The sequence below is a fragment of the Erythrolamprus reginae genome, chromosome 7 (genome assembly GCF_031021105.1).
Source record: "Erythrolamprus reginae isolate rEryReg1 chromosome 7, rEryReg1.hap1, whole genome shotgun sequence".
NCBI lineage: Eukaryota > Metazoa > Chordata > Lepidosauria > Squamata > Dipsadidae > Erythrolamprus > Erythrolamprus reginae.
In genome coordinates, this window is record NC_091956.1 from 65,248,777 (window position 1) to 65,392,955 (window position 144,179).

Here is a 144,179-nt window from a genome sequence, read left to right on the forward strand (position 1 = left end):
CAGGGAAGATCAGAAGATCGCCAAGGGAAGATTGGAAGATCGCAGCGCCAGACGGCCAGGGAAGCCAAGGCGGCCAGGGAAGCCAAGTGGGGAGCAGCGGCAATGCTGCTCCGGTTGCCTGGTCCTCTCCTGCCTCCCACGCTGTTGTTCCCCGCTGCGTCAGGCGCCGCAAGCCCCGAGTCAGACGCACCCTTGCTGCCACGCCCAGCCGCTGCCCACCCCGTCCTAGCCAGAGCCTGAGCTGGCCCGCTCGGTCGCGCCTCCTCGCCCGCGGCCCGCCCACCCGCCCAGGATGCAGACCTGCTGCCTCTCCCGTGCCCGCCGGCCTGATCCTGCGCCTCCTGCTTTCCCCCCCAGCCAAAAATACAAAGGCGGTCTGCCGCTGCCCGCGGAGCAATGGGAAACTGAAGCTGCTGGCGGTTTCAGACTCCCTTTGCTCCACGCTGCTCCGCCCTGCCTGTCATGCGATGGCAGACCGTCTTTGTGTTTTTTGCTGAGGGGGGGAGCAGGAGGACCTTCCTGACTCCCTCCCCCAGCGTCGGACCTCCTGCCCTCCCTCCCAGCCAAAAACCCAAAGCGGCCTCCTGAACGTTTTCCATCTTACATACCTGCCGCTGCCGCCGAGAAGCCCCGCAGCCCGGCTGTCACATTTTAAAACAGCCGGGTGGCTTCCCAGCAGCCTCTCCAAGCCGAACGCCAAACCCGAACTTCCGGGTTTGGCTCCGGGAGGCAACTGGGAAGCCCCCTGGCTGTTTTAAAAGGTGACAGCCGGGCTGCGGGGCTTCCCAGCAGCCTCCGGAATGCCAAACCCGGAAGTTCGGGTTTGCCGTTCGTAACACGAAAAAAGTTCGTAAGAAGAGGCAAAATTTTTCTGAACCTCGGGTTCGTATCTCGGGTTGTTCGTAAGACGAGGGGTTCGTATCTTGAGGTACCACTGTATTATATTGTTAAATTTTAGTCTCTTTTTGCTGTAATAGGATGCTATAAAATTATGTAAGTCTTTGTTGTCTAATAATTTCTGTTTGTCCTTTGGACACTGCAGTATGTAACATAATTCACTTCTGACATTTTCTGAATTTTGAAATTCTATTTGATCTTTCTCTTATTGAACTGAAAAAAAAATAGATTTTAGATTGTATTTAAGATTGTATTTTAATCTAGATTTCTAACATGTTTTTGCATTAATTTTTGCTGTAAGCTGCCCTGATCAGGAGAAGGGCAGCATATAAATAGATAGATAGATAGATAGATAGATAGATAGATAGATAGATAGATAGATAGATAGGTAGGTAGGTAGGTAGGTAGGTAGGTAGGTAGGTAGGTAAGTAAGTAAATAAACAAATAAGCAAACAAACAAACAATTTTAAAATATAAAATATGATATGCATTTCTTTAATTAAATTGAATAAAGGGCTAAATTGCACCAGATCACAAGCTGTTATTTATCTGATTGCTTTATATATCAGCCTCAAATATATTTTTTGCTAATTTTACCATATATTGCTACCGATGAATGCTTCATTACTCTGTAAACAACAAGCTGCAAATATTATTTAATAAATAATATTGATTGACTATTAATCGTAGTTTTATTTTGGAACTTTTGGAATGCATAAACCTCTCTATAAATTGTTAAAATCTTTCTACACCAAACAGATTCACTATTGTGAAAATGGGTGGCTATATAAACACTATTGTTATGATTGCAATAGGCAAATTGTAATTTGGGAACATCCTCATAATATCAAATATTTTCCTTATATTTAGACAGAAACTAGACCATGAGTCAAGTCTGACTTGGGGCAATAGATGGAAACTAATCAAGGAGCAAACAAATCTATAAATAAGGAGAAATTTCCTGACTGTTTCCAGAACAATTAATCATTGGAATAGCTTGACTTCAGAAGTTGTGGATACTCTATGATTGGAGGTTTTAAAGAAGAAACTAGACAGCCATTTTTTTTTAAAAAAAGTATAGGATTTCCCGCTTTTAAAGTGCCTCAGGCGGTATTTATAGATGGGAGAGGGTTTATCAGACTTAATATTATGGTCCTGCTAAACTTGTTTCCTGATGAGGAGCAAGATGAAGAAGTAGAAGCAGTTGATTACAGAAATTTTGAAGCCAATAACTTCACTGTGACTAATACAGATCTAGTAAGTTCCCAGGATTTCTTGCCTGCTCCCACTGACAGCCTTTCAGACTAGCCAAGAAGCAGGCCTGCAAAAGAATAGACTCCAATGAGTAATGTACCTCAGTTATGCATCTGAGTAGTGGCAGAGCATAGGTTATTTATTGGCCTTACTTTCTGAGAGAAAATGCTGAGAACAACTTTTTAAGTGTTAAGCTCTGACATGTTTATCTTGTCATACCCTGTTTTGAACTTGTTTCCCCTTCACTATGTCTTCTTAGGTTTGTCATTTGTTTATTGGATTCCTGATCTTAATCATGCCAAATCCTTACTACTTTGCTTCGTTGCCACCTCAAACATCTGCAAAATGGATTCTTTGCTTCTAAAAGTTCCACATGAGTTTGCATATAGAATAGAATATAATAGAATATAATTTTTATTGGCCAAGTGTGATTGGACACACAAGGAATTTGTCTTGGTGCATATGCTCTCAGCGTACATAAAATAAAATATACACTTAATGATTGTCATAGGGGTCAAATAAGCAATGAAGAAGCAATATTAATAAAAATCTTAGGATATAAGCAACAAGTTACAGTCATACAGTCAACATGTGATGAAGTGGGTGAAAGGAATGATGAGAAAAACTAGTAGAATAGAAGTGCAGATTTAGTAGAAAGTCTGACAGTGTTGAGGGAATTATTTGTTTAGTAGAGTGATGGCGTTCGGAAAAAAACTGTTCTTGTGTCTAGTTGTCTTGGTGTGCAGTGCTCTGTAGCGACGTTTTGAGGGTAGGAGTTGAAACAATTTGTGTCCAGGATGTGAGGGGTCAGTAAATATTTTCCCTGCCCTCTTTTTGATTCGTGCAGTATACAGATCCTCAATGGAAGGCAGGTTGGCAGCAATTGCTTTTTCTGCAGTTCTGATTATCCTTTGAAGTCTGTGTCGGTCCTGTTGGGTTGCAGCACCAAACCAGACAGTTATAGAGGTGCTCTTTGCTTCTAAAAGTTCCACGTGAGTTTGCATATCTCTGGACTATGACAGGTTTCCAGCTTTCTATCAAGTAGCCAGTAGCCAGCAATACCAGGACAGAAAACTTAAGATGCCATTAATTTCCTTATAAAATCTGTTTTAATTTCTAAAAGTTGGAGTAAACATTCATTAATGTTTAGATAAATATCAAGTTACATCCAATGCTCAGCTCACAGAAATATCTCTTATTCAGTAAAAAGCTACAAAAATGAAAGGGGGAGCAAATATATATATATATTTAGATATTTGCTCTTCTTATAGTGCTCTGTATTACACAATATACATCTGTAGTATAGATCATATTTACTTGGAAAGAAGGAATGGAAAGAACAGAAAATCAATTTCTCAATTCTACACAGAACTCAAAGACGATTATCTGTCCATTGATTAAAATTGAGATTATTTATCTAATGTAGTTATTTTGGTAAGTTCTCATTTAAGTATTTGAATAAGACTACTACTGGCTTTCTTTTTTACATGGAACAATTTTTAATTAAAATTCAATGGAGGCTGAATCTTAAATATGATTATTTTCATTGTTGCAATTTCATGTCATTTTTATTGCAATGTTTAATAAGGTACAGTATATAAGAGTATAGTATGACAAGTGCAAAGTATCCTAAAATATATATATTTTATTAGGCTGAACTGGATTGTTTCACAAGCTGTTCCTCTCTACTTGATGATTCGGATACCTGTGGTGATAAATGAGAAAAGATAAGAAAAGGATTGAGCAAGTAATGACCTAGTTTTAAATGCATTCACAGAAGAAACCTTTTATTTTTCCAACTGCTAAATGCAGACCAAGAATTTATCTGAAATATCAGTAAGTCAAACAATTCAATGGTTTGTTCAGCTTTCAAGACAAAGAACTATCCAACAGTATGACATAAGTTTACAATCTTTTGTTTAAATTTATCTACTATTTTTCCCCTTAGAGAGGAATCTATGGGTAGTTTTTTTCTTTCAAATCAAAGAAAACCAAGTAAAAGACAGGTTATTTTCACAAGGATGTTATACTAGTAGCATGTATGATTCTACTTGATTCAAATCATTGCCATAATGATTTGCAAAGTAATTTGCGACTATTATTTAATGTATCAAATGTTGATCAGCTATTACCCATAATTCTATATGCCCTTCACCACAAACAAACAAACAAACAAACAAACAAACAATAAAACAACTTTAAAAAATAATTGAAGACAGATTGAGATAAACATACTGTGGGAATAACTAAAGACTTGGCAGCTAGTGCTTGGCAAATAAATAAAGAAAATTAAGAAAATGTCATGGCAAATAGCATATGCGGCTCAGGATGCCAGCAATGCTTATGATATGGCTACAAGCTATACTTTAGAGATAGGTAAGTTTTCTAATATATTTCTGGTGTAAAGATTGAGCTGGCAGATTTACAGTATCGTAGCAGTAGAAATAATGATCAAAGGACTGTCATAGCAAACTGGAACAACAACTTGACAATAAAACTAATAAGCTGGGTTTTGGTTTTGATGTAATGGATAAAGATGTTGTACATGCTCCTTGGGTTTACTCTTCTGAGAATACAAAGAAAATAGAGAAATTTGGAGAAGATTTGTAAATTCAAATATAAAAGGTAAAATTATAACATTCATGAACTGGAAGAGATATGGTAAAATACATATCAGCATAGCTACACAACAGCAAAGAAAGGAATTCAAATCAGTGACTGAAAATCTTTTCCATTCATGCTATCATCCTGCTAAGCACATAATTCTCAAAGAACTGTCTTATGCCTAGGGCTATCTAATCATGTAGTAAGGCTGAGTTACTGTTATCTTTCTCACTTTTCCTATAGGAAAGTAAGAGTATTACCTACTCCTATTGATATTCCATGACTACCGGTATCACTTGTTGTTTATTATTCCATTCCATTTCATTTTGTTCCATTCCATTCCATTCCATTCTGATTATAAAATGTACAGTACCACTCCACTCCACTCCACTCCATTCCATTCCATTCTGATTATAAAATGTACAGTACCACTCCACTCCACTCCACTTCATTCCATTCCATTCCATTCCATTCCATTCTGATTATAAAATGTACAGTAACCTGTAGGTGATAACCAACACTTTGAATTAGGACCGGAAACTGATCAGTAACCAATACAGACTGCAGAGTGTTGGTGTAACATGGGCACATTTGGGAAAACCCATGATTGCTCTCGCAGCTGCATTCTGCACGATCTGAAGTTTCTGAACACTTTTCAAAGGTAGCCCCATGTAGAGAACATTACAGTAGTCGAGCCTCAAGGTGATGAGGGCATGAGTGACTGTGGGCAGGGACTCCCGGTCGAAATAGGGTCGCAACTGGTGCACCAGATGAACCTGGGTGAACGCCCCCCTCGCCACAGCTGAAAGGTGTTTCTCTAATGTGAGCTGTGGATCGAGGAGGATGCCCAAGTTGCAAACCCTCTCTGAGGGGGTCAATGATTCTCCCCCCAAGGTTAATGGAGAGACAGATGGAATTGTCCTTGGGAGGCAAGACCCACAGCCACTCCGTCTTGTCTGGGTTGAGTTTGAGTTTGTTGACACCCATCCAGGCCCCAACAGCCTCCAGGCACCAGCACATCACTTCCACTGCTTCATTGACTGGACATGGGGTGGAGATGTATAACTGGGTATCATCGGCATATTGCAGTACATCTCTTCTTATTTTCCATATTTTCTCTCTTTTTTGTTTTTTGTTTCTCTATATGTATCTTTCCTTTAGGCTAATGTAATTACCTGATTGGATGAGATGATGGTTCTATATGTCTTCTGGAAAGCAGGAAGCCTGTATTTAAAACCAAAAACTCACTGCATGATGGAGTGAGTTCCCATTACCTGCCCCAGCTCTTTACAATTTTCATTTCAGTGCTGAGTTTTAACAATTTAGCATGATGTACTTCTATGTAGACATTTTGCTATAGGCAAATATTGATGTGTTAATTGGTGGCAAAATGAAAGGGAGGAAATAGCTAAAATATTATATATATATATATATATATATATATATATATATATATATATATATATATATATATATGTGTGTGTGTGTGTGTGTGTGTGTGTGTGTGTGTGTGTGTGTGTGTGTGTGTGTGTTTTATGTCGGATCACCCTGGTATATTTTAAGGAACATCACAGCTCCTTTTTTGCCTCTAGGCCCAACCCAGGACCACTACAAGGCAGTTAATATATTTTACAGCCGACAACTATATTCTGTATGTGTTAAATGTTTTTAGCTGGAATTTTAAAATTAAGGGAGACTAGGATGGTCCCATTTCGGCCTTGTTTAAAATTCCAGCTAAAAACATTTAACACACACACACACACACACACACACACACATATATATATATATAGCTGATGAGGCCAAAATAAGGCCGAAATAGATCTATCCTAGTCTCCCTTAATTTTCAAATTCAGCTTAAACATGTGACACATACAGATAGAATTGTCGGCTATCCATAAAATTAACTGCCTTGGAAATGGCCCTGGGTTGGGCCGAGAGGCAAAAAAGGAGCTGTGATGTTCCTTCAATATACCAGGGTGATTCGACACAAAATGTAACCCTTCCCTGGTACAGAGCTGAAGGGATTGGATACTGTAGCCTAGAGGATAATTCTCTGCCTTACAAGGCAAAGGTTGCAGGTTCAAGTCCCAGTGGGTATGGCTAGCTGATGAGGCCAAAATAAGGCCGAAATAGATCTATCCTAGTCTCCCTTAATTTTCAAATTCAGCTTAAACATGTGACATATATATATATATATATATCACATGTTTTTTTGCTGAATTTGAAAATTAAGGGAGACTAGGATAGATCTATTTCGGCCTTATTTTGGCCTCATCAGCTAGCCATACCCACTGGGACTTGAACCTGCATATATAACCTGGTAGTTATTTCATAGTGAAACTAACAGTATCATGAATCCATTGGAGAGAAAAAATATATAATGCAAAATCACATAAAATATTTTTTCCTAATTAATTTTTAAATCTCACTTCAAGGCTATTAAATGCTTATGGCTGCAAATCTTGTCATTGAACACAACTTATTTTGCACAAACATACCCTTTCATTCTCACTAGATTTCCATATAAATACAGAAAATCTATACTGCCAAGATAAAGCCATGCATTATGCTTCTTAGTTAAAGCCTTTATACAATTCTGGATATTGATATTATACCTGGGAACCATAAAATTGCAATAACTCAACTTGCATATCATATAGAAGATGAAACTATGTTGCTTCAATAGAAAATGGGATACAAAAATAAAACTATATTTACTGAAGTATTCAGTAATTTGTAATCATTAATCGAGATATTGATAAGAATTACTAATATCATACAGGTACAAATGTCATAAAATTAACCTTACATTAAACTGGAAAATCCATGTTTATCATAGGCAAAAATCAGCAGATTGAACTTGGACCATTCATTTTCCCTCTTTGAGAGAGAAAATTTGAAGCCATTCCTTAATAATTTGCCAAGAAAACTTCCAGGGACTTTTTCTGGAAGTCTTTCCACCGTCAACTCTGACTCAGAGGTATACCATAGATATCGGTCTTTATGGGAAACATACTCTTCACTTCATATTAAAAAAAAACAACCCTATTTCAGGCTAGTAGTAGTCTTTTCCACTCAAAAAACGCAGGTCTATTAATTGCTAATGATATTTAAGTTGGTGGAAATTGCTCCATTTGTTCTGAAGTCCATAATAATTTAGCATGATGATGTGTCAAGTTTCACACTGAATTGTATTTCAAAGTCTGTTTCCCTCTTGTCATTTTATACATTGTCTCTGTCAAAAAATAATAATAATGATGATGATCAAGTAATGACAGTGGCATCTCAACCAGTAGCTGTGAAATAATGCCATGCAAAATCACATGCCAGGATCAATTAAAAGTGGGGGAGGACTAAAGCACCATAAACATTACAATGCCTCATTAATAACAAAGGAGAAACAAAATAAACCTAAAAAATAAAAGGAAATTGGTTAAACAGAAAGGTGCTAATTGAAGAAGCTCTGAAATGTTTACTCTGTGTTAACATGATGAATTAAGGAGTCAGTGAGTTCTTGAAAGTTATACCAACTGAGAGACAAAAAAGTGTTGTGTTTTTTTGTCTTTGTTCATGTATACAACAATATACACAGAATAGGAGGAAAGTGCTTTCAACAGGATTTAAAGGCCACCAGTAAGACAATAATTGCTGTTTTCTTACTAATTATTTAATTTGTTAAAGGTGTAGTCTGACTTGCTGCCTAGGATTCAAGGCTGCCAATATAGGACACTTCTTTTCCAATGTTATACATTTAGAATGCTTGTTTCCACCAAGAAATGAGTGCACATGAAAACAGTCGACAGTGTGAAGACTTTGACAGTAAAAGTGATTGGATTGGGAATAAATTTATATGATCAAAATTTGAATGAATAATAAATAAATCATTGCATACAATAATTAATAATAAAATATAAATTATACTTCAATAATCTTCAGTATTCCTAATTTGTACAAATTATATTTTTCAATTTGATTCCTCTAAGAATATCAACGTTCTAATAATATTTAAATTATACCATTATTCTCATGATATTAGCAATTGCACAACAAATTCTTTTTATTACTTTTATCTTTGTTACCCATAATATATATAGCAAATGAGAGCAAGATGTAGCTATATGATAGTCTATCAGAAGCTGTGAATTAGCTAAACCATTCAATAATTTGAAAATTTAAGTATCAATATAGGAGCTTCCCTACAGTGTGTGTTTTTTCATCTTAGTTAATTAACTTTTTTTTACATCTGTCTTATAATAAATAATTGAAGCTATCATGTGATTTAAAGATTCAAAAGAAATAGAAGGCACTTCATAAACTTGTCTTTCTTCAAAGATATGCTTTATCTGCTTTGCATTTTAGTCAGTCTGAATAATGAGAAGAGGCACTACTTTCTAACGTCAAAATCTTCAAAATTCTGTTATCCACCAAACAACACTCTGAGATAGATAGATAGATAGAGATAGATAGATAGATAGATAGATAGATAGATAGATAGATGGAGAGAGAGAGAGAGAAATACAAGTGAAAATGAATAGGGTGAGAGATTCTATAGTAATTTTGGCAAGATCAGGGGTGTTAAACTCAAGTCATCATGGTAGCATGACATGGTATATCACAACTTTTTTCCTCTTTGCCAAAATGGCTGTGGCTATGGCCAGCATGTTATATATTTGGCCAGGCAAGGGTTCCCCATCACCAGCACTCCCAGTGTGTTCCCAGTGACCGGTGTGGGTGTGTGCATGTAGAGCGGGCAGGCGCACACATGTCGGCATGAGGTTTGGCTTCTGCACATGCACAGGAAGTCAAATCTCATGTGATGATGCTCGTGCATGTGAGATTTTGCTGATTTTCAGCTATTTTTTTTGCTTCTGCGCATGTGCAAAAGCAAAAAAAAAAAAAAACCCTCTGAAAATTGGTGAAATCTTGCATCAGTGAGCATTCTCACAAAGATTTGACTTCCTGCACCTGCACAGCTCCATTTTCGCTACCACTCTATAGAGTGGCCCGTACCAAGCTGGAACCCATCTGGTCCATGGGACACTAGTTTGACAGTCCTGGGCTAAATGATAAACACTATTGATGGAAAACTTGGGAAATCAGCTTCCAGAATATCATTTATAATAAACTGAACTAATATGTGGTACTAGTAACATTTACCATTCAGCCACAATTTTGAACATTGTACATATCTATTAGAGAAATATTTCCATTCCATTGATAAAATGTCTAGCTTTTTTCATATCGAGCAAATCAACAAGTAGAAGCAATTTTGCTTAGTTCTACTGTGAGTGAGGAGGTAATTATTTCCAATCATCCTAGCATGTTTGTTTGTTTGTTTGTTTGTTTGTTTGTTTGTTTGTTTGTTTGTTTGTTTGTTTGCTTGCTTGCTTGCTTGCTTGCTTGCTTATTGTATTAATTCTACAACTATGTCAAGACTGCATATATATGCAACACTCCTTCCTCCTTCTATTATCTCCACATCAACAATACTGTAAAGTGGGTTGGGATGAGACAGAGCAAATATTATTTCCTAAAAGGCTGTTAATAGAGATTCCAAAGTAAGTTTATTTTAACAATTTATGGAACATTTTTAGATGCCGTACTTTAGGGGGGGGGTTGGGGGGGGGTTGCTTGCTTTCTCCGAGTTTTGCAATGCTGTACTAAGGTTCCTCCCCTTTTTTAGACAGAAACAAGGATATTTCAATATGAACAAGCATTTTAATTCCGAAGAAAAAATACATTTTCAACCATTTTTCTTCAAATAACTCAGCTCGTAATGAAATCTAGAGGCTTTTCTTGATAGTTTTGTGATTTCCAGCTGAGCTCTGGGTGAAGTCTTCCAGTTTTTCCCACTGATTTGTTGCCAAAGATTCAAACCTTTGTGATGCAGAGACATCAATGTACCAAATTGTTGGAACAGCAGTTGGTTCATCAGATGTGGAAACCACTATAGTACTTTACTCTATTCATGATCACATTGAATCTTTTTCAGAGGTTTCAACCAGTTTCATTTCTGATGTTGACTAGTTCAAAGAAAGCAATTAACATAGCAAACACTTATATATTTAAAATATATATATATTATATTTTCTAATGTACTATCAATAGAATTTCATATAAGAAATTTGATACTTCTGATAATATTCTGAAATAGCTAAATCATCCAATTCAAGATAGACACTAGGAAGCTTGAAGTATCTGAAAAACCAGCAGATGACAATTATCTCCTTTGAAGCCCAATAGGGTGAATAATATATCATTAAAATTCTAGATGATTACCTTTTTCTTTCTTTACAAAGGACAGCCTACTCTTTTCCAAATACTGATTGAAATATTACTTTAGGGATAGAAAAGTGCACTATATTAAAGGTTGTACTGGAAAGAGATTGAAGCAAAATGACCTACAAATTGTTTGGTATCATCAGAAAACATTCACAAGCATATCCAAAAAGAGCAAGCGCAGTTATTCACAATCAGATTTCATAAATAACCTCTTATAATAAGTGGACATACAATTTCACTCCCATTAAATCATTATCAAAGGATTAAAATAGGACATACAATACGATGATTAACATTATGATAATAACCCCATGGTCTTTTGCATAAATCCTACATATCGAACTATTCAAAGTGGCATAGGTTTGGTTCAATGAAGAATTGTCATACCATGGAGGCAATGCATTCCTTTTTTTTAATTAATATTTTTATTGATTTTTATAATATAAAACACACACAACATATAACATATAACATGTGCTCAGTGATCCCGCCACCGGGCAATGCATTTCTCATCACTAAGGTGAGAGCTGATTCTTTGGCACTTAGAAATATCAGAAGACTTTCTGCTTAAAAACCTCTTCTGGGTATTGAAGGTACTTGAGGAGAGTGCAGAAGAGGTTTTCAGTGTTAAGCAGAGAAGACAAAGTTAAGCCATGCCCTTCACAATCTTACTCTATGTGAAGAAGTTGTTCATACAAAATTTTGTGTGGAAAGAGCAATTGAGTCCTCTTGTACTTTAAGAGTTCCATCCTGATTCTGGAGTATAATAGCTAGCATCTTTGCATTTTATTCTCCACTATTTTTATTCTACTTTTTGCATTTTCAACTATTTCAAAAGACTTGCTTCCATACTGCCTGAAAGTATCATAGCTCTTTCTCAGCTTTTTCCTAGCCTAAATAATCAGGCTCTTAACAACTTACATCTTATTGTTTATATTCTATAACAGGGGTGTAAAATTTGCATTGTCACAGTGTTATCACATGATATACTGTATTGCGACTTTTGCTCCTTTGCAAAACTGGGTATGGGCGTGAAGCATCTGATCTACAGGCTGCGAATTTGACATCCGTATTCTATAACTTTCACATATTTTTAATATCATCTTTGCTTTAATGGACCATTCTTAAGTTGAAAAGTTGAAAAGAATGTTGCATATTCATATTTATTTGTTTGTTCATTCATTCATTCATTCATTCATTCATTCGTTCGTTCGTTCGTTCGTTTGTTTGTTTGTTTGTTTGTTTGTTTATTGTTAGAGTTGAAAGGGACCATGAAGGCCATCGAGTTAAACCCCCTGCCCAAGCAGGAACCTTATAGTACACCAGTCAACTGGCAGTTCAATCTTCTCTTAAAAATGTCCAGAGTGTTGGAGTTCACAACGTCCGCTGGTAGGTTGTTTCAATGGTTGATCACTCTGACCGTCAGGAAGTTCCTTCTTATCTCCATGTTGAATCTCTCCTTGGTCAGCTTCCAGCCGTTGTTCCTCGTCCCGCCCTCTGGTGCATTGCATCATCATTGCATTCTTTATCATATATAACTATTTGGTGATCAAAAATCTTTTAAAGTAAATCTATGAGGAAAATGTTGAGAATCCATTTTTTCAGAAGTTTAAACACAAGTATATATATAATATCGCCGGCTGACTCACCGGCCCCACGGCGCTGTTGCGGAAGGGCCGGGCAGACTCGGACCCTTCCGATGGCGGCCGCCATCTTGTTTTCGGCCGAAATCTCGCGAGGCGAGATTTCGGCCGAGAATGCCCTGCCACGTGGCTGGGCATGACGTCGGGTCCGGGCGGGGCCTGCTGGCCCTATTTAAGGGACAGCAGGCCGGGAAGAGAGCCTTTTCGCCCGGACCTGGTGCCAAGAGCAGACACTCGGCTGAGTGCTGCTCGGACGCCATTTTAGGTCGCCCTCGTGTTGCGGCCGCCATTTTGTGGCCGCCCGAGGGAGCGAAAAGTCTTTTTTTCTTCTGAGATCGAGGCTGCAGTTCACCGGATCGGTCGTGGCTTCATAGCCTCGGGATTCTGCTGAGCTTTCTTCGGAGGATCCCCCTCGGGCCCGAGGGGGACTGGTAACCTCCTCCCGGCCGGGAGGAGGGCGCGGAGGGGGGCGTTTGGGTCTGGGTGACACAATTGTTTGCTCTCTTGCCTTTGAATTTGCCAATCGGGGTCCATATCCTAGGGAACCACCGGTAATACTTTCGGGCCTTTTTGGCCTACCCGAGGGGAGGCTTTCCCTTAGCTCTGAGGGAAGGGGCCTGGGGGGCGGCAAGGGCTTATCCCCTGTATAGTGCTTGGCCCTGGGTAGGGCCCAGTGGTGGGGGACCTTTGCTTACCAAGCAGACGGTGGGGATTTGGATCCTCGGTAGTTCGGGTGGCTCCTAGCATAGTGAATAAGGAAGTTGGGATGGCCCCAAAAAAGAGGCCTGCCACTGCCCCCACGGCTCCACCGGCTGCGCGGCCCAGGAGGGCCCTGAGGCCTTCTGCCCGGGCTCGGGCCAGTAGGGAGGGGCCTACGGGGGTGGTCCCCGAGCAAGGGGGGGCGGTTTCATTGCCTCCTGCCCCTCAACCTGTTCTTTCTCCCGCAATGTCTTGGGCCAGGGTGTTGGAGAGGCTCGACGAGCTCGAGCAGTGGAGAAGCGGTGCGGGCTCCGGAGGGTCCTTGGATCAAGTTCCTGCGGCGTTGGGGAGAGATCCCGCGGCGGCCCAGGCGGGGCAGATGGCTTCGGTGGGACGACAGGCCCCGGCGGGGCCGATGGCGGCGTTCCCGGGCCCTGCACCAATGGGCCCCCCGTGGATGACATCAACCCCGTACGGGGCAGGTGAGGCTGCACCACACACTACACCACTGTCCTTTCTTCCTTCCCCCACCCCGGGTTTTCCCCCGGCGAGGGTTGGGGGCGGGTCCAGTTTTCTGGGGTCCTCCACGGGCACCTGCGGGCAGGTCTGGGCACAGCCAGTTCCTCCGTCGGGGCCGCCGGCGGCCGGCCCTGCTCCGCTGCCCGGGACAGGTCCTCCGGGGATACCTGCGGTGCCTGGGGCAGGGGGGTGGGTTCCCCCGGCCCCTGCTGTTATGCCCCCGCTCCCCGTCTTGCCCTACCCCCATGGTGCGGGAGTTTTTGGTGTGGCGGCCAACTCGGTATGGGACCCGTTCGCCTGCATTAAAGCAGGGGCTATCCCGTGCGGGTTGCCGTCCACCCCTTTAGGGTGCCACCTTCACCCTTCAGTGAAGGAGGCTATATGGCGGGGGGAATACGTGGATCTTTTTTCGCTTTTGAACCGAGAGGTTCCCAAGCAGGAGAAAGAGATTGTCCCGGGGGAGAAAACGAAGAAGACCAAAGTAACGAAATGCTTCAGCTCCTGGCTGTATGCTTTTCTTACTTATGGGTCCGTGGTGATTCAGAGGCAGCCGGCTATGGCCTCTGCTATGTTCAAGTATATAGATTTGATTGCCAGGGCCCACTTCGAATATAAGGGCACCATATGGCGCCATTATGATAAGGGTTTCCGTATGAGGATGGCGGTGGAGCCCAACTTGCCATGGGATATGGTGGTTCCGGACCTGTGGTTCCGGGCCACGCATATGTCTGGAAAGGAGGGGTGCGAGCGCACGGATAGTGGGCACTTCATGGAGGAGGAGCCTGGCGCGGTTTCACCAGCCAAGGCGACTCCTGGTGTGGCTGGCAAGGGGGCCTCGCCCGCTTGTCATGAGTTTGCTGCAAAAGGGGCGTGTTTTCGTCCCTTTTGTAAGTACAAGCATGCCTGCGGGAATTGTGGGGGGTCCCATGCGGCTTCAGTCTGTCCCCGCCCCAAGAAGGGGGCGGAGAAGAAGGGCGGGGGTCCAGGAAAGCCTCCCCCACCAGCTGGGGGAAAAGGGGCCCAGCCCAATTAATGTTTCTGTTCTTGAGGGTTGGTTGATCGACTACCACCCTCGCCCGAGAGCCGAGTTGCTCTTGAGGGGCTTCTCTGAGGGATTCAGGATCCCTTATGTGGGCGTTAGGAAGGCTTTCATGTCCGACAACCTCAGGTCGGTTGTCGGACATGAGGACATTGTACGGGCTAAGATTCGGAAGGAGGTTGCCGAGGGCAGGGTCCTTGGGCCTTTCCCGGAGCCCCCCTTTTCGAATCTTAGAGTGTCCCCCCTGGGGGTGGTCCCCAAAAAGGCGAGTGGTGAATTTCGGTTGATTCACCATTTGTCTTTTCCAAAAGGGGAGTCAGTGAATGACTTCATTCCTGACGAGCTTTGTTCAGTCCGGTACGCATCCTTTGATGCGGCCGTGGCCATGGTTAGGGAGTGTGGGGTGGGAGCCCTTATGGGTAAATGCAACATTAAGTCGGCATTCCGGCTCCTCCCCATTCACCCAGGTGACTTCGAGCTTCTGGGCTTCCATTTCGAAGGTGGGTTTTATGTGGACAGGGCACTGCCTATGGGCTGTTCTGTTTCCTGCTCCCTGTTTGAGAGCTTTAGTACCTTCCTGGAGTGGGTGCTCAGGAGGCGTAGTGGCCTGGGTTCGGTCGTTCATTACCTTGATGATTTCTTGATGGCCGGGCCTGCGCAATCGGAGCAATGCTTTGCTTTGATGCGGGACTTCGAAGCCCTTTGTGCTCAATTGGGGGTGCCTTTAGCCCCTGAGAAGACCGAAGGCCCTGCCACCAGGATTACCTTCCTCGGTATTGAATTGGATTCAGAGGAGCAATCTTCTAGATTGCCCCTGGATAAGTTGGTTAAAATTAGGGCCAAGCTTGAGGCGGTCTTGGGCTGCAGGAAGGTTACTCTTCGGCAGCTCCAGGAGTTGGCCGGGATCCTTAATTTTGCCTGTCGGGTTGTGGTGCCTGGTAGGGCCTTTTCTCGCCGGTTGTATGATGCGATGAAGGGGCTACAGCTGCCCCACCATCGTACCCGCTTATGCGCTGGGGTCAGGGCTGACCTCTGCGTGTGGCGGGAGTTTTTGGAACAATTTAACGGGTTGTCTTTCTGGCAGCAGGAGCTTCTTTTGGAAGCGGAACTGCAGCTGTGTTCTGACGCCGCAGGGACTTGCGGTTTTGGGGTAGTTTTAGGTGACCAGTGGTGCTGGTCGGCATGGCCTCCGGAATGGAGTGCCTGTTCATTGGTTAAGGACTTGACCTTTTTGGAGCTTTTCCCCTTAATAGTGGCCTTAGAGCTCTGGGGAGAGCAGTTCAGGGACAAGACTGTGCATTTTTGGTGTGACAATCTAGCGGTTGTCCATGTTGTGAACGCCCTGTCCTCTAAGAGTGACAGGGTGATGCGGCTTGTCCGCCATTTTGTGCACAGGTCCTTGTCTTTGAACGCCTTGTTTTTGGCTAGGCATGTCCCTGGTTTAGATAACGGGGTGGCTGACGCCTTGTCCCGTGGTCAGTTGTCCAGGTTTCGGACCCTGGCCCCGTGGGCCCGAGAGTCGCCAGAGGTGTTTCCAGCCCACCTGTGGAGCCTGGGCGGGCTCTCGAGAGCTGGAGAGACGAGGCCTCCAGGGCGATCGCATTATCGGTAGCTCCTAGCACCCTGCGAGCTTATCAGCGTGCAGGTAAGGAGTTTGGGGATTTCAGGCTGGGTAAGGGTTACCCCCATTGCTGGCCTGCCCCGGTTGAGCACCTAGCTGAATTTTGTGTCCTGCTGAAGGGGCGTGCCTTTCAGTTAGGACTATCAGGTCTAGGTTAGCCGGCCTCGCCTTTCTGTCCAAGGCGGGGGGGTTTGGTGATTTTTCGGGTGATTTTCGCATCCGGAGGATGCTGGAAGGCTGGGTGAGGGAGCGACAGGGGTTCCCCTCCGACACTCGTCAGGCCCTGACGGTTCAGCAGCTGTCTCTGATTAATCAGACGTTTGGCAGTCTGTGTGCCTCTCTTTACGAGGCTTGGCTGTTCAGGGCAGCGACTTGTGTTATGTTTTTTGGGGCCCTCAGGGTCAGCGAGGCAATGGCCTCCTCGCAGTCTGACTTGTTGCTCCGCGCTTTCCAGCTTGCTGATCTGACCTTTAGACAGGGGGGTGTCTCTCTTTTGGTGAGACACTCCAAGACAGATCAGTTACACAGAGGGGTTAGACTTGAACTTAGTGCAGCCACCGATAAGTCTGTTTGCCCGGTGGCTGCTTTGCAGCAATTTTGTGTTTTGCGCGGGTCAGGGCGTGGGTACCTTTTTCTACACCAGGATGGCACCCCCCTGACCCGGTATCAATTCTGGGCGATAGTGTCTAAGGCAATGTCTCAGGTAGGCATGGATCCCGCCGGCTATGGAACACATTCGTTCCGTATCGGCGCCGCCACTAGCGCGGCACTTTCTGGTTTCCCGGCCCAACGGATTCAGGAGATCGGCCGCTGGCGGTCAGCGGCATATTTGGGTTATGTTAGGCCCGCTGAGGATTCTGGGCAGGGTTTAGGCTAGGCAACCTCTCTGTGTGTGTCCTCTTCCAGGTTCCCAGTCCAGGCAGAAACCGACGGCGCTGCTGTGTGGCCACAGCATGGTCTTCTGGGCCGGCCGCTCCGCAGCCAGAAGCGCCATCGGGACCCAGCTGTCGTTGGGACGGTGGGTCAATGTTGTTTGGATGGGCCGGAGGGGTATGCGGTGGGAGGGGCTCCTACCGACGTTGCTGGGTACTCAGCATCTCAGGGCGGTACCCGGCGCTGCTGGGCGGGCGGCTACCCAGGGTCGCGCCCAGATGGGACTGGGTGGGCGGCAGCCCATAGCCGCACCCAGATGGCTGGTCTTGCACCTCGGTGGCAATGACCTATGCCTGCTTGGCGGTCTACCGTTGATCGTCCAGGCGCGCGAAGACCTGCGGCGGCTTCGCACGGTATGGCCCACCACGCAAGTGGTGTGGTCAGAGATCCTTCCAAGGATCGTTTGGAGGGACGCCATTTCCCTTAGGGCCATCCACCGGGTTAGACGCAGGGTGAATAAGGCTGTGGGAAAAACTGTCAAAGAATTAGGTGGGGTTGTAGTGGCCCATCCCCTCATCACTGTAGATCGGCCGTGGCTTTACCGGGCCGATGGCGTTCACCTGTCAGAACAGGGGAACGCCATTTTCTTACAGGACCTGCAGCGGTCTCTGCGTGAGCTGGCGCAGATAGAGGGGGGAGTCGGGGGGCCAAGATAGAGATCTGACCCCCGCTCCGTGGCAGGTTAGGGGCGGAAATCTGGGTGGTTTCAGCAACTGCGCGTTCTCCCTTGGGCATCTTTGGGGATGATTGACAGGTTCTCTCCAAGCCCATGGTGGGTGCTACCTGCGCACTTCGGGGGAACCTGTCTTTGGGTCCCGCTATTGAAGTCCCAGGGTAGGGGTGGGCTGGCGGGACCCCCCTCATGCGAGTGTATGGCAGGGTCTCAGGTGAGGGAGAGGTCCCTCACCTGGACCAGCATCGATTACGCCCATAGTTGCCCAGGAATGTTGACCTTTTACGTCATTTCCGCCCCGGAAGTATTTGTTTGACCCTGCAGGTCCACTGTTTCCGGGTCATAGTTGAGTATGTTGATTTATGCAAATTTATGCTAATTCATGCTAATTTAATTAATAAATTATGCAAATTTATTATAATAAAAATGACCCAAGTTTAAATCCAGCTCTTGTGTCCGAGTCGTTACTCCGTCTCTTCTGCAATATCGCCGGCTGACTCACCGGCCCCACGGCGCTGTTGCGGAAGGGCCGGGCAGACTCGGACCCTTCCGATGGCGGCCGCCATCTTGTTTTCGGCCGAAATCTCGCGAGGCGAGATTTCGGCCGAGAATGCCCTGCCACGTGGCTGGGCATGACGTCGGGTCCGGGCGGGGCCTGCTGGCCCTATTTAAGGGACAGCAGGCCGGGAAGAGAGCCTTTTCGCCCGGACCTGGTGCCAAGAGCAGACACCCACCCGCCCTTCCCTATTTTGCAGTGTGCCTAGTGGGTCGCCTTCGGGGGCCGAATGGGAATTTTTTGCAGCCTCGCCCATTAGGCCAGGCTGTTTTTTCGCCCATTCCACACTGGGGAGATGGATGTGCGGTTAGGGGGTGTTGGCATTTAATTAGGTTAATTGGCTTACCTCTGGTCATTGGGTAGGCAGGTTAGGGGCGGAAATCTGGGTGGTTTCAGCAACTGCGCGTTCTCCCTTGGGCATCTTTGGGGATGATTGACAGGTTCTCTCCAAGCCCATGGTGGGTGCTACCTGCGCACTTGGGGGGAACCTGTCTTTGGGTCCCGCTATTGAAGTCCCAGGGTAGGGGTGAGCCGGCGGGACCCCCCTCATGCGAGTGTATGGCAGGGTCTCAGGTGAGGGAGAGGTCCCTCACCTGGACCAGCATCGATTACGCCCATAGTTGCCCAGGAATGTTGACCTTTTACGTCATTTCCGCCCCGGAAGTGTTTGTTTGACCCTGCAGGTCCACTGTTTCCGGGTCATAGTTGAGTATGTTGATTTATGCAAATTTATGCTAATTCATGCTAATTTAATTAATAAATTATGCAAATTTATTATAATAAAAATGACCCAAGTTTAAATCCAGCTCTTGTGTCCGAGTCGTTACTCCGTCTCTTCTGCAATTTAGCAATATGTATAAGCCATAGTGTTTGCATGAGAAATGTTCACAGTACGATTTTAGTGAACAATACTATTTTAGTTCATTGATTATTGATTTAGTCAATTGATTAAAGAGACCAGCCTATTGTTTTCTGGTCCTGCCTGAGATTTTCTTGATGCCACTCTGTATTCTATAGTGTCCAATGGAAGAAACTGGATGCTGGATGATAACAAAGTTCTTTAATAATGTTTGTTTTCTTGATTTACAGGAAAAGCTAATTATTTATATATTGTGCATAGCATTAATTTATGCTATAGACTTGTAAATAAAGCAAATTTCTTAAAATAAGGCTAATAATTTCTTTTCATATTTTACATTCTGTGTTTGTATATTTATGTATGCCTGTCATAAAGAGTAGTGCATATACATTGTTGTGTATTCTTCAAAGATAGATCCAATATTATTTGACTTTCAGTTGCTCATAAAAACCTCTTCTTTCTGACAGAATTGATAAAATGGTAAAATTAACATTATTAGCATTTAGACGAAATTACAGAAAAAAACTAAAATGAAAATATTGTTAAAGAAAATTAGTCAACTAACTGGTCTTTCATTAGATTTGGCAAACACACACATTTATGATCTCTGAGCCTAAAAATTATTTATTCAGTTTAAACATGTCCTGGTTTACTAGTTATTTGCTGTTTATAAACAAAACAAAGCTATATTTGACTTTCTTTTCAATAGCAGTAATTGATAACATAGGAAGAAGACAAAAAAATATTGTCTTCTTCCTAACTTGGAACAATCACAATTTTATACTATTATGTGCTGTGTGTACTATCTGTACTATAAATATAAAAGTACATAACATATAGTATATTAAAAATTTATAAAATTAGTATGAATATGAGAAATTAACGTATGAAAACAGACAGAGAAAGAAACAGATTGAGACTCAGAACTTGCAACATGGAATCTATCTGTGATCCCATAACACTATAGTTGATGTGACATTCAATATAGAATAAAGCATATATTGAAATTTTCTTCCCTTGTCAAGACTGGAAAGTCCATCTTGACTCTGAGAAAGTACCAAAGAAAAGTGAAATATTTTAATATGAAATTGAAGTGTTCTGCCCATGAAGGATAAGCTTGACCTTGACTTAAAATGCTCGTGGAATGTTAGGACATATAGTAATTACAGGAAATAGAAAAAGGACAGAATTGTTTAACATTTTTAGTGCCTGTCTTCTCGGAAGAGTGAATACCCGAATGAAGTGTAGCTGTAACTGCCTAATACCAAAGGTAGCAAGGAAGTCTAGATTTTTACTGAATATAAGTTAATATACCACTTTTGTTTTTGCAATTATTGTAGAAAGACAGTAATTATACCTGGCTTATAACTGGTAGTTTCTAGCCTTTATCAACAGTACAACAGAAAAAGAAACACTTTTTTATAAAATATTTTAATACAGTCCATAGTGTTAAAAAATCCTGGTGTAATACAGCATAGGCAGGCAGAGAAAGAGTGATTGTGAATCTGTTTAACTCTGCTGTCATGAAGCATTTGAACTAATCAAATCCTCTCTGTTAGCAAAAGGCTGTTTATTAAGAAGATATATCGTTAGCTCATTTTCACTCTACAACCAAAACCAAAAAAATAAACAAAAAAAAGAGGTGAAATCAAATAAAAATGTATTACCAGACAAAAACTCTCCATTGGGAAATACGTGATAACTAGAAGCAATAATAATAACATTTGTGTCTGCTTCCATTAGATATGAGGTTGGAGATACACTGAACAAGTTAGAAATATTTGAAACTGTTGAATATATGATATAATTGCTAAAACATAAACATATCACAGCATTTACTGTTCAGACTATTTATATCAGGACAAGTCACTACATTTAATGCTTTGTACTCTTCTAACCAACTGGCAAAGATTCCTTAAAATAGCATTATTTTTCAATCAGATTAGAACAATCACTTTTTCTAAAAAAAATATTCTATGCATTTTTATAAAGTAACAACAGCTAATGGTCACAAAATATTTTCCTCTCCAAATGCTACTTTATAGGTTTTTTGTATGTTTATGATATAGAGATATGTGTTTCTATGAATCATTTCTTGAATTTAGTAGCACCAAATAATATTTAATAATTCATTGCTATGTTTATTATTGATGGAAAATATAAATGACAAAATTAGAAAGTGGAATATTGTGAAGAAATCATTTTTACCAGGAGGAAAAGGGAGAGAGTAATTAAATTAATTAACTAAAAGCTGTGAAACATAGCCACAAACCCATTTGTGGAATCTTAGTTTAAGTTATTATTATTGACACTGCACATATTGGATTTGAAAAAAAAGATAGTTATTTTGACGCTTGCTATTTGGTCTGGGTTCACATATTTACAATTGAAAAAATATATTTAAATAAGAAAATGAGAGTTATGGATTTGATTTTGTAAAAAAAACCCCAAATTTGAAATCCTAACATATGGTAGTCATGAACATTTTATTGCCAAAGTGTATAAATTGTTATTGGATTTGAATTTGGAGAATGAGGGTATGTAAAGCACTGCATGAGTCAGTGAGGAAGAAACTTTGGAAATAATGCAATGCTTGAACAATGAGAAAATGTGTGGATAAAATATTAAAATTTACATTGAATTATAATTGTAAAACATTTTTATAAGATGATGTATGATTGGCATTAAATATCGGACACCAGAACCTATCAAGAATATATAAAGATATTCTAAATCAATGTTGGTAATGTAAAAGTAAAGAAGGGATCGTTTACGGAGAGGGGCGGCATACAAATGTAAATAATAATAATAATAATAATAATAATAATAATAATAATAATAATCACAATCCCAGGAGACAACAGAATTGAGGAGAAGCAGCTAGAGAAATTAGTGAAATACGAAGATCTAAAAATCGAGCTGCAACGACTCTGGCATAAGCCAGTGAAAGTGGTCCCAGTGGTACTTGGCACGCTGGGCGCAGTACCAAAGGATCTCAGCGGACATTTGAAAACCATCGGAATTGACAAAATCTCCATCTGTCAATTGCAAAAGGCCGCTTTACTGGGATCGGCAAACATAATTCGCCGCTACATCAAGCAGTCCTAGGTGCTTGGGAAGCGCCCGACTGGTGATGAAATACGCAATCCAGCATAGTGATCTCGTTTGCTGTGTTGTACTGACATAATGATAATGATAATGATAATGATAATGATAATGATAATGATAATGATAATGATAATGATAATGATAATGATAATGATAATGATAATGATAATGATAATGATAATGATAATGATAATGATAATGATAATGATAATGATAATGATAATGATAATAATTACTTATGGTGAACGTCTGACAAAGCAAAGACATATTGCAGTAGTGCTCACATCTTAATACAGAAGATTCTCAAAGTGAATATAAAGACAAAACCAGAAACTTTCTTTTGGGTTTAATGGAAAAAAGATGGGGGAAAACTGAAACATTAATGTTATACTGTATATGTGAATACCAGCAAGATTACAAAAATGGAAGGACACTTTGATTCCCACAATGGATGCTTGGCTGCAGAAATTAATAGAGTTAGCAGAGATAGCTAATCTGACTGGCTAAAGACAACAACATAACTACTTTGTTTCTACTTGGAAGCCACTTCTGAACTTTGTGCTCAAAGTGCAAAAAAATGAAATTTTGATTTTGGGTTTTACCAATTATTTATTTCTTTGTTTGTTTGTTTGTTTGTTTATTACATTTGTATGCCGCCCCATTCCATAGACTCGGGGTGGCTCACAACACAATAAAACAGTTCATGACAAATCTAATAATTTACAATTTAAAATATTAAAAAACCCCATTATTTAAGCAAACATACATACAAGCATACCATACCTAAATTGAATTGAATAGGCCTGGGGGAGATATCTCAGTTCCCCCATGCCTGACAACAAAGGTGGGTTTTAAGGAGTTTACGAAAGGCAAGGAGGGTAGGGGCAGTTCTAATCTCTGGGGGGAGCTGGTTTCAGAGAGTCGGGGCCGCCACAGAGAAGGCTCTTCCCCTGGAGCCCGCCAACCGACATTGTTTAGTTGATGGGACCCGGAGAAGGCCCACTCTGTGGGACCTAATCGGTCGCTGGGATTCGTGCGGCAGAAGGCGGTCTCAGACATATTCTGGTCCGATGCCATGAAGGGCTTTAGATACGTTTATTGGTATAGAAATGGCTAGTTAATACTATTATGTAAAAGTAAAAAGTTAAGGTTTGATGTTATTATCTTATTCTACTGCACCAAAGGGAGTCTAAGGTCAACCACCTTTTCTTTCTTTTTTTTGTCCCCTTTCTTCTAAATTTTCCCCTTCCTTTCCCCACTCCATCTACAATTTTCTTTTGTATTTTTATATCTTATAGTATTAATAAATAAACTAAAAATAATAAGAAAAAAGAAAAAGATACTCATCATGAGGCTATAACAGGACTTTCCATATTGAAGTGAGTCAATTGGCAGATAATGAAAAGTATTGATAAGCCTGATGAGTAATATGTCTCCAGGTAGTATGTAAGTTAGTATAAAGTTAGCTTCATAATTTCTTTTCCAGAATAACCTTAACTTTCACTTATGAATTGGTAATTTTCCATCAAGATAGGCCAGGTTAATTTTATTATTATTATTATTATTATTATTATTATTATTATTATTTCAATACAACACAGCAAACTAGATCACTATGCTGGATTTCGTATTTCATCACCAGTCGGGCACTTCCCAAGTACCTAGGACTGCGTGATGTAGCGGCGAATTATGTTTGCCGATCCCAGTAAAGCGGCCTTTTGCAATTGACAGATGGAGATTTTGTCAATTCCAATGGTTTTCAAATGTCCACTGATATCCTCTGGCACTGCGCCCAGCATGCCAAGAACCACTGGGACCACTTTCACTGGCTTATGCCAGAGTCGTTGCAGCTCGATTTTTAGACCTTCATATTTCACTAATTTCTCTAGCTGCTTCTCCTCAATTCTGCTGTCCCCTGGGATTGCGATGTTGATGATCCATAATTTCTTTTACTCCACAATCAGCATTTGTTCTAATGGCCTGTTCTTGTGCTGCCAGTATTAGTCCTTCTGGCTTCTTTTTGAATGTTCCACTTGTAAGCCATGACTAGGTATTTTCTTTATCCACTTTGCCTTTAGTCTTCCCCAAGAACTGGCCATGCAATGCTTTGTTCCGCCAAGTGTCCATACAGCATTGAGTTACAGTTTTTCTATACTGGTCCTTAGTTTGCTTCACCTTGAGAAGCTTCCTATTGTTGACCTCCATGAACGCTGACTCTTTGCTCTCCTTCACATAGTCAGTTAATGCATGCTTTTCTTCTTCCACTGTTTGCTTCACTTGCAAAGTCCTCTGCCGCCTATTTTCCTTGGTAAATACAGCCTGTCAATGTCACTGTGAGGGTGTAGTGCATGATGGACCATCATTAATTTTCTGTTGCCCCATTCAGTTTGCTCTTCAAAATTTTTCTGGTCCTCTGGATGTACTCTTTGCTGATCACAGTTTTCACATGACCATGCTTGATATTATCCAGTTGCAAGATGCCCAAGTATCTGTAGGCTTCTGGCTGGTGGCACTTGATGGTTTGACCATTTGGCATTTCAATGCCCTCACTTTCAGTGATTTTCTCCTTTTTCAGTGCCACTGTGGCACATTTATCCAGGCCAAACTCCATGCTGATGTCATTGCTGAAGATTCGCACAGTGTGCTGAAGATTCACACAGTTATTATTATTATTATTATTATTATTATTATTATTATTATTATTATTATTATTATACACACACGCAACCTCTCATATTATCAATCACAACTCCCAAAGAAATGAAGACATCTACCCACTGGCCCCAATCCACTGCCCCATCTACCACTGGCCAAAAATGTGCCAGTCTTTGCATGGCCAAAGGCCAAGGAGGCCAAAAATTGGCTTGTTTGGGGGCAGCAGACTGTGTCTGGAGCCAGAGGAGGTTAAAAACAGGTTTTCCAACACCCACCTACCCACATCTTTTCACTAACCTGCTTTCTACCTCAGGAGTATAACAAATTGTGTATTGTTTAATGGACTACTAAATTAGCCATGCCCACCCAGTCACATGACCACCTAGCCATGTCCACCCTGTCAGTCCAGTCCCCAAATAGTCTGAGGGAATGTGAATTGGCCCCCTGTTTAAAAGGTTTGAGGACCCTTGCTTTAACCAGTCAGGATGGACATGGATCCAGAACACACACATTAACCACATACAATTAGACTGGAGAAGTAAGGTCACTTTAGTGTTCTTATTATAAAGTACATCCTAAGAAAGGAGATCACTATTGTTTTTCACCAGCAGTACTTTAGGTGTCTCTGCCATTATTTCATCTTCTTCACTTTCTCAAGCAAACTGAGAACAATTAAAACAAATTAAGAAAATATAATTTTGGACATCTTGAGAGACTACAAAGCAAAAAAAATAGTTAATCTTTATACATCTAAATCTAAGAGATTTAAAAAGTTAAAATGTTTATCAACCTGTTTGACAAAATACATAAGCAGCTCTTCAGAATTGATGAATATCAGAGAATCGTGTTGTTATTTAAGAAAACAATCAGAAGAAATATAGAAAATTACTGACTTGCCATATTAATGACTTGTAGGCAAATTATTAGAAACGGAATTTAAAAAAACCCCATTAATCACAAAGTTCCCTAAATAATATTTAGAGAAAATTATCATACATTCTGCAAAGATAAAGACAATTAAAGAAAATGGTATAGTGCTTTAAGAATGTCAACAGGCAGCTGAACCAAAGTTACCCACTCAATATTGTACCCTTGGATTTTCAAGTAAACCTTTTCAAGTTTCCTTATCATAAACTATTGATAAGCATATTGCTTATTAAATAAGCGAGCCAGGGGTGGATTCCACTTACTTTGGCCACTGGTTTGCATCACGACTTTTCGCATGTCCCCTCATTCAGTTAGCTATAATCAGCCTGAAACACAGTTAAGGAATTGATCAGCTGTACTATGGGCAAAGGAACAAAGGTAAGTATAAATCCAGGGATGGGCAAGCAGGTCCTTTTTCAAGGAGCAGCAGCAGAGGAAAAAACCTCAAAACATTAAAAACGTCAGAAAAAAATTCAAAACCAAAAAAGACAGCAGTGCCCAAGGACTGGCATTGACCAAACCAGATCTCTGATGCCATTTTGACATCATCAGCAGGTCGCTACCAGTTTGTGCGATCTGGTCCGAACCGGCAGGAACCCACCCCTGAAGTGAGCCTGTTTTATAGATTGCTGCCTCATTTATGACAGTCAGTTTGGTATAGTGGTTATGGCTAGAAACCAGGGGAGTTTGACTTCTAGTCCCATTTCAAGCACAGTTCTCCATTGATGATCTCAGGCCTTGCACTGTCATCGGCCCTAGGAAACAGACAATAGCAAATCACTTCTGAAAAGAACTTGCCAAGAAAACGGCAGGGACTTGTCCTGGCAGTCACCAAGAATCACACATGCTTAACAGAAGGAAAACAAAACCTTCATTTAAATAAATGGAAACTACAAATTAGGAATAAATGGGCAATTTTCTCAGCAGGAAAAAGTAAGTTCATAAATGATCATGGCTTAGGGATAAGCAGTGAGCTGGTTACACCATGCATAATTAACCTGAAGAATTCATTATCACTAGATGTGATAATGGCCACTAGTTGGATGGCTTTAAAGGGGATTGGATCAATTCCTGAACTGTCAAGGATCATTAGTTTAGGAAATGCAATGTTATTTCTGCTTTGGAAGAAACATGCTTCCAAAAACAGCTAGAGGAAAAGAGCAGCAGGAGGGAAATACTGTATGTGTCCATCTCTTGACTACAAGCATACCAGAGGCTGGTTGGCTGCTGTGAAAAACAAAATGCTTAACTGGTCCTTAGATTTATCCAGTAGAACTATTCGTTTGTCCTAAGAAATCAGATTATCCTATGTAGTCAGATTACTTACATAGAAATATGGAACATTTATTACTTTCTCAATTTCTACTATTAATAATCTGCAGTCAAACTTTAAAATTACAGAAGTACATTTTATGATTTTTGTCTTTCATTTGGCATTACTCAGAAAGTTTTAATTTTTGAAGGTTAATGTGGTTATTGGAACCAGTAAATTTCTGATTGCACAAAAATGGTATTATAGAAAGAATTGCTTAAAGTAGTGACAATTTAATCAACAAAACTCAAGCATAAATAAGATGTACTCTATTTCTAAAAAAAATGATTGTAGAAGGATTGTTAGTCATTTGAATTTCTATGTGCACTATATTAGGTGGATGTACGTTTTCTACGTTAGAATCACACATCGTTTTGCATTTTGGAAAAATATAAACAAAAGGAAAACATATTTGTTTTTCATGTATTATCTTCATGTTACTTGCACAAAATGCAAATATATTGTTCATTCTTTGGAGGCCCTTAGTAATATTTGTAGTCTAGGACAATTTCTGATATGAAAGTACAGTATTTGCTCTTTTTGGAAAATAGAAAATATGGATATGAGTTAACAATGAGAAAAAAAATAAAGTCACTTTTGTCCCCAGTTGAATAAGAAAAAAATATACTTGATTGAGATCTAGATAACGCAAGAGTTTCATTCAAGAGGAGTTTGGGGAAATGTAAGGTTTACTATTTCCCTACCTTTTGTTAATATGTTTGAGGGAACAGCTGTTGTGCATTGTTATGCAAAACCCACAGTTCTCTAAAGGAGAACTTCATAAAAGTAAAGGTCTTTATGTTGTCTTTTATAAAGTATATTTGCTTTCATATGTTGCAAAAGGTAGTTCCAGCTGATAGTTTTGACTATACATTCTCCATCACAATACAATCCTTAATTCCCGAGGTATTTATTTTTATTTAATAAGAGATTTATAACTTGAATTCACCTATGCATTTTAAATTACTTCTTCAGACTTTATCAAATCTTATTTAATCAAAGAAACAACTTTACAAACCTCTGTGAGCAATCTATACCAATTCTGTCTCTACTAGAATTGCTCAGTTATCTCAATAAATAACAGAGAAATCATGTTTCTTTTCACTTTTGTGAAGGAATGGCCCTAATATCTATGTACAGAAAAAACAACATTGAGCTATTGTCCTAGTATTATTTCCATTCATCAAGTTTCATTGAATTTGCAGCATAGGGAGCACTTAACAAATTCCCACTGATGTCTAATACTTTTCTTAGTTGATCAAGGCTTTAAACTTTAGTCTAGTCTACTAAAGGAATTACAGATAGTCGGATGTTATCTGCAACCTTGACACTCGAGTTATGAATATAATGGAGTCTGCCCATTCCATTTGGAACCCAAGGATTTGTGGGTGTGAATCTCATATTTAGCGGGATCACTCCCTCCTTTCACCCACACATTTACTAATCAAATGTGAGGGTCGTGGAGGAAGGGGTGGGGTCTGATGGCCGCAGCAGCAGTGCAATTCCCTCTCCCTTGGGAATAGACCCGAATTCCCATTGCCCGGGGGATCTTGTGCTTTTGGACCAGACCAGATCTCTCCTGCATGGAGAGTGATGCATGAGGCATTGCCAGGGGCCTGCCAGGGGCCGACATGCCCAGATAGGTGAACTGGCCTGTCTCGCACCAGCTGTGGTGAAACTGAACAGGCAGCCATGCCTGAGCCGACACAGCTTGCGAGACAACGCAATGCCTGGATGGAAGCCGAATGGTTACAACTGGAATGAGCTGGAGAAGTTGCTTATAGAGAAAGGGAGGGATTTCCTGTCACTGGTGGTAAGCTGAGAGTGCCTGAAAGGGATTTTGGACTTTTGTTTTGCAATTGGTTGCTAGACGTAGCTAAAACAGCCAGAGATTGAAGAAAGCAGCTATCTGTGCAAGGTGGCATTTCAACGAAAGATTTGAAAAGTAGCTAATTGCCCATCATTAGATTTGATTAATTTGACTAAGAATTTGGCATCTGATATTATATTATATTATATTTTAATTTGAAGTATGTAAATTGGAATCTCTGTAAGGTGTGAAAAACAATAAAAAATTTATACCCTAAAAAAATGTGAGGGTTGTTATATGTACATGAGGTTTTGATGGAACCAGCAATCCAAGATCTTCCTGACCCACTGAAAGACCTCATGCTCTCCACAATTGCTTTCTTCCCTGCCCAAACTGCCTGCCAGTGTCACTTACCTTGTGAAGATGTAGCAAGCAGTTTGCCATCCAGCCTCTCAGCCATGTGTACTCCTCTACAATCCCGTTCAGGCTTCTGCAGGTCTCACCTGGCACATGGCCAGCCAAAATGGAGTTTCAGTTGGCAGGATCCGCCCATCTGATGTTTTGTTCATTCCTGCGTGGACCTCCCCAGCCTGTTGCAGGCCAAAATGAAGCTTCCAAGGGGTGAATCTACCCATCAAATGCTCCATTTGGGCCTCTGTGGGCCCAATATGTAGGATGAATATTGCAGAGCCTCTGCAGTTGGTTTGAAGGATAAATAACTCTGTGGTGTTGCAAGATTCGGAGTTTTGGGACTTGTTCATAAACTCTAGGGGGCACTTATCACCTAACTTCAAACATTCGCTAAGGAAATGTAATCTGGGGTTTACCTGTATTTCCACAACTATAGTTAGGTTCTGGAAATGCTGGGTAGGAACATTGGTATCTTTGCCCTGCCAAGATAGTTTTCCTAGCCTAGAAAATAGTCTCCTCCTTCTAGGTGTCCAGACTACATTCTACCACAAATGCATTCAAAAAGGACAGTTTATTTTTTATTTTTGAATTGTTTTCTGTTTTATATTGTTGTTGTAAGCTGCCCAAAGTTGTATTATTAAAATTGGCTGCCATAGTAATATATAAATAAATAATCAAACAAACAAACAAACAAACCAATCAGTCAGCATTGAAAGGCCTTATAAAAGTTTCAGTCACTTTATACTCCGTTAGGAGAAGGGTGGCTTATAAATAATGATGATGATGATGATGATGATGATGATGATGATGATGATGATGATGATAATAATAATAATAATAATAATAATAATAAATATTTTACACCTTGAAAGCCATACAAGAAAAAGTTATTTTCTACATATCTCATAAAGTTCCAGGACATTCTTTCATTCTACAACCAATATTTATTTATTTATTTTATTTTATTTATTTTGTCCAATACACAGTGAGGGTTTTAGTGGGTGTATGTATGTGTATATATATATATATATATATATATGTGTATATATATATATAAACCCCCCAAATATATCCTAGACCTTACCAACCACTGCCTGACCAATACATACTTCATCTATAATGAACAAAGATATAAACAAATAGAGGGAGCCCCCATGGGATCACCTCTATCACCTGTCATAGCCAACCTCTATATGGAATATTTCGAAAATAATGCTTTAGAGCAAGCCAAATACAAACCCAAACTTTGGCTGAGATATGTTGATGATACCTTTGTAATTTGGCCACATGGTAAAGAAAAACTAGACAATTTCTTCACTCATCTCAACAGCCTACACCCCAAAATACAGTTTACTATGGAAACAGAAATCAATGATCAACTTCCCTTTCTAGATGTACTGGTCTATAAAAAACCCAATGGCAGCCTAGGACATACTATCTACCAAAAGAAAACCCATACCAACCGTTATCTAAATGCACACTCACACCACCACCCCGCACAAATCACCTCAGTGGCCAAAACTCTCATCACCAGAACCAAACGCTTAGCTGACCATGAGCACTTAAAAACTGAATTGAACAAACTCAAAGATGTACTAATTTCTAATGGATTCAAAGAGAAAACAATAACAAACCTAATCAATAAAGAGACACCCCCCAAAAAACAAGATCAAGAACAGGACAATGGCACCACCATCCTTCCTTACATCAAAGGCACCACGGATAAAATTAGTAAAATTCTACAAAAACATAACATCAAAACCTCATTTTGCACTAACCAAAAAATATCTAATATCCTAAGGAGCCCCAAAGATAAAATCCAATTAGAATACCAAGGTATCTATGAAATCCCTTGCAAAACATGTGCAGCCACATACATTGGACAAACTAACCGAAGAGTGAGCCAGCGCATGGCAGAACATATGAATGCAGTCAAGAAACAGGAGAAGACCTCCTCCCTTGTCCAGCACATTAAAAAAACAGGGCACGAAATTGACTTTGAAAAAACTAAATTACTCCACAAAACAGAGAATTTATATAAAAGAATCTCTCTAGAAGCTATTGAAATTGAAAAAAGATCTTTTTGTTTAAATAAAAGGGATGATACCTCGCGCCTGCCAGAGATTTGGAAACCAGCCTTAAACAAAATAAACACCTCATTATAATCAATATGTCAATCCTTTAATTATTATGATTTTAGAATTTTATATTTGGAAATCAGACTTAAACAAAACACTTCATAATCTTCATGCCATTCCTTCTATAACCATGATTACACCAACCAATCAGATCACGGAAGCATAGTCACCCAATCTATTTGCTACATTCAAAGCAAATCTCCACCCCCACACTACATGCTAAGAAGAAATGTCAGTTGCTAATATTCATTTGCAAAAACACAAAGATTGGAACTCCAGCCTGATGATGGTGAATGTGATTTCACCGAAACGTCGCATAGACATGCAAAACATTACACAGGGCAAAACCCGAATTCAGAACAATCTACATACATATACCCGTGAAAATTTACGAAAACAAATATCTTGCCTCTACGGGGAGGACACTTTCCTACTGACTAGGACCTATGAAAAACTTGAAGTCAGAAAAGCCTCCATCTTATGTGATCTCACATTCCTACGCAACTGCAGGGACAAAAAAATAATTCCCAAATACTTCCAACTAAAATTCCACCCAAAAACCCCAACCATAGAGAGGATCCTAAAAAGAACTGAATTAGCCCTAATCAGAAATGAACTCCACAAAAAAAGATTCATACTTGATGAAATCAACAAAAGTCTACTCTCTCTTCACCTTAAAATCAGTAACCAAATACACCCTTTACTCTGGGATAAATTCAAACAAATATCAATCTGGAGGGCAGAAACAGAAACCCAATACAAAACAGACACACATAATAAGAAACTCCAAATACTAGAGGTACAGCAAAAACCCAGCCCTCCACAACAACTTATGACCAAAACAGTACATAACATATCAGACAAGATACTCACCACTACAGAAACCAATATTCTTTCAAAAGGATTTAATTTTGCAATAACTCCAAGACGAATACCAACTGAAAATATCATATGTGGAATTGAAACAACTTTACATAAAATCAACCCAGATACTGCTAACAAAATCAGACTCCAAGTCACTAATATTCTGTGCTCTAGTAAACCTCCAAAAAGCAACATACAGCAGGAAGAAAGAGAGGCACTTATCAATCTAAAGAAAAACCAGGATATAATAATTCTCCCAGCTGATAAAGGAAACTCCACTATAGTAATGAACACAGCAGAATACAAAGAAAAAATGACAAATCTACTAAAAAACCCAGCCTACAAACTCCTAAGCACAGATCCTACCACCTACCTAGAAAAAACCACCAAATCTAAAATCAAGGCCTCTCCCATCAGCGAAGAAATCCAGCAAAAAATCATCCCCAGAGAAAAATCTTCCATATGTCCAAAACTCTATGGCCTTCCAAAAATACACAAAGAAGGAATACCTCTCAGGCCAATAGTCAGTTCTATAGGCTCCCCTCTACAAAACCTTGCCAAATTTTTAGCCAAATACCTTCAACCATATACAGAAACTATTACCTCATATGTTCAAAATTCATCCCACTTTATACAAATAATTAAAAAACAAAACCTACAACCCGATGACCTACTTGTAAGTTTCGATGTCGTGTCCCTGTTCACACAAATACCTATTACAGAAGCCTTGACAGCTATCCAAGACAAACACAAACCCCCCAAATATATCCTAGACCTTACCAACCACTGCCTGACCAATACATACTTCATCTATAATGAACAAAGATATAAACAAATAGAGGGAGCCCCCATGGGATCACCTCTATCACCTGTCATAGCCAACCTCTATATGGAATATTTCGAAAATAATGCTTTAGAGCAAGCCAAATACAAACCCAAACTTTGGCTGAGATATGTTGATGATACCTTTGTAATTTGGCCACATGGTAAAGAAAAACTAGACAATTTCTTCACTCATCTCAACAGCCTACACCCCAAAATACAGTTTACTATGGAAACAGAAATCAATGATCAACTTCCCTTTCTAGATGTACTGGTCTATAAAAAACCCAATGGCAGCCTAGGACATACTATCTACCAAAAGAAAACCCATACCAACCGTTATCTAAATGCACACTCACACCACCACCCCGCACAAATCACCTCAGTGGCCAAAACTCTCATCACCAGAACCAAACGCTTAGCTGACCATGAGCACTTAAAAACTGAATTGAACAAACTCAAAGATGTACTAATTTCTAATGGATTCAAAGAGAAAACAATAACAAACCTAATCAATAAAGAGACACCCCCCAAAAAACAAGATCAAGAACAGGACAATGGCACCACCATCCTTCCTTACATCAAAGGCACCACGGATAAAATTAGTAAAATTCTACAAAAACATAACATCAAAACCTCATTTTGCACTAACCAAAAAATATCTAATATCCTAAGGAGCCCCAAAGATAAAATCCAATTAGAATACCAAGGTATCTATGAAATCCCTTGCAAAACATGTGCAGCCACATACATTGGACAAACTAACCGAAGAGTGAGCCAGCGCATGGCAGAACATATGAATGCAGTCAAGAAACAGGAGAAGACCTCCTCCCTTGTCCAGCACATTAAAAAAACAGGGCACGAAATTGACTTTGAAAAAACTAAATTACTCCACAAAACAGAGAATTTATATAAAAGAATCTCTCTAGAAGCTATTGAAATTGAAAAAAGATCTTTTTGTTTAAATAAAAGGGATGATACCTCGCGCCTGCCAGAGATTTGGAAACCAGCCTTAAACAAAATAAACACCTCATTATAATCAATATGTCAATCCTTTAATTATTATGATTTTAGAATTTTATATTTGGAAATCAGACTTAAACAAAACACTTCATAATCTTCATGCCATTCCTTCTATAACCATGATTACACCAACCAATCAGATCACGGAAGCATAGTCACCCAATCTATTTGCTACATTCAAAGCAAATCTCCACCCCCACACTACATGCTAAGAAGAAATGTCAGTTGCTAATATTCATTTGCAAAAACACAAAGATTGGAACTCCAGCCTGATGATGGTGAATGTGATTTCACCGAAACGTCGCATAGACATGCAAAACATTACACAGGGCAAAACCCGAATTCAGAACAATCTACATATATATATATATATATATATATATATATATATATATATATATATATATATATATATATATACACACACGCACAGTGATCCCTCGATTATCGCAAGGGTTCCGTTCCAAGACCCCTCGCGATAATCGATTTTTCGCGATGTAGGGTTGCGGAAGTAAAAACACCATCTGCGCATGCGTGCCCTTTTTCCATGGCCGCGCATGCGCAGATGGTGGAGTTTGCGTGGGTGGCGGGGAAACCCGGATCTTCGTCTGCTCGCTGCTGCTGCGGCCGCCCAGCAGCTGATCTGCAGCAGCGAGCAGACGAAGATCCGGGTTTCTCCGCCGCCCACGCAAAGGGGAAAGCCCGATTCGGCTCCTCGCTGCTGCCGTCGAGCAGATCAGCTGCTGGGCGGCCGCAGCAGCAGCGAGCAGATGAAGATCCGGGTTTCCCCGCCGCCCACGCAAAGGGGAAAGCCCGATTCGGCTCCTCGCTGCTGCCGCCGAGCAGATCAGCTGCTGGGCGGCCACAGCAGTAGCGAGCAGACAAAGATCCGGGTTTCCCCGCCGCCCACGCAAAGGGGAAACCCCGGCTCCTCGCTGATGCCCCCACTCACCCGCCCGCTCGCCCGCCACCCGCCGCCCGCCGCCCACCAGCAAGAGGGGGAGAGATAGAGAAAGAGAGAGAAGGAAAGAAAGAGATGAGAGAGGGAGGAAGAGAGTGTGAGAGAGGAAGAAGCAAGATAGAGAAAGAAAGAGAGAAAGAAAGATGAGAAAGGAAGGAAGAGAGTGATGTCATCGGGTGGGAAAAATCGCGATATAGCGTTTCGCGAAGATCAAGATCGCGAAACTCGAGGGATCACTGTATATATATATATATATATATATATATATATATATATATATATATACACACACACACACACATAGTAAAATACATGATGAAGGTTATAGAGGAGATACTCATAGTAAAATATATCTAAGAAAGAATAGAAAAGAAGATATAGTAATAGAACATATCAATGAAAGAATAGAAGAAGAGATATAGGAATAGAAGAAAGGTATAGGAGATATAGGAGAGCAATAGGACAGGGGACGGAATGGAGAAAGTATCCTGTCAATGATACCTTATATATACAATATATACATAATTTGTTGATGATAGATTAAATCTGAAGAACTAGTTGAGAGAAACAGAAGACCATTAATTTTTGGAGGCATACTGTCTACCCTTTGGAATACCATTGCATCTCAGTTTCAGGAAGTTTCACGGAGTCCTAAATCTACTATCTTTTAAAAATCCCTTGAAGATCAGGCTAAAATGGCTTTTGCATCTATTGTACTGTAGATGATGTTTTATACTATGTATGTAAATAGGCAAAAGGGATTTTTAAATGCTAAACACACTTTCACTTTTGATTAATATATTCACACACTGTTTTTATGGCTCTTCTGCTTACCTGTGCATTAAAAATTACAGTATGGATTTTCCAGCCTTCTGCATGTATTACACAATTGAGGTCCATTACAGCATGCCAGAGTTTGAAAGAGGCAATAAACATATGATGGGAAGAATAAGAAAAAAATAGTGATAGATCATACAAGATTCATTATCTAAGAGTTGCTAAATGCGTATTTAATGTGAGACCAGGTTCATGTTTGAATGAAATCACACTAGTATTGTCAAATAACTGTTGGGTGATCAATTGTCCAGATAAGATATTTAAAGACTTTCCAAAGAACTATCTTTTAGCCTATCCAAACAGGATTGCAATAAGATACACATGTTTCAAGTTCCAAATTGTAACCTGGGCTATCCTGCTTGAAGATTTTAAGAAATAATATACATATTTGAACAGTTTGGTAAGACTCATCATTGATTTTTCACATTTCTAATTTATTTATTTATTTATTTATTTATTATTTAGATTTGTATGCCGCCCCTCTCTGAAGACTCGGGGCGGCTCACAACAAGATAGAACAAATCATAAATAATCCAAATAACATTAAAATATTTAAAGATTTAAAAGAAAGAAAAAAATATACTAACAGACACACACACAAGCATACCATGTATAAATTAAACATGCCCGCGGGAGGTGATTCAATTCCCCCATGCCTGACGGCAAAGGTGGGTTTTAAGGAGTTTACGGAAGGCAGGAAGAGTAGGGGCAGTTCTAATCTCTGGAGGGAGTTGGTTCCAGAGAGTCGGTGTCACCACAGAGAAGGCTCTTCCCCTGGGGCCCGCCAACCGACATTTAGTTGACGGGACCCGGAGAAGGCCCACTCTGTGGGACCTAATCGGTTGCTGGGATTCGTGCGGCAGGAGGCGGTCTCGGAGATATTCTGGTCCAGTGCCATGAAGGGCTTTAAAGGTCATAACCAACACTTTGAATTGTGACCGGAAATTGATCGGCAGCCAATGCAGGCTGCGGAGTGATGGTGAAACATGGGCATACCTAGGTAAGCCCATGACTGCTCTCGCAGCTGCATTCTGCACGATCTAAAGTTTCCAAACACTTTTCAAAGGTAGCCCCATGTAGAGAGCATTACAGTAGTCGAACCTCGAGGTGATGAGGGCATGAGTGACTGTGAGCAGTGAGTCCCGGTCCAGATAGGGCCGCAACTGGTGCACCAGGCGAACCTGGTCAAACGCCCCCCTCGCCACAGCTCTAATGTGAGCTGTGGATCGAGGAAGACGCCCAAGTTGTGGACTCTCTCTGAGGGGGTCAATAATTCCCCCCCCCCAGGGTAAGGGACAGACAGATGGGATTGTCCTTGGGAGGCAAAACCCACAGCCACTCCGTCTTATCCGGGTTGAGTTTGAGTCTGTTGACACCCATCCAGGCCCCAACAGCCTCCAGGCACCGGCACATCACTTCCACTGCTTCGTTGAATGGACATGGGGTGGAGATGTAAAGCTGGGTATCATCAGCGTATTGATGATACCTCACCCCATGTCCTTGGATGATCCATCACCACTTACAGGTTCCAGCAGTTTATATGGATTATAAAAGCCAAGGAAAGCATCCATGATATAACTTTCATAAAAGCAGTAAAACAATACAATTAAAGATCAATCTGAAAGCAATAGGAATAGAAAGTTAAGGAAGACTGCTATATGAAAGTTTTCCCAATTCAAATATTTATAAATCAATCAAAAAAATGGAAAATGGGCCTAAAGTCATCCATCCATATGCATATACAGTATCTGGAATATAGACTAATATATTGGCTTATTTGTGTCTTATTCTAATGTATGCATATGGTATATTTGTATGATAAAATTTCCTTTTTTTTTGTGATGTAACAACAGGAATGAAGGATGGCTTTTACTTGAGTTGAAATACATCTGCTAACAGCCATATGCAAAAACACCTACATTTCTAAAGCTTATAAATAAGTTTGAATAATTGTTCCCAGCTCAAATAAAATTGAAATAAAAGTACTAATACAGTAAAAATGCAACATTGGCTAAAGCAGGCGTAAGTTAAGGTAATGTTCAATTCCATCACTTATCAAGGAATAAAGCTTTATCATTTCTTTCAATAAAAGTTCAAACTTCCACATAAATAGGTTAATATTGCTCTTCTATGACAGAATACCTTAACAAAACTAATCCATTGTAGAACATGCCTAATAAAAGATGCTATTAAAAATAACTTAAGGCAATATTTTTCATTAGAAAAAAAGGTATAAAAGTAAAAGTGAAGCAGTAATTTGATTTATATATAAATGCCATGACATTTTATTCTTTATAATGTATTGTTTCCTTGGCAGGTATATTATGCATCTTGGAGCTTGGTTTGGGGTATTTTGATTACTGAAAAATTAGGGGGAAACATTTTTTTCCTAATTTGTTTCAAGCAAGGGGGAAAAAAATCTGGTCTTTCCCTTCCATCTTGGGGCTTTTCTGAACTCCAGGCTTAAACAGCTTGATTCCATGCATTGTACCAGCAGGAAAAAATAGCAGGCTTAAGAGGAAAGTGGCCAATGATCACAGTGTAGGAGGCATTTCCTGTAACAACTCAAAAAAAAGCAAATAGAGGTGGACGTGTTTATTCACAATGAAAGGAATTATAACAAGCAATCTCTCCATTATAGGATGTGCTGCCATAAGTCAGAAAATGCTATTTTTGATGTAATAGTAGGAAAAAGCAGGAGTCTGAGGACAAAGTCTCTTTAACCATCCAGGGCCAAGTAATATTCCAGCATTAATCAAATGGCATAATTTACTGGAATTGGTTTGTTCTTCTGGTTTATCCTTTGAAGGTAAGCAGAAATAGAAATGACAGGAAGGAGTAGTAACATTAGTGAAACTTTGTTTTGGAAGGAGGTGGTTTGCATAAAATATTGTTTTTCAGAGCACAGAGTCTTTGTCTTCTCGTTATTTCTTAGATATATTTTACTATGAGTATCTCCTCTATAACCTTCATCATGTATTTTACTGTGTGTATATAGATATATACCTACTAAACCCCTCATTGTGTATTGGACTAAATAAGTAAGCAAGCAAGCAAGCAAGCAAGCAAGCAAGCAAGCAAGCAAGCAAGCAAGCAAGCAAGCAAGCAAGCAAGCAAGCAAGCAAGCAAGCAAGCAAGCAAGCAAACAAACTGTTGTGATTCAGCCTGAGGTTGCTCAGGGACCAGCTGTGTCTCTGCTGGCTCCATGCCCGGAGGAGGATGACAGCGCAGAGGAGGGGGCTGAACAGTCGGACGGGGGAGAGGAGAGTCAGGAATGGGATGAAGGAGAACAGCATGAGAGCCCCGGGGGGGGGGCTCTCCCCAGCCAGTAGCTTGGAGTCATTAGGTGATGACGCACAAGCTGTCATTGACATGAGACAGAGACGTTCAGAGCAACAAAAGGAGCAGTTAAAGAAATATTTTCACCATTGAATTAGAAACAGCTGGGTTTGGGTGTGGTCCTTATCAGCAGGGTTTAAAAGGCAGGCAAGGCCTTGAAGCCATATGGAGTGTTATCAATTGGAGTTGCGGTGACTTGTTTTGATTCTCAGCGTCTCTGATCTTGGCTTGTGGCCTCGCAGTCTGGAAGACTCGTGGGAGGCGTCTGTTTGCTATCTATAGCTTCGTCTTGGCAGCAAGAATCTGGTATTGCTTCATGGACTATTCCCTTCGTGTATATATTTGAAGTTCCAGCGTTTTTCCTGTTTGTAAGGACATTTTCTGTTACCTGTGTTTTCTTTCAATTATATAAACTGCCTTTGCCTTTTACCAGTGTGTCTGGCTTCTCTTTTTGGGTTGGTATTGGCTTCTGGAGTGACCCAGACAGAAAACAAACAAACAAATAAATAAATAAATAATCTTTCCAAACACAAGTTCAGACCAAACATTTATCTTGAAACATGCTCTGGTCAGACTTTGCATAGAGGAAAAATAATATGTACATTGGCACTGCCTAAAATGTGCAGGTAGCAATTAATAAACAACTTAAAAAATGTCCTTAATTAGAACTGTTGGGTAATGTACTGTAAAAATTTGGAGACCTTTATACAGATAAAATTCCATTGTAGATTAGATTCCAGAAAAGTGCTATAAAACTTGCCAGTTTAGGAATACATCCACTGTCACTCGTGTTTGATAAAGGAGTTCTTGAAGAAAAATACTTGAAGTATTTGTAAAGTTATTTTATGTTTATATTTTTCCTTGAACACATTATTTTATTGATCGTTGTTGCTTGTTGCCTTCATTTCTTCAATAAATCTCTTTGGCTTTCATCTCATTTATGCTGCCCTCAAATTCAAAACTTACAACTGATAGTGCACTAATCTACATGTAAATGTAATGTTGTATGCATTAACCCACACCCATTAGAGAGAAATAATCCAATAGAATTGTTCGTATACATGCACGGTCAATAGAGCTATGGAGTATAATTCAGTGAGTTTAATATCTGAGTAAATATGTTTTATAATATATATGGCTGCTGAAATGAACTCTAAGTCTCAGTAATAATGCAGAACAAAGAAATAAAACTTGATTCCTATCAGTTGTTATATAGAGAGATCAATCTTAGAAAATGAAATTTTACAAGGAAAATTATAGTAGAATTGCTATTGCAAATTATTGAGAAACAATGTAAGATGTTATGCCATCACTCAGATTTACAAGGCTGCATAGTTATAGGCACTATTGATTTATATATATTTCTGTCTTTCAATTTATGAACATTTGTATAAAACAGCAGACATCTTTCTCAAAATGGAATCTCTAGAGATGGTTTTGAAGGAGTTGTATTTAGAGTAAAAACTCATATTGTTCCTTTTCCCATATTTTACAGATTCTCACACTTTAATTAGAATGCTCATATATGGGGGGAAAGACCTACATGTATAAAATGTGTACATATGGTTTGCTTCAGTTTATAATACAAACTCTTATGCACATCTGCACCACCATCTACTGGAAAGGTGAGTAATTATATAGAAGCAGTCTGTTTTCCTTTATTTTGCTTATGTTATGATGAATATAAAAAAAATGTCTTGTATGTCTAAAAAGATTAGAATTTTATTTTTAACATTTATTCAAAGTTAATTTAAAGACTATTCGTAAAGTTTGTAAGACTTTTTGTTTTGACACATATATTTCATGAATAAAATAATACTTTCAAAACCACTCATCTATTTGCTTTGCAACTCTTTTATTTCCTGAAGATCTTTAAAACCCTTGTCAATTTATGACAATAAAAGAAGACATTCTATCTTTGCTAAACTATAGGAGATTTACTTCTGATTTATTGTTTGCATTCTTGCCAAAAGCATTAAATTGGATCTAGTGAAAGCAGAATGCCTACTTTTGATTATTCTTAATTGTAACTGGAAACATTCTGAGTTAAAAGCTTCACATTTCTGGTATTGTCTTCTGAAGCACTTTAGAAAGTATCTATATCAACAGTTCAAAATAGACTCTATTTCAATTTTTGAAAGGTAGTTCTATGAATCGTTCATAATCTTTATGTCTTTAAAATAGATTTGTTCTGTCAGACTCCTCCAAAAAATTCACAGGTACAAATTTCAGACACACACACGTTTGAAAATTCAAAACAATGTTCTTTATAATGAAAATTCACTTAAACTAAGCCCTCTTTTGGTATAGCAAAGAGCACTGGTCTCCAAACAAACTGGTAATTGGTACAAGTCCCTTATCAGTTCTGTGATACTTAGATTGCAGCTGTGAGTCAATTCACAGTCCTTCTTCTTTCACAAAGTGAAATACCCTTTGCTCTGGTTTAGTTTCAAAGTGGGGAAAAATCAGCACACAAAAGGTCAAAGTCAGTAAAGCAGTCACGAAACACAACGATCAGATAATCCTCCACAATGGCCAAACCCACAGGCTGCTATTTATAGCAGCCTCACTAATTACCACAGCCCCACCCAACCACAGGTGGCCTCATTTTCTTTTATAATAATCTTTCAGTTGTTGTTGCCTATGCATCGCTCTCCGCATGCGTGGCTGTATCATTAACTCTTGTTCTGAATCCAAGGAGGAGCTAGATAATTGATCTCCTTCTGAGCTGTCTGCCACACTCTCCTCCTCCCTGTCACTCATGTCTTCTTGGTCAGAGGAGCTTTCATTATCAGATTCCACTGGGGGCAAAACAGGCCTGCAGCATGTGGATGTCTCTCCCACATCTACAACCCTTGGGGCAGGAGCTGGGCCAGAGCTAACCACAACAAGATTTAATATTAGTGAGAACACGTGGCTTGATCTGTGTTTTCATTTTTATTAGTCAAATGTATTTAGACATAATATCGCCGGCCGACTCACCGGCTTCCCGGCGCTTTTGCTGGAGGGCCGGCAGACTCGGGCCCTCCCGATGGCGGCCGCCATCTTGGTTTCGGCCGAAATCTCGCGAGGCGAGATTTCGGCCGAGAATGCCCTGCCCACGTGGCCGGGCATGACGTCGGGTCCGGGCGGGGCCTGCTGGCCCTATTTAAGGGACAGCAGGCCGGGAAGAGAGCCTTTTCGCCCGGACCTGGTGCCTGAGCAGACACTTCTTGGGTGCTGCTCGGCCGCCATTTTGGGTCTCCCTCGTGTCGCGGCCGCCATTTTGTGGCCTGCCGAGGGGGCGAAAAGTGCTGTGCTCGTTGCGCAACGAGGTTATCTGGCTCTTCTCCTAGCAGGACGACGTGTGGCCTTATCCTCTCTTCGCGTGGCTGCAGTCTTCAGGATCCCCCTCGGGCCCGAGGGGGACTGGTAACCTCCTCCCGGCTGGGAGGAGGGCGTGCTGGGGGGTGTTTTGTCTGGGCCCCCGGTCTTGGTTGGATTACAGGCCTTTGAGGCCTGCCTGCGCAGGGAGGCTTGCCATTTGGGGGATATCAATCAATTAATACTGTGTCATATATCTATCATTAGCATTATTCCCAATAAAGGGGGTGAAGGGTTGCTGGGGCTTAGGCTCTAGGTTGGGCCCTGCGTTGGGGGAGTTGGGCCTGCCACCCGGGCGGTGGGTTGTGGCCTAGTTTTATTGGCTCATTGCATACAAGGAGCAGGGTGATGGCTCCTAAGAAGAGGCCTGCCTCTACTCCGATGGCTCCGCCAGCGGTGCGACCCAGAAGGGCCCTTAGGCCTTCTGCCCGGGCCCGGGCCAGCAGGGAGGGGACTGCGGGGGTGGTCCCTGACCAGGGGGGGGTGGTCTCGTTGCCTCCTGCCCCTCAAACTGATATTTCTCCTGCTTTGTCTTGGGCCAGGGTGTTGGAGAGGCTCGATGAGCTCGAGCAGTGGAGGAGCGGTGCAGTCCCCGGAGCGGCCAGCAACCAAGTGCCCGCAGCGTTGGGGAGGGAGCCGGCGGCGGCCCAGGCTGGGCAGCCGGCTCCGTTCGGACGGCAGGCCCCGGCGGGGCCGATGGCGGCTTTCCCGGGCCCCGCACCATTGGGCCCCCCGTGGATGTCTTCAACCCCGTACGGGGCAGGTGAGGCTGCACCACACAACACATCCCTGTCTTTTCTTCCTCCCCCCGCCCCGGGTTTTCCCCCGGCGGGGGTCGGGAGTGGGTCCAGCTTTTTGGGGTCCCCCGCGGGCAGGTGTGGGCTCCGCCGGTACCTCCTACGGGGCCGCCGGCGGCCAGCGCTGCTACGGTGTCTGGGACGGGTCCTGTGGGGACACCAGCGGTGTCCGGGGCAGGGGGGTGGGTTCCTCCGGCCCCTCCTGTCATGCCCCCGCTCCCGGTTTTCCCCTATCCCCATGGGGCGGGTGTTTTTGGTGTGGCGGCCAACTCGGTATGGGACCCCTTCGCTTGTATTAAAGCGGGGGCCATACCGTGCGGGCTTCCATCCACCCCTCTGGGTTGCCACCTTCACCCGTCGGTCAAGGAGGCTATTTGGCGGGGCGAGTACGTGGATCTCTTTTCGCTGTTGAACCGGGAGGTTCCCAAACAGGAGAAGGAGATCGTCCCGGGGGAGAAAACGAAGAAGACCAAGGTAACGAAATGCTTCAGCTCATGGCTGTATGCCTTTCTTACCTATGGGTCGGTAGTGATCCAACGGCAGCCGGCTATGGCCTCTGCCATGTTTAAGTATATAGACTTAATCGCCAGGGCCCATTTTGAATATAAGGGCACCATCTGGCGCCATTATGATAAGGGTTTCCGCATGAGGATGTCTGTGGAGCCCAACTTGCCGTGGGATATGGTGGTCCCGGACCTGTGGTTCCGGGCCACGCATATGTCCGGGAAGGAAGGGTGTGAGCGCACGGATAGTGGGCACTTTATGGAGGAGGAGCCCGGCGCGGCTTCGCCGGCCAAGGCGATTCCTGGTGTGGCTGGCAAGGGGGCCTCGCCCGCTTGTCATGAGTTTGCTGCAAAAGGGGCGTGTTTTCGTCCCTTTTGTAAATACAAGCATGCCTGCGGGAATTGTGGGGGGTCCCATGCAGCTTCAGTCTGTCCCCGCCCCAAGAAGGGGGCGGAGAAGAAGGGCGGGGGTCCAGGAAAACCTCCCCCACCAGCTGGGGGAAAAGGGGCCCAGCCCAATTAATGTTTCTGTGCTAGAGGGTTGGTTGATCGACTACCACCCTCGCCCGAGAGCCGAGTTGCTCTTGAGGGGCTTCTCTGAGGGATTTAGGATCCCTTATGTGGGTATTAGGAGGGCCTTCATGTCCGACAACCTCAGGTCGGTTGTCGGGCATGAAGACATTGTACGGGCTAAGATTCGAAAGGAGGTGGCTGAGGGCAGGGTCCTTGGGCCCTTCCCGGAGCCGCCCTTTCCGAATCTTCGTGTGTCCCCCTTAGGTGTGGTCCCCAAAAAGGCGAGTGGTGAATTTAGGTTGATTCACCATTTGTCTTTTCCAAAAGGGGAGTCAGTGAATGACTTCATTCCTGACGAGCTTTGTTCCGTCCGGTACGCATCCTTTGATGCGGCCGTGGCTATGGTTAGGGAGTGTGGGGTGGGAGCCCTTATGGGTAAATGCGACATTAAGTCGGCATTTCGGCTCCTCCCCATTCACCCAGGCGACTTCGAGCTGCTGGGCTTCCATTTCGAAGGTGGGTTTTATGTGGATAGGGCATTGCCGATGGGCTGCTCTATTTCCTGCTCCCTCTTTGAGAGCTTTAGTACCTTCCTCGAGTGGGTGCTCAGGAGGCGGAGTGGCCTGGGGTCTGTCGTTCATTACCTTGATGATTTCTTGGTGGCCGGGCCTGCGCAATCTGGGCAATGCTTTGCTTTGATGCGGGACTTCGAAGCCCTTTGTGCTCAATTGGGGGTGCCTTTAGCCTCCGAGAAGACCGAAGGCCCTGCCACCAGGATTACCTTCCTGGGTATTGAATTGGATTCAGTGGAGCAATCTTCCAGATTGCCCCTGGATAAGTTGATTAAGATCAGGTCCAAACTTGAGGCGGTCCTGGGCTGCAGGAAGGTTACTCTTCGGCAGCTCCAGGAGTTGGCTGGGATTCTTAATTTTGCCTGTCGGGTAGTGGTGCCCGGTAGGGCTTTTTCTCGCCGGTTGTATGATGCGATGAAGGGGCTGAGTTTGCCCCACCATCGTACCCGCTTATGTGCAGGGGTCAGGGCTGACCTCTGCGTGTGGCAGGAGTTTTTGGAACGTTTTAACGGGTTGTCGTTTTGGCGGCAGGAGCTTCTTTTGGAAGCGGAGCTGCAGCTGTGTTCCGACGCCGCAGGGACTTGCGGTTTTGGGGTAGTGTTAGGTGACCAGTGGTGCTGGTCGGCATGGCCTCCGGAATGGAGTGCCTGTTCATTGGTTAGGGACTTAACCTTTTTGGAGCTTTTCCCCTTGATAGTGGCCTTAGAGCTCTGGGGGGAGCAGTTCAGGGATAAGACTGTGCATTTTTGGTGTGACAATCTAGCGGTTGTCCATGTTGTGAACGCCCTGTCCTCTAAGAGTGACAGGGTGATGCGGCTTGTCTGCCATTTTGTGCACAGGTCCTTGTCTTTGAACGCCTTGTTTTTGGCTAGGCACGTCCCTGGTTTAGATAACGGGGTGGCTGACGCCTTGTCCCGTGGTCAGTTGTCCAGGTTTCGGACCCTGGCCCCGTGGGCCCGAGAGTCGCCGGAGGTGTTTCCAGCCCACCTGTGGAGCCTGGGCGGGCTCTCGAGAGCTGGAGAGATGAGGCCTCCAGGGCGATCGCCTTATCGGTAGCTCCTAGTACCCTGCGAGCTTATCAGCGTGCAGGTAAGGAGTTTGGGGATTTCAGGCTGGGTAAGGGTTACCCCCATTGCTGGCCTGCCCCGGTTGAGCACCTAGCTGAATTCTGTGTCCTGCTGAAGGGGCGTGGCCTTTCAGTGAGGACTATCAGGGCTAGGTTAGCCGGCCTCGCCTTTCTGTCCAAGGCGGGGGGGTTTGGTGATTTTTCGGGTGATTTTCGCATCCGGAGGATGCTGGAAGGTTGGGTGAGGGAGCGACAGGGGTTTCCCGCTGACACTCGTCGGGCCCTGACGGTTCAGCAGCTGTCTCTGATTAATCAGACGTTTGGCAGTCTGTGCGCCTCTCCTTACGAGGCTCGGCTGTTCAGGGCAGCGACTTGCGTTATGTTTTTCGGGGCCCTCAGGGTCAGCGAGGCAATGGCCTCCTCGCAGTCTGACTTGTCGCTTCGCGCCTTCCAGCTCGCTGATCTGTCCTTTAGACAGGGGGGTGTCTCCCTTTTGGTGAGACACTCCAAGACAGATCAGTTACACAGAGGGGTTAGACTTGAACTTAGTGCAGCCACCGATAAGTCTGTTTGCCCGGTGGCTGCTTTGCAGCAATTTTGTGTTTTGCGGGGGTCAGGGCATGGGTACCTTTTTATACACCAGGATGGTTCCCCCCTGACCCGGTATCAATTCTGGGCGATAGTGTCTAAGGCTATGTCTCAGGTAGGCATGGATCCCGCCGGTTATGGAACGCATTCGTTCCGTATTGGCGCCGCCACTAGCGCGGCACTTTCCGGTCTCCCGGCCCAACGGATTCAGGAGATCGGCCGCTGGCGGTCAGCGGCATATTTGGGTTATGTTAGGCCCGCTGAGGATCCGGGGCAGGGTTTAGGCTAGGTAACCTCTCTGTGTGTGTCCTCTTCCAGGTTCCCAGTCCAGGCAGAAACCGACGGCGCTGCTGTGTGGCCACAGCATGGTCTTCTGGGCCGGCCGCTCAGCTGCCAGAAGTGCCATCGGGACCCAGCTGTCGTTGGGACGGTGGGTCAATGTTGTTTGGATGGGCCGGAGGGGTATGCGGTGGGAGGGCCTCCTACCGACGCTGCTGGGTACGCAGCATCTCAGGGCGGTACCCGGCGCTGCTGGGTGGGCGGCTACCCAGGGTCGCGCCCAGATGGGACTGGGTGGTCGGCAGCCCATAGCCGCACCCAGATGGCTGGTCTTGCACCTTGGTGGCAATGACCTATGCCTGCTTGGCGGTCTACCGTTGATCGTCCAGGCGCGCGAAGACCTGCGGCGGCTTCGCACGTTGTGGCCCACCACGCAAGTGGTGTGGTCAGAGATCCTTCCAAGGATCGTTTGGAGGGACGCCATTTCCCTTAGGGCCATCCACCGGGTTAGACGTAGGGTGAATAAGGCCGTGGGAAAGACTGTCAAAGAATTAGGGGGGATTGTAGTTGCCCATCCCCTCATCACTGTAGATCGGCCGTGGCTTTACCGGGCCGATGGCGTTCACCTGTCAGAACAGGGGAACGCCATTTTCTTACAGGACCTGCAGAGGTCTCTGCGTGAGCTGGCGCAGATAGAGGGGGGAGTCGGGGGGCCAAGATAGAGATCTGACCCCCGCTCCGTGGCAGGTTAGGGGCGGAAATCTGGGTGGTTTCAGCAACTGCGCGTTCTCCCTTGGGCATCTTTGGGGATGATTGACAGGTTCTCTCCAAGCCCATGGTGGGTGCTACCTGCGCACTTGGGGGGAACCTGTCTTTGGGTCCCGCTATTGAAGTCCCAGGGTAGGGGTGAGCCGGCGGGACCCCCCTCATGCGAGTGTATGGCAGGGTCTCAGGTGAGGGAGAGGTCCCTCACCTGGACCAGCATCGATTACGCCCATAGTTGCCCAGGAATGTTGACCTTTTACGTCATTTCCGCCCCGGAAGTGTTTGTTTGACCCTGCAGGTCCATTTGGTTCCGGGTCATAGTTAAGTATGTTGATTATGCAAATTATGCTAATTTATGCTAATTTAATTAATAAATTATGCAAATTTATTATAATAAAAATGACCCAAGTTTAAATCCAGCTCTGGTGTCCGAGTCGTTACTCCGTCTCTTCAGCAATATCGCCGGCCGACTCACCGGCTTCCCGGCGCTTTTGCTGGAGGGCCGGCAGACTCGGGCCCTCCCGATGGCGGCCGCCATCTTGGTTTCGGCCGAAATCTCGCGAGGCGAGATTTCGGCCGAGAATGCCCTGCCCACGTGGCCGGGCATGACGTCGGGTCCGGGCGGGGCCTGCTGGCCCTATTTAAGGGACAGCAGGCCGGGAAGAGAGCCTTTTCGCCCGGACCTGGTGCCTGAGCAGACACCCACCCGCCCTTCCCTATTTTGCAGTGTGCTTCGGGGTCGCCTGCGGGGGCCGAATGGGAATTTTTTGCAGCCTCGCCCATTAGGCCAGGCTGTTTTTTCGCCCATTCCACACTGGGGAGATGGATGGGCGGTTAGGGGGTGTAGGCATTTAATTAGGTTAATTGGCTTACCTCTGGTCATTGGGTAGGCAGGTTAGGGGCGGAAATCTGGGTGGTTTCAGCAACTGCGCGTTCTCCCTTGGGCATCTTTGGGGATGATTGACAGGTTCTCTCCAAGACCATGGTGGGTGCTACCTGCGCACTTGGGGGGAACCTGTCTTTGGGTCCCGCTATTGAAGTCCCAGGGTAGGGGTGAGCCGGCGGGACCCCCCTCATGCGAGTGTATGGCAGGGTCTCAGGTGAGGGAGAGGTCCCTCACCTGGACCAGCATCGATTACGCCCATAGTTGCCCAGGAATGTTGACCTTTTACGTCATTTCCGCCCCGGAAGTGTTTGTTTGACCCTGCAGGTCCATTTGGTTCCGGGTCATAGTTAAGTATGTTGATTATGCAAATTATGCTAATTTATGCTAATTTAATTAATAAATTATGCAAATTTATTATAATAAAAATGACCCAAGTTTAAATCCAGCTCTGGTGTCCGAGTCGTTACTCCGTCTCTTCAGCAATGTTGCTTATGTGTATTTGTATTCTTCTTTGGCTAAAATGTGTTAGATTGTGACGAACTTTTACATACATGAAAATCAGAATGTCATAGCAAGGTTACTGATATTGTTAAAGTTGAAATAAAATTGAAATACTCATATTAAACTTAATTTATCATTACAATGTAAAACTTTTTTAAAAATCTCATTTTTAGGGAATTAATTCAGTTTGTACCCAGCTCTATCCATATGATTCTCAGAGGGTGTCAATACACAACAATACAATAGCCACTCTTTTCTGCATGATTTATAGAAACATACAAAATACATCATATATTATGTGGGGCTAGATAGCACAAGGTAATGCAAGACCACCAAACTAAATCCGTAAAGGGGGGAGTATGCAACCAGGGTCACCAAACAACTTAGAGAAAGCTTTGTTTAAGATCACATTAAGAACAATAATGTGTTGCAAACAAATTGTAATTATTAATTATTATATGTGGAAGGTAATCATATTAATTATATAAATTTTTATTTGAATTGTATTGAATTGAATGAAAATTTAGTTTTTGACACAGCTCTGTTTACTGGGTCTTAAATTTTAATTTAACAGATTAAAGATTAACAGGGACCTTGTAATTTAGAACTAAAGAGAAATTTATTTATTAATTTATTTGATTTTTTTATGCCGCCCTCCTCCTTAGACTTAGGGCGGCTTACAACAATAGCACTTTTTAACAGAGCCAGGCTATTGTCCCCACAATCCAGGTCCTCATTTTCTCACCTCGGAAGGATGAAAGGCTGAGTCAACCTTGAGCCAGTGATGAGATTTGAACCACTGACCTACAGATCTGCAGTCAATTTCCTAACAGTTAGAACAATTGATCAGTGGAACAGTTTGCCTCCAAAAGTTGTGAATGCTCCGACATTGGAAGTTTTTAGGAAGATGTTGGATAATCATTTGTCTCAAGTAGTGTAGGATTTCCTGCCTCAGCAGGGGGTTGGACTAAAAAACCTCCAAGGTCCTTTCCAACTCTGTTGCTGTTGTTGTTACTACTACTACTACTACTACTACTACTACTTTGTGAAAGTAGCGACTCTTGTAGCCTTTCAAAGTCTAAATGTTGCACTTGACCATGGGACATAAATTTTCAGAACAACATCAAACATCCTTAAAACTATATTTTTCTAACCAATTTCAGCTTATGTTGATTACATGAGTCTGCCCATGATATTTTTACTGATCTCCCAGTGATTCCATAGACATGTCTAATAGATTGGGTTTTTTTAAGTGGGGAGGGACAAAAACAAACGTTCAGAAACAGATTGTCATCATCTTTGCTTTTCACTTCTTAGTCTTGTTTTTAAACTTCTAAATCCAGATTCCAATTTTGTATTACCAAATTGTCTCTAATCCAAAAATTTAGTAACCCAACCCCACTTATATATATATATGTGTGTGTGTGTGTGTGTATATATATACACCATATGTTACCCCACTGACTCACCAGGAAGTTTCTACACAGCAAGCAATTGCTGAGCCATCAAACCACACCCAGCCACCAGTATTTATAGAAGGAAGGCAGCTCAGGTCTCGCAGTGTTCGCCTTAGAACAAGGACAGAAACACCAGCCTGAAGATGACGAGTGGGACCTCGTCGAAACATCGCCAGAAATTTCCAAATCCTACACGGGAAGAAACCCAAATATACCAAGACCGTCATACCTGTACCCGTGAAAATCTATGACAACAAATATATATATATATATCTCACATGTTTTTTTTGCTGAATTTGAAAATTAAGGGAGACTAGGATAGATCTACTTCGGCCTTATTTTGGCCTCACTAGCTAGCCATACCCACTGGGACTTGAACCTGCAACCTTTGCCTTGTAAGGCAGAGAATTATCCTCTAGGCTACAGTATCCAATCCCTTCAGCTCTGCACCAGGGAAGGGTTACATATTTTTGTGTTGAATCACCCTGGTGTATTGAAGGAACATCACAGCTCCTTATTTGCCTCTCGGCCCGACCTAGGTCAAAGATCATCAATATAATATTAATAATAATTAAAAGGAAAAAGAACCAACCCCACTTAATTTACAACTCACCCAAGTTAAGCAATGTTGTGCCACTTGCTGGGTCAAAGTAAATCTATAGGAAAGAAACCTTATATAATGCCTATTTTATTTGCTGATTTTTGTCATGGTACATTAGATGTAAAATACTGTATATTCTGCCATCTATATTACTCCACAAGATGCATCCATAGCATAGAACAAGATTTTTTCCCCTTTATTACAGGTAGCAACCTTGTCAGTTAATGTAGTTAGATAAGACATTTAAAAAGCAATTTCCTCTAGTAGTGCTCAAATAACAAATCAAGGATGAGTAACGATACAGAAGAAGCAAAATTGTAGATTCAGGCTCAGTGTTCTGCTATATGCTTTATTGGCACACTCTGTGGATTTAACCCATGGACCAAGACAACTTCCTTGGATTCTTTATAGTTGCAAATGCTGTAAAAAAATGATTACTGTTCTTAGGAAGAATGCCTTTCTCTGTGTTGAGGCATAGATTCCATGGAAGTCAGTTATATATCTCATGCAGCTGAAGTAATAGACACAGTACAGTTACCATATGCTCCTTCAGATTATTTTTAAAAGCTGTGTAGAACATAAGGAGCTGCATGAATCACTTCCAGCTTTGACAAATGGATTCAGTGTGTGCCTGGTAGAAGGAAATGTCAGTAAGAGCAATATGCATAAATTCAGCACACCAAGTTCGTGATTTGTAATGGAGGAACTATATTGTTGCTTTCCTCACACTAGAAACCTTTTCAGAGGTTACTAAATCAGCAACCCAGTGAGCTGGCTCTCAGACTCCAGCAAATTATACAGAATTAAGTGAGGTTTGTGCAGTGTGTTAATGGTACTTCTGACTTAAAAGACTGCTATCATTTCCATATTTATTGGAAGTAAGTTTCACTGGACCTCTCTAAACATGAATAAAGCTATGCCTTTGTAATACATTTCAGTGGTTAAACAGTGTATTATGTTGCAAGTCTCTACCAAAATTACTAATACAGTATTTTCAAAATTGGGCTTCAGATTTTGTGCAAGCAAGCAGTTCTCTGGTGCTAGAATAACTTAATTTTTTCAGATTACCATTCAAGGCTGAAAAATAATATTTATTTATTTATTTATTTATTTATTTATTTATTTATTTATTTATTTATTTATTTATTTATTTATTTATTTAGTTAGTTAGTTAGTTAGTTAGTTAGTTAGTTAGTTAGTTAGTTAGTTAGTCCAATACACAATGAGGGTTTTAGTGGGTATATATCTATATACACATAGTAAAATACATGATGAAGGTTATAGAATAGATACTCATAGTAAAATATATCTAAGAAATAATAGAAAAGAAGATATAGTAATAGAACATATCAATGAAAGAATAGAAGAAGAGATGTAGGAATACAAGAATGTTATAGGAGATATAGGAGAGCAATAGGACAGGGGACGGAAGGCACTCTAGTGCACTTGTACTCGCCCCTTACTGACCTCTTAGGAATCTGGATAGGTCAACCGTAGATAATCTAAGGGTAAAGTGTTGGGGGTTTGGGGATGACACTATGGAGTCCGGTAATGAGTTCCACGCTTCGACAACTCGGTTACTGAAGTCATATTTTTTACAGTCAAGTTTGGAGCGGTGAATATTAAGTTTAAATCTGTTGTGTGCTCTTGTGTTGTTGTGGTTGAAGCTGAAGTAGTCGCCGACAGGCAGGACGTTGCAGCATATGATCTTGTGGGCAATACTTAGATCTTGTTTAAGGCGTCTTAGTTCTAAACTTTCTAGGCCCATTTTGGACATTTTCAAGGGTGTTAATGTCTGAGATGCGATATGGGTTCCAAAAAGATGAGCTATATTCGAGGATGGGTCTGGCAAAAGTTTTGCAAGCTCTAGTAAGTAGTGTGAGATTGCCAGAGCAGAAGCTACGTAGGATTAGGTATACAACTCTTGAAGCCTTCTTGGCTATATTGTTGCAGTGGGCTTTGGCACTTAAATCTTTTGTTATTAGTATACCAAGGTCTTTAACCGAGTGGGGATTATCTGTGATAATTTGATTATTCAGTTCGTATTTGGAGTTCAGATTCTTCTTCCCAATGTGTAGGACAGAGCATTTGCTAGTTGATATTTGGAGTTGCCATGTGTTAGACCACTCAGAAACAGTGTCAAGATTTCATGGTAATTTAATAACTCATGGTAATTTAATTTTTTGCTTGAAATTTACAAAAAGATTCAGAAAAATAGAAATAATTTAATCAAATAAATACTAAATGCATTTCTCCCCCTGAAAATTGCTCTGTTTAAACATTTTTAAAATATAACTGTGTAAGTGGTATTTATCCTATTGGCTCCGCTATGTCTTTTCTCAATTTCTACATGTTAACAGGAATGGGAAGGACAGAAATGAAACTAATCATATAAAAATCAATTACAGTTCAGGAATTCTAATAGAAATCAAGGGTATTATTCACATAAAACACTAACTGCATTCACTGCACACTAATCCAGTTTCATTTTGCCAGTCTTCCTGGGGAAAAAAATAAAACTCAGAGAAATGGATATATCTCCCTTTCCTATTTGAAATATCTCAGTTATAATTCAAGTGATTGCTTGTTCCTCTAATCTACCAATCTTAATAGTGTGCTCATTCTTGGAATATGTATATGCTTCAAAAATTGTTAAACACAACTAAGTTGAATTAGGAGTATAGTTTTCCTATTCACATAAATATAATTTTCTTTGACTGGGTTAAAGCCAGAGTCATTCTTAAAATGTCAAATTCTATATTTTAGGACTTTAATACTTTATATCATAGTTGTTGTTGTTTTGTTTCGATGTTGTTGTGATTCAGCCTGAGGCTGCTCAGGGACCAGCTGTGTCTCTGATGGCTCCATGCCCGGAGGAGGATGACAGCGCAGAGGAGGGGGCTGAACAGTCGGACGGGGGAGAGGAGAGTCAGGAATGGGATGAAGGAGAACAGTATGAGAGACCCGGGGGGAGGGCTCTCCCCAGCCAGTAGCTTGGAGTCATTAGGTGATGACGCACAAGCTGTCATTGACATGAGACAGAGACGTTCAGAGCAACAAAAGGAGCAGTTAAAGAAATATTTTCACCATTGAATTAGAAACAGCTGGGTTTGGGTGTGGTCCTCATCAGCATGGTTTAAAAGGCAGGCAAGGCCTTGAAGCCATGTGGAGTGTTATCAATTGGAGTTGCGGTGACCTGTTTTGATTCTCAGCGTCTCTGATCTTGGCTTGTGGCCTCGCAGTCTGGAAGACTCGTGGGAGGCGTCTGTTTGCTATCTACAGCTTCGTCTTGGCAGCAAGAATCTGGTATTGCTTCATGGACTATTCCCTTCGTGTATATATTTGAAGTTCCAGCATTTTTCCTGTTTGTAAGGACATTTTCTGTTACCTGTGTTTTCCTTGAATTATATAAACTGCCTTTGCCTTTTACCAGGGTGTCTGGCTTCTCTTTTTGGGTTGGTATTGGCTTCTGGAGTGACCCAGACAGAACAGATGTCATTCTGAAAAAGACTTTATTAAATATATACATTAAAACATATAACAAAAAATGACAAAATAACAATATATACACTACATACACATAAAGAAAGAAGAGAAAAGGAAAAAGAAAAAGGAAATAAAGCATCTTGCTTTATACATAGAGTGTTTGGTATCATTATTTAGAGTCTGCACCACCTAAAGGGTAGTGTAATTGGCTTGCAGCTTATACCTAATACAAAAAGGAAAATATTCCTTTTAATAATTATTACATATTTATTACATATATACAACCTTTTGATTTTCTTGTTATTGTTTCAATTTTATGTCATTTTTTCAATGGTATAGTAATGCTTTGATTTGTTAATATTTTTTCTTGGTATCAATTTTATTTTTCTCTCTAAATTTGGGGTTAGGGTTCCTAATTTTCTTTCATAGTTAAGATATAGTTCCTGGAAGGTTTACGTTTAGCCTTAGCAACAGATGCTCAATGACATACTTGAGGCTATACACATTTTTCTCTCAGCTTCATCTATCTCACAGGCTCTTAGTGTGAGGAAAAAATTACTAATGGTGTACCAATTTAATCTGATTTAAGGAATTTAAAGTAATATTAAATATTAAATATTAAAGTATTTAAAGTAATAATGATGACTAAAAGTATTGATTTCAGGGATAACCTATTGAGGAAGAGATGAACCAGTGCCTCACTTCAAAGCAGAGGATGCTACTTTCTCACAGAGACGCTAATCCACAGGATGGATCCAACCAGTTTACATCCCTATCTATTCTCATGACTCAAGAGATACCTTGTGTCCAATTAACATATGGTTGAACTTATAGTATAAATGAACATAAATAATGGTTTTCTTCATGATAAGGATCTTGAAACATGCTTATTTTACTTCTCTTGTGGCATCTTCCAAGTGTTGGCAATTGACCTTGCTTAGAATAAACTCTTCCTTCTAAGGTAGGGACTACATCATTCCTTACAAGCCACTGTGAAGAACACATTCAGCATTGGGTGGACAAAGTTACATGGTTTCATTTGGCATTGAATTATGGATTGGTAAGTCCTATTAAAGTGACCTTATACTGTACCTGGGAGAAGTTTAAACTACTAACCAGAGCATACAAAACTTTCGCCAGACAAATCCTGGAATACAGCTCATCTGTCTGGAACTCACACCACATTTTGGACATAAATACCCTAGAAAATGTCCAGAGATACTTTACTAGAAGAGCCCTCCACTCATAACATAATACCCTACACAACTAGACTTACAATCCTAGCTTTAGAAAGCTTAGAACTACTTCAACTACTTCATACACGTGACCTAAGCACAGCCCATAAAATCATCTGATACAATGTTCTTCCTGTCAACAACTACTTCAGCTTCCACCACAACACAGGAGCACACAACAAATACAAACTTAAAGTAAACCACTCTAAACTCAACTGGAGGAAATACGACTTTAGTAACCAAGTAGTTGATGCGTGGAAATCACTACCAGACTCTGTAGTATCATCACCTAACCCCCAAAACTTTATCCTTAGATTATCCACTGTTGACCTCTTCTGATTACTAAGAGGTCAGTAAGGGACATACATAAGTGCACGCCTTAGTGCCTTCCGTCTCCTGTCCTAATGTTTCTCTTCTACTAGTATCATGCATATAAATATTATATCTTTGTATAGCACAATACGTACATGACTAACTAACTAACTAACTGAATGAATGAATGAATGAATGAATGAATGAATAAATAAATAAATAAATAAATAAATAAATAAATAAATAAATAAATAAAAAATTTTGTTTTGGTCTGTTTTGGTCCAAGCACTGGTTGGTTAACAACTGGGAGATTTAGGATGGGAGAATTGTATTTATTCTTGCTCCACTTTTCTCTCAGTGCCCATCAATACTGTCTGACCCAGCCTTAGCAGAACCAAGAAACAGAACTCCTTGTTTCCCATACACACACCCTTCTTTATTTATCTACTGTGACTTCATGGCATTCACATACAGAAAGGTTCAGACAATAATCCTTGCAAGGCTTAACTGAAGTACAGACCTTATTTATTTATTTATTTTATTTATTTATTCATTTGTCCAATACATAAATACATAGGAAGAAAATAGACATGTGATAATATAAAAGAGGGTGAAGGTGAACTTAGAGGATATATGAAAGGAAGAGAATATATAAGATAGATGAAAGAAAGGAAAGACAATTGGACAGGGGACGAAAGGCACATCAGTTCTTGGATAATTGCCTGGCCCACAAAGCTGTAAATTAAACTCAGTCTCTGAGACACAAATTCAGGATGAGCAAATCTTTGTAAATGAATTCACTTATGCATGCCCCTTACTGACCTCTTAGGAATCAGAAGAGGTCAACAGTGGATAATATTTATAAATGAATTCAAATGTTTGTTTCCCACAACACCACTCTCTTTTAGCTTCTATTTTTTTCCCCAGCCTATTTTTTTTTTCCATGTGTGCCTTTCTTTCAGCTCCTGGTACTCAATTGTTCTGTTTTCCTGACAGTCTGTGCATACACACCTCTGTAACAGGCCCCAGCTGTTTTTCTTCCTCACTTATCTCTGACTCTGAAGGCATCTTTGAAATGTCAGATGGCCCTGGCTCTATCTTTACTTCTGATGCAAAGCATCCCCAATCTCCTCATCATCTAAGTCTTCCACCAGCTCCACTGTCAGGCCACAACAAATACTCCCAACTGCACTAACATTGGGGATTCACTTAGAAGTGGGAAACATTGTGCCATTGTGGTTTTCGTTGCTTCAGGCCTGGTTGCAATCAGTGATGTTGATTTCAAGAAGCAACCAAACCCTATACTCCAGCTTAGATGGATATCTCATAGCTTTACTCTCTCCTCATTCCTTTTAACATCTACAGGAAGCACTGGCAGAGATAATTCAGTGGCGTAGGATGTTGTATTATTAATCATTTCTCCTCTAAGAAATAAAGTAAAGCTATTCTATTTCAATGCCTGGAGGCTGTGAATGTCTGGGGGTGGGGGAGGGCTTTAATTCAAGCCTATCAAGATTTAATGCTGTAAACTTGAAGTTTCCTGGATCATAAAACTGGATGTTTTCCATTTCTGGTTCTGTATGGAATGCATTTTCTCACACAGACCTAGTGTACAATCTTGGGGTTCTCTCAAGTCTTGCTCAAAGAGCAGGTGGTTGTAGTGATTAGGTTTTGTACAATTTGGTATTGTGTATTATTTGTCTGGATTAGGACATCTTGATTGTTGTGATTCATGTGCTCATCAACTCTTAATGCACTCTACATGGAACTGCCCTGAACCTCTTGAAAACTGTAACAATGCAGATAATTATAAGTGCAGTTTATAAGCTAATATAGCTATTAGCTAATATAACATTGCTACTTTGCAAGATATACTGTCCAGGTGTAATTCAAGGTTCTATATTATTATTATTATTATTATTATTATTATTATTATTATTATTATTATTATTATTTCTTAGATTTGTATGCCGCCCCTCTCCGAAGACTCGGGGCGGCTCACAACAGTAATACAAAAACAATACAACAGTGAGACAAATCTAATATTAAAATAAAACATATCTAAAACCCCAACAATTTAAAACCATAGAACACATACATACCAAACATAAAATATAAAAGCCTGGGGGAGGATGTCTCAGTTCCCCCATGCCTGGCGATAAAGGTGGGTCTTGAGTAATTTGCGAAAGACAAGGAGGGTGGGGGCCATTCTAATCTCTGGGGGGAGTTGATTCCAGAGGGCCGGGGCTGCCACAGAGAAGGCTCTTCCCCTGGGCCCCGCAAAACGACATTGTTTGGTCGACGGGACCCGGAGGAGGCCAACTCTGTGGGACCTTATCGGCCGCTGGGATTCATGCGAAAGAAGGTGGTTCCGGATGCATTCTGGTCCAATGCCATGTAGGGCTTTAAAGGTCATTACCAACACCTTGAATTGTGACCGGAAATTGATCGGCAGCCAGTGCAGGCCACGGAGTGTTGCAGAAACATGGGCGAATCTAGGGAGTGCCACGATGGCTCTCGCAGCCGCGTTCTGCATGATCTGAAGTTTCCAAACACTTTTCAAGGGTAGCCCCATGTAGAGAGCATTGCAGTAATCGAACCTCGAGGTGATGAGGGCATGAGTGACTGTGAGCAATGACTCCTGGTCCAGGTAGGGCCGCAACTGGTGCACCAGGCGGATCTGGGCAAACGCCCTCCTCGCCACAGCCGAAAGAGGATTGGATTATTTTCATGGCTTCATCTCCCTAAAGACTTTTGTTGTTCACCCTATGGTTTGGGTCCCATATCTGAAACAGTGACATCTAATGAGAGTCATATAGTGTTCCTTCTCAGTTCCAGTGCCAGTACTAGTGCCTTCCTTTCAAAATGTCTCTAGCCCATTACCATCCTACCTCCTTAGCTCCAACTCTTCTGGCTTTTAAGACTATAAAAATATGGCAATTTCCATAGGCATTGGAATCAAGATGAGTAATATTGTAAGCCACCCAGAGCTCTCTTATGTAAGATGAGCAGCTAATACATTTTATAAATAAATAAATGAAAATTCCATTCAGATAATGGGTAAATTATGAATTATGAATTATATTAGTAAATAAAAAAATTATTAGTAAATAAAAACTCCATGTAGACATATATTTTTATTTCTAGTAACAAGATATATTAAATCAATTAAAATGCATTTTATTCTTTGATATTAATTAAAGTCCGTTTTTATCCCGTTGTTCTTAAGAGTTATTTTCTATCTTCACTCAGAAAGCAACACAACCTGTCTTTTAATATAACATGCATTGTTAGTTCAACTATTGAAGGTCTTACTGACCTTTTCCTCTTAGAAGCACAGACTGATAATATGCAAACAGACAGGATGGAACATTTTTTAAAATTTTCTATGTGCTTGGATGCACAAGTCCTATGCAGGTCTATTAGGAAAACAATGGGAATGGAGGAGGGATTTCTCCAGATAACAATGTGAAGGGACACAAGCAGAGGAGCAAGAAAATTCAATATGTAAAAAAGTTGAGAGATAGGTCAAATAAATGTTGTGTCCAAGAATATTTAAAAAGTCCTGGTTTTATATACTAATACATACACAGGGTTAATTGGATTGTAGACATACACCATGCCATATGTTCAGTGCCCTCCGCTGTACAGCTACCTGGAAAAGATGTTTGAGAATTGATTATAGTTCTAAGCACAACTAGAAACCTTATAATGGTCTCCAACCATGATTAAATAATAAATATCTTTGGTTGATAAAAGCACATAACAGGATAATTAGCCTTGGCTTCATTAGGATATTTTACTACTTATCAAAACTATGAAAAGCAGGGCTGTCAAATTCCCGGCCTACAGGCCAGATGCATCATGCACAGGTCACGCCCATGTCCGGTTTAGTGAAAGGGTAAAAAGTCCTGATATCTTACATGACATCATTATGACAGCGTGACTTTGACATCCCTGCTTTAGAGAATCCGGCAATGCATAGGAGCACCGCTGGGGCAGTTGCCTATTATTTCATTTAATAATGTATTTTCCAAATTCATTTCCAAAATAAATGCACAACCAGCGGCTTAAACCGCCGGCTGAAATTGCCTCCGGAGCCGGAGGACGCTACCGGCAGCTCTTTTAGAGCTCCGAACTTCCGGGTTCCAAAGGAACCCGGAAGTTCAGCTTCTGGCAGCGCGCCAAGGTAGCACGCTGCCTGCTGGTCCAGGGCAGGTCCTAGATCACCCTATTTAAGGGCGATCCAGATAGGACCTCCTCCTTGCTCTCCTGACTCTTCAAGCGAACACCCACCCTTCCTCCGCTATTAACAGTGTGTCCTAAGGAGGTCGCCTCGGGGCCGAATAGGAATTTTTTGCGACCTCCCCTTTAGAGGCGGCCGTTTTTTCGCCTATTCCACACTGACGGTGCGGACTGGATTGGTTAGGGGGTGCGGTGCAATTAGATATCAGTATAGGCCTCCCTTTGGTCACTGGGGTTTGGCAGGTTAGGGGTGGAAATGGGCTATTAGAAGTGACTGTGCATGCTCCTTTGGGCATCCTTAAAGGAACTAGAGGTTGGAACAACTTCAGGGATTGGAGAGAGGATGTCCATGGGAATCACCGGATCCAATTTCCCACGGGGATTGGAGGGTGAACTCCTCCCACACGATGAAGGGGCGTGGCTTGGATCCAGGTGAAGGTGGCTACCTTCACCTGGTTCAGCAAGGAGTTTTTGCCCAATGTTGCCAAGGAATTTTCTGGTAGGAATTTCCGCCCCGTTAGTTATGGCCTCTGCAGGTCCTTAGTTTGTTTTGAATTTAAATATTTAAATTTACGTATTCAAATTTTTTAAAATTTATGTTAATTCAATAAATGACCCTTATTTAATCCACAATATGTCTCAGCATCTTTATTCTGCTTCCGGGGGCAATAATGTATTTTCCAAATGCACTTCTTAAGCTATTCTCACTTGCATCTGCATGTGCTGTAAACATATGCAGTACCTATGCGTACCTTTTATAAGAAAACCTATAAAAACAGCACAGATGTAAACCTTACAAAGCGCTGCATGAACCTGGAAAAAGATAAGGATACTTTAATCATTCATAGAGAAATATGTGATGCACCTTTTGAAGGATTTACACACATCTTATTTTTTAACTTCTGAAACTCAACTTATGTGACCAAAAAAAAATCCATGATATATTGCTGAAAAATATGAAGAACAGATGATGTGACTTTGAATCACACTAAAAGCCAAATAGGAGTGGTACCTGCTTCAAAGTAATGAGTTGAACCCATTGACACCAAAGCCCTTTGGAGATGTGATAACCTTCCTGTTGCTTCTAAAATTGTTGCAATTTTTCGATATTGCAATTTCAATCCTAAAAAAATGAAATCAAGGGATAGCGAAATTGAGTGGGTTCTCGACATTGGTATGAGAAGTCAATCACTACATTCATAACCTTCTTAAATATTCTAGAAGAATTCTTTCAAGTTAAAATTAATTTAGTATTTGTACACTTTTCCAGCTCTTACTTTTTTTCATGTGGCCTCATATAAACACTAACTTTATTCTCTCTTATTCCAATGCAACATTTTTCGTGCTGCTCCTTCAGATACAGCTGGAGTTTTAGTTCTCAATATTCTAAATAAAGGCTCAAGGTTGAACTTTGCAATTCATTATAATGGGGCAGGTTGAATACTCTTGGCCAGGCTAATATTTTCAGGCACTGATCAAAACTTTTACAGCTCTAAAAACAGAAGTGGTCCAATAAGGCTATAAGTGTTATTTTTATTATATCAATCTTTTTCGGAAAGATAATTTGTGCAACTTTAGAATAAAATAATATGGCTTTTAAATGTTTGACTAAATATAAAGAAGAAGCATATTCTCCGTTTCCCTTTGCTAGCTCTACATTTGAGCTCTCTTCTGAAAATTGTGTAACTTCATAAGGAGAGACTTAAAGAAGCTTAAAGACTTCGCATTTCTATGTGTTTAGAAATATCAAAGGGGAGGGGAAATAGGTCTAAATATTTGTGAGTTATAGCTTTGCTTATATTTGACCAATATTTGAAAGTTATTGGTTTGCAGGTCTGTCATCACCCTTTGTGAAACTACAGGAAGCCATCTAGTTACAAGATACTGTCCTTTAAAGCAATGTTCCCCTACCATTCTGGCTTTGTGGTCTGCTGGGATGGGAAGAGTGGATAGTTCTGCATCAGTGGCAGCTAAGTGCACACAGGTGTGCAGCTTCATTTGCATGAGTGGTCACAAAGGCCTGATGCTTGTGCAAATGGAGCATGCAATCCATGTGTTTGCCAATTGCTCACACAAGTATAATGTGAACGTGTGTGCATGCATTTATCCAACACTTTTGTGCCTTGGTTTCTGAAAAGTTCAAGGCTAGGTAGTGGGCCATAGCCCGGAATTAGGAATCCCTGTTTTAATGGGTAGAAAATGTTTGTTTTAACATTTGTTTTTAGAATTAGGGTGAGGAGGAGAGCAGGGAAAAAATGGGGATAGGAGTAGCATATATTCCACAAGATCCATCTGATTATAGCCAGTGAGAGGGGGAACTACAAATGGAGTGTTTTACAGAAACATGTGAACTGAGTGGACACAGGTTGCCCACCTAGTTTAAACTTAAAAGTTTAGGGTAGGGCAGGCTTCCCTAGTGTAAGGAAGCTGGTGTTCACATATTTTTAACTAGGAGCCATTATATCAATCAAGCAAAATCAAATAAGGAGAAATCCTACATGGGAACAAAAGTATAGTTTGTCAAAATGAACCAGATCCCAAAAGACAACCATAAAAAACCCCTTTTCTTCCCTGCTTATTAGTAAGTACAAGTATAATGGAACAATTCAGTATTATTTTCATAATAAATTCATACATTTTTATTTACCTGAAAAATTACAGGAAATATTCTCTTGCAAACTTATTTGTCATTAAATATTTAAAAAGGAGATTCATTTTAAAAACACCATTAGCTTGCCATTCCCTCATTTTAATTAAAATTGATTCTGAAAACAATATAAATTTTAGTGCCCATTTTAATCAGGCTTTCTTTTATATTTATTTCTACCAAGACTAATATGCTTACATGATATAATCGCTATACTCAAAGTAAAAGGCTGCCCTCACCTTTCTCACTGCACTTTGTCTCTTAAATTGTTTCTAAATTTCTCAAGAGATGCATGTTGTGCAAGATTATAATACTGCAAGTTTTTTGTAAGGTAATTATATTTCTTTGAAGGAATGTTAACGGGAACCTTTTTGAAGGTTACATCCTAAAAAGCTTAAGGAAGAAAAGACAACTTAACCATGAGGAACATAAGCCTGTCAAACATAAACTAGGATGCTAGCATCTCTTTGTGAACCACAAATCAATTTTTCATTTAATTTTTTTTTGGAAGGGCGGGGGGGATTTGACTAAAAGATGTCTCTACCAGAAGCATTAACAACATTGCAATTTGCTGGCGTCAGCCAGGTCTACAGCCTAGTGAGTCTGGGCCTTCTTAAATTATGCTATCAGCTTTCAAAACCTTATTAGGCAGAGCCCTTTTAGGTGCCACTAGTTTCTCGGAACTACCAATGTATCTCTAATCAGAAAACCGCAGAGCAGCCAACCTGACACTATCAGAAACCTCAACATGACTTTTTATATTAATATTTTAGAAAGCATGTGGGAACACATCTCCCTGCTGAGCACTACAACCAGCCAAGAAACAGAAACAGCAGAAGCTAATCACCAGTAAAAAAACCAGCCATATATACTTAATGCCATCTCTTGTCTGGTTTAGGGCATGGTAACCAAAAATGACAACATGCAATGACTTCTCCTATCTGAGGAGTGATGAATAAATTTATAATGAGAGGAAACTCCATGATTATAATTAAAGTTATAGGAACAAAGACATTCCTAGACTTCTAAATGTATCTATTGTCAGTGTTCCAAGTAACACCCGGAAAGGTACAAGGCAAGGCTGTCCCCTCTCTCCTCTGCTTTTTATTTTAATGTTAGAAGTTCTTACTAGAATTATTAGGAAAAATGATGAGATAAAAGGACTAAATTGTAAAGAAAAGTCATATAAATTACAAGCATTTGCTGACGATCTAGTATTCATTGTAGACGGTCCGTTTGATTCCGGACCCCCATTATTTCACCCCAATGAAAGAAAACTCTGAGGTATGAGTTTCCTCAAAGTTTCATTTTATTAGAGATGTCATATTGGCACATCTGGGAAGAACCAAATCTGAAAGCTGCCAGGTTTTCCCCATCCAAGGAAAGTTCAAGCTCAGGACCCACAAATGCATCACATGGTCCAATAAGATTGCCTTGTCTTTTAAAGAAAATAATGTTATTATGACTGAACATTGTTCCATTCCTGGGCTTTTAGATTGATCCAACTGGCTCAAAACTACTATTTAAGCTTTGAATTACAGTCTTTATTAGCAAAAAGCAACATTAAAATCAGGAATTTGTCCTTGAAAAGTTCAGGGAGTATTTTTCTCTGTTGCAAAGTTATCAGATAAGCTGCTGAGAAAGGCCCGAGTTTCAGAGCTTCCAGCATTCCAGCAAGGTAAGAGAGATTAAGTCATGGCATATAATAAATCAGCTCACCACCTTTTTTCCAGGCATGCAGCTTCTCACAAAGGATTTTTTTGCAAAGCAAGAATCACGTTTTTAAAAGGCTTTTTCTAAAGCCCCAGATCTAACATAGCATCCATGAAAGCTACGTGGACTCTCCACCCAGAATTTCCCAAAACCCTTTGCTTTTATACTTGCTAGTAGTGGCCAGCAAGCCTCATAGAATTAAAGCTACAAATTACTCCCTTTTACCATACATGTTGTGTACTTTGAAGCCTCCTGTACGTAGCATGCATTTATTTATTTATTTATTCATTCATTCATTCATTCATTCATTCATTCATTCATTCATTCATTCATTCCAATACACAATGAGGGTTTTAGTGGGTATATATCTATATATACATAGTAAAATACATGATGAAAGTTATAGAGGAGATACTCATAGTAAAATATATCTAAGAAATAATAGAAAAGAAGGTATAGTAATAGAACATATCAATGAAATAATAGAAGAAGAAATATAGGAATAGAAGAAAGGTATAGGAGATATAGGAAGCAATAGGACAGGGGACGGAAGGCACTCTAGTGCACTTGTACTCGCCCCTTACTGACCTCTTAGGAATCTGGATAGGTCAACCGTAGATAATCTAAGGGTAAAGTGTTGGGGGTTTGGGGATGACACTATGGAGTCCGGTAATGAGTTCCACGCTTCGACAACTCGGTTACTGAAGTCATATTTTTTACAGTCAAGTTTGGAGCGGTTAATATTAAGTTTAAATCTGTTGTGTGCTCTTGTGTTGTTCTGGTTGAAGCTGAAGTGGTCGCTGATCATCCACTCTAATGTCTCCTTTATCATCATCTGACTAGAACCAATCCCCTAGTGACATATCGGCCCCCTCTGATGGTTCCTTAGGTTCATCCAGGCCACTTCCTCACTCTTATTCTCTGCATCAGCTGGTAATGCTACTGGCCCAGGGTATCCAGAGGGGTCTGGCTCATTCTCCTCAGAATTTGACATTACCAGAGGTGGACAAGGAGCGCTCACAACACATATCACCCATATCTCATACAATCCCCCCTACCAGTTTCTCACAGTTGTAAAATGTGGTAGGCCTAAAGGCCCATTACAAAAGATGGCTTCCAGGCATGACATCTATTTTATATTCAACTGTTAGGTTTCTTTATACAATGCAAGAATATACAGAAAAGATTGTTCGCCCCCTACACACACACTTTATTTTCATAAATATAAAGATTCATCAAATCTATTTCGAACTAAAATAAAATGATAGCAAAGCGAAAGTAAACAGAGTAGATTCAGGAATCAGACATACATTTTTTGTTTTGATTACCATTGTATCTTCACACATTTTGGGGAAGAAAGAATAAGACAAAACACATTGTTTTGTTTTATGGAGGAAATAATAAAATAAAATAAAATACTTTGTTGCCAACTGCAACAAAGGCTTCAAGAGTTGTTAGCCTAATACTATGTAGTTTCTGTTAATCTCACACTACTAACCAGAGCATATAAAACTTTTGCCAGATCAATCCTTGAATATAGTTCATCTGTCTGGAACCCGCACCACATTTTGGACATAAACACCGTAGAAAATGTCCAGAGATACTTTACTAGAAGAACCCTCCACTTCCCCACTTGCAACAGAATACCCTACGCAACTAGACTTACAATCCTAGGTTTAGAAAGCTTAGAACTACATCGCCTTAAACATGACCTAAGCATAGCCTGTAAAATTAACTGCTACAATGTCCTTCCTGTCAACAACTATTTCAGCTTTAACCACAACACAGGAGCACACAACAGATACAAACTTAAAGTAAATCATTCTAAACTCGACTGCAGAAATAGTAACTAAGTAGTTGATGCATGGAACTCACTACCAAACTCTGTAGTATCATCATCTAACCTTCAAAACCTTAACCTCTCCTAGACTATCCACTGTTGACCTCTCCCGATTCCTAAGAGGTCAGTAAGGCATGTGAATAAGTGCGACAGAGTGCCTTCCGTCCTCTGTCCTAATGTTTCTCTTTTACTAGTATCATGTATATAAATATTATATCTTTGTATACCACCAATACATACTTGAAATAAATAAAATAAAATAAATAAAATAAAATAAAACAGATTCCAGCAAAGCAGAACACATGAACACAATCAAATATAGCTATCTGGAAAGAATTATATCACGTATCAGGAATGCTAATGTATGAGGCAGCAAAAGTTTTTGTTCATTGAACAGGCAAATTAATGAATGTCAACATATCATCAAGAAAAGAATTAAACATAATCTTTTCTGTGAAATCAAAGAGTTTCTTTGAATGAAATTGCTTTCTCCAGGAAAAGGTGGTAACAAATTATTGTCCTAGTCCTATTCCCTTTTGAGAAACAAATATATTTGCTAGGTAAAATATTAAAATCCCTTTATGCCATTATCCTTGAGAAGACCCACTGGCTTCCTCCTTAGTATTCTAGGTAAATTATTATTATTATTTTACTACTAAGATGGATGTACTATGCTAGATAAAGTATCAACCTGTATAGGCCATTCTATTAAAGCAATATAAATCTAGATGTTTAAGGAAAATCAACAAGCACTCGGTATATAAAATATGTTTCATTCAATATTGGTCACATATAGGTGTTGCAACTGCTAGCCACTTATAGCGTTAATTATCTCTACATTGGTCCACATTTCTTCTTCATCTTTGTAGCATATTCCTGCAGGTGCAGGGTCTGCTTTTTGGATCATTGAATGCCTCTTCGCACAGTCAACTGCATCTCCAGGGCGCAGGCTTGTGGCTTGCATATTTTTCTTGATGGTTTGGACACCTGCAAGGTGTCCAAACCATATTTTTCATCTCTGTTTTGGACACCTGCAAGGTTGCAGGGCAATAATTTCTTAATGGTCTATGAGACTGTCTCCTGTCGTATACCTCCCAGAGACCAATAAGATCACACAGGGTTGGCCTTCCCCAGGTCCCGTCAACTAAGCAATGCAGGTTGGCGGGGCCATGTGGGAGGCCTTCTCTGAGGCCGCCCCGGCTCTATGGAACCAACTCCCCCCGATGTCCATACTGCTCCCACTCTAGTGGCCTTCCGAAAGGCTACAAAGACCTGGCTTTGCTGGCAGACCTAGGAGCCATGAATTTGACATAGTGGGTAGGCAGTCTTCGCCATGGCGGAACATGCTTCTCTCTGGATATGTCTATGCCATTGGAGCTGGCCTTCTCTCATCTTCTCTATAATTGGTCCCACACCAAAATGTTGTTGAATTGTGTCATTTGTGATGTGGTCAAGAAGAGAGATGCCCAATATCCAATGGACCATTTGCATTTCCATGGTATGGAGATACCTTTTGGGCCCTATTGTTGCTGCCCAGCATTCAGTGCCATGCAGTGCAACATTTGCCCCCATTCTCATATCTACTTAACTATTTGTGTGTAGGCAAAGCATCCATTTATACCCTACATCTGAACCAAATAGATTACTTTCATTAGCGATTCTTATCCACTTGGAAACACGAGAAAGCAGGAATTTTCCAAGTTTATAACCTAATTCAAAAAAGAAGTAAATTCTCATAGAACATACTTTTCTTTTCTTTTAAAAAAACCTGAAGAACACATTAGTCTCCACTTTCTTATCAATTCAAGTACGATTTGTAAATCAATGTTAAAGTTGGCCTTGTTCTGTTTACTCTTCTAGAGAATCATTAATTAATCTATTCATCTAATTCTAATTTTATCTGGGATTATTTGCCTGGTCAGTTTGCATTCTATGTTTACTAAGCATGAAAAGTTATGCTTTGCATGTTTCTTGAATTCTTTACTATTCTGAGACTATTTATAAGTGATGTTACTGTTTAATGGGAATCAATATTAGAAGTGAAATAAGGAAAGGAGGGAAAAGACTGTCAGATTCATTTATTGTTTTATTTATCAAGCCAGTGATGCTATTTTCTGTATTTAAATGAAAATATTAATTTTATTTAAATGAAAATATTGATTTTATTTAAAACAAATAAACAAGAACAATACAATAAGAATGATAATTCCTATTAGGCATGATAGTAAGAATGATAATTCTTTACTGGATTAAGTAATGTTTATATTGCAAGATAAAGATATGTGGAACAAAACTCTTTTTTGAAATATTGTCATTTAACAAAAATAATATATAATGGTGAAACCTATCTATGTTAAATATTAACATTAAAAATATTGTTGTAAAGCAAGAGGGCAGTCTTTTTCCTTTTCTCCCCAAAGACATACTTTGTTGTTTGGGTATAAATCCTGGAGTGTATTCCAAAATCTGGTGTGAGGTGTGTAGGTGTCTAGACATGCTCAATTAAATTACCAAAGAGTGGGTTTGGAATGAAAGGAAACATGGGTAAGAGTGTTTTAGAAACTATAAATTATACCACCCAATCTTACTGAAGAAAAAATTCTTTTTGAAGAATGCTTCCTATCAGAAAGATAATATATAGTAATATAGACTAGGCATTCTATGTGGGTCTCTTGTGCATTAACTTACTCCCTGACACAAAATTAGCCCTCAGTTTAATGACCTTCTAAAGAATAGTTCAAATCTAGCCTTTTTTTAATTAAGCAGATAAATAAGTGTGTATTGCCTGTCTTTGATAATTGGCTGAAGTGGAAAAACTCTGCTATTATGTTTTTTGGTGTTTATTGTTTAATTGTTTTCAATAGTGCCAACCCCTAACCCCCAACATTTCTCCCTTAGTCTATCCACGATTGACCTCTCCAAGTTCCTAAGAGGCCAGTAAGGGGCGTACATAAGTGCACCAGTGTGCCTATCGTCCCCTGTCCAATTGTATTTCCTTTATCTCATATATCATATATATTTTCTTCCTCTCATATATTTTCTCTTCTATTTTACATATTATCTTTATATACAGTAGTACCTCTAGATACGAGTTTAATTCGTTCCAGAAGGGAGCTTGTATGTCGAACAACTCGTATCTGGAACAAATGGCTTTAGACTTTGTTTTTCCCCTCCGAGATAACCAAAAGCAAAGATTCTTGTGCCACTTAGTGGACGCTCGGCTCGTATCCTGAATTTGAGCTCAGGTCTGGAACAGAAATTTCTCTCCCCTCGTGGCTCGTATCTTGGAATACTCGCATGTGGAGCAGCTCGTATCTAGAGGTACTACTGTATATTACTTTATGTCTATTCTCTTCCATATGTATTGTGTATTGGACAAAGAATAAATAAATAAATAAATAAAATAAATTATATTATTCCTTGTTTGTGTTTTGATCTGTATACCACCTAGACTAGAGCCTCTGGAATGAGATAATTTATAATATGTTTATTTATAAATAAACAAATAGATACAGATACTTTTTGGTTAAGTGTCACCACTGCTGAAATAAAATGTTAAAGCAATATGTTATAAACTTGTTAACATAGAAAATTTGGTTTGAATTATTTCTTATATTTGTCCAGTTAGACTGATGGTGAACTATATCATATGTGAAACATTTCAAACCTAGGTGGCATTTGTGGTAGAGTGCTTCTATTCATTATTCATAGTACTGATATCGAGCCCCCTAATACATTGAGCATTTATTTTAATAAAAAACTGGAGATGAAGAATTTAGGTAATAATTTATAATCTATAATTACATTTTAGCTTCCCATGAACACTTCTGCAGGGATAAGACACAAATGCACACTTCTGTTTCCAATCTTGTTGGCAAACAGAGCATCGTCTTACTGGGTATTAAGTGAAAGCTGAAGCAAAATATCAAACAGAAGTTAAAGCTAAATCATGCAAATACATCTTTTGCCATGCTTTATAGCACCATGTTGCCTCATTTCCAAACAGAGTCATCGACAAAACTGTCAGAAAAACATTTGTAGAGAGAAGGAACACAGAGATAGAGAGGAGTTGCTTTGAAACGAGATATGTGTGAAAGGGACCACCCTGAACATTTTAGAGAGCTGAAGCTGTCACATTTCTATGTAAATGCTACATTAAAGAAACTAAATGTGACCTACTTGTACCATCTTTCTGATAAGATGTAAACCTGAAACTTTGACAAGATAACGAGAAAGATTATCTTTAAATCCTTAGCGATTCTGACTATTCAAAGATTATGCATTGCATCAATTTGATAAGGCAACATATAAATCCATTTCATTGCGTTTTATGTGCCTTACTGAACAATTCCAGTCTAAGAGCATCCTTATTAATAAAACTGATCTATCTTTTAATCTCCGATACAAAGATTTTCATGACACGATTACAGCAATCCAACTCTAGAATATGAAACTGTAGTACAGTTCGATATTTAGATAATATTTTAGATTTAGATAATCTAAAATGTAGACAGTATTATAAACCCCTGATTATTTTCAAACAAAGGATACTGTTCTGCCGGCGTGTTTCAACCGGCCGTAATTACAGGGTAATTAGTCCAGGAAGTCACACACCACACGATAAAAGGAAAACCCCAAAGTTTTTATAAACAGAAAAACAGAAACAGCTCCCTTTTTAAATGTCAAAGGGATTTTCTGGTACACACAAGGCACAGGTTAAATGCAATCCAATTGCTCACCCAATAACTGGGAAATTGAGTCCAATTCGAAAGTCCAGAGAGTCCATACACAATCTTGAACAGCACAAAAACCACGATCTTGACGAAACAATGAATCAGATAAACTGCCATGAGGCTAAAACACCAGGTTGCACTTTTATCTGTAGCATTAATTACAGCAGCCCCACCCAACCACAGGTGGCCTCATTTTCTCTTGTAATAATCCTTCAGTTGTTGTCTCCTAAATCATCATTCTATGCATGCGTGGATGTGTCATTAATTCTTGTTCAGAATCCAAGGATGATACAGATGATTGATCTCCTCCTGGGCTGTCTGCCAAACTCCCCTCTTCCCTGTCACTCACACTTCCTTGGTCAGAGGAGGCTTCGTCGGCAGATTCCATTGGGAGCAAAACAGGCCTGCAGCATGTGGATGTTTCCCCCACATACACCTGCACATTCCTTGGGGCAGGAGCGGGGGCAGAGCTAACCACAACAGGCTACCAAAGTTTTTCCTTCCTTAGGAGATCAACTGATATTTAGTATTTGCAGTGGTTATTGCACAAAGAGAGTATTAATTGCCATGGCCCATATATTGTTTACTTCTGAACATTTATCCTCACCCAAATCCCTAATATGGTAAGTTTTTAAAAAATAATAGCTTTCTACAGTAGCCTTTCTGAGACAAGAGACTATGCTTAGGAAATCATCTGAAAGGTCTGTGCATTGTTCTACATGCTGTATGCTGTATGCTTTTGTATTAACAATGAAAATATATTGATCTTTGACCTAACCACCAACATTTGATCATCTTTTATTTTACTTCTCCAATATTAGGTAACAGAAATGTTTATGTAATGGAATATATGGGCTTTAGTCCTTTTAGTTTATGCAATCTTTCTAATGACTTAACCAGAAAGATAACATGATTTTTAAGGCCAACACCATCTTGTCATCACTACGCTTACACCAATAATCCAAGTAATTTGAATAAGAAATATAAAATCCCAATCTCTAACTCAAAATATATTTTACAACAAAAACTTAGAGTAATACCATAAATATCATCTATTTATATGATTTAAAAAACTTTGCTTTGTTTTGGTGGAAAGAGAGAGAGAGAGAGAAAGACGCAATGTTGTATACATAAGTAATTTCTGTGTGTGTGTATACTCTCTCTCTCTCTCTCTATATATATATATATATATATATATAGCTGAAGGGATTGGATACTGTAGCCTAGAAGATAATTCTCTGCCTTACAAGGCAAAGGTTGCAGGTTCAAGTCCCAGTGGGTATGGCTAGCTGATGAGGCCAAAATAAGGCTGAAATAGATCTATCCTAGTCTCCCTTAATTTTCAAATTCAGCTTAAACATGTGACATATATATATATATATATATATATATATATAGAGAGAGAGAGAGAGAGAGTGATCCCTCGATTTTCGCGATCTCGATCTTCGCGAACGCTATATCGTGATTTTTCAAAAAATAATAAATTAAAAATACTCCCCGGTTTTTTTGCTATACTGTACCATGGTTTTTCTCACCCGATGATGTCTTTTTTTCTATCATTTCTCTCTCTCTTCCTTCCACTCTTCTCTCTCTCTTTCTTCCTCTCTCACACTCTCTTCCTCCCTCTCTCATCTCTTTCGGGGGGGGCGGCAGGCAGGTGCCTACGGGGGACGGTGGCCGCCAGCGCTGGACTCGGTGGTGAGAGGGGCGGTAGCGGCGAGTGAGCGGGCGGGCAGGCGAGTGGTGGGCGGGTGGGTGCTTACGGGGAACGGTGGCCGCCAGCGCTGCTGCAGGAGGACTCGGCGGTGAGAGTGGCGGTAGCGGTGAGCGGGCGGGCGGACGAGTGGTGGGCGGACAAGCGGTGAGCAGGCAGGCGGCGGACAAGCGGCAGGCGGACAAGCAGCAGGCGGACAAGCGGCAGGCGGACAAGCGGGCAGGCGGCGGACAAGCGGCGGGCGGGCGGCGAGCTGTATGTAGCGGAAGTAAAAACACCATGGAAAAGTGGCGCGCATGCGCAGATGGTGTTTTTACTTCCGCACCACTATATCGCAAAAAATCGAGTATCGCGAGGGGTCTTGGAACATAACCCTCGCGATACTCGAGGGATCACTGTATATATATATATGATATATAGAGTATACATGATATATAGAGTATACATATATATATGAGTGGGACTTTGTCGAAACGTCACCAGGAATCTCTGAAATTTACACGGGAAGAAACCCAAATATGGTCTCCCTTAACTTTTAAATTAAAAAAAGAAAAATTCTTAGTACAGCAATTTCTCCTTAAAAAAGAAATCTTCCAACTTCCTTACAATTTTGGTAATTTTGGTGTGTCTTTTTCTGTTGGATCACCCTGGTATATTGAAGGAACGTCACAGCTCCTTTTTACCTCTAGGCTCAACCCAGGACCATTTGAAGGGGGTTAATTTATTCATAGCCAACAAACTATATTCTGTATGTTATCAACAAAAACATGTGATACATACATACATACATACATACATACATACATACATACATATACATATATATATATGCATACATATACATATGCATATACCTATACGTATACGTTTGCATGTGTGTGTGTGTTTTTCTGTTGGATCACCCTGGTATATTGAAGGAACGTCACAGCTCCTTTTTACCTTTAGGCCCAACCCAGGTCCATTTCAAGGGAGTTAATTTATTCATAGCCAACAAACTATATTCTGTATGTTATCAGCAAAAAACATGTGATACATACATATATACATACATATATACATACATACATATATACATATATACATATATATATATATACATATATATATATATACATATATATATATACATATATATATATACATATATATAAAAACAAATATATATATATATATATATGTGTATGTGTGTGTGTGTGTGTGTGTGTGTGTGTGTTTTCGTAGATTTTCACGGGTATATGTATGTAGATTGTTCTGAGTTCAAAATATTACACGGGGCAAAACCCGAACTCAGAACAATCTACATATATATATATATGCATATATGCATACATACATATATGCATATGCATATGCATATGCATATGCATACACACACACACGCACACACACACACACACACACACATATATATATATTTGTTTTTGTAAATTTTCACGGGTATATGTATGTAGATTGTTCTGAGTTCGGGTTTTGCCCTGTGTAATATTTTGCATGTTTATGCGACGTTTCGGTGAAATCACATTCACCATCATCAGGCTGAAGTTTCCAAGCACGAAGCTTGGAAACTTCAGCCTGATGATGGTGAATGTGATTTCACTGAAACGTCGCATAAACATGCAAAATATTACACAGGGCAAAACCCGAACTCAGAACAATCTACATACATACATACATACATACATACATACATACATACATATATATATATATATATGACGGTCTTGGTATATTCGGGTTTCTTCCCATGTAGGATTTGGAAATTTCTGGCGATGTTTCGACGAGGTCTCACTCGTCATCTTCAGGCTGGTGTTTCTGTCCTTGTTCTCAGGCGAACACTGCGAGACCTGAGCTGCATTCCTTCTATAAATACTGGTGGCTGGGTGTGGTTTGATGGCTCAGCAATTGCCTGCTGTGTAGAAACTTCCTGGTGAGTCAGTGGGGTAACAATTGGGGTCGTTGATGTAGCTGAGGTATGCTGATTAGTTAATGGTTGTAGATTAGGCGTGATATCCTGAGTAGTTGGAACTTGCAGGCTGCTTGATTGCTTTACAATGTGTGTTCTGAGTCTGGTTTCCATGGCTGGGATATGTTTGAGGGCTGGTTTCCAGATGTCTGGTAAGAAACCCGAATATACCAAGACCGTCATACCTATACCTGTGAAAATCTACGAAAACAAATATATATATAGCTGAAGGGATTGGATACTGTAGCCTAGAGGATAATTCTCTGCCTTACAAGGCAAAGGTTGCAGGTTCAAGTCCCAGTGGGTATGGCTAGCTGATGAGGCCAAAATAAGGCCGAAATAGATCTATCCTAGTCTCCCTTAATTTTCAAATTCAGCTTAAACATGTGACACATACAGATAGAATTGTCGGCTATCAATAAAATTAACTGCCTTGGAAATGGCCCTGGGTTGGGCCGAGAGGCAAAACAGGAGCTGTGATGTTCCTTCAATATACCAGGGTGATTCGACACAAAATGTAACCCTTCCCTGGTACAGAGCTGAAGGGATTGGATACTGTAGCCTAGAGGATAATTCTCTGCCTTACAAGGCAAAGGTTGCAGGTTCAAGTCCCAGTGGGTATGGCTAGCTGATGAGGCCAAAATAAGGCCGAAATAGATCTATCCTAGTCTCCCTTAATTTTCAAATTCAGCTTAAACATGTGACATATATATATATATATATATATATATATATATATATATATATATCAGCAAAAAAAATCAACAAAAACATGTGATACACACACACATACATACATGTTTTCATATACATGTATATGTATACATTAAAAACAGGTTAAAACAGGTTAAAAACATCTTGAGAGCTGCCCTGGGAAAGAATATCGTCAGATTAGTAGAATCAACTCAAAAATGGCAAATGTAATTCAGTGTAGTTTCTGCGAACTGATACAGTGAATATAATTTGTAAATACCCAAACTTTAGGCCTACAATACATTTATATAGACATTGATGATCTCTCAGGTGACAGTGATTGATGAAGAAAAGGATTTTGAAGTTATAGCTGATCGTGAAAATGTCAGCTCTGTGTGTAGTTACTGTACAGAGGTGGATTTTGTGATAAAAGCATCAGGGACAAAACTAAAATAAAATAACCTGTATAGCAATTCCCTAATGATGAGATTATGCTTGATATGGTATATATAATTCTGGTACCTATATCTCAGAAACAATATTGTGAAAAAATGTCCAAAAATGGATTACCAAAATTATAAGGAAGTTGGAAGATTTCTCTTTTAAGGAGAAATTGCTGTACTAAGAATTTTTCTTTTTTTTAATGAAAACATTTGAAATGTTTATAGAATGAAATGTTTAAAAAAGAAATAGAAGATACAAAAGTTGATTAAAACATTTAAATAGATTTTCTTTATGTGAGGACTAGGAATATTTATTTATTCAGAATCATTTTATGCATAAATCAGTACATTAGTTGTGATGAAATAGTAATTTTAAAAAGGTGTTAATCAGTTAATTAACTGATTAGTTAATCAGTTAATCAGACTACTATATAAATTGAATTAACACGTGATTAACTTAATAACCAGAATAAGAAAATTCTAAAATTGGGTCTAAAATTGGGACTGCTTGATGGCTGCATTACTTAGTGAGCAAAATTCTGGTCCCAATTATAGTTGCAAGTTAAGGTCTACTTTTTGATAAATTTATCTACATTAGCTAATATTCGTTTTAATCCCATAGCTGTAAAAAGCTGCTGCTACTACTTCAGTCTTAGAAATTGTTCTCTGTATTTGAATCTCTTTTGTTACAGTTTGAGTCAATGCTGTGTATATTTTTATTTGTATTAAAGAGGTGGATTATTTTTTCATAAGCTACTTTAATAATATTCTATGGCCATCAAGTGGCACAATGGCTTTTAAATAGGTAGATAGATAATATTTATTGTAGTCATTGACCAACAAGTTAAACAGTCAGCTAAGAAAAGAATAGAAGTATAGAGTGCTAAGAGCTATAAGCAAAGAGAACAATAAATTGCCTGCAGTTCTGAGCTTTCCACAGTTTGCTCATAATATACTGATGCTGTAGATTATAGTAATATACTTATATATCACTTTACAGTGCTTTATAGCCTTCTCTTTACAGAGTCAGAATATTACCCTCAACAATTACTGTCTTCATTTTACCCACCTCAGAAGGATGGAAGGCTGAGTTAACTATGAGCCTGGTGAGAGTTGAACTATCAAATTGCAGGCAGCCAGCAGGCAGCAGAAGTACTGCAGTACTGCACTCTAACCACTGCACTATCATGGCTCAACAAACAGTCTAGCTTACAGGTTTTTTCTAGATGCACTTCTGTATGCTGGTTATCACCTTGAAAGCCTACATAGCATGGGGCTATTTCACTTGCAGGACCACTTGTGCTGGGGATATTTGCCTGTTCCATCAGGGCAAATGTGTGCACCCTCCAAGTCCCTTCCACTTTTAGGTTATCGTGTGATAGGATGATACCAAGTGGTGAGACACTCATCTTCTTCACAGTGGTCTCTATTCCGTAGAACAAGTTTTCCCTTGAGACCTGGTTGGCCCTTGTCCTCATAGCTTAGAAAGAAGAAAGAAGTTTGCTGTGTGATGCACTCAGGAGACGCACAGGAGATATTGTTTAATAACCACTTTTAGAGCTTAATATACTTTCCTCCTCCTGAGCAGCTATGTAGTAGTCTTCAACTTAATCTGTTCATTTAGTGATTGTTCAAAGTTACAATAGCACTGAAAAAAAAGTGACACAATTGTTTTTTACACTTACGACTATTGCAGCATTTCTAGGGTCACATGATCAAAATTCAGATAATAATAATAATAATAATAATAATAATAAGAAGAAGAAGAAGAAGAAGAAGAAGAAGAAGAAGAAGAAGATCTAAAAATAGAGCTGCAACGACTCTGGCATTAGTCAGTGAAAGTGGTCCCAGTGGTACTTGGCACGCTGGGCGCAGTACCAAAGGATCTCAGCGGACATTTGAAAACCATCGGAATTGACAAAATCTCGATCTGTCAATTGCAAAAAGCCGATTTACTGGGATCGGCAAACATAATTCACTGCTACATCACGCAGTCCTAGGTGTATGGGAAGCGCCCGACTGGTGATGAAATACAAAATCCAGCATAGTGATCTTGTTTGCTAGGCTGTATTGACATAATAATAATAATAATAATAATAATAATAATAATAATAATAATAATAATAATAATTTATTAGATTTGTATGCCATCTCCGAAGACTTGGGGCGGCTCACAATAATAATAAAAAGAATATTACAGTGGAACAAATCTAATATTAAAAGAGAAAGAGACATATAAAACCCTATCATTTAAAACCAAACAACACATACATACCAAACATAAAGTATAAAAGCCTGGGGAAGGTGTCTCAGTCCCCCCATGCCTGGCGAAAGATAAGGAGGCTGTGGGCAGTTCTAATCTCCAGGGGGAGTTGATTCCAGAGGGCCGGGGCTGCCACAGAGAAGGCTCTTCCCCTGGGACCCTCCAAATGACATTGTTTAGTCAATGGGACACGGAGAAGGCCAACTCTGTGGGACCTTATCGGTCGCTGGGATTCGTGCTTGGCAACTGATTAATATTCATGATGGTTGCCCTGTCCTGGGGTCATGTGTTCAGCTTTTGGGACTTTCTGACAAGCAAAGTCAATGGGGAATCCAAGTTCACTTAACAACTGTGTTACTAACAACAACTGCAGTGATTCACTTAACAACTGTAGCAAGAAATGTCATAAAATGGGACAAAATCGCTGAACAAAGTTTCCCTTAGCAAACACAAATTTTAGGCTCAATTGTGGCCATAACTGCAGGACTACTTGTATAGATTTCACTTTTGGAAATACCAAGGCTAAGAAACAATTATTTGAAAAAGCACATTTGGGTAAGTTATTTAGGAGCCTGACTTTCCAAGAAGAGAGTGAACTATTAAAAAAAATGTGACCTCAGCAGGAATGGCTGGAAAAGTTAACCTCAAGTGAAAAGTCAAGTTTCAAGTTTCAAGTTTTATTGGATTTATATGCCGCCCCTCTCCGAAAACCCGGGGCGGCTAACAACAATCATAAACAATGTACAATAAAATCCAAGTCAAGCCAACATAGAAGGACTCTAAAATCCAAAGGAATCGATCCAGCTTCTGAATCTAGTGCAGTATTTGAAATCCAATGAAGTATTCAATTTAGTGCTTTTAAGAATGCAGACTATGTTGTACCTATGCTTATTTTTATTTTTTATGAAACCTGAGACCCATAGAGCATTAAGATAGAAGGATTTATCTTTCCAAAGTATAGCTTTAGCGCTACTATTGGCCTTATTGGAAAAGATTTAATTTATTGCTGTCAGATTCCTGAGTGTTAAAATACTATACCAAGATATTTAAAGGTTGAAATTTGTTCTATACTATTATTATTTATTTTAAAACACATAGGGCATTGTAAAATATGTTATACAGTAAAGGCTACCTTGTGTTGAGGTTTTCTGGGCAATGATTCAAAACAGTTTTTCCTTGGCTTACTACTGACATAAATAATGTCCAACACTCTTTGTCAATTTCTCTCATTCTCACTCTCCTATTTCTCGGTAAGTGCTTTTTATATCCATTTAGAGACCATTGTGTTTCCAGCACTTTATACAACTTTACACTTTATACAATAGACCAAAAATTGTCCATTGAGTAAAGATAAAGTTAGCCATTATTTCTGAGGGAAAAAACCCTGCAATCATCCAATCTGAACATATTTGGAGCTAATGAAAATATAACTGTAAAGTAAAGAAGGAAGCTTGGTTTGTTTAACATTCTAAAGACTTTAACTACAAATACTAAGAAGTAAACTGGTCCAGCTGAACTATTTCAGAAACAATATATTTATCATGTTCCTTTTAGTAGTATAAGACAAAAAGATGTATGAGAATGTATTCTAGAAGATATTAAAATGATGAATAATGGAAATTATGAATAACTATTTCTAGTCAAGTAAATATATTAAGATACAGTGATACCTCGTCTTACAAACCCCTCGTCATACAAACTTTTCGAGATACAAACCCGGGGTTTAAGATTTTTTTGCCTCTTCTTCCAAACTATTTTCACCGTACAAACCCAAGCTGCCGCCACTGGGATACCCCGCCTCTGGACTTCCGTTGCCAGCGAAGCACCCGTTTTTGCGCTGCTGGGATTCCCCTGCTGGGATTCCCCTGCAGCATCACAAAAACACAGAAGTCCAGAGGTGGGATTTCCCATGGAGGGGAGCCTCAGTGGAATCCCAGCAGCGCAAAAACGGGTGCTTCGGCTCAGGGGTGAGTTTTGGGTTTGCACGCATTAATTGTTTTTCCATTGATTCCTATGGGAAACATTTTTTCGTCTTACAAACTTTTCACCTTACAAACCTCGTCCTGGAACCAATTAAGTTCATAAAATGAGGTATCACTGTATTTTGTATAACAGACGGGTAGTCCTTGACTTATGGCCATTCATTCAGCAACTATTTGAAATTGTAATGGAACTATAACCAGTCATTGGAATTTCAGCCATCCCAGAATTCCTGTGGTCACAGGATCATGTAATAATAATAATAATAATAATAATAATAATAATAATAATAATAATAACAATTTATTAGATTTGTATGCCACCCCTCTCCAAAGATGTACTTGGCAACTGTCTCATACTTTCAAATACTTGTCCCACAATCACATGATCACTATTTGTGACTTTCCCTGCCAGTATCCCCAAAAGGCCAATGGGAAAACCAGAAGGGAATGTGATAAGTTGCACACCCTTCTTCACCCCTTTTGCTCTCACAACATATTGATGGCTCATGTACCCACATACAGAATGCCTCTGTAAATTCAAACTGATTGGAGGATGGCAATTTCCCTCCTTTCTCCTCCTCATATTCAAACTCGTCTTGCTTTCTGTGACAGCCTATCAAATATTTAAAGATTGCTATCATGTTACCCCTATTATTTTTCTTAGTTAAACTAGACATTCCCAATTACTGCAACCATCAATTATATAGTTGACATATATGTAAGTGTTTGTACACTTGGATTACAAGATCCATCTCACAGTTAATGGCATTAAGTCAGGTTTCACCTACCCTGTACCTTTGTAGTTGATTTTTCTTGTCTACATATAGCTACACTTAATTTAATTTTCATACATATAGAGCTAGAGTACTTCCTACCAGTTTCCTCACTGACTTGGTTGTGGGAAGCCAGAAGGTCATTGCCTAGGCTAATAGCCATAAGATTTGCTTAATGACAGTAATGTGAACTACAAGTATTGCTAAGTAATGCTTTATGACCATATAGCTTAGTGGCAAAAATTCTAGTCTCACTTATCATGATAAGTTGAAGATTATCTGTGATTCAGTTTTAAATGTATTGTATTTTTAGGAAAAATTGCTTTTTTTCATTTGTATATTATAAAATATTTTCAGGAAAATAATAATTTAGTTCTGACATAGAAATCAGAATGGTGATGGTTTCATATTTTTCAAAAAAGAAAAAAATATTATATATATAATAATGTATATATATTAGATTTGTATGCTGCCCCTCTCCGAAGACTCGGGGCGGCTCACAACAACAATGTGAATAATACAGTGGTTCTGAAATAATCAAGACAACCAAGACAGAAATTGAGATTATAGCACAATATTTTATAAACTTCATATTTATTTAATATTAATTTTGAATTGGAAGAAACTTCTTCTATATTATTTTTACTGAAATGCCTATCAAGCTACTGGAGATCAAAATCTAGCAAGTATCTATTACATTTCAGAAATATCAAAAAAAGATCAAACATTTTTTACAAAGTATATATTTTGATTGATGAAAAACATATGTATTAAATAAACTTTTCAAACAGTTTTAGCACTTATGAGCACATAATCAATGTAGCTGATATGTTGTATGTGATATCTCTTTCAATGGAGAAATTCTGGCTGTTCCCCAAAAATAGCATCTGTCATTTGATAGCTTGTTCTCTCTGTTTTGTTTTAAGCCAAAAACAATCTGTATATGCACCTATATATTTATACCACTACAATCCTGATAAACTACAACATAAAATCATCAACCAGAACCAGATAATAACTTTTAAACTATGCTTAATTAAAAGCATACTTATAATTCTTCAGATATCTGTCTAACAACCATGATGTTCAATTTTAGGGTGAGGAAAAAATTCCTAAGCTATTCTGTTCACATCACCGTCCTAAACAGAAAGACGGGATGCCATGCAAATCTCTAGGTGAAGGCTATATTACATAACATAATCAAAAAGCCCCGACTTCTGGCTCATTGCCCCAATCTATCACAAATTCTCTTTAAACCCACTTGGCTCTGTGAAATGAACAGATCCTATTTGAAAAGAGATCCTGCAGTTTTGAGATAGCAGCCGTCACCTTTTAACAAGTAGACTTTTTTTGTACTTATCAATAGTCATCCAAGGCAGCTGCTTGTAGAATGCTATATGAGAGATGACAAGTGTATGAGTAATATCCTTGCCCAGGTCACTTGGGAAGGATCACAGTTAGTCCATCAATTGGATAGTTGTCCACCCCAGTTGCTATTTTAATTTGTGCAATCAAAAGTAAGTTGTGGGTTCTATGCAGTAAGGGATAAAGTATGGCGAGTCTCATTTATTTGTATTAGTTTCAGCTTATTTCATGGAAATTTGGGATTCTTTGAGAAAAAAGGGGAGGAGTACTAATGTTTTGCACTGCATATAAATATTCTTATTATTTCAAAACAATACTTCAAATATTCAAAACCATATTTAACATATTGTCTTTGTTATAAATCTCAATATGTTGTTGAACTTGGGAAGAAGAGCAGACAGGGCTGGGTTGTGGATAAACAATATTTGTCTTCTCTTCCTTGCCCCATTGACTGCATATAATAATATAATACAGTGGTACCTCATCTTACGAACGCCTCTTCTAACGAACTTTTCAAGATACGAACCCGGTGTTTAAGATTTTTTTGCCTCTTCTTCCGAACTATTTTCACCTTACGAACCCAAGCAGCTGCTGCTGGGATGAAGGGGTTTCTTCCCCCCCCCTTTTTTTTGAAGAAAGAAAAGGGAGGTGCTGCTTGGAGTAGGAAAGATTTTGCAGAGAACAATGTGCTTGCAAAGGCATTGAAAGGGTGTCTTTTGAAGAAAGAAAAGGGAGGAGGGAGGGGCAGCTTGGAGGAGGAAAATTTTTGCAGAGAACAACGTGCTTGCAAAGGAACTGAAACGGTGTCTTTTGAAGAAAGAAAAGGGAGGGGCGCCCCCCTTGCCTTTCTTCCTTCCCACTCACCCTTTAGCCTAGCCTTGCTTCTTCCACCCGCCCCCTTTAGCTGCTCCTCCCTGCCCTCTGTTCACCTCCCTTCTAAAGTTTGGGATTTTCCTGAAGGATTTGCACGCATTATTTGCTTTTACATTGATTCCTATGGGAAACATTGTTTCATCTTGCGAACTTTCCACCTTATGAACCTCCTCCTGGAACTAATTAAGTTCGTACGATGAGGTACCACTGTATTTTATTATTACTAAATATTATTTTAATATTTAATTATATTATTATATGCAGTCAATGGGTCAAGGAAGAGAAAAAAAATATTGGTACGCTATCCACCGCTCAGCTGATTGGGAAATGGGAGAAGCAACCTCATTATGTCTTTCTCTGGATTGAATGGCATGATTGGATAGACTTGGGGTATTCAGATTAATGGAAAGATTTTTGTATGCTTTACAAGAAGACACACATCTTTTTGCAAAATGTTGCTGAACTAAAGCAATGCAAATGCACTATAGGATTTCTTATTGACTATTCTGCAGTAAATATAAAATCATAGTAATAAATTCTAATAATGCTAATAATGTTAATAATGCTAATAATGCTAATAATAATAATGCTAATAATGCTGATAATGATAATGCTAATGCTAATAATAATATAATATAATAATAATAATAATAATAATAATAATAATAATAATAATAATAATAATAGATTGGAAAGGTTCTATTCACTATACTTTCCATTGCCAAGTCTTCTAATCTAATCATGTTTTCCCCCTTATCATGCAACAGCTCTGATAGCTTCATGGTTTGCTTTTTTCTCTGTTTGTTGTCCATAATTAATGGAGTTTTATCATGCCAGTCTACCTCTCTGCAATTCTTCTTGGTGCTTTGAAAAATAATTTCTCTTTTTTAACAAAAAAAAAGCTGAGTTAAAATAATTGATTAAAGCTTTAATAAGTTAACAAAAATATTTCTTCTGAATACATACTATTAGAAACATAGAAGACTGACGGCAGAAAAAGACCTCATGGTCCATCTAGTCTGCCCTTTTACTATTTCCTGTATTTTATCTTATAATGGATATATGTTTATCCCAGGCATGTTTAAATTCGGTTACTGTGGATTTACCAACAACGTCTGCTGGAAGTTTGTTCCAAGGATCTACTACTCTTTCAGTAAAATAATATTTTCTCATGTTGCCTTTGATTTTTCCCCCAACTAACTTCAGATTGTGTCCCCTTGTTCTTGTGTTCACTTTCCTGTTAAAAACACTTCCCTCCTGAACCCTATTTAACCCTTTAACATATTTAAATGTTTCGATCATGTCCCCCCTTTTCCTTCTGTCCTCCAGACTATACAGATTGAGTTCATGAAGTCTTTCCTGATACGTTTTATACTTAAGACCTTCCACCATTCTTGTAGCCCGTCTTTGGACCCGTTCAATTTTGTCTATTTTATTCCCCAACAAATATACTACTGAGTAGAGAGATAGTATTGCTTTGTTTGCCTCATTTGTTTTTCATTTAGCAAAATTTATTTCAATGAAATACTGATGCATCTTTATCTGAAGAATTTCCCCACTCCTAGTATGGAGGATCATAGGTTGATTCTTTCCAGTAGCAATAAATATAGGGCTGAATCAAGGAGTCAAATGGAGATAGACATGAGTAATATAAAAAGGCAGTAGTATAAGAAGATATTTTTAGAACTAGAACAGTAAAACGTGTTGTGGTTGAAAGACTGATGAACCAGAACATCATAAAAAATATGTGCAGGGACATAAAAAGAGACTTTTGTTTGAAAAACCCAGTGGAAGAAAAATAAAGAAAATATAAGGTCAGCAAAATAAAAGACTGCAGAAATCTAAATCAAAATAAGGGGGGAAATAGTTGAAAGAAAAAAGCAAGGGGTCGACATTGGGGGAAATGGCTTGATTTAGGAAGGAGCCAATGTATGACTTCATACTTTCTATTATGGAATGTCTGACTCATCCATAGTTATGAATCAATTTGTTCTTAACCATGGCACAAACATACCCTGATTATCTTTATTTTGAAACCTTCTCTGTAACATTGTTATCATCTTATTGCTAGTTTGTCCCCTGGCTGATTCTTCAATCTTAAAAAAACATCAGGTAAATTGGTTTTATTTTTAAAATATTGAAGCACTGTAGAGTTACCTTTATGGAGAATTCTTATCTTATTATGGTTCTTGATTCTTAGAAGACAGCTACTCTAGTGCTCAGATGTCAAACTTACTACGTCCCATTATTGCATCCATGCACTAGAGTAACTGTCTTCTAAGAATCACGAACCATAATGAGATAAGCATTAGCCAGGTGACATTCCACCAGTCGACAGGTGACATTTTACAATGTTTTTTTTCCTTCATGGAGCTGGGGCATTTATTAATCAGATTTGTATGCCGTCCTGCTCTGCAGACTCGGGGCGACTAACAACAATAAAAAGACAATGTAAACAAATCTAATATTAAAAATAATCTTAAAAATCCCAATTTAAAGAACTAATCATACATACAAACATACCATGTATAAATTCTATAAACCTAGAGGGAAGGGAAAATTTCAATTCCCCCATGCCTAACGACAGAGGTGGGTTTTGAGGAGCTTATGAAAGGCAAGGAGTGTGGGGGCAACTCTGATATCTGGGGGGAGTTGATTCCAGAGGGTTGGGGCCGCCACAGAGAAGGCTCTTCCCCTGGGTTCCGCCAGACAACATTGTTTAGTCGACGGGACCCGGAGAAGGCCAACTCTGTGGGACCTAACTGGTCGCTAGGATTCGTGCAGCAGAAGGCGGTCCCGGAGATATTCTGGTCCAATGCCATGAAGGGCTTTATAGGTCATAACCAACACTTTGAATTGTGACCGGAAACTGATTGGCAACCAATGCAGAGGATGTCCCGGGCCCGCCAGTGATCATCCATCAGAGCGACCAAAGCAGTTTCCGTGCTGTAGCTGGGCTTGAATCCTGACTGTTGGGGGCCTAGAAAATCGGCTTCTTCCAAGGACCGCTGGAGCTGGAGCTGGAGCACCACCACCTTCTCAACAATCTTCCCCATAAAGGGAAGGTTGGAGACTGGGTGATAGTTATTAAGAATGGTCTGTGCATGATGCATCCGACCCATAGGCCACCAGTTTAACATCTACTGAATCTTTTAGTAGAAAAGGTAACTTGGTGGAAGTGCAACTCACACCAAAAGAACAGCCAAATACTTGTGTTTTGGGGTTTTTTGCATGTATTCATTTTTGGAGTCAATAGATTCTAGTATATGAAATTTCAAGAAAAGTCCCCTTTCTTGAACACTTAGTGGAGCTAGAGTAGGTAGTGAGGGTTTTTTTAAGTCAGTGTAAGAAAATTATCATTGTCATTGAATTATCATTAACTTGCCCAACATCTTGCACAAAAGTGACACTGCAAATATGAGTGGTATAGATTGAGTATTGTGAAGAGTTGAGTAGCCTAGAAATAATATGGTTTATTTTATTATTATTCTACCCTGTTCAAAAGTAATAGCTTAAACTTTACAGCATATATACACAAACATAATAATACATATAATATCTATTAAAAACTTGGAAACTATAAAATAGAAACCAACCCTGGTAATTATGAAATATTGAATCCCAGACTTTTGTTTTCACATAATATGTTTTTACATAATAATATACTAAATCATCGGAATGTGTATATACTTTCTTTTGAATATGCTTATATGTAAAGAAGTTGAAATTAATTATAATTTTGTTTGTTCTCTTTCAAATGTGAAATATTTTTAAGAACTTCACAGAATGCCAAGAGAAATAAAATAAATAAATTTGAACAATACATATACTGTATATGTGTATATATATTCAAAGCAGCAAGAAGCCAATAACTTCAGATTTCTGGTGAGGTTTCGACGAACACACGACGAACACAGGGTGAACACAGCGAGACCTGAGCTGCCTTCCCTCTATAAATACTGGTGGGTGAGTGTGGAGTGCTGGCTCAGCAGCTGCAAGCTGTGTTGAAACTTCCTGGTGAGCTACCCCACTGACTCCTCAGGAAGTTTCAACACAGCTTGCAGCTGTGAGCCAGCACTCCGCACCCACCCACCAGTATTTATAGAGGGAAGGCAGCTCAGGTCTCACTGTGTTCACCCTAGCACAAGCACAAAAGCACCAGTCTGAAGATGACGAGTGGGACCTCATTGAAACATCACCAGAAATCTCTGAAAATTACCAAGGAAGAAACCCGAATATGCCACGCTTTTGACAGAAAATCAACCATATGGTTCTTCCCTGGTAAATGCTGATTTGGAGGCAAGCCTGTAGTATAGATGTTAATATACTGCCTTGCATGCAGCACACTAAAGGTTCAAATCCCAGTAAGGGTATGTCTCTCTGATGAGACCATAACAGGGTCGAAATAGATCTATAACAGGCTCCCTTCCTTTTCACTTATCAGCAAAAATATGTAACTATGTATATATATATGTGTGTGTGTGTGTGTGTGTGTGTGTGTCACATGTTTTTTTTGCTGAATTTGAAAATTAAGGGAGACTAGGATAGATCTATTTCGGCCTTATTTCGGCCTCATCAGCTAGCCATACCCACGGGGACTTGAACCTGCAACCTTTGCCTTGTAAGGCAGAGAATTATCCTCTAGGCTACAGTATCCAATCCCTTCAGCTCTGCACCAGGGAAGGGTTACATATTTTTGTGTCGAATCACCCTGGTGTATTGAAGGAACATCACATCTCCTTATTTGCCTCTTGGCCCAACCCAGGGCCATTTCCAAGGCAGTTGGATATTTTACGGAGAATTACAAGTGCTTTCATTTTATCTTCCTCTTATACCTCATTGACTCTTCCTATTACTACCTCCTTTCACAGTGCTTAAGAAATGCTTTTGCCCTTTTTTATCAATGGCTTCTGAATATTCCCTTCAAGGCCAGCTCCATGGCTCTTTACAGATAAATTGAAGTTAACTCCCAAGAACTCTAGTATATACATCTACATGCTGTGATAACCTAATTAAAGCCTTCCATTAACCTTAAGTTCCAAAGCAAACATAAAAAGACAGTAAAGAATGGATTAAAAGCAACCTTGAGCAACAGCCAAGCATTTACTGAAGAAAAAAAATTCCTTATTTAGCAACTTAACCAACAAGAAAAGGAAAATGAAAATGGATGGAGCATAGTCTTTCCCCCTCTACTAATCATATGAAGATAGATTCCACACAATTCCAGTGGAAACTACTTTCCAGAATTTACTTTTCAGTTGGTACACAGTGTATACCTGTCTTTGAATTTACCATTCATCTAACACATGTCTGTTCCCAAGATCTCTTAGAGATGCAATGGTTTTATATCTCATTCCTGAGACTGGAAAAAAATTAAATACAAAACCCCCCAAAAAATCTCTATCACTTGCTTTGGCAAAGTACTCAAGGCTTGTGACTACATACAATAATTCTATACTTTCAATAATTTCTATATTGCTAAAACCCACTCTTTCTCTCCCCCTCTTTGCCCTGTGTTTTCTGAAAAGTAGGGAGGCACAGGATTGGGGAAGAGAGAGTAGCCCCCTGACAATTATTCTGCTACACCAAGGGCTTGCTAGAATCAAGCCCAAGATAGGGCTAAAAAGCAGGCCAGTATAGCAAAATGTTTACCAATAATATTACTTTCATGAAAAGCTCCCTTTTTTAATGAATAAGCCTTGTATCCAAAGCAAAATAATTGGGATGTGGAGGGAAAGAGGGAGCAATCCTGCAGCAGAATCATTGAGGTCTGTGAAGTTGCTGCGTTTTGAAGAAAACTACCCTACTCAGTTTAGAACATTTGTATGGGGGAAGGGGGAAGATAATTTTTCTATTTCCTTAGAGAAAATACTGCTTCAAACCTGTTGTGCCTTGGAATCACTTCAGATGCTGCAAGAATGGACTATGTATAAGATAGAGGATATGTCTCAACAAAAACGTAAGTGGGAAACCTAATAATCTACGGCAAATATATATATATATAGCTAAATTCTAAGTGGAAATAGACATAGTTACTGTGTTGTAGCAAGAAATGAATAGGTAGAATTCCAGGATTGCTATATGGTGAAATGATTATGAATATAATCTATTATCCAATAGTTATTGTGTGAATTATCTGATACAATGATAGACAGGTTGTCTGTCTGTCTTAATAAAGATAGTCTTATACATATTGTGTGTGTGTGTTTGTGTCTGTGGGTTGGCAATATATGCAATAGTTTTAACAGACAATGGACATGTTTCATGTAAGCAGCTATATATCATCTATAAGTGCAAGCAATTTATGCATGAGTCACAAGTAATATTAGGGCTTCATTCCAATAAGTAATCAAGTTCATTAATTCATTTTTCAATATTGAAGATTTGTAATAAGGAAAATATGGGGAATCCATATTTATTGTCCAACATCATATTCCAAGTACTAGTAATAGGTCTATAAATGAAAAAATGCACATTCAAAAATACAAATTTAACCTGAAAATCACTTTAATATGGATAATTATTTTTCCCCAGAATAAAATTACTATTATTCATATTTTATCTATTCCAAAACAATGATTTTCTCATTCCTTTTAGATAGGATCCAAAAATACCTGCTCCCATTTTTTAATAAGTTTCCTTATAGCTCTCTGCATTGTATTATTCTATTCTTTTCTTAGCTGACTGTTTAACTTGTTGGTCAGTGGCTACAATAAAGATTGTACTACTTGATGGCTTCAAAATATTATTAAAGTAGCTTATGACAAAATAATCCACTTCTTTCATACAGAGAAAAATATACACAGTAATAACTCAAACTGTAACAAAATATGTCATGGGAATGACTTCAGTTAGCTGTATTGTGTTAAAAGCAAGTTTGAAGTAGAATAGAATAGAATTTTTATTGGCCAAGTGTGATTGGACACACCAGGAATTTGTCTTGGTGCATATGCTCTCAGCGTACATAAAATAAAATATACATTGGTCAAGAATCATGTGGGTACAACACTTAATGATTGTCATAGGGGTCAAATAAGCAATGAAGAAGCAATATTAATAAAAATCTTAGGATATAAGCAACAAGTTACAGTCATACAGTCAACATGGGAGGAAATGGGTGATAGGAATGATGAGAAAAACTAATAGAAATAGAAGTGCAGATTTAGTAGAAAGTCTGACAGTGTTGAGGGAATTATTTGTTTAGTAGAGTGAGGGTGTTCGGAAAAAAGCTGTTCTTGTGTCTAGTTGTCTTGGTGTGCAGTGCTCTGTAGCGACGTTTTGAGGGTAGGAGTTGAAACAATTTGTGTCCAGGATGTGAGGGGTCAGTAAATATTTTCCCCGCCCTCTTTTTGACTCGTGCAGTATACAGGTCCTCAATGGAAGGCAGGTTGGCAGCAATTGTTTTTTCTGCAGTTCTGATTATCCTCTGAAGTCTGTGTCGGTCCTGTTGGGTTGCAGTAGTAAAGGCACTGTTAAGTCTGTATATAACCAATGTAAAATTCTGTAAAAGAAAAAACCTTGTAAATACTGTTTAAACTATGAATAAACCTTGGCCGCGTCTGATTGGCTAAGACGCACGGCCGTTTCTTTTAGGCGCGAGCCTTAAACGTATAAAAAGGGCTGTTCTGACACTGACAGCTCAGATGCATTCCTTGCTGAAGTCACTTCGAGAGAGCTGAATAAACGGAACCATCTTGTACTCCTTGTCTGAGTCTCATTCATTTCACTGGCGACGAGAGAACGAAGAATCCACGAGTCAAGCATGAATCACCTCCAGATCGGCCGGGCTCCCGACTACTTCGACCCCGAGAAGTCGTCTTGGGACGCCTACATGGCGAAATTTGAAATCTTCCTAGAAGCGGCAGGAATGGGAGAAGCTGAAGACGACAGGAAGCGGGCGATCTTCTTGAACTATTGCGGGACTGAGATTTTTGACCTCGTCCAAACGCTCACCGACCCGCTTCCAGCTAAATCCGTTCCGTGGGACGACCTCCAAGCAAGACTTGCAAACCACTTCAAACCAACGAAGCCTGCCGTAGTCTACAGACATCAATTTTCCAGGATGACCCAGCGTGAGTCTGAGACAATCAATCAATTCGCCACGAGACTTCGCACGGTACTGTCAAAGTGCAAATTTGACAGCCCAGAAGCTCGCCTCACAGACGCTCTGATCTTTGGGATGAAGAATGCGACGGTCCGAAACAAAATCCTGACAGAGGACAACCCAACGCTTCAGTCAGTCATCAAGCTGGCTCAAACAGCCGAAGTAGCTGACGCGGCCGCCAAAGAACTCAAGGAACACGAAAAGAAGGAGACCGTCTCCAAAATCTCCGTTGCTGTTTCCCGCGCCGAAACCACAGATGACCTCAGCCCAGCTGCCACGGACGACGACACCTGTCTCCTGCTGCCATCCGAGCAAGCCAGACAACCCAGATACCAACGTACCTCCAACCCATGCCCCGGTTGCCGAGGAAAATCACCCACGACATTGAAATACTGGGTCTTTGTCATGTAAATGCTGAACCTGATATTCCTAACTTTATCCAAGAATTTCCTGAGGTTTTCAGCCCTACTTTGGGCACCTATAATGGGGCCCCTATCTCCTTCTCTCTAGATCCCAAGGTACCCCCAGTCAGACTTAAGCCTCGCAGGGTACCCCTACCACTATTGCCTAAACTAGACATCCAATTGGACAAATTGATTGCCCAGGGCATCTTAGTCCCTGTAGAACAAGCGCCATGGGAAACCCCCATAGTCACCCCAGTTAAACCTGATGGCTCCTTAAGGGTCTGTGCAGACTACAAAGCCACTATCAATAAAGCCCTTCAACACCATCCATACCCGATCCCAGTAGTCCAACAATTGCTACATTCCTTGGGGGAAGGGAGAGTATTTTCAAAAATCGACCTGGCGCAAGCGTACCAACAGCTTCCGGTCGATGAGGCCACATCCCTGGCCCAGACCATAGTGACCCATAGGGGTGCTTTCAGGTGCACCCGCCTGCAATTCGGGGTCAGTACCGCCCCAGGTATTTTCCAAAGTTTCATGGAACGATTATTGGCAGGTATAAAAGGAACCTCCCCATATTTTGACGATATATTTATATCAGGAAAAAACCAAGCAGAATTAAACATGCGCATCAGAGAAGTGTTGGCTAGACTGCAAGCTAAGGGGTTAAAAGTAAAACCAGACAAATGTGTGTGGGGAGCCAATAGCATAGAATTTCTGGGCTATAGAATAGACAGTGAGGGAATACACCCCACAGCAGATAAATTAGAGGCCATAACCAAAGCACCCGAGCCAAATAATAAGACAGAACTCCAAGCATTTCTGGGCCTCCTTAATTTTTATTCTGTCTTCCTGAAACAGAAGGCAACGGCAGCAGAACCGCTACACCGACTGCTGCAGAAGGGAGTTCCCTGGACCTGGGGCACAATGGAGCGCGAAGCTTTTCATAAAATAAAACAGTTATTGACCTCTAAAAGCGTAGTGGTTCAATATAGCTCAACTTTGCCAATAAGGCTCACGTGCGATGCTTCGGCGTATGGGGTTGGCGGGGTATTAGCTCACATAATGCCAAACAATACAGAGGCCCCCATCGCCTTCTTTTCTAAAACATTGTCCATGGCAGAAAGAAATTACAGCCAATTAGACAAAGAGGCATTGGCCCTAGTCTCTAGCGTTAAGAAATTCCATTACTATCTCTGTGGGAGGAGCTTTGAACTAATAACAGATCACAAACCCCTGCTTGGTCTTCTAGCTGCCAATAAACCAACTCCTCCCTTCATGTCCCCTAGATTAATAAGATGGGCTCTATTCCTGTCAGGATACCAATACCATCTAACACATAAGGGGGGGAAATCAATAAACCATGCTGACGGCTTAAGTAGATGCCCCATGCCCGAGTTAGTCTCAGATCCAACCCCCACAGAGGATGTTTTACTAATTGACCTTGAGGAAAACTGCCTGACCACTGCCAAAGAGGTGGCTGAGCACACTAAGAAGGATTCACTATTGTTAAAAGTAATCAATTGTATTCAAAAAGGATGGTTGGGAGACTCTGAGGAAACTGAGCTGTCAGAATTTAAATCTAAAAGGTTGGAATTATCCTACTTGAAGGGATGCGTGTTATGGGGTGACAGGGTGGTCATTCCCAATACCTTAAAACAGAAGGTACTAAGTATGTTGCATGCAGGCCACCCAGGCATTGTCAGAATGAAGGGTTTGGCCAGGGGTTACTTGTGGTGGCCAGGTTTAGATAGGGACATTGAGCAATGGGTAGCAAACTGTGACCCTTGCCAGGAGTCACGACCCAATCCCCCGAAAACAACACCTCTGGAATGGGAAAGACCCACTGGGCCATGGTCCCGCATTCATATTGACTTCGCAGGGCCTATTGGAACTCAAAACTTTTTAATTGTGGTAGACGCGTTCTCCAGATGGGTGGAAATCATTGCTATGCAAAACATTACTACTTGTGCCACCATTAAGGCATTATACCATTTGTTTGCCACACATGGGTGCCCAGACATCCTAGTTTCAGATAACGGGCCACAATTGACTGCCAGACAATTTGAGTGTTTTTTAAGCAACTTAGGGGTCAGACACGCACTCACATCCCCTTACTCGCCATGGGTTAATGGCCTTGCAGAACGTTATGTACGTGTGGCCAAAGAGGCCTTGCGCAGGGCAGGCCCAGGGGAAATACAACACAAATTAGATCAATTTTTACTAATGCAGCATATCACCCCAAATTCCATCACAAACAAAAGCCCAGCAGAGATTTTAATGGGTCGAAAAATAAGGTCCCCCCTGGACAGGTTGCACCCTCGTTATTGTACTCAAAATGTAAATAATGAAACATGTATAGCACCTGAAAGAAATATGTACCTAGGGCAACTTGTTTTTGCTAGAAATTTTGATGGGGGGTTGAGTTGGCTGAAAGGAAAAATAATGCAACAAACAGCCCCAAAATCTTATGTGGTACAATTGGAAGATGGCCGCACATGGAGGCGGCACATCGATCATTTAAGGGGGCGCATAACACCAAATGAAGAGCCGGCCGCTAACGGAAATTCTTCCCCCCAAGCAGACATTAATTCGCAACTCGAACTTTTGGAATTACAAAAGGACTTACCACGGCCAGATGCATCCTCCAGCGACGCCGAGCCTTCCTCCTCTTCTGGGCACGGTGCGCCATCAGCATACTTGTCTCCGCAGGTCAGAGCCCCAACTTGGGCCCAGCCGCGGACAGGAGACAACGACGAGCCAACCTCCACCATAGACATACCAGCCGGTAATGATCTGCGCAGGTCTGAGCGCACGTCACGCCGGCCCAATCGATTGGAGGACTACGTCACTTGGCTCACTGATTGACAGTTTGACTCAACTAATGAGGGAGGGGTGTTAAGTCTGTATATAACCAATGTAAAATTCTGTAAAAGAAAAAACCTTGTAAATACTGTTTAAACTATGAATAAACCTTGGCCGCGTCTGATTGGCTAAGACGCACGGCCGTTTCTTTTAGGCGCGAGCCTTAAACGTATAAAAAGGGCTGTTCTGACACTGACAGCTCAGATGCGTTCCTTGCTGAAGTCACTTCGAGAGAGCTGAATAAACGGAACCATCTTGTACTCCTTGTCTGAGTCTCATTCATTTCAGGCACCAAGCTAGAAACAAGGACACTGTAATTTCTAGTTCTTCTTAAACATGAAGCCACCTAAGTGACCTTGTTACAGTCATACTCTTTGACCCAAGGAAGCAGGAAATGGTAAATCACTGAAAAAATATAATTTTAATAAAGGAAAAATGATGCACAACACTAACATGGAATTCTAAAAAAAGGATGTGTATTTTGTTCTAGCCGTATGAGATTCTACATCCACATTTATACACTAAAAATCAATGTGTTCTTCCTGTCTATGTCTTTAATTATCAAATCAACTAACATATCATATTTGATGGACATTTCAGACCTAGCACTGGCTGAAATATTAATCATACAATATGGAAATAGAATATTTGATTAGTTACAAAAATTATTATTTGTTTTCTCCTTCACTTCTGCAGAAGAAAATGAAGATATTTTGAATAATATGGTCAATGTTTTTTTAGCTATTCCACATATGACAATTTTCTAGGCCCTTCAGTCTTTCATATTCTACAATATTTTTATTATAATGATTAAATTTGTGATTCTATTATACATTTTGTTGTATGTTTACACTTTTTTAAAAACTAGGTTTTCAAATTAAAATAAATCAGTGAAATTTTAGTAACTCTGCATGCATGCGGTGTACTATAGTCAGTAAAAGAGTAATATATAAAAACAAACATTCAGATAGAAAAATCAGCATTACAATGGAGATAATTAAAACTAAAAATATATGTTTCTTTCAAATAGAAAAATATAGAACTTTTAAAAATAATATATTGTTCATTTCTCTGGTTCCTCCTAATTGTATGTATTTATTTTCAAATCATATAACTTATGTCATTAAATTGTAGACAGGTATATGGAAAACTGCCTGGCAAGAAGTCAGTTCTACTGTTTCTAATATATCATAACTCTTCATAACCATGAAGACAGTTTTATTGTCAGAAAAAAATATTCATCTAAGTGTTGATAGAGCATAGAGAACAGCAAGCAGAGACTACTCCCTGGAAATTTATATTATATTAAGTGTGTATCTTAATTCTTTCAAAATTTGAAGTACTTGAACAAATGACTAACACTAGTTATATTTTCTATTTTCTAAAAATGTTACAGAACATGATTTATTCTGGTTCTTGCTTGACAAATATGTAATATAAGTATCTATTATTTCTATTAGTTTCCAGCTTTGGGGACAAAGTTACTGGAGAAATCCTTAAACCTGTAGTATCTAATCCTGTCTCCTGACAGCCTTTATTGGTTTAAAAATAAGAGCATTGCCGAAAGTTGCAAACAGTAGAACCATCTTTTTCAAAATGGAAAATGTATTTCAATCTTATCTCACAAACAATTACAATTAAATTTAATAGTGCTATTAGCAACTAATAGTGCTATTAGGTCCCACAGAGTGGGCCTTCTCCGGGTCCCGTCAACTAAACAATGTCGGTTGGCGGGCCCCAGGGGAAGAGCCTTCTCTGTGGCGGCCCCGACTCTCTGGAACCAACTCCCCCCAGAGATTAGAACTGCCCCTACTCTCCCTGCCTTCCGTAAACTCCTTAAAACCCACCTTTGTCGTCAGGCATGGGGGAACTGAAACACCTCCCCCGGGCATGTACAATTTATGCATGGTATGTTTGTGTGTGTGTTTGTTAGGAAAAATGGGGTTCTTTTTAAATATTTTAAATTTATTTGGATTTGTTATGAATTGTATCTTACTGTGAGCCGCCCCGAGTATGCGGAGAGGGGCGGCATACAAATCTAAATAATAAATAAATAATAAATAAACCTAGAGTAATTTCAATGAATATTGCATACATATGCTGTTGATTTTCTGGGTCTGGAATTAATAGTAGTAAGAAGTTGTCAAGAGAAATATAGCAAAAATGTTCTCTATATTGTGTAGAAAAACAAGAATGTAAGGTAAAACTAGAAATTCATTCCAAACAAGAGAGTATTTCTATTTTTTAAAAAAATCTTTTTTATTTAAAAAATCTATATTACTTTAAAGAACTAATTGGTAAATCCACAGTAACCGAATTTAAACATGCCTGGAATAAACATATATCCATTGTAAGATAAAATACAGGAAATAGTAAAAGGGCAGACTAGATGGACCATGGGGTCTTTTTCTGCCGTCAGTCTTCTATGTTTCTATGTTTCTATGTTTCTAATCTTGTGGCTCCCCTTTCTTTCCTGTTATTTATTTCATCTTGATTACACAGGTAAATAGAAGTTCTTCACCCTGCAATGCAGAAAGTTCTACCTTGTACCTTTTCTTGAGGTTTCCTGGAGAGCTAATAGATTTCAAAAATTGGCATAAGATGACAGCTTTTGCACAAACACATTTATGTTTTCAGCATTGCCTGCCTGTCAAAATGGTAGGATTTTTTTTCTTGTGATGATCTATTATTGTATCAATTGAAAAAGAAGCAATCATGAGGGAACGGCACCTTTAAACATGTTCACGATGTTCGGATGGGAAGTGCACCAACACTGTAAATGCCAGGAAAGGAGGGTTAATTTCTTTCGAAGTTCTAAAGCACTTCGGTACAAGTAGATGCCTTGAATTAAATGTTAAATAGAATGTCAATGAACCTTTTCACAGTAATGTCACACAACTCTTCTAATCTCTAGACTCTTAATTAAAAAAAAATATTTTAATCAGTTTTTTTTAATCTTTTCAGAAACATGCTGTCCTATCAAATTTCTTGACCTGCACTAAAATATAAAAGAAAACAGAATTCATAAAAGTATACAGTGATCCCTCGATTTTCGCGGGTTCAAACTTCGCGAAACGGCTATACCACGGTTTTTCAAAAAATATTAATTAAAAAATACTCCACGGTTTTTTTCCTTACCACGGTTTTTCCCATCCGATGACGTCATACGTCATCACCAAGAGTCACTTCTCTCTCTCTTTCTCGTTTTTTCCTGTCATTCTCTGCTTCAATCATTTTCTCATTTCTCTTTTTTTCTCCCCTTTTTTCTATCATTTCTCTCTCTCTCTCTACCTTCCACTCTCCCCCCTCTTGCTCTCTCTCTTTCTCACTCTCTCTCTCCCTCTCTGTGAGAATGCCTGCCCCGCCTGTCCTGCAGCCCCCTCGCTGATAGCTGGGACGAAAGCGCTCTCAGCTAAGGGACTGTGAGAGGGGCGGGCATTCTCAAAGCGCTCAGAGCAGCTAGCGGCCGAATGAGGAGGATGAGAAGCCGTAGCTGCCAGCGCTGCTGCAGGAGGACCTGAGTCCCAAGAAAGCCGACATTCAAAACAATCTTTGCCCGCCTCTGCACTTTCATCGCTCCCGCCCCCAACTTTAAGCCCAGCTCCTTGCGTGGCCTTGGAAAAGGGTGCGTGGGGGTAGTTTTGGCTGTCCATAGCCCAAAATAGTTCCGCATCTCTACTTCGCAGAAATTCGACTTTCGCGGGCAGTCTGGGAACGTAACCCCCTCGAAAATCGAGGGATCACTGTATATGATCTGAGAAAATTATTTTTAAAAAATCATTTCTCTTAATACTAGAACCTGGGAAGTTATCTGTAAGGGACAACCAATGAAATGTATAGGTTCTGAATTTATAATTCAAAGGAATTTCTATAAAGCACATACGACAAAGTAAAATGACACAAGTTAGAAAAAATTTCAAGTGGAATCAGATGACAAATTAATGATATTGCTATATTAAGAGTCAGTGTGCTTCTCATATAAGTTTTTTGGTATCAGAGAAGAACTATTATCTTAATAAATGTCTTGAAATTTCCAAGAAAATGTGGATGGTTGCTACTATGAAAATGATTTCAAGGGCTGACTCATTCAAATTTCTTTATAAGCACCAAGATATATGTGGTTAAATGGAAGCATATGAGGCAAGATACATTTGATTTTAAATTTTGTTTTATATATAAGCTATCCAGACTTAGATCTAGTGTACTATTTTAAAAGGTGATGAATCCAATTTTTTTTCAAATGAATGATAGAAATTCTCTTCTAATATCTTCTAAATATTGATAGATATTAAAATATAAAAATTCAAATGAAATAATTTGGAAACGTTATGTTACAACACATAACTATATCAAAGTGTAAAAAAGACTGAGAATTGTTTCTAAGGTCTTTTCTCAACTCAAACTCCAAAAACTTTGATCAAAAATAATTGTCAGTAGGCAAATGATTAGTTGTGGATCCATTGTAATAAACATAAAAATTCCGACATATTTTCTTTTCCCCAAAAAAATAATGCTCAAAATAAATTCTAATTTAACCATACATATACATTTAACTTATACTCCCATTATATACATTTAATATATACTCCCATTCTAGACTCATATTAGTACCATAAATATGTACTACTTGAGTTGATCAATTAAAGACTAAACTATTCATAATTATTTGGATTCTGTTTTGTTTATTTGAGCTTCTTACAATAATCAGAAAAAATTGTAACATACTTGCTAGAGATTCTGAAAAAGTATTCCTTCTCTATTTGAATTCTATCAAAGGGGCTATTGCAGTAGTTCTGAGTTTTTGCAATGTTTAGGACAATGAGTGGCAGAATATTTTGAACCCCCTAACAATTAAGACATACTATCTCCTAATCCATAAACTAGCATTCTGAAGAAATGTAACAGTCAACCAATGTACTAAACATTATTTAAAAATCTAAAATACAGATTATTCTGTCGGGCTCTCTGGTAGAATCCTCCCAAAAATTCACAGGTACACATTTCAAACACACACACGTTTGAAAATTCAAAACAATGTTCTTTATAATGAAAATTCACTTAAACTAAGCCCTCTTTTGGTATAGCAAAGAGCACTTGTCTCCAAACTGGTAATTTATACAAGTCCCTTATCAGTTCTGTGATACTTAGCTTGCAGTGTGAGGCAATTCACAGTCCTTCTTTTACAAAGTGAAACACACTTTGCTCTGGTTTAGTTTCAAAGCAGGGAAAAATCAGCACACAAAAAGTCAAAGTCAGTAAAGCAGTCACGAAACACAACGATCAGATAATCCTCCACAATGGCCAAACCCACAGCCTGCTATTTATAGCAGCCTCGCTAATTACCACAGCCCCACCCAACCACAGGTGGCCTCATTTTCTTTGATAATAATCTCTCAGTTGTTGTTGCCTATGCATCGCTATCCGCATGCGTGGCTGTATCATTAACTCTTGTTCTGAATCCAAGGAGGAGCTAGATAATTGATCTCCTTCTGAGCTGTCTGCCACACTCTCCTCCTCCCTGTCACTCATGTCTTCTTGGTCAGAGGAGCCTTCATCATCATCAGATTCCACTGGGGGCAAAACAGGCCTGCAGCATGTGGATGTCTCCCCCACATCCACAGTCCTTGGGGCAGGAGCTGGGCCAGAGCTAACCACAACACAGATTTAAGAAATTAAATGCATAGAGAGTGAAATCAATGTACATTCTGTACATTCTATAATTTATTTTATATGAAGCATTACAAAATATACAATAAACCAAAACATTTGTTGCTCTCCCTACTTCTGATCAGAAAAAATGCTTTCTTGCTTGTAAAATATATTTTGCTATATAAAATTTGAATATAAAATTCTGGGCTTGTAATCATTATCTTTATAATACCTAATTTTAGAGCCGTAATTGTCTCTCTTTTTAATCAAGTAATTTTCTTGTTTTCAGCCTTCTCTAGGGTAAAACACAGTGAATCACTCAATTTCATTTTCATATAAAAATGAGGTCAAAGGTCTAGTTTGCAGTCCCTTCATGAAATATCCGGTGTTCTGAGTTGTTTCTTGGTTATATAGTTATTTAATAGTGATGACTCTTTGCTTTGTGGTGATGTTCAGATTATTTTTAACTTAGTGAATGTGCTAATCCCAGCATTTTCCATATACAGAAACAGATGACAATTCATTTCTGAAAACTGTCCCAAAGTAGGACAAAAGTTCATGTCTGTTTAATCATTCCAATTGCTGATTTTCAGGACTGCATTTATTTCTTGTCATATAGTACAAAAATTCACAGGCAGTATAAAACAGCAACTACCGTGTTTCCCCGAAAGTAAGACAGTGTCTTACTTTTTTTCTATCCCCAAAAGCCCCACTATGTCTTACTTTCGGGGTATGTCTTATATTGGAAAAAAATGGAAAGGGTCGCGTTCCCGAAGGCGGCATCTCCCCAGAGTCTAGAAGGGCAGCCGCGGGACAGGAGCCTCGTGAGCCCTTTTCCAAGTTCAACCTCAGGGCTCCAGGGCAGCCTCCTCAAGGGCAACAGCCGCCCTCGTTCTCCTCCTCTTCCTCCTCTTCCATCACCGCCGCCACGCTGTGCTGCTCACCCAGAGCGAGGGGAGGAGGATCTGAAGAGAGCGCCAATGGGAAGGAAGCGCCCCGGATGGGTGGGGACTTTCCTACCTCTGGCCGGGCGGCTTCCCTTGCAGGGCCATTTCTGAGGAGCCCGCCGGTTCATAACAGTGGTAACCCGCGGCCGCCAAGGCAGGGCCCTTGCCCACCTTGACTGCCGCGGAGAGGCTGCGCCGTGACTCCTCGACGCCGCCTCTTTCCTCCCTGCGGCTAACTCGGCTCCGCCGGCAAGTTTCACTGGCTCTCGAGGAGGCGAAAACGAAGGCAGGAGCAGGTCGCTTGCTGCAGCAAGCCCCGCCGTCTCCGGCCGACAGCTCACTGTAACGAGCCGAAGCTTAGCAGTCTGGCTTCGTCTCTCCGTCAGCCAAACTCCCCGGCGGGCTGGGCCTCAGCAGGCCGCCTCCCTCACAGCTCCCCTCCCCGGTCCCGGAAGAAGGCAGCGAAAGCACGCCCTTCTTCCCGCTTAAAAAAGGAAGGCAGCTAGATGAGAGGGAGGCGGCAATACCCCCATGTTTCCCCGAAAGTAAGACATATGTCTTACTTTCAAGGTACGGCTTATATTAGCCGACCCCCCTGAAACCCCGATACGTCTTACAATCGGGGGTGTCTTACTATCAGGGAAACAGGGTAGATAAAGTACTATTCTGTCAATGGTTTATTTCATCTTTTCATTTATAATTTATATTATGGAATGCTATCATTCTTTCTGAAAAAAGATTTCTCAAAACACTTTATTCAAATAAACACTTAATTCTAAAGATACAATATAAAAAATATAAGAACAACTATCATAAAATATGTAAACTAAATAAAGATACAATTTGTTTAAATGTTGATTTAATATTACCATACTATTTATTTACATATTGATTTAACTTTTGTTGTTGTTATTATGTATTGGGGTATTTTTAAATTTTTACTCTGTTTTATTGTTGTAAGCCACCCTGACTCTGCAAGGAGTAAATTTAATAGATGATGATGATGATGATGATGATGATGATGATGGTGATGATGATAATGATGATGATGATGATGATGTTATTGAACTTTCTAATGCTCAGAATATAGAATGTTATAATTTTCAGGGCAGAGAAAATAAACATAATGAATTTGAATTGTTTTTGAATAGGGAAAATAATTTAATAGACATAATTTAGATCTGGCTAAAAATATAGCAATTGAAGGATGTTGAAAAGAAACAAGAGAAGTTGGTTTGATAAACATATCTACATCTGTACAAAATCCAAATAGAATGAGGATGGTGGTTCTGTTGAAATCCTGTGGATTAAAATAACACAAAGAAGGAATAAAAAGACATCACTACTAATAACAATTGCTTTAGTAAGACCTTGGCAAAATTGTTACTTCACTTGATTAGGCTTTAGTCTTATACCAGTCCCAGCAGTATTGAATAACTTTCATTCACTCTCCAATCTTTTTTTTTTAGAAGAATTTATTGAGAGGGCAGTGGATTGTCAGATTTAAAAGGCTGAAGCTTTTTAGTCAAGGCTCAGTTTTTATTACAGTATTGAGATGGTAATAATGGGGCTTCATAAAGAGAAGGCTAGGTAATGAGGCAAGTGATCTTGCCCTCCTTGAACTCCCAATTGTTTTTTATGTAATCACTGATGGCATTCTTTTGGAATGGCTTCAGGGGGAGTAGAGAAAACTGTTTTGCAATGATTCCACACTTTCCTCTATGTCTAATTTCACTTGTCAATTGGGAAAGTGGAGATATCTAGCCATAAACCCTTGCTGTGTGGGCTATCTTGGGGCTTTGGTTTCTCACTGCTCCTCTTTAATAGGTCCATGAAACAGTTAAGGGAAGATCACAGACTAACAAGGGATGTAGTAACTATCAGTAAACAAAAGATACCCAGCTTTTCATTTCAAACCTTGGCCTGTTAGGCAATGCATACTTTATAATCCCTCTTTTGTAGATGCCACTTGTCATCTTCAGGCTGGTGCTTTTGGCTTCACTCTAGGGCAACAAACCGTGGTCTGAGCTGCCGTCTTTCTATAAATACGGTGGTGCTGTATGGAGTGCTGGCTCAGCTGTTGCAAGCGGTTGATGTAGTTGATGAGTTGATGTATGCAGATTAGTTGATGTTTACAGATTAGGGGTGACTTCCTGAGTAGATGTTGCAGTTGATGCCCGCAGACTAGTCAGCTTTTTTGTAATATATGTCTGTGGTGTAACATCCTGGGTTTTGGGTTGGCTCTGAGTTTATGGTCTGTGCCAGTTTGCTTTGTGCATATGTCGGAGGGGGGTGCAGCAGTTGGAGGTGCCGCCATGGTTTAGCTCCTGGGTGGTGGTTGTATTTTGTCTGTGGGATATGCATGATTTGGGTCCGGTGAGAGTAATTGGTGGTGTTGTCCTGTGTTATTATGAGTCTGGTGTCAGACAAGCCATATTATTGAAGAAAAAAATAGAAAGAGTGGTCAAATAGATACATGGAAAAACAAACAGACATTCTAGCATGAAAGAGTGCAATACATAATAAAAAGGTGCTGAATGTTTATTTATTTATTTATTTATTTATTCATTCATTTATTCATTCATTCATTTATTTGATTTGTATGCCGCCCCTCTCTATAGACTCGGGGTGGCTAACAACAATAATAAAACAGCGTATAACAAATCTAATATTTAAAGTATTTAAAATAGCTAAAAACCCTTATTAAAAGCCAAACATACACACAAACATACCATGCATAACTTGATTACCTGTGCACCAAATTATTTAGTGTCTTAAGCAGATAATTTGTCATTTCCTTTATTCCTTATAGATTCTCTGCATCTTTTAATATATGCTACAGAGGATTAGAAAAATAGACTGCTGCTGAGGTCTGTAGCTGAATAAAGACTAAGAAGAGGAAGAGGAGGAGGAAGAAAAGCAGAGGCAGCGGGAGGAGGAGGAGGAGGAAGAAGAAGAAGAAGAAGAAGAAGAAGAAGAAGAAGAAGAAGAAGGAGAAACAGAAACCTCCAAATGAAAAAAAAAAAAAAGATTAATTAAACATATGAATAGGGCATATGCTAGAGGGAAGGCAGCAAGTTGCAAGCATTTAAGAACTACCTGCACATTATGTCAGGTATTTTCAAGGGAATGGTTTATGCAGTCATATTTTCATGTTTATGAGTTAGTGATTACACATTCTGAATCATTGCAAAGTGAATTAAAATGCAGTATTTAAACTACCACGAATTTCTCTCTTGTACACCAGGTGTTTGGCAGTTGCTTGAGGACTCTATTGATATGTATTAGAGAGCTTTAAATATGATACATCTGTGTATCTCTTTTAAAAAGAACACATTCTAGTAGGTTTTTATGACCTGTTTTACAAACACCACAATTACATGTTAGGAATGATGAAATATATTATAACTGTCTCAAGCTGTTAAATAACATGCTCCATATCAACAGATTCAAAGTTACACATTAAATGTGGGAAATTCAGTATTGTAACCTTGTTCTATTGAGTAGTATCAGCATATGGCACTGTTCTTAGGGTCTGATATTACCTAAACAAAATTAACACAGGCTAAAAGATCATGAACAGCCTCCCCAATAAAAGTGTGTGTTTGTGTTTGTGTGTAACTAAATAGGAAAGGTGTGTTCCATACTGAAATTATAAAGACTGGGAAGATGAGGCAGGATTAAAATCTAATAAAGGTGTTCAAAATGCAACATAATTATCATTTAAAAAGAAAAAGCATGAGCCTTAGATTTTAAGAGTTATGTGTGTCCGTGTGTGTGTGTCTGTTTGTAGATTTTCACGGATACAGGTATGTAGGTCTAGGCATATTCAGGTCTTTTCCTGTGTAAGGTTGATAGACTCCTGGCGATGTTTCGACAAGGTCCCACTCGTCATCTTCAGTCTGTTGGCTTTGGCTTTGTGCTTCGCCGGAGTGCAAACCCGAAGACAACAGCCTGAAGATGTCAAGTAGGACCTCGTTGAAACGTCACCAGGAGTCTATCAACCTTATACAGGAAAAGACCTGAATATGCCTAGACACACAGACACACAGACAATCTATAACTTTTTAAATTAATGTTTAATTCCAAAGAAATAGCTGATCCAAATATACAAGAAGCATTGTATATTTCAATTATTTAGTATTTTAAAAGTCAAATGAATAAATGAATACATAAATAAATAAATAAATATATATATATATATATAAATGAATGAATGAATGAATGAATAAGTAAATAAATATTCTAGTATCAGAATGATCGACTTGCTTTAAATTACTTTAGCTAAAAATTCTACTCTTCTTGCTCTAGAGTACAATATACAACCTATACTGTGGTCTATAATATATTGTCATCTCAAAACAAGAGTTTGATCACTATTGTGATGTAAAGCATGTTTCCTTTCTTTAAAGGATTTTTTTCCCCCTGTAGGCAGTTTAAGCATCGAAGCACTGCTATAATTCTACTAACCAAGGTGGAACAGAGCCATAGTGCTGGAAATCAGGCAAAATTTAAGCAAGCATCCCAAAATGGTAGTGAACAGAAGTTCACATCAGAGCTTGATGTAGTAAGAACACTGCCCAAGGGGTCCCTCTTGCTCTTGACACAGAACAACATCAGAGTTAAGAACGTGTGCCAGCTTTCTGTAATGAAAATCTCATGTTCTGTCACAAAGGCTTGCTTACTTCAACATAATACCAGTTCTTTTCTGCTCCAGGCACAGTTCCATATAACTTTATGGGACACTAAGAGAGTTAAATCATTACAATGATGAAAGGAGCAATGAAGCTTCTAGCTAGAAGGCAAAGAAATAGCTCTTGGAAGTTGTATACTGGAAACCGAGTTGTAGCACAGCGGTTCTGGGAATTTTCCTCCTGGAAGCACTTGTTCTTGGGATGTAGAGCTGTGCATATTGTAACTTCAGAAAATATGCCAGAAAAATGGAGACCTAACTGAAAGGCACAATTGTCTGGTTGCAAGGATAAAGGATTAAATCATTTTTTGCAAACACTCCTTGCCTCTAGCCAGAAAAGATGTTATGATTTCAAACACAGCAATTCTTACTTTGTGGAAATAAAGTTCTATATCATGGTGAAGAAAGTCCTACATTAAACTTCTGCCCCTTCTCCCATAAGTCTACAACAATCATAATAAATATTTGATTTATTGTTACCACTAGGATCCTACATTCAGGAATATTATTTTACTGGTGAAGTTGGGTCAACTAAATGTTAGTGTATAGACAGACACTTTGTAAGTGGCATAAAATATTAGTTATCAACCTTTGGAAGCTATAACATATTAATTGCAATGCCTAAAAATATAAAATATTTTTTGTTATAAATCCTTTAATTTAGCAGCTACAGTCACTGGCTACATACTTAATTAAAACTACATTGAAACAACAGGAACTACACTCCCAAAAGTTAAGAAGTAGTATCAAGACAAAATGATATTTAATTTTATTTACTTAATGTGTTAAACAATTCGGAAATTGCTGAGATCAATCCCCAAAGCTTTCAGTTTCCACATGAATCCCTGGAGTCTTAGGTTATCTACATTCTGATTATTTTGTGATTAGCTCCTTATATAAACACATTATTTTAGTTACCAAACACAATCTTACTGAGAGCATATAAAACTAAATGTACTCTCTTGGCTTTCCACATAATAGATATTCATCCTATTCAGGACTCTTTATGAGGCTGTATGTTTCCTACCTTCATCCTATTCTTCTTGTTGGTCATTATACAGGCTGGAATTAAGTGGTGTCTTAATAGGAATTAAGGCAATTAGGAATATTGATAAACACAATCTTAGCTATGATGGGTGGTGGTAGAAAAATGGCCAATCAGGAGTATGGATCCATCCTTTAGGACTGACAGTCTATATATTTGCTGGTTACAGGGATAGGATCAGGGGTGGGCTCCAGACGGAATGGGGTGGAACCCTGTTCCGGTACTGAAATTGAAGCTGTGTGCGCAGCTCCAGATAATCTGTGTTAGTTACTTCCAGGATTCTCTGGTTACTGGCATTTAAAAACATTTTTTTAACTTTTTTTTCAAAAAAATCATCTGCACATGTGCACAAGATTGATTGACAAGCCAGCAGCTTCCAATCATGCCCACCCACCTCACCTTGGCACGCACAGACTCCTGTCCTGTGTGAGGGAGTGGTATGCAGCCGGGAACTTCATTTGGCTGATTGTGTTGGCTGCCCTTAGCCATTTACAAAACCCCCCTTTTTTAAATTTTCATTCGTTAGAGAAGGAGAATCGCCGTTCAGGTAAGTATGTTATTTTATTGGAGATGGCCGGGTGGCCAGGCGGAGGAGTGCTTTATTTTTTATTTTCTTATCTGGTCGCCGGCCATGTGGCTAGAAGATGGGAGGGAAGCTGCTCTTCCTCAATTCCCCCTCCCATGTGGTGCCCCCGTGAATTTCTTTTTATTTTCCCGCCATTGGTGGCCATGTGGCTGAAAAGATTGGGGGCAAGCAGTTTCCCCCACAATCTTTCCCCCCAATAAATTGAAAAAAAATCGCAAAAAGGGGGGGCTTTTATGAGAAAAATAAACCAATAAGCATTATTTTTTTATTTCAATTTTCATTTCATTGTGTGCAGAAATGTTCAACCTAGTTTCCATGGGAAATAAGGTTTCAAATTGACCAAATATAAGCACTTAAAATAAAGAATTTTCGGTGTGAGTCACACAGACTTGCAAACACTACAAGTGTAAAGTGGTTTTGAACAGAGCAGCAGGGTTAAGCCACCCCCAGTCACATGCTTGTCAAGCCACTCCCACCCAGTCACGTGACTGACAAGCCACTCCCGCCCAGTCACGTGACCATCAAGCCACACCCACAAAATAAGCCATGCCCACAATGTGGTAGTAAAAATTTTGGTGGCCCATCACTGGATAGGATGGAGCTGTGAAATGTTCCCATTTTCTAGTATTTTCTAATATTATGTTGAAAACATCCATTTTTAGCTGGTTTAGTTGAAGCTTAATGCTACAATGGAATTACTTGAGGGGAAATAGATGTAAACCTATTCCTAAATATGCTTGGTATATTCATTCTACTGATATTAGTGAATCTCTCTCTGTATGAATCTTTGTCAGTTATATTGCATTGTGTTTCCTTACATGAGAAAAGGCATTCATTAATACAAATAATTCAAATTCTGTACAGTGCAGCATTGTATTTGACTGTTTATTAGTTTTATCTCCTTCTGTAGTCCTTCCATGGATTGGTGTCTGCTTTTGAAAAATGTTTTCAGAGTTATTAAAATGAAGATCTAAAATTAAGTCCAGAAAAAGGTTTTATTTTCAATCTTAGCACCTTTTCTTTTCCTTCCTCCCCCAAAGTGTTCTTTATCTTCTTAGTTTGTTCTCAATGCAATCAGGGTGCTATTCAGAGTTTTCTGTTCTTACATTTCTAAGCCTTTTACCAGAAAATTTCTCAATTTACAAAGGGATTTGCTTTGGAAAGTATAAGCAGTTTGCAAATGGAGGGCTGCATGTATCCATTAACCTATTTTCTGTAAGGACTGAAGCTGGCAGGTTGGAACAATATAAATTTTAAAGGCTGTGGAAAAGAATAACTACAAAATTCTGTTAATTTGGGGAGCACAACAGAAAAGCCTACAATCTATAACTGGTATCTGAAACATACACATTCAAGGTCTGATTGCTCTATTCCACAATAAGCTGAATTTCTGCAGTTAGCTACAGACTATCTGGTGAAATTTCCTGAGAGATGCGATTTAGTGTTAAGTGTATTCTGAACTCAGATGTTATCTTTACTGCTCCAACTATGACTTCAGAAGGAAGACTGATCATATAGACTGCATGCTCATTATTAGATATATTTTATTTTTTATTATTTATTATTAATAATATTTTAAAATAATATTAACTTTATTATTTATTTTTATTAATATAAATTAGTTTAGTTTAGTTTTATTGGATTTATATGCCGCCCCTCACCGAAAACTCGGGGCGGCGAACAGCAATCATAAACAATATACAGTAATAATCCAATACTAAAAGCGAATTAAAAAACCCTTAATATAAAAAACCAAACATACATACAAACATACCATACATACAATTGTAAAGGCCTAGGGGGAGAAGGAATCTTAATTTCCCCATGCCTGGCGGCAGAGGTGGGTTTTAAGTAGCTTGCGAAAGGCAAGGAGGGTGGGGGCAATTCTAATCTCTGGGGGGAGTTGGTTCCAGAGGGCTGGGGCCTCCACAGAGAAGGCTCTTCCCCTGGGTCCCGCCAAGCGGCATTGTTTAGTTGACGGGACCCAGAGAAGACCCACTCTTTGGGACCTAACTGGTCGCTGGGATTCGTGTGTCAGAAGACGGTCCCTGAGATTTTTAAATATAATATGTATTTAGGTTTATATACGTGCTTATAAGTTAAAAATAAGTGTTAAAACAGTGATTAAGAGTGGAATATACAGTTACAATATAAAACCTCCATAGTTTGGAGGAATACATCAAAATATACATGTTTGTGTGTGTGTGTGTGTGTTTGTTTGTTTGTTTGTCTGTTTGTTTGTTTGTACAACAGAAGAATGTGACGTAGAACTGAATGCATATATGCCGGAAGATCACTGACAAAATAATTTTAATTATTTTCAGTCCAGACTTAAAACAAATATAGCTAATCATTTGAATTAAAATCCTTTAATATAATATAATTAAAATATTTTTTAATTAAAAATCACTATCACAGTGAAATTACTGTTCACATTGTGTTAAACTTTCAAGGAAATTATAACTGTAAAAGTCTTTAGCCAAATGGCCTTCATATGAAAATAGGTTTGAAATGTTGGACACTGAAGTCAATTATTTAATAATACATATATTGGTTGCGGCTCGAATAGTATTTGCACAGAAATGGAAAGAAAAAACAATACCAAAAGATACTGAAGTATTTAAAAAAATTATAGAATGTGCAGAACTAGATATGATGACTAAACGTTTAAATAATCAAACTGAAACAGAATATTACAAAATATGGGATAAAGTATATGATTGGTGGAATTCTAAAAATGGTATTAATAATTAACTATAATATAGAATGAAATAGTAAATAGTACTACTAATAACTTTTTTTCTTTTCCTTTTGTATAAGCATAGAATATTTTAAAATATAAAGAAATCTAATTAATAAGTTTAACGTTAAAATATAGAGTTAAATTTAATAAGAATGTAACTTACATGTGTGGCATTTCTGCTTTGATCTGATTACAGTTAGGATTTTTTACATTTTTGTATTAGTTAGACTTCTATGACAAGCGGAGCAATGGTAGCTCCTTAAATGTTTTGTGTTGTATGTCTTTGTTTGTCCTTTTGAAAATTCAATAAAAAATATTTTTTTAAAAAAAAATACATTGAAGTTGTAAATCGCTGTTTAGTTGATGCTAAAGTTAGAATATAGCTAAACAGTTGCCCAGGCTTCAATATGAGATCTTTTTGAACTACAGGTAATCCTGTAGTCCCTCCAAGACTACCTGTAGACCTGAACTACAGGTAGTCCATTAGTCAGATAGTCTAATGGTCCTTTTTAGTGCCAATTAGAAATTATAACAGCATTGAAAAAAGTGACTGGTTTTCACACTTAGATTGTTGCAACGTTGCATTTAAGTACTTTGGCAACCGGCATGTATTTATGAAGGTTATAGTATGCCAGGGTCACATGATTGCCATTTGTGATCTTGCCAACTATCTCCTGAAGTAAAGTCAGTAGGAAAAGCCTGGTTGACTTAATGACCATATGATTACCTGAATATCTTGCTTATTAATAGACGTTTCAGTCCCAATTGTGGTTGTAAGTTTAAAACTACCTGTACATAGTTTGATAAATGTAAAATATTAGTAATTTTATCGCAAAGCTATTTTATATGACTATGCAAGCTTAATCATACTTTTCAATATCCAAAATTTGTTTTCATTACTTTTCAAGTAATTTGTAACAAAGCAGTTCAACTTTCACACATATAAATTGGTTAAATAAGGAGAGACATAGAGAAGTGTTATAAGACTTTGGAAGTGCTAAATTAGAATGTATTGAAGGAACTCTTTCCCCAGCAACTTTTCCATTAATATCTGCTCTTTCTTTTAGCTGGAAGTAATATTAATTCCTGATTTTTTTTGCTTTCTATATCCTTTTGATATTCTCCCCCTTCTATCAATATTATGACTGCAACAATAGTTATTTGTTCTTGGTGCTTTAAAAGGCCATACCAACTAACAGTGGAGTTGCATATGCTACATCATTTTAAGAGGAATATATTTCTCCAAGAAGGGGGAAAGCTAGGCTCCAAGTGATTAGAAACATAGAAACATAGAAGACTTACAGCAGAAAAAGACCTCATGATCCATCTAGTCTGCCTTATACTATTTTCTGTATTTTATCTTAGGATGGATATATGTTTATCCCAGGCATGTTTACATTCAGTTACTGTGGATTTATCTACCACGTCTGCTGGAAGTTTGTTCCAAGGATCTACTACTTTTTCAGTAAAATAATATTTTCTCATGTTGCTTTTGATCTTTCCCCCAACTAACTTCAGATTGTGTTCTTGTGTTCACTTTCCTATTAAAAACACTTCCCTCCTGGACCTTATTTAACCCTTTAACATATTTAAATGTTTCGATCATGTTCCCCCTTTTCCTTCTGTCCCCCAGACTATACAGATTGAGTTCATTAAGTCTTTCCTGATACATTTTATGCTTAAGACCTTCCACCATTCTTGTAGCCCGTCTTTGGACCCGTTCAATTTTGTCAATATCTTTTTGTAGGTGAGTTCTCCAGAACTGAACACAGTATTCCAAATGTGATCTCACCAGCACTCTATATAGCGGGATCATAATCTCCCTCTTCCTGCTAGTTATACCTCTAGCTATGCAGCCAAGCATACTACTTGCTTTTCCGACCGCCTGACTGCACTGTTCACCCATTTTGAGACTGTCAGAAATCACTAACCCTAAATCCTTTTCTTCTGAAGTTTTTGCTAACACAGAACTGCCAATACAATACTCAGATTGAGGATTCCTTTTCCCCAAGTGCATTATTTTACATTTGGAAACATTAAACTGCAGTTTCCATTGCTTTGACCATTTATCTAGTAAAGCTAAATCATTTACCATATTACAGACGCCTCCAGGAATATCAACCCTATTGCACACTTTAGACTCATCGGCAAATAGGTAAACCTTCCCTAATAGGCAAATTAGGACTGAATCATGACTATAAAAGGAGTAGACCCTCCATTATTACCCCTCTTTGATTCAGTCAGAGACTACAGGACACATACTTTCTCCTTTGTCAGACAACAGGTTTAGGCCTAACCCTTTACTCATCATAAGTCAGACTCTATTGTCATTGGCATATCTGCCACCTCGGTGATCCTTTGGGTTCATCCAGGTCTATTTCTCCCTCACTCTCACTCTCTGCATCAGCTGGCAACCCCACTGGCCCAGAGTACCAAGATGGGTCTAGCTCATCCTCCTCAGAATCTATCATTACCAGAAGTGGATGAAGAGCACTCACAACAAGAAGTTTGGGATATCTCTCAAAAAATAATAGGAAATATAACATTTAAGGGGGATATAATAAAATGTAGTGGGTATGTCTACCATATATAAGCTGTAGGACTATCAAATATAATGCACAAGGTGTAAAAAAAACACCAAGTAGTATTCAAAGCTGAAAAAAGGGTTATAATTTAATAGAAAAGGATCTAATTAAATATGAAAAATAATATATTGTGTTCAATATTCAGATTCAGCAATATAAAATGTATAATGAACACCTGTTAGGGGTACTTTTGTTCTTTTTAGATTTGTTAAATTTTAAATGTTAGATTTAAAAAAATAGTTTTGGTTCCATGAATAATATTAAAATATGGAATTATAACATCTTTTATAATGACTTTTCTCAGAGACTACAAAAATTAAATGAGTAACTAGGTCTATTAACAAAGCAAAGTAGCTATAAAATTGAATGAATCTAAGTAATGCTGAACTGAACCATTAGGATAAAGTACATTTGCAGATTTTTATTATAAAAAATGAAGACATACATAAACAAAGAAGCAAGCAATTCCACCCTGTGTATAGTGTAATAAAATAGCTGTTACATTAATTCCTACAAAATTCAACAAAATGCCTATACCTAAGCCTATTTAATATAGTGAAGTTAATGAAATTCGACTGCCATTATTTGAAGAATTATTGCCCAGCTGGATTTGCATTAGATTGAATGACATTCTGTAAATGTTGAAGTTATGTAGATTTATAAGTACATCTATAGAAAGATATTATCTGAAATGTGTGTGTAAAGTATAGGGGAGAATGTTATACGCCAAGAAACATATAATCTGGTAGCTCTTTATGTTTCCTGATCATTATTTTTCAATGTTTGGGAAAGATATAATGTAATTATTGATCTGGTGCATAGGCTATCATTTTTAAAAAAGGAAACACAACTTTGTTAAGTACTTTTAAAGAAAAGACTAAATGTAATTAACAACAAAAAAAGGCTAAAAAGAAGATGGGGGAAATGAAGAAAAAATTTAAAAAGTAACAAGAAAAAGAAAGAAAGAAAAAGAAAATAAATGTTAAAAAGAATATCTTCTGACTTTTTTTAGTACAGATACAAATATATAAATATATTTTCTATATCAAGCCACATATTTGATCCTCAAAACTCTTGGCCTTCTTACAAGTCCACAAACCATGATAAAAAGCACCTCCATGTTGATTACATTTCCAACACTTATTTGATATTTCCTTACATAATTTGACAATTTCTCAGGAATTAAATACTAACAATGCATAAATTATTTCAAATTATAATCTAGTGAAAATTTCAATCCTTAATCCACATATTTCCCATTTTCCAGAGCACAATCATATCCAAAAACAATTGCCCATTTGATAACTCATGCCTTAACTAAAAACTAAATTGAAAAACTTTATCTTCCTTATCAGAAAATATCCATTAAGTAATGTCCTATGTACTGTAGCAATAGCACTTGGACTGATATACCGCTTCCCAATGCTTTATAAGCTTTAGAACTCTAAGCAATTTAAAGTCAGCATATTGCCCCAACAATATGGGTCTTCATAACTATTTATATATTTTAGCCTTGGTATAATAAGACAACCTTGTATTATTCCTTTGTACTTTGATCAATATTAATTTTAACCCCTATAAATGAAATCCTGAAGTTTCATTGTTCAATATTTTTTTCAAAAAATCTTTGAAACATTTAGCAGATTTATTTTGTATATTATATCCAGTAAGTAAAGGTTTTATGTTTCTTCTTAGTAAATTACTTAGAACATCACTTCTTATCTTTTATGCATCTAATAAAAGGAAGTTATCCAGATCACTTTTCTGATTTAATAATTGTACATTTTTTTTAGTTAATGAGACATTAATTTGTTTGGTTTGTAAATCCAGTCCATCTTTCTCCACATCATTCTCCTTGCTTGATACATTAAAATCTACATTCAGATTTCAAATGTATCCATTATATATTCTTCTTCTTCTGTAGCTTTATTAACACACTATCCATTATAATATCAATTGATTTCAAATATTAGTAATAAAAAATGTCCATGATTTATTTATTTTTTACATTTGAGACAAATTTATTATTCTCTAGTGCCCATTTGTATCAAACTTTACATTTTCATATTTTTTGCTTTTAAAGAATACCCAAACAATTGTCATTTTTAGCAGGAATGTTTTTTGTAATTAACTCAAATCTATTATAGTCCCAAATCCATCTGGACCCTGAATTCATTGTTTCTTTTCAAAAATCAATACATTAAGCACACTTTTGCTATTTGATCCAAAAATTGTATTTAAAGATTCTTTCTCTAAGGAGAAGGTGATTCACCTCATGAATATTGTACAGCTTGCATTATCAAGAGTTTTAATATTTTCAAGTCAATAAAATATCAAATCTAAATCGATTAAGAAGTCAAGTTGAATTGAGCTTTATGTCTTTAAAAATAAAAAGGTTCCATTCAGATTGTAAGTAAAGATAGTTCCTTCCTCCTTTCCCAGCCATTTAATTCATAAACTGATTACAGAGAGAGAGAGAGGGATGGGGAGAGATTGATTTTCTTATGGTCCATTTACAGGTGCTTATAGAGCAGTGATGGCGAAACTTTTAGATACCAAACTGAAAGGTGTTAGCATGCAGGAATGCACACATGCACAGACATTATTATTATTATTATTATTATTATTATTATTATTATTATTATTATTATTATTATTATTATTATTTATTGGATTTGTATGCCGCCCCTCTCCGCACACCCGGTGGCTAACAACAGCAGTAAAACAGTACAACAAAATCCAATACTAAAAAAGCAGTTAAAAACCCATTATATAAAGACCAATCATACATACAAACATACCATACATAAAATTGTGAAGGCCTAGGGGGAAAGTGTATCTTAGTTCCTCCATGCCTGGCGGCAGAGGTGGGTTTTAAGCAGTTTACGAAAGGCAAGGAGGGTGGGGGCAATTCTAATCTCTGGGGGGAGTTGGTTCCAGAGGGTCGGGGCCGCCACAGAGAAGGCTCTTCCTCTGGGTCCCGCCAAGCGACATTGTTTGGCTGATGGGACCCGGAGAAGACCCACTCTGTGGGACCTAACTAGTCACTCGGATTCGTGCGGCAGAAGGCAGTCCCTGAGATATTCTGGCCCGGTGCCATGAAGGGCTTTATAGGTCATAACCAACACTTTGAATTGTGATCGGAAACTGATCGGCAACCAATGCAGACTGCAGAGTGTTGGAGAAACATGGGCATATTTGGGAAAGCCCATGATTGCTCTTGCAGCTGCATTCTGCACGATCTGAAGTTTCCGAACACTTTTCAAAGGTAGCTCCATGTAGAGAGCGTTACAGTAGTCAAGCCTTGAAGTGATGAGGGCATGAGTGACTGTGAGTAGTGACTCCCGGTCCAAATAGGGTCGCAACTGGTGCACCAGGCGAACCTGGGCGAACGCCTCCCTCGCCACAGCTGAAAGGTGTTTCTCTAATGTGAGCTGTGGATCAAGGAGGACGCCCAAGTTGCGAACCCTCTCTGAAGGGGTCAATGATTCTCCCCCCCCGGGTAATGGACGGACAGATGGAATTGTCCTTGGGTGGCAGGACCCACAGCCACTCCGTCTTGTCTGGGTTGAGTTTGAGTTTGTTGACACCCATCCAGGCCCCAACAGCCTGGATGGACATGCACATTTGGCACATTTAAGTCTGCATTCAGATTTCAAATTTATCCATTATAAATTTGATAAATGTATATAAAAGGTAAGAGCAACCCACTCCTGCTTTTAGCCCTTTATACGTTTTATCTTATAATTCAGTTTCTCTGCTTGTAGGATTGTCCCACATTTGAAGTTCACCGCTAAATAATTTATGAGCCCAATTTCAAGAAACCCGTGTTATATTTTAATTAAAAATGATAAACCACAAATCTGCATTCCTCTGTGCTACATTAAGCTGCAAATGAAGGGCTATGTCAAGGCATCCTAGAAAACTGAATGCACTGAACTAAAGAAAACAGATACATATTTCTGGCGTTTGAAAAAAGAGAAATTGTTATTCATGGTCAAAATCTTTTCTCATTTTTATCATGGTTTCATTTGCATCTAAAGGAAAAAGACCTTTATCACCTGATGATTACTAGAAACTGCTTTTAAACAAAATTTCTTTCCTCTGTTTATAAGATTAGGACTTGGCGAGCAAGACTAATGACAGCATGCCAGTAGTGACCTCCATCTGCAAAATGAATCATACAGGGCCACAACATGACAAACCTATGAAATTTATTAGATGCATTTATATTATTCCGCTTAGAAATGGAAAATATAGACCCTGGTTAAGAAGGTATATTTAGTTTTATTTAGAGAAATAAGCCTTTATTATCTGGAATCACAAAGCATCAATAAAAAATAAATTCAGTAATAGAAAAATCCTTGAATGAAGTTTTGATTCTATAAAACTTTTCACGCATAAATAATTTTTTAAAAAAACTCTCCCAGGATACCTGTTAGGAACAAAGAACCAGAACAGTTTCGAAAAAATGGTCAAAGAGGTTTACTCATTGATGAACAATACTATACAGGAATCACACCACACTATCTGCCTTCCCTTGGGAAAGGACAAATGGATTCCTAGTATAGTGGTACCTCTACCTAAGAACGCCTCTACTTAAGAACTTTTCTAGATAAGAACCATGTGTTCAAAATTATTTTTCCTCTTCTTAAGAACCATTTTCTACTTAAGACCCTGAGCCCGTCCAGTTTCCTGCCATTCCCCATTTAATCCTGGCCATCTTGGGCTTTTCTGAGCTGCCAGAGGAGCATTTCAGTGGTGCTTAAGGAGGTTTTGGCAGCCCAGAGCAAACAAAGCATTTTCCTCTCTCTGGGCGCTTGGAAAGGGAATAGACCTCCGGCAGCACCCAGAGAAAAGAAACGCTCCCTTCGCTCTGGGCAGACCAGAGTGAACAGAGCATTTTTCTTTCTCTGGGCGCTTAGAGAGAGCATGAACCACTGTGGTGACTTTTATTGCCTCCCATACACCTGGTGTGAGGTTGCCTCCTGGAGTGTCTGGGCGTGGAAAGACAAAATGGGGCACTTCGCCCTAGCTGGATCAACTTGGCTTCAGCCAAACTGAGGAGTCACCATAGTGAAGGAAAGGCACCAGCTACAAAGCATGGGAAGGAAGAGGAAGCAGGTAGCAGAAGTAGCAGCCACTGCCTTTCAGTCAAAGGAGTGGGAGGTTTTGCCCTCTTGCCTACCTGGATTTTTCTCTATGGTGCAGTGTACTGGAGGCAGCCTTGTGCCACTTGTATGAGAGGGACGTTCTCCTCACCGCCCTAGAGTCCCTCTTTTTTTTAAGCTTTAAAGTTTTCGATTTTTTGGATTCCCCTCACCTCACCTTCTTCCTTCAGCAGCGACTGTCCTCCTCCTCTTCCTCCTCCTCCCACCCAAATTCTGAGTTTTTATTTCTTTCCTACTTAAGAACCTGGTCACGGAATGAATTAAGTTCTTAAATAGAGGTACCACTGTATCTCCACTTCAAATACTTCCCTCCCAGAAGGAATCTAAGTTGGAATGTCTTTTGACTCCTCCTCAGGACTAGTGGTTTAACTCCTTCATTTCAGCTAGTGGTTTCATCAAAATACCAGTTTTTAATCAATCAAAATAACAATTCAGTCTCTTTACTGCTTCCAGTAAATATTATCAACTTATTCTAGAATATAAATATCACGTAATGATTGAACAATAACTTTTTTGACAATTTAGGCTTCATTAAGCCCACAAAATGGCCTCTTACCAACACTTTTAGAGAAATGACATGACCTTGAGATTAAAGCATTTCATGGCTAGCACAATCCATTGTTTATCATAAAGTTCATTTAATTTACTTTAACTTACTCTGTCCTCACCAGTGGTGTAAGGTCAGGACTCTAACATTATACAAAGTGTGATTTGGTTTTTTGTAAAACAATGTTATCTAGCAAATAATTTATTTATTTATTTATTTATTACTTAGATTTGTATGCCGCCCCTCTCCGAAGACTCGGGGCGGCTCACAACATGTAAAAACAAATCATAAGCAATCAGACAAATTTAAAATATTTAAATATTTAAAAACCCCATATGCTAACAGACACACACACAGACATACCATGCATAAATTAAACGTGCCCAGGGGGAGATGTTCAGTTCCCCCATGCCTGACGGCAAAGGTGGGTTTTAAGGATATTATAATAAATTATAATATTGTTGACATTACAGAAACTTTATGGGATAAAACCCATTAATAGAATATACAGCTAGTGGGATTTACATTGTTTTAAAGAAATGTATCTAATCAGTGAAGGGCTACCAAATTTTTTATTACCACAGTGTGGGCTTGGCTTATGCAGGACATACTGCATTTTCTTTTAACATCTTTCAGTGCAAATTGGGTGCCCACAGTGGAGCTCCGTTTTTGCTACCCCACTGAATTTCCCCCATCTGGGCAGTAGCCCACCCCTGTATCTAATAAAAGAGGAGGTAGACATGCACTATATAAAAGGAAGTTGTTTCTTATATAGTATGGTTCCCATCTTCAAAAATAATGGATCCTCCTCCTGGAGCCCATTCCCTGCCCCATTCTCCCCTGACAATTCTTCCTCTCGGGGAAGAGATCAGGGCATGTGACCAGCACCAACACAAATGGAAGTAACTGCCTGCCCTTTCCTGCTGCAGCCAGGCAGAGAAAGAGAAAAATAGAGAGGGGACAGGGAGGGGAAGAGAGAGAGATTCAACTCAATTCATCTTCATCTGCTCCTCTAGAGGCAATCTCATAACATTGTGCTCTAACAGTTATTTGGAGGAATTTCCTTAGAGTTATTCGCTGTATAGTTGGGTGGCGGTGGGGAGTGGGAGAGAGAAGGGAAGGGAGGCAGAAGAGAGAGAGAAAGAGAATGAAAGAGAGAGAAAGGAAGGGAGGGAGGGACAGAGAAAGAGAGGAAGGTAGAGAGGGAGAAAGAGATGGGGAGAAAAGTAGGGAGGGAGAGGTAGAAAGATAGATATGGGAGAGAGATGGGGGAGACAGAGAGAGAGGAAGAAACAGAGAGATAAGAGGAAGAAAGAGATGGGATAGAGGGAGAGTGACAATGAGTTGACTATGCCCACTCAGGCTTTGCAGATCCCAGTGTTTTGTTTTCTGTGGGAAATAGGTCCAAGTGGCTCTTTGAGTGTTTTAAGATTACCAACCCCTGAACTAGTGGATAAGAGAAATTGTGAATATAATTTACGTGGATTCAATAAGGCATTTGATATAGTAAATCACAGTCTACTAGTTGATAAGATAATAAAAAGGTGAGATAGATACCATCACCACCAGATGAATTTGTAACTGGCTGGCATCCATTCTCATTGGTAGTTCTTAATGGAACTGCATCTACATGAAGGGAAGTATGTATTGGGATACTCCAAGGTTCTGATTTAGGTCCAGTGCTCTTCAATATCTTCTTTAATAATGGATTAAAGGGGAACTCAACAAATCTACAAATGACAACAACTTGGCAGGAATAGACAAAACACTCCAGAAGACAAGGCTCAAAATAAAGATGGATCTTGATAGACTTGAACACTGTGCCTATCTAACAAAATTTAATTCAATGGTGAGAAGATTCTACATTTAAGACAAGAAAAACAAAATGCACAGGTATAGAATAGGTGGCATCTGGTCTACGGAGAGGGGCGACATATAAATGAATGAATGAATGAATGAATGAATGAATGAATAAATAAATAAATAAATAAATACTTCAAGAGGAATCTTGGAATCCTAATGGATAATCACTTACATATGAGCCAATAGTGTGCTGCATCTGCCAAAAAAAGAAAAAAAAACCTGTCCTAGGCTGCATAACCTGAGTGATAGAATTAAGACGATGGGATGTGTTAGTACCACTTTCTAATGGTTTGATAAGTTCACACTTGAATAGTGCATTCAGTTTTGTTGCCATAATATGAAAAAAAATTGAGACTCTGGAAAAAGTACAGAGAAAAGCAATAAAAATGATTGGGGGATAGGAGCCTAAAATATATGAAGAACTGTTGCAGGAACTGTTTATGTCTAGTTTAATTAAAAGAAGAACTTGGGGTGAGATACCAATGTTCCAATATCTAAAGTCCTGCCACAAAGAAGAGGGGATCAACTTATTCTTCAAAGCACCTGAAGGCAAGACAAGGTCCTAATGTTCCCTTTTATTTGTTTCTATTTCATGTATTCATAATCATGTTTATACTTGTATCTGTTTTCTAATACATGTGTGATGAAAAAATAAAAATAATGATTAAGGAGAGAAACCAACCTACAACTAAAGAGTCATTTCTTGACAGAACAATTAATTAGGAGAATGAGTGGTTTCCAGAAGTTGGAGATCCTCTAGACCAGAGGTAGGCAAAGTTGGCTCTTCTATGACTTGTGGACTTCAACTCCCAGATTTTCTGAGTCAATCATGCTAGCTCAGGAATTCTGGAAGTTGAAGTCCACATGCAGGGGTGGACTACTGCCCAGATTGGAGGAAGGCAGTGGGGTAGCAAAAATGGAGCTCCACCCCAGAGCACCCAATTTGCACTGAAAGATGTTGAAAGAAAATGCAGAGCACCCTGCACAAGCCACACCCACAGTGTGGTAGTAAAAATTTGGGTAGCCCTTCACTCTCCACATGTAATAGAAGAGCAAACTTTGCCTATCCCTGCTCTAGACCATTTGTTTGAAATGTTATAGGATTTCCTGCTTGTGCCTGCCTGGTTGGACAATAAGACCTCTAAATCTCTTCCAACTACCTTATTCTGGATGTATGCAAGTCAGGAAAAATATATATTTTGCTACATAACACAAACAGATTGGTGATTATGAATGAAATGAGGGAACTCAGAATAAATAATCATGGCATTTGAAAATTCAAAAAGAATGAGAATGGTAACTCTTTGGGGAATAATTGTTTAGAAAAAGAGCTGTTTTACCCCTTTCTCCCATATGTGACTCAACCATAAATTGGTTCAAACCTACATATGGAAAAGAACTGAATTTAAAAAGTATGATTGATTTATTACCATTGTGATTCTAGTCTGTATTCACACGTATGACCGTCGGTTTCTCAGATTAGGAATGCACATTCCTTTGTCTCAAGCAGAACCTCACTGGGACAAATCATTACTGACACAGATGTCCCAGCCTCTTTGTATCTGAGCTAGGAAACAGTGATGGGCTGCTAAAATCAGACAGATTGTTCCAGGGAAACAGAGCAAAAATTTGCTATACTTGAAATGAGGATGAATCGAATTCCCAACAGCTATGATAGATGTTCAGAATTTCACCAGATATTAACTTTTATGGCATCTCAATTGATATCTTCTTCCACTTTTACAAGAAACCACTAATGAAGGATGATTTTCAGGTATGAAACATTTAATTATCTTTCATGCATCACATTCTATATTTTTCAGAGTGTAAGACACATTTTTCCACCCTAAAAGAGGCTGAAAATTTGAGTGCATATTTTATTACGAACGTAGCTTTTTCAAAGATTTTTTTCCCCAGCCCTAATGGTGCTAACAATCTACCCGGTGTGCAGGATTTTTTTCATTCCTATTCCCTCCAAAGAAGGATTTTTTCCAGCCCTTTGTAGGCTTGTTTTCATTGCTACTCCCTCCACAAAAGTTTTTTTCAGCCCTAATGAGGTGGTAACAATCTTCCCAGCTTGCAGTATATTTTCATTTCTACTGTCTCCAAATGTTGCAGTATAGCATAAATGTTAGAATAGGATTTATATATCTGGACCTCTAGCATAAAAATACTCTGCTTATCCTGATTCTATAACCCAGGACAGGAAGGGCACTAACTTGCCTAATCTGCATTCCTGGCAATTACAACAGGGAAACAAAAAGGGCTCAAATAAACATCTCACAAAGTTTTCACCACTCCAGACAGGACGTTATAGGATCAAAGGGGGGGGGGATTTACATTGCCTGAAGCATATAACAGGACGACAGGGTGATTAAGGAAGATTAGTGAGATAAGGCAGAAGACTTCAGAGAAATTAGGTGTGAGGAACATCTGCTCTTGGGAAGAGTTTTCTAGGAAATTGTTTCTTGATATCTATGAGAAAAGGAAGAACTCAAAAGATACGTATGAAGTTATGTTATTGGATGTATCATTTGACATGTATATGTAATTATCCCCCATTTCCTTATGTTCCCAAATAAAAAGGGGTACATGGCTCTGCATCATGTCACTTCACCCAGAGAGACAATGTGTCCAGGTTTTCTTTCTAGGATTCGCGTTCATGAGTGACCCCACACGGCTGGGTTGCACTTAGCCCCTTTTGAGGACATTGTCTTCAATAGGGGCTTTGACAGCATCCACATCCAAATAAGTTTTTTTCCCCCAACCCTAAGTCTTTGCAGGCTTGTTTTTTTATTGCCTCCAAATATTTTTTCAGTCCTAACCAGGGGATAAAATAATGTGCTGAAGCTGACCAGACTAAGGATACTAGCCAGATAAATACCTAGTAGGTAGATTTTTCTTCTATTTTCCTCCCCCCAAAAAAGTGTCTTATACTCAAGTTTGTCTTATACTCCAAAAATATGGTACTTAAGTGTCATGTTAATCAAAATATCATGAGATATCTAGACAATTGTAAGGTGAAGGTAAGATGTATATTTTCAAGACATTCTTATAAACTGATAGAAATTAGAAAAAAAGCAATAAGATTTAGTTATTTACTTACTTTATTATACCACTCTGAAAAGATTAATGGTGATGTGTTTTTCAAAAAAAAAGCATAAGATTCATAGCTGTTAGCTCCACAGGGCAGATCAGAGCAAGAAACAGAGTCCAGGGAAATCTAAAACTACTTTTATTAAGATTGATTATTGCAATAGAATATTGAAAGCCTAAATATGCTTTTCTTCCACCTTCCTCCAATATGCTTATGAAAACAAGAAGCTGTCTATCTGAGCAATTTTCCTCTCTGTGATTTGGTTTCGAGTTTCCCTGTTGCTCTGAGAATAGATTTGTTTTATCTCCATCAAATTTATCTTTTCTATCCAGGTTGATATCAGAAAAATAATAATAATAATTAATAATAATAATAATTTATTAGACTTGTATGCCGCCCCTCTCCGAAGACTCAGGGCAGCTCACAACAACAAAAACAGTACAGTACAGATCTAATAATTAAAAACTATGACTGAAAAAATATATAGTACGGAGACATAAGAACATAAGAAGAACCATGCTGAATCAGGCCAAAGCCCATTGAGTCCAGCATTCTGCGTCACACAGTGGCCCACCAATTGTCCATGGGGTTCTTGAGCAGAAAGAGAAGGCAATGCCCTCCCTTTCCCTTGACCCCCAACAAGTGGTGCTCAAGGGAATACTGCCTGCCTCAAGCAACATAGAGGTGGCACATGGACATCTGTTTCAATAACCACCTATACATTTGACATCCATGGATCTGTCTAATCCTGCCTTGAAGCTTTGAAGGCTGACAGCTGTCACAACCTCTTCTGGAAGTGAATTCCATAAACCAATGATCCTCTTGGTGACAATATTTTTAAAAATGTTCAAAAACTGTAGTATAATTATGCTATCATTATTATTATAACAACAACAACAATAATAATAATAATGATATTATTATAACAACAACAACAATAGTAATAATAATAATAACATTGATGATAGATAGAACATAAACAGTCTTCTGGTTAGTTCAGAAATAATGTTAAGTCTCAAAAGTGCTTTTTCAAAAGACAATTGGACTTTCTTAGGTTTTTTTTCTTGAAAATATTTCACTTCTCCCCCACGTTCTGACCTTTATTTGTGAATTCATAAATAAAAAAAGCTTATTGAATGAGGAAAGGGGAAAAAACCCAAGAAAGTCCAGTTGCCTTTTGGAAAATTACCTTTAGGAAAATCATGACCTGGATGATTGATAATTTCCATAGATATTTAGTGAAAAGGCTTTTTTTAAAAAAATGATGGAACTATTACATTTATGGCAGACTATATGAAGTGCTTGAATGTTCTAAAGTGAATACAAGCATATTCATTCTTATTACTTTGGTTCTATCTATTTTAAGAATCTTTATCCATGCATATGTGGCCATTTGTTTCTCTTTAAAACATGATAAACCAAAAATACTTCCTTTAACTGGCAGTTGGCTCCTGGTTGTTTCTTTAATTGTTACTGCATATCTTCCTGTAATCCTAGTTTATTTTTAGTGGTTTCCTGGAGAACTCCATCATTTTTTTTGTGACAGCCAGGAGCTCATCAGTCTTTCCTATTTGTTTGGATATATTCATCCATCAATTAATTTGATAGTTTTTTATCAAAGGACCAAAACACTGAATTTCTATCCAATAAACCGGAATAGTTTTATATTTCATATCTCAAAAGCAAGATATTTCTTAAAAAAAACCTTATACCACTTATGAAACTTTGTAAAAATTTTGTAAATTTTGTAGAAGTGAGGGATAAATTATAGCACAATACAAAATTATTTCATTTTGTCTAGAAAGTGTAGGTTGTTAAAAATAATGTGAGAGTTGAATTTCAATTACTGGTATTGGGAGACTGCATATAGTTTTCAAGGATCATTTGAAATCTCCATTGAGGTTAAGCATGATAAGAATATAAGGAAGAGGCAGAAATTGTGCAGAAGAGATTAAGAAGAAATAAATCTACAAAAGGCAATGACAAACTATTTCTGTCTTGTGCAAACCCCCCCCCCCCAAAACAACAACAACAACAACAAAAACCCCATTCTTGCAGCAAAGGTAGTTTTCAAACTGCATTTAGAAGTTAGAAGGTTGACCTTAGTTCTTGACTGGTTATCCATCATGTTGATATTCCAGTTTAACTTTACAGCGAATACATCTGGTGATTTTTAAATATTTTATATACTCATGTGACAAATATTTCAATTATCTGACCTAGTTCTTTGTATGATTAATTCAGTGTAACTCAGTCACTAGAGAGTTTCCTCTTTGCATATTCGTGTTTAACCTAATATTCACAACCATTTCATCTTTGTACATGCCTGTTCAAACAAGATTTTTTTTTCTTGTTTGAGGTCTAGCAGTGTGATTGATTATGTATACAGGTAATGTTTTAATTTGTCAATTTAAAACACACACCAAGTTTTAACACTTACTAATTATAATCCTAAATACTTATATTCATATTTATCATGAATTTATTTTGTACTTACATGTTCTGGAACATATAAAGTGTCAAACATTATAAAGTGTATAATTGTAGATTATAAATATTAATCATTTATTTCATACTAGCATCTTGAATTGCTTTGAAACCATGAGGAAACCAACTACTGTTAGTAGTTAGGCAAGGACATCATATAGCCACTTCTGTCAGTGTCTCTGTTGGCTCTGCCATCTTAAATTTTGCTTCTGCGCATTCAAATAAGTATTTTTTTTGTTTCTGCAGGTGTGAATAGTGCAACCATGAGCAAACCAGAAGCAAAAAAATCCAGACCCCACCTCTGGGTATTAGGTGAATGGATATTGTTGTGTTTGGGCCTGGGCCAGCTGTTGCTCCCACAGATGGGAGAGACGCGGCACAAAGTGAGTGCGAAAGCCTGGCTGACAGCCAGGAAGATGTGGCAGCCAGCCAGGAGGATGAGGCCACTGGTTCGCAGGACTCAGCAGACAGCCCAGGGGATTTGGCATGCAGTCCCTCAGACAGTCTTTCGTCCTTGGATTCTTCTGCAGATCAATACATAGACCTGCATAGCCGAAGAGCTATGCAAAGGAGTGATCGATTGAAGGAGTATTACAAGTCGTCAGAGTAGCACCTGGGCTGGGTGTGGTTCTTATACTGAGGGCTGGGTGTGGTTCCCTTAATGAGGGCTAAAGGTATAAAAGGGAACAAAGGCACAAGGGAAACTGTGGCTGTTTATCTGTGTTATTTTGTGGTTCCTGCTCTGAAGTTTATGTTCCGTGCCTTTGGATTTTCAACCCAGCTTTTTCAGACACGCGGGAGGTGAAACCTCTGGGACTTGCTGTTTGCTTCAAAGATTCAAAGGACTCTTGAAACGTCTCTGCTCATTCCAGGTTGTCTTTGTTTGCTTTTTACTGTGTTTTGAATGCGGCTGAAGTAAGCCTTGCACTAGAAGGGACTCTTGCATCCATCCACTTAACAGCTTGTTAACATTTTTTCTTGGAAGAACAATAAAGGAAATAATTTCATGCAATCGCCTGCTGTTTCCTTCTTCCCAACTCAAAAACAAACTTTGTGAGGACTAAAAGAAATTCCTTAAAAACAGAAGAAAAGGCTCGCAAATTTGAGACTTTGCAAAGCCAGAAAACCCATATAAAATCCAAATCAAGTTTGAATTTCCCAGGAAGGATTTGAGTGTATCTAATTCTATTTAAAGCTTCAAATCAATTCAAAGATTCAACTCAGAAATGCAATTCTGTCCAAATCTATTTTGAATTGAAACATCACCTGAACCTTTGTACAACCTCATTGATACTTTGGAAAAATGCAGTATACTATAGTAATTCAAATAAATAATAATATCATATATTTTAAAATCAGTGACATTTATACTCTTGGGCAGTTGACTCAGACTGAAAATAATCCTTTTCTCTGATATGAATTAGAGAATCGCTTTAACAACTGAACAATTTTCCATTATCAATTTATGTCCTAAAATATAAAACCACAGCCTTTCATATTTTTTTATCCTACCTTTTCCATGAGCTGGCAAAGAAACAAATATTTTTAGTGACAATTCATGAACCTGCATACATCTATTTGTGTCTTTGGATTCCTTCTAAGAAGTGACCTTTTCAGTCATTTATTTGGATTTGGATATTGAAGGAGAAAAAATTGAACCATTTTGCTCTTGCCTTCTAAATTAAATAAATGGATCATGCTATGGCACTAAGACTGAAAATTTGTCCACCTAGTCTTATGAAAGCTATAGAAGAAAGGAAAGGATTACTATTAGCCAATTTTCATAGTGTTCTGGATCAATGCCAGACAGCATACACTTATTTTAAAATACTAAGTGTGACTATGTTCTACATATGAGAGAAATAGAAAAAATGGAAAGAAAATGACAGATAAATATTTGTTGTTGGTACATCATTGATTGGAGTCATAATTTATTACTTAGGAATCGTGGTAACAGGTTCTTTCACTTTTCTGATTAACTTAACTTTTATTGCAGTTGCCAGTCTGCTTGTCTTTCTATTTGATTATCTTTCTTGGGAGTAAATATATTATTTTCTATTCTAGGCCTGCTTAGATAACCTGTGTCTCTATCTTGTAAACAGTTCTATAGTTGTGTGTTCTGCAACTGTGATTATTTGGCTTATAATAATTTTCAGAATCTGTTCCACATTTCTCTTATCCTATAACAGAATTCTGATGGGTGTGTTTTAAGTCCCTTAACTAAACTCAGTGTGCTTAAAATACTTAGTAGAACACACACACAATGTCACATACATTTAAAAAAATACATAATTTAGTAGAAAAAAATAAAAATGGGAAGGAAGCAAATATAATAATTATATTTTAACAAATGATATGTCTATATTTCAAAGCATTTAGCCCATAAAATATTTTAGTTATGTATCTTTACATTTATTAACTTGAAATGGAAAATATAATATTCCCATATGTCCATATCACAATTTTATTTTTCAGCTTCTTTCCAGAGATGAGATTATGTGATATAGGATACCAGTGAGCTTCTTTTTGACAAATGGCATGAATCGCAAATTGTACCATATTTCATATTCAGTCCTTTGCATCTTGGAAGAAATTCTTGGTCGTCTTTGATATCAAACTTTATAAATCTATTTTGTATCTACTATGTAAACGCAAGCACAATCTCTTGAGTTTTGTTCTTGTAAGGTCACTTAATCATTTTGAAAAAGATTGGCCTCATTTTGAAAATCATTTTCAGTTTCATTTCAGGAATATATACTTGTATGTGTTTATATTTATGTGAAGTTGTGAAGAATGTGACCATTTGAAGAAAAAGAGAAGGAAAAGGAGAAAAAGAAAGCCATAACTGGCTAACTGTTCTCATTGTTCATCAAATTGTCTAACATCTGCACAAAATTTTCTGGGGAAATGTAGACATTGACCAAAAAATATAATCATTCTTAGCTCTCTACATGGGGCTACCTTTGAAGAGTGTTCGGAAACTTCAGATCGTGCAGAATGCAGCTGCGAGAGCAATCATGGGCTTTCCCAAATATGCCCATGTTACTCCAACACTCCGCAGTCTGCATTGGTTGCTGATCAGTTTCTGGTCACAATTCAAAATGTTGGTCATTACCTATAAAGCCCTTCACCAGACCAGGATATCTGCGAGATCGCCTTCTGCCGCACAAATCCCAGCGGCAGGTTAGGTCCCACAGAGTTGGTCTTCTCTTGGTCCCGTCGACTAAACAATGTTGTCTGGCAGGACCCAGGGGAAGAGCCTCCTCTGTGGCAGCTCCGACCCTCTGGAATCAGCTCCTTCCAGAGATTAGAACAGCCCCCACCCTCCTTGCCTTTCGTAAACTCCTTAAAACCCATCTCTGTCATCAAGCGTGGGGGAACTGAGACATATCCCCCTACCTATGTAGTTTTTGTGCATGGTATGACTGTATGTATGTTTTTTTATATATTGGGGTTCCTTGCTTTTTACACTTTTTAAATGTACTATTGTTATTTTAGATTCTAATTATTAGATTTGTCATTATGTATTGTTTTTATCACTGTTGTGAGCCGTCCCAAGTCTCCAGAGCGGCGGCACACAAATCTAAATAATAATAATAATAATAATAATAATAATAATAATAATAATAATAATAATACTCTAACATGCACTTGTTTTAAAAGATTTAAAGAGTTTTAATCCCTGTTAACATCTCTCTCGAGATCTTTGTTTATTTAGCATGGGAAACAGCCCTAACCCATACCCTCATAGATTTCACGCTACTCATAATTTTTCACTTAGTTTGTTTATTTATTTATTACATTTGTTTCTTGCCCATCTTACCAAACATATTTCAAAATGCCAAAAGAAATCAAGACACTCAAAGCTATATTTAAAAAAAATAGTTGGAAAGCTTTTTAAATAAATGATGACAAGATTGCAAATTCGAATGGTAGATTTCAACATAGTATTTGAAAAATGTTTCTGTCCCTAAATAAAAAATCATTTCATCACTCTCTTACCCATGCAAAATTAATTATCACAAAAATTAGTAAAGCAGGGATTTGTCTATGTATAGCTTACATGTTGTGTGACTATAGTTCTATCATCTCTATTTCTATCAACACTGAATCAGTCAGAATGTGTTTTTTAAAAAATCAAGATGCCCTTGAATCCTGCATGGGTTCTAACCCAAATAAAATGCAAAAACAATCTGCATATTGATTTAACTGATCAAAGGTTGAATGAACTTCCTCAAAATGGACGACTGAAATATGAATACTGTACATTAATTTTTATACTACTTGCTTCTCCTCTGCTAAGTTATTAAGCATGTGATCCACTCACTAATTATCTCATGCTTGCTTACCCGGTTATATACACACATTTTTTGAAAATGATCAAATGAGTTCTGCTAGGTGCCAGAGCTAAGTTGAAAAATCCATAGTGAATTTGGAAGTTCCTTTGTGCCAGCAATGATAATTTAATACAGTCAAATTTGTTTTAATAAACAAAGAAGGTATCTTATTAAAATAAAAAGGGAAACCTAAATGTACAAGTCTTCTATTTATATTCTTTTGGCTTCTACTACATTGGGATAAATGATTGGAAAATCTATATGTATATTTCTGATGCAGAAATAGACCAAGAAAGAATGATGTACAAAAATTCCTGACTCTGTGTAAATTTTAAAATATGTTTGCCACAGAACATTTAATTCAAATATACCAGAGCTTGTTAAATAATACTGTTTATTATAATCAGATTTATTCATTGGTAATTTGTGGTATTGAAACCAGTGGGAAATTTATATTCATTTTGGGAAGACTGCTTTATAATTAAATATAATTCTATTGTGAGCTGCCTTGAGTCTCTAGAGAAGGGCAGTAAATAAATAAATAAATAAATAAATAGATAAACAAACAACACACACACACACACACACATACACACACACACACACACAAACTCTGTGAATGCTTTATGGTTTTACTCTCAGATTTTGACCCACAAAATGGCAGGAGATTGAAGGTGAAACATTTCTATGTAAGCGTTTGAATTTCATCAGGAAATTCTTCTGGAGCTAGTGGACTTAAGATCGAATTTAGTGGTTGAATATACATGGCTATCATTTTTATTAATTTATATTTCCTTCAGTTAAGAATACCTCCAAAATATCATGTACTAAAACTGATATAAGTAACTGGAAGTAATTTTCTCTTCTCTTCCTTAATGTTTTAATTGATCATAAAAGCTAATTTTGAATTCCTACAATGTAAAAACCATTACTTTTCCATTTTTGAAACAATACGACAAAGCTTGCATATGCTAATAATATTAGAATAATTGTTCTGTCACACACACACACACACACACAAACCATAGCATACTAGTCAGGGGTTATTATTTTCTGCCTAGAATCCACTTAAAGCAGTTTTGTTTTGAGTGTTATCCTATTCAGCCATTTAGCAGCTTCCTGCAGTGCCATCGTTTGCAGATGAAAGAGCTGGAAGAGGAACAGAGATTGAAGACATTTCTGCCTAATGAAAATGTCTGGCACCAACAATGATCCTGGCTTTGTTCACCACAAAGCCCAGAGCATCATATATAAATCTTAAAAAGGCCAGCATCTGTTCTTACTACCAGCAAGTTATATCCTTAATGGTATTTAAGTGCCTCTGGGGTGTAAACTGCCAAGTAATATAGGGCTAAAGAATTACAAAATTAGTTTTTTTTGTAATTATAAAGATTGACAATTTTATTGAAGGAAATACAGGACATAAGTAAAGTTTTCCCATTACATAAAATTTCTGTTAATTAGATATTCTGCTTTCAAAACTAATAGATATAAACATAAAATATGCCAAAAATTGTTTACTATCTAAGACAGGCTAATCATTATCATTGGTATTAAGGCAGATACTCTTATGAAAGTATTCTTTTAATATATACTCATATGTTATTTGTTGTGGTTGGCTCTGGCCCAGGGAATGGGGAGGTGGATGCAGGGGAAACTTCAACATGTCACAGGCCTGTGTTATTGCCGGCAGAGTCAGTTCAGAGTTTAGTTTCCTCAGACGAAGAGTGACTCGGCAGAGAAGGGCTTGGCACACAGCCAAGGCAGTCAATCTCCCTTATCTTCCATTGATTCGTATTGGACATTTTGGACCCACGCAAGCGCAGAATTATGCGTAGAAGTGACCAAGTAAATAGCACCATGTTGGTTTGGCCATTGTGGAAGATTATCTGATCGCAGTTCTTCAGGACCATGCTTTGCTGTTTTCTGGACTTTGTTTGTTGATTTTTCACGCCTTTGAAACCAAAGAGCAAAGTGTGTGTGTCTCACTTCGTTGGAAGAAGGAGGGCTGTGACGTTTCCTCACAGCTGCCAGCTAAGTACTTAAGGACTGATTAAGGTAATTGTACAGCCTACAAGTTTTTCAAACTTTCAAACGTTTGTGTGTCTGAAATTTGTACCCTTGAATTTTTGGGAGGCACATACCAGAGAATCCGTCAGAACAATATGTAGATCCCATCTACCTTGACACCGTGCCTCCGTGAACTTCAAATCTTGGTGGAATCGCTCACCCTGCTCATCACTGACTGCACCATGATTTTCTGGGAATTTAGCAAGATGGCTATGTAGAAAATGCAATTTGATGCTCATGTTGAAACCTCATAACCTCATAATTCTCATAAGGTGTAAAGAAAAAAAACCTGTCATGGTAGAAGAACACTAACTACAGTTTTGAAACCAGCATGCCTAATTAACTATAAAAAAGCACAAAAATCAAACTCAACAGAAATTGTGCTACAAATTGTTCCACAGTGTTATCAATTAATGATTAGATAAAATTATAGTCTGTTTGTGTATCTGCTCAAATGTGTAGTCCTCTTCCCCAATTAATTAAAACAAACCCAGCTAGTTGTTATTGATCATAGTAAGGTCATAATGATAAAACCGAGTCCTAAAATAATTAAATAACTTTTCCCTTTTATGCTTAGGTTGCAACATCACATATCAGTGGGTAAGGACCAGAGTTTGTATTATAATTCTGCAGTGCACATATCAGCACTTGCTTGCTTTCTCCTACTCCCTACCCTAAAACATACACACATACAAAAAAGAGAGAGGGAGAGGATAGGGAGATGGAGAGAAAGAGAGGAAGAGAGGGAGGGAGGGAGAAAGAGAGAGAGACCAAGTCCCTATGAATTAAATCATTTATTCTGGCAGAGACTACTGTGCCTCAACAGATGGCAAATGTATTTGATCTTGTGTTATATCTTGTCTGGGCTACAAGAATGATCTTGTCTTATATCTTGTCTGGGCTACAAGAATGGTGGAAGGTCTTAAGCATAAAACGTATCAGGAAAGACTTAATGAACTCAATCTGTATAGTCTGGAGGACGGAAGGAAAAGGTGGGACATGAAATATGTCAAAAGGTTAAATAAGGTTCAGGAGGGAAGTGTTTTTAATAGGAAAGTGAACACAAGAACAAGGGGACACAATCTGAAGTTAGTTGGGGGAAAGATCAAAAGCAACGTGAGAAAATATTATTTCACTGAAAGAGTAGTAGATCCTTGGAACAAACTTCCAGCAGACGTGGTTGGTAAATCCACAGTAACTGAATTTAAACATGCCTGGGATAAACATATATCCATTGTAAGATAAAATACAGGAAATAGTATAAGGGCAGACTAGATGGACCATGAGGTCTTTTTCTGTCGTCAGTCTTCTATGTTTCTATGTTTCTATATGTGTATATTATGTATATTGATCCTCAGATAGAGGCGGCCAGTGATGGCCTACCAAACCTTTACTACCACACTGTGGGCGTGGCTTATGCATTTTGTTTCAAAATCTTTCAGTGCAAATTGAGTCCTCTGGGGTGGAGCTCCATTTCCGCTACCCACTGCGTTCCCCCCAATCCGGGCAGTAGCCCACTCCTGATTATCTACTATATAAAGTATATGTACAAACACGAACACATAGCTCTTCTAAAATTATACACATTCAACCTCATTTACTGCAATAGGAAAAACAGAGCACAGAAGGGGGGGGAGGGGGGGGAATTAAAATTTTGCTCCCGGTACTGCGTACCTGACCTTACCCGTAGGAGCCCATCACTGGAGACGGCATATAAATCCAATAAATAAATAAATAAATTATATGGATACAGACGGAGCATGTAAACCTGGGGAACATGGGTAAAGGCACTGTCCACTCCAGTAATACTAGTATACATATTATCATATTATAAAGCATTTCATAAAATATTTATCTGGCAGTTGTGATTTTTAGTCAGATACTTTTAATATTTCAAATCTGTGCTTTATCATAAAATATTGAACCTAAATCTTACCTCACAGCCCACTCACAAAAAAATTCTTTTCTGTTCTCCTCTTGATTTTCATGAATAAGGCTTTTGGCTCAAGTGCACTTATCTCTTAGTCACTGGCATCCTTTCAAGTTCTTGTTCACATTTCTGAAATTCAGATTACTTATCTAAATTTTTTATTGGTTTCCAGCTTTTAAAAATAGAAATTTTAAAGTAGTATCTTCAAAGACACTCCTTCACACATAAATATTTTTAAGCATTTTACATTTTTAGTGAATAAAACTGAAATACCCTAGTTATAACCTGGTTATACATACATACATACATGCATACATTACATGCATACATACAAACATACATGCATGCATTCATGCATATATACATACATATATATTTTATTTTTTAAAGTCCATACTATTATATATATGTCACATGTTTTTGCTGAATTTAAAGTTAAGGGAGACTAGGATAGATTTATTTCGGCCTTGTTCTGGCCTCATCAGCTAGCCATATCCTCTCACTGAGATTTGACAGAATACATATACACATACTGTACATATACATGTACATGTACATGTACATATACATACACATACACATACACATATACTGTACATATACATATATATATACATATGCATATGCATATACATATACATGCAATATATTTTGCTGATAATGAAAAGGAAGGGAGACTACTGTAGCTCTATTTTGGGCGTATTTGCCTTCATCAGGTAGCCACACCCTTGTTACTGGGATTTTGACCAAAAAATATCATATATATATATATATATATGTATCATCCCGCTTGTTCATATTTTGGGGATGTTTTTCTATCTCGATGGCTTCCATGATTATTCTTTTGCTGTAGTACCAAATTAATTTCCAAAACAGAACACTACAGCAAAAGAATAATCATGGAAGCCATCGAGATAGAAAAACATTCCCAAAATATGAACAAGCGGGATGATACCTCTCGCTTACCAGACATCTGGAAACCAGCCCTCAAACGTATCCCAGCCATAGAAACCAGACTCAGAACACACATTGTAAAGCAATCAAGTAGCCTGCAAGTTCCAACTACTCAGGATATCACGCCTAATCTACAACCATTAACTAATCAGCATACCTCAGCTACATCAACGACCCCAATTGTTACCCCACTGACTCACCAGGAAGTTTCTACACAGCAGGCTATTGCTTAGCCATCAAACCACACCCAGCCACCAGTATTTATAGAAGGAAGGCAGCTCAGGTCTCGCAGTGTTCGCCTGAGAACAAGGACAGAAACACCAGCCTGAAGATGACGAGTGGGACCTCGTTGAAACGTCGCCAGAAATTTCCAAATCCTACATGGGAAGAAACCCGAATATACCAAGACCATCATACCTGTACCCGTGAAAATCTACGAAAACACACACACACATATATATACATACATACATACATACATACATACATACATACATACATATATCATATATATATATATGGACTTTTTAAAAATAAAGTTCCAGAAACAACAGAAAAGAATGACGAGTAGGAGCAATATTTATCGCTTTTACTGACAGTGAAGTCAAAACAAAACATCATTTTGTACATTTTGACAAAATCATAGTTTGATTGAAATTCGATTGCATCTGAGCACATTTGCTTTTTAAATTAATTTTCTATGCCTCTACCCACCAAAAGTCTTGTGCATATCCTGTGTCTACTCTGATTGATCCTTTATGCATCTCACACAAAATCACATTTTGAATTATTCTTGACTTTTGGATATGTTCCTGATGTTTTCTTGGTAATAACTCGGCTTACCCTTTTTTTCCTCCTGGGAAATATACATATACAGTTATAAATATACATTTTTATTCTGATCAGTGGTTCCAGTATTTCCTGCTAATCTATCATTCAAGTGCTAAATAATTTAACTGTTGTTTAGCTTTCAAATCCAGTCAAAGCAGCCAGGTGCTGCCACCTACTGTGAAAGATTAGAATCATAGTACAAATTTGCATAAATTATCCTATTATAACTGTAGTCTTGGTATTAATCTAAGAATTAGATAAAATTTATTTTCCTGGAATTTAAACCATCACTCATTTCTCAGATTAAAGAAAAGGTGTTATTTTACAGGTCATTTTTTCAAATATTTTCTTCTTTTCAAGTATTTACATACTATCCCTATATGGAAGTTCTTGTAAATCACCTTGGGCTTCTTAGATTCAAGAGAAATTAAAAATAAGAAAGTGGTTCGAATAATTCAAAAGTTTTATTTCTATCTCTTCTGGTACATGGCAATTCGCAATCAAACTAAAATATATTGTCTTAAGTCTACTGAGTTTAAAATATTTTTATAAAGTATCTCCTGTTGATAAGATTTTCTCTGTCCAGTTGTGTCTGAAACTAAAGATCAATGAAAGGCATTTAGGCTCTGGTTCTAATCTAAACTCAGTTATAGTTCATTTTGTTTGGTTTGGTTAATTTGGAAGTTAACGTGTAATATTAATAAAGAAATGAGTTAGGAATGATGGAAAATATTTGTAGCTTGGGTTGTAGATACTGGTGGTGGTTGGTTCTCCAAGCTTGTTGTTTATTATTTTATTTTATTTTATTTTATTTTATTTTATTTTATTTTATTTTTATTTATTTTATTTTATTTTATTTTATTTTATTTATTTATTTATTAAATTTGTATGCTGCCCCTCTCCGCAGACTCGGGGCGGCTCACAGCAGTGATAGAAACAATGTACAATACAAATCTAATAATACGAAGTTAAATTGATTGATTGATTGATTGAGTTGAAAGGGACCATGAAGGCCATCAAGTTCAAGCAGGAACCCTATAGCACACCAGTCAAGTGGCAGTTCAATCTTCTCTTTAAAATGTCCAGAGTGTTGGAGTTCACAACATACGCTGGTATGTTGTTCCATTGGTTGATTGCTCTGACCGTCAGGAAGTTCCTCCTTATCTCCATGTTGAATCTCTCCTTGGTCAGCTTCCAGCCGTTGTTCCTCGTCCGGCCCTCTGGTGCCCTGGAGAATAAAGTGATCTCCTCCTCTCTGTGACATCCCTTCGTATACTTGTAGACTGCTATCATGTCTGCTCTGGCCCTCCTTTTCTCTAGGCTATCCATGCCCATTTCCCAGTTGAACATTTCGTCAACAGGCTAGGTAACATTATCATCAGAACTTCAGTTGAAGTATTTTGTTTAATTTTTCTTCTAATTCTCTTCTATTTTGAGCAGCCAGGTTGACCCTACCACAATATAACACAACAAAGTGTGACCAGCCAATCATGTGACCAGCTTACCCTATAATACAGGGGTCCCCAAACTTTTTACACAGGGGGCCAGTTTACTGTCCCTCAGACTGTTGGAGGGCCGGACTATAAAAAAACCCTATGAACAAATCCCTATGCACACTGCACAAATCTTATTTAAAGTAAAAAACAAAATGGGAACAAATATAATATTTAAAATAAAGAAGTAATTAAACAATTAAATAATAAAGTAATTTATACTTCTTTATTAACAAGTAAATTTAAACTTAAATCAAAAAACTCCCTCCATTTCTCCTTCCTTCCCTCCCTCCTTCCTTCCTCTCCATTTCTCTCTTCCCTCTCTCTTTTCTTCCTTCTCTCTCATTTGTTTCATTTTCCTCTTCCTCGTTTTCTCTCCATCATTTTCTCATTTTTCTCTTTTCTCTCTCTCTCTCACTCTTTCCATCTATCCCCCTTCCTCTCTTCCTCTCTATCTCTCCCTCTTTCTCTCTCTCCCTCTCTCTCTATCTCGCTCCTATCCTCCCCGCCCTTGCCTCTGTACCGCCTCCTCGCTCAGCAGCAGACCGCGGTGAGTTGAAAGGAGATTCGGGAGCTTATTATATCTATTGATAAAATCTTGTGGGCTGCCGTGGGCCGGATAAATTGCCTCAGCGGGCCACATCCGGCCTCACGGCTGTAGTTTGGGGACCGCTGCTATAAGACCTATATAATCAGTAGAGAATAGAAACAAGACACTTCAACTAAAAGTCTGCTGATAATGTTACCTAGTCTGCTGACAAAACATTTGGAAACTAAACAATAACCTCAGAGGACAAACCACCAACAAAAAAGAAATAAGTTTTGGTGGATTCATCAGTCTGATTTTTGAAAATTATTTTATTTGTTTGTTTGTTTTTTGTTTTGTTACGTATGTATTGGTGGTATACAAAGATATAATATTTATATACATGATATTAGTAAAAGAGAAACATTAGGACAGGGGACAGAAGACACTCTGGTACACTTATTCACAACCCTTACTGACCTCTTAGGAATCAGGAGAGGTCAATAGTGGAAAGGCTAAGAGTAAAGTTTTGGGGGTTAGGTGATGATACTACAGAGTTTGCTAGTGAGTTCCATGCATCATCCACTCGGTTACTAAAGTCGTATTTCCTGCAGTCAAATTTAGAGTGGTTTATTTTAAGTTTGTATCTGTTGTGTGCTTGAGTGTTGCTGTGGTTGAAGCTGAAGGACTTATTGACAGGAAGAACATTGTAGCAGATGATTTTATGGGCTATGCTTAGGTCGTGTTTAAGATGATGTAGTTTTAGGCTTTCTAAACCTAGGATTGTGAGTCTAGTAGCATAAGGTATTCTGTTACGAGTGGCAGAGTAGAGGACTCTTCTAGTAAAGTAAATCTGGACATTTAATTTTGACATTATTGTCAAAATCAATGCACTTTACTTCTGCTATCTCAAACATGAAAAACTTTGCCTGTTAATATTAAATGTTAGCCATTTCAGACCAATCATGATAAAAATTTACTATCTGTTTTATAGAAGATATGAGTGAACTGACATAGATGCACTCATATAAATTGTCACTAATCTAAATTCAATAGGTTATCCATCAGAATACAGTTACATTAAAAATGTTTGATTTGCATACATAATTAAGACAAAGAGAGTTAGAAAGATTTGAGACTATTTTTTTCCTTTTTCAATGTTTAAATTTATAGTTTAGTCCAGGGTTCTCCAGCCTTGGCAATTTTAAGACTTATGGACTTCTGGGAGTTGAAGTCCATAAATCTTAAAATTGCTAAGGTCAGAAACCCCTGGTTTACTCAACATCTACTCTATAAACCTCTCAAATATTTGCATCTCTCAAACATTTGGCCCATAGTAACTGAGGCTTCAAAAGTCAGAGACAAAACTTTGTTTTAATGAAATGGCTGTTGATTATCTAGCAGACAGATAAACTTCTACACTGAAGTTTACACAATCGGACACATTACATACTGAGTACTGCTTTTTCCTATTTACTTTCAAATTTGTTTCCAAATTAAATCTGAGCACATGATTCCACTTCTACCGCTGCAAGTAACGGAGCCATGAAAAGCTTTATGAGCATGATTCAGAGCAACTTATTGTATATCAGGGGACCGTGTTGCATTTAAGGCATGCCTTTGAGCTAAAAATATGGATTATGAAAATTCAGTCTCACATATTAAAAATAGATGAAAGGAAATGTGCAAAATTCATTTCAAATACCAAAATAAAGGAATGTAAAAATAGTTCCCATTAGCTTTCCTATAAAATATTGATCACTGAAAGTGACAGGGAAGTCAAGAGACATGCAATTTTATATAATCTCTGCAGGCAGTTTTTTATTTCAGGATCAGGGGAATTTTAGAAAAAATATCTTTTGTCATTTACTATAAAGAATAGAGAAATAGTATAAAATGTAGATTTAAAAACATAGTGAATAAAGTCAGATCTTTAATGTGATAACTAAAATTATAAAAATATTAATAATGACAAAATATAAAGTTAGACTATTTAGAAGCTAATATATCTAAAATCTTATCATTTTCCTTTCTATATCTATATTAAATATAAATATAAATAAGAATTAAATATTAAATATAAATAAGAATTCAGTTCAGATTATTGGTCATCTCCGAGTCTGCGGAGAGGGCGGCATACAAATCGAATTAATAATAATAATAATAATAATAATAATAATAATAATAATAATAATAATAATGTTACCCAAACACTACATGCACAGACACACACCCACACCCACACTCACACCCACACAATCAGTAGATTGAAAACTTTCTGGTTTTCTTTACTATCTAAAAATGAAACTCTACATATATTTACTCATATATAAGAGATAGAATTAAACAATTATAAGAGATAGATAAGATAGAATTAAGCAACTATAATCAAAATTATAATATAATATAAAATGTTTAACAGCACTTGCCCCAAATATCTACTAGTATAGGTAAGTTCTTGAAAGCTTCTGGAAGGTCAAGAAAGTGACAACTATCCCTGCCTTGAGAGGCATAATACAGTGGTGAAATCCAAATTATTTTACTACCGGTTCTGTGGGCATGGCTTGGTGGGGGTGGTGAGGGTAATGGGCGTGGTTTGGGTGTGGTTTGGGTGTGGCAGGGAAGGATACTGCAAAATATCCATTCCTACCCCACTCCGGGGGAAGGATATTGCAAAATATCCATTCCAACCCCACTCTCAGGCCAGTTCTCTGAACTACTCAAAATTTCTGGTTCTCTGGATTACCCACATTTCCACTACTGGTTCTACAAATTACTCAAAATTTGAACTATCGGTTCTCCAGAACCTATTAGGACACATAGTTCCCTCTAAGCTGAGCAGTGAGCAATCGCTCACTTAAAAATCATCATCAACTCAGAGTTTTCCAAACCTGCCCAGAAGCCGAGAGGGAAAGAGTGAGAGGGAAGGAGAGAGAGAGGAAGAGAGAGAAACAGATAGAAAAAAGAGAGGAAGGAAAAGAGAAAGAAAAAGAATGGGAGTAAGGAAGAGAGAAAGAAAATCAAAATCTAGTTTGAAACTAGCTCAACTATTTAAGTGGCATTTTGATATTGATAGAGTTGCCCTATTATGAGCTCACTGTTATAGACACACAGTACAGTATTTTATTTTGAAATTCTCTGAGGCAAAACAGGGTGGGTTTTTTATTTGTTTGTTTGTTTATTTATTATTTCTGTGCCACCCAGTCCCGAAGGGACTGCCGCTCAGACACTATACTTTTCCGCCCCCCCGAAAAAATAAAATTAGAGGGAACACTGTTAGGACATGCTGGATTTCATCCCTGGCATAATGGTATGTGGGATGGACTTGTGAGAGACAGAAAAAAGAGTTGTAATCTGGACCACCAGCATGTAAAATATATCTCAAATTAGTGGAGCAGTGATTAGAATGCAGCATTGCAGGCAGGGAATGCCCTACGGAAACAGACTTTCAATCCTAGGCCTAGAAAGCTTAGAACTAAGACGCCTAAAACACGATCTAGGTATTGCCCACAAAATCATATGCAGCAACATCCTGCCTGTCAATGACTACTTCAGCTTCAACCGCAACAACACAAGAGCACGCAACAAATTCAAGCTCAATATTAATCGCTCCAAGCTCGACTGTAAAAAATATGACTTTAGCAATTGAGTTGTCAATGCATGGAACTCATTACCTGACTCAGTAGTGTCAATCCCTAACCCCCAACATTTCACCCTTAGACTATCCACGATTGACCTCGCCAGGTTCCTAAGACGTCAGTAAGGGGCGTACATAAGTGCATCAGTGTGCCTTTTGTCCCCTGTCCAATTTGTCTCCCCTTATCCCATATGTCATATATCTTTCCTCCCTTTCATATATCTTCTCCATTTTCATATCTTCGCCAGGTTCTCGCCAGGACCTCACCAGGTTCCTAAGGGGTCAGTAAGGGGCGTACATAAGTACATAAGTGCACCAGTGTGCCTTTCGTCCCCTGTCCAATTTGTCTCCCCTTATCCCATATGTCATATATCTTTCTTCCCTTTCATATATCTTCTCCTCCATTTTCATATCTTTTCCTTGTATGTAATACTTCATGCCCATTCCCCTCGATGTGTTTTGTGTATTGGACAAATAAATAAATAAAATAAAAAAGTTTTCAGTTTCAACCCACTGAGGCTCAAGATCAAAATAGGTAAAAATAGTACAAAGATTTAGGAGGAAATATGCTGACATTATAAGCTATCCAGGGAGTGCTGTAAAGCACTATGGGCAATTATATAAGTCTATGTTCTGTTGCTCCCTACTTTTCCAAGGAGTAAAAGGGAATGGGAGAAATGAAATATTTTGTATTTATTAATGTAATGTTACAGTAGAGATAGAGCAAATATGAATTATTGTGTTTCTTGCTGGGTTCCTTGAAAAAGCAAGTAAGCAGTTCTAAAGGATGAAGATCCATAAACAATGCCTGTTTTTGGGACCGTCCCATCCTAAAGCTATCATAGTAATGATATTGCATGACTGGAATAAAATATCAAGTGTCCAATTCCAGGCCCTTGTAAAGTGAAGGTAACAAAGCCATGAGTGAATATGAACTACCTGCATTAGATAAGGCCAAGCTGGAAATGTTCTTCAGGGATTAGCCACTACCTACAGTAGATATGAGGCCAAGTAGATAGTCAGATTATAGCTATACCTTTACTAGGGTATGTTGTGGTTAGCTGTGGCCCAGCTCCTGCCCCAAGGACTGTGGATGTGGGGGAGACATCCACATGCTGCAGGCCTGTTTTGCCCCTGATGGAATCTGATGATGAAGGCTCCTCTGACCAAGAAGACATGAGTGACAGGGAGGAGGAGAGTGGGGCAGACAGCTCAGAAGGAGATCAATTATCTAGCTCCTCCTTGGATTCGGAACAAGAGTTAATGATACAGCCATGCATGCGGAGAGCGATGCATAGGCAACAACAACTGAGAGATTATTATCAAAGAAAATGAGGCCACCTGTGGTTGGGTGGGGCTGTGGTAATTAGTAAGGCTGCTATAAATAGCAGCCTGTGGGTTTGGCCATTGTGGAGGATTATCTGATCGTTGTGTTTCGTGACTGCTTTACTGACTTTGACCTTTTGTGTGCTGATTTTTCCCCGCTTTGAAACTAAACCAGGGCAAAGTGTGTTTCACTTTGTGAAAGAAGAAGGACTGTGAATTGCCTCACAGCTGCAAGCTAAGTATCACAGAACTGATAAGGAACTTGTACAAATTACCAGTTTGTTTGGAGACGAGTGCTCTTTGCTATACCAAAAGAGGGCTTGGTTTAA